Consider the following 144,179-nt stretch of genomic DNA (forward strand, 5'->3'; position numbering starts at 1 on the left):
AATTAAATACACAGCACATCAAATGCATGTGAGTCTTTTATCCACTGTACTACTACATGTCTCAATGGTGCAGCAATGGTACAGAATTAATGAAGGCTACACTCACATACACATACACATACACATACATGGGCTATTCCAAATGCAACTAAACATCAGGGAGGTTTTTATCCTCCTTGCACACAGCAACAGAACAAATGCAGCATATTCATCTCAAGCAAATTATGGTTTCTGGTTACACAACAAACACAGTAATGCTCAAAACCTTTGAGTCAAACAACAGAAGAGAAGCATGATTTACATTATAGTCTGTTGTCAAATTGCTATAATCTTTCTTTTATCAAGATCAAACATCTTGTTTTCTGTGTGTGTCTATTTATAGCTTGTGTGGATGTCAAATGTAATTTACCCATCAAAGGAGAGCGATGACCAGCCACCTGCCTGACATATCGCTGTAGTCTACCTGCCTAATTTGATTTGTGTTGACAGTCTGATTTACTGAGGCCTTGAGAGGATGTAGATTTAGACACGTTGAAGAATCTCAACACTTTCTGTAAACAGAAAAGCTTTTTGAATTATACCTAAGTGAGGAAGGCAGCTGAAATGGACTTTTCTATAAGGGAGTCATTTGCACATTTGTTCTCTGAAATGTATAGGCTATATATTATTGTACATACATCATCCTGATTTATCAAGGCAGTAACAGCATATTTATACTCTAAAGTTGTTTTTCTGTTGGCTGTGCGTGTGCGTGCATCTGTGTGTGTGTGTGTGTGTGTGTGTGTGTGTGTGTGTGTGTGTGTGCGCGCGCGCGCATTTTTGTGATTTATGAGGACACAAATTTGTATAATGACATGGGTATTACACTGGTATTACAATGTAAACATGAAATATGAGGACATTTCATGAGTCCTCATATTTAAAATAGCTTTAAAAACATATTAAACAATGTTTTATTGAATTGAATATACTTTATTGTCCCATTTCTGGGAAATTCATCTTGGACAACCATGACATAGCCAGTACAACATTAAATTCACGTAAACAATACAAACATAATAAATTACTAATAACCACAAGCCAGATAAAACAACAATACCCTACCTGTTCTTTCATTTAAGCAATTCCCTATTAAATAGTTTAACTGCAGTTGGCACAAAAGATTTTTGTAGCGATTTGATTTGCACATCAAAATCCAAATCGTCTCCCAGAGGGGAACATCTTAAAATCCTCATGTAAAATGTGTGTCTCATCAGCAACAATTTTCTTAGCTTGTCTTAAAATAGATGTCTCATACAGCTCCTGTATAGATCGTTTCTCGTCACACCCAACAATTTTTAGAGCAGTGTGTACAAGTCATACAAGTTTTGATTTTGATTGGACAGTCAGGTTTCCATACCATGCTGTTATTCCATATCTTATCAAACTCTCACAAACAGACTGATAAAACAAAAATAAAATCTTCTGATTTACCCCAAATATTTTTAACCTTCGCAAAAAAAAAAAAAAAAACTTAAAAATGCAGAAAGTTTTCTGTGATGGGTAGGGGTAGTGTAAAAACCACTATGCCTATGAAATGTCCTCACTTTGATAGCAAAACAAACCTGTGTGTGTGTGTGTGTGTGTGTGTGTGTGTGTGTGTGTGTGTGTGTGTGTGTGCCTTTTGTCATAAATCAGGAGAAATTTTCCATTTCACTACACCTTGAAAAATGAGCAGCAGCTCCTCCCATCATTCAAGGATAAATAGATTATTGATCTGTACTTGTTAAAGCAAGATGCAATAACCGCTGAAACTGACTCAGAAATTTAAAGGAGAAGCTACTAGAAGTAGTAACAACAATATATAATAGGAGTGCTGTCTTTATGTCAAAGAGCTCACAAAGATAAAGACTGATTTATCTGTCTTTCTCTCTCTGTTTCTCCTTTTACATATAGACTAAAGAAGCTTCATTGACATGATGCATATTGTGCCACTGGGAAGTTGTCACAAGAGTTATATCTTAGTAACTAGAAGGTTTTGAGTCAAAAGTCCAATTACAGAAATGCCAGTTGTCTCTAGAAGCGTTTTTTTTTTTTTTTTCTATATTGGTTTAAAACAATAAGTATTAAATTACAATATCTTTAGTGATTTTTGACCTCCAAACCACCAAAACCGTACTGGCATATGGTTAGACAAGAGTTAACCCTCTGAGCCCGGTGAACACACCGACACGTTCTGCTTGATTTTTTCCTCATGACAGAGGAAACAACTTCAAATACTCTGTCATTTTTGATCCTACATGAGTGTAAAACATCACTATAAACTATAAAGGGTCTACTTTTATTTGTGTACACTCACAATAACAACAAAACCTTGTGTTTTTGTAAAATAAAGAAAATAAACAGGATGCCCTTTCAGCTTTCTCTGTCTCCGCGAGAAACTTTCTGAAACACATCTGAATAATGAACTGAAACTCAGCTAATACTTATCCCACAGACATGAGAGATATTCTCATGAGAGAGTCTTTAGAAAGCTTAAAGTGTCTACTTTAAAATGAAGTAAGTCATATTGAAAATATTCTTCGTTTATGTAATCCGGATGAAACCAATGAGAGGTACAATCTTCCCTGCCTAGCCTCATTATCTGTAATGTGACCACACCCACGCGCAGTGCAGCCTTTGACATGCAAATCCCCATCCCCATCACCTCAAAACAAAGCATCAGCTTTGCTTTTCATCGATTTTAGAAGAAGGGCTGTGAGTTTACCTTGAATTTACCTCAGAAGAAGAAGAACGTGACTGATATCCAGTGGAGGTATTCCGTTTATTCCCACTTACATTAGTTAATGTGTTATTTTTACATAAACTGTAACATGTTAGAATGCTTAGACAGTGTTTACTGTGAAATACCATGTTCGTGAATATCTCCTCAAACGTATATGTTTTTTTATTGCGCTAAGTAAACAATAATATTTCATAGAGTAAATGGTCTCTGTAAGCGCTGTGAGTTTGAGTCACTTACGATCACTTAGTTACTTCAAGCCTACCAGGGGGCCCTGACCCGTCTCAGTTTGAGGACTGTAGACAGGGCCAGAGAACTACCATTGCCTCTTGGGCCCCTCCTTTTAGGCTACAGCACAAATAAATACAATAAAGCAAAGATACAAATAAAATAAACAGTGCTTTTCAGGTTTTTAGGTAGGTCTAACATTAGTTTTCAGGTACAAAAATTGAATAAAGTAATCAGATGTAAAATAACATTGCATATTTGACTGTATAAAATAAAGATTAATCCATATTAAAGTTACAAAAGCTATTCAAGAGCAGTGAGTGATTTCCTTGTCTTTTGTTGTTTAATTAACATTAAAAATACAGACAGCAGGAATATCAGGCTACTGTCACTTTAAGATATATATAGTAGCTATGTATGTCTTAAAGCTCTCTAGAGCTTGGTTAGTAGCATTATCTAGCTTTATGTCTTTAGAACAGGCTCTCCTGTGGAAGCTCCTTGATTGTAATTATCAAGTCATGGGGTTGAGTTTCGAAGGCCTCTTCTCTGGAGTTTCACCCAGTTGAGGCCTCTATTCCCCCTAGAGCTTAGCTCAGACAGGAACCTGAGTCATTATCCGTTCAGGCCTTCACCCTTGAAGCTTTGTCTCGGGTCTAGCTGATATTAATTCCCCTTGTTCAGGGTCCCCCTAGAGTTCTTTGCTCTCAGAGTTCTGTGCCCCTTGTGTCCAAAACCAATGATGCTCAGGCTGTGCCAGTTAAGTACTCCCTCCAATTCAGGATGGTATTGAGTATGCTCCCTTAGAGCTCAAGCATTAGCCCCGAGCCCATGCCCATGGTATTCTAAAGTAGTAGGCCATATAGAGAGGCCTCCTCGACAGTCTGGTTGCATGACATCTGTACTCCCCTTGTTTAAAGGGTGGAAAGCGATATGCTGAGTACATCGCTTGTGTGGCAATGTGAATGAGTGTTCCAAACCTACATACCTCTGGTGACTATCTCTGCTAGTATTTAGATTCACTACCAAATAGTCTGCCTCCTTGGGCCGCCTTGAAGGTGATCCTCCGGGTCGAGCTAGGTTCCTAGCACTTCTAGCTAGTATGAGTATCCTGGCTCCCCAGAGTGTGCAGATTGATATCATGTTGCAGGCTCCACAGGACTGTCCCTGGTTCTAGCCCCAGAGCTTGGATGATACTCTACTCAGTCAAGCCTACACTCTTCTCATTTGAGAGGGTCGTTCTGTAGAGTACTTTTCTCCCTGAGTCTGGTCGGAAGGCCGAAGGGCTCTTGTGAGACCTCCCTGGTAGATCAGCTTTTTAGAGCTGGAGGTACTCCCCTTATTAGGGACCCTATTTAGAGTACCCAGCCTCCACAGTACTTTGAAAAAGAAGTGCTTTGTAGATCCAGGGTCGAGCAGAGTAAAAGACCCTCATTTGCAAGGATAAGGAAAGCGCTATGCTTAGTCCTGCTCCCCGGGATGCCCGTTTCTTTTTTCTGGTGTGAGTTGGTTACTGCCTCTCCTGCAGTCCTTCTCATTGGTTACCTCTCCTGAGGCAGATAATGTAAGAGACTTAAGAAACAGACAGGTTGTTGGCTAGACTAGGTCTCATGTCAGAAAGGGGTAAGCCTCCCTGGTGGCTTTGGGGGTTAACATTATGTCCCCCTAAAAAGTGACTGGCCAGGGCTCCTTTTTTTGGCCCCCTGGCCATATTCCCGTAAAGGAACCTATTCCCAGTGAAGATGCTGGTTCCAAGCCTTTGAGCGGCTTTTGACAAGTCCTTCCAGTACTATATGAAGGCACTTCCTCATTGAAGCGTATAGCTCGGGCAGTGGCCGTGGGTATTTCATTTCCCATAGTGTCTCAGGATGCAGTGAGAGTTCCCTTTTGAAAGGGAACGTCTCAGGTTATGACTGTAACCCTGGTTCCCTGAGAATCTCGTGGCCATGCCTCCGGGCTGCCTGTTCAGTCTTTTCAGACGAAGAAGCAGATGTTCTCTAGGCGCCCCTTATATACTTCCTGGTCGCACTTGTAGTGACGTCATAGGCTGTTGCTGGCCAATACGATTACTGTGATTTTCATGCAGAGGCGTTCCCCATAGTGTCTCAGGACGCAGTGTCTTGTTCCCTGTTCTCAGGAACCTTTTTTTTTGTTTTTGTTTTTTACATGGGAAAGTTTTCGCATTTTCATTAATCACAATTGTATGCTTTATATTTGTATTACTGTTTATATTTTGCTGAAAAGTCTTTAATTGGTTAAGTAGCCTAGATTTAAATAGGCTTTAATAGATTCCATTGTGACATCTTACACAACTACATATGCACTATAAAAGAAACCAGATCATGTTTAGGTATCTATTTCATTTCTTTCTCTCTCACCAAAACACCAAACCAATAATCTCTTTGTCCTCTTTGCACGACCTGACCTGCACTTCCCCTATCATGCTCCTTGTTTCTTTTTACCTTTCCCTTTTGAATGTGTATTTTATTGTCTTCTTTACTTCCTGCCACACACTCAAAAATAGCTTGTTGGTCAAACTTAATACATTTATGACACACATTTCCACACAGCTGATTAGATTAATTTTAACTGAAACTAGGTTACTTGTAATGATGAGTAAAATTCATCCTAATTCAATGAGATCACACCAATTTCATTTGCAGTGTTGGAGTAATGCATTACAATATTGTGTTACTCCATAAAAAGTAACTAATTGCGTTAGTTACTTTTTATGGAAAGTAATGCGTTACATTACGTTGTCAGTACTTTTTCTCACCTGGGTTGGGCTTGCTTATTTGTTTTTTAATTACAAAAAAAAAAAAAAAGTGAAATGAATAGGCTGAAGGAAATGCAAATTCACGCCTGTACAGTAGAGGGATTGCATTCTGGATTGCAGAAAAATAGGATAAACAAAAATAGATTACATTTCACTCTTTTTATTCATTTTTGAAGAATACTGAATCTGTTTTTGTGCAACCGAGATGAGCAAATGCATGCTCACCTTTAGTATATATCTACAATAACCACCATGTTTACACGGCGCACACAACGCCTCTGCATCTTACTCCCAATTTCTCTCAACATGGGGGACAGGAGAGGTGTCTAAGTAACTTGCATTGCTTATTTGAAAAAGTAACTCAGAAATTTTGTTGTAAATTTAAAAGTAATGCATTACATTTTTTCTTTCTTTCTTTTTTTAACCTTTATTCAACCAGGAAATAAAACTCTTGAAATTTAAAATCTATTTTACAATCTCTTTACTCATTACTTAAAAAAAGTAATCTGATTACATAACTCATAAACTCTTATGTAAATTATGTTACTTGTAATGCGTTATCCCCAACACTGTTCATTTTCCTGAACATAATTCACTCTCGTTGATCCAACCAGTGCTGTTGATGGTCATATTGGTGCCCTTTGCAGAGTTGCATGAGATTTATGTGTTTTTGAGGAAAAGGAAAGACCTGTTTAATGTCTACAGGTGCTGGTCATATAATTAGAATATCATCAAAAAGTTGATTTATTTCACTAATTCCATTCAAAAAGTGAAACTTGTATATCATATTCATTCATTACACACAGACTGATATATTTCAAATGTTTATTTCTTTTAATTTTGATGATTATAACTGACAACTAAGGAAAATCCCAAATTCAGTATCTCAGAAAATTAGAATATTGTGAAAAGGTTCAATATTGAAGACACCTGGTGCCACACTCTAATCAGCTAATTAACTCAAAACACCTGCAAAGGCCTTTAAATGGTCTCTCAGTCTAGTTCTGTAGGCTACACAATCATGGGGAAGACTGCTGACTTGACAGTTGTCCAAAAGACGACCATTGACACCTTGCACAAGGAGGGCAAGACACAAAAGGTCATTGCAAAAGAGGCTGGCTGTTCACAGAGCTCTGTGTCCAAGCACATTAATAGAGAGGCAAAGGGAAGGAAAAGATGTGGTAGCAAGCAATAGGGATAACCGCACCCTGGAGAGGATTGTGAAACAAAACCCATTCAAAAATGTGGGGGAGATTCACAAAGAGTGGACTGCAGCTGGAGTCAGTGCTTCAAGAACCACTACGCACAGACATATGCAAGACATGGGTTTCAGCTGTCGCATTCCTTGTGTCAAGCCACTCTTGAACAACAGACAGCGTCAGAAGCGTCTCGCCTGGGCTAAAGACAAAAAGGACTGGACTGCTGCTGAGTGGTCCAAAGTTATGTTCTCCGATGAAAGTCAATTTTGCATTTCCTTTGGAAATCAGGGTCCCATTGTCTGGAGGAAGAGAGGAGAGGCACACAATCCACGTTGCTTGAGGTCCAGTGTAAAGTTTCCACAGTCAGTGATGGTTTGGGGTGCCATGTCATCTGCTGGTGTTGGTCCACTGTGTTTTCTGAGGTCCAAGGTCAACGCAGCCGTATACCAGGAAGTTTTAGAGCACTTCATGCTTCCTGCTGCTGACCAACTTTATGGAGATGCAGATTTCATTTTCCAACAGGACTTGGCACCTGCACACAGTGCCAAAGCTACCAGTACCTGGTTTAAGGACCATGGTATCCCTGTTCTTAATTGGCCAGCAAACTCGCCTGAACTTAACCCCATAGACAATCTATGGGGTATTGTGAAGAGGAAGATGCGATATGCCAGACCCAACAATGCAGAAGAGCTGAAGGTCACTATCAGAGCAACCTGGGCTCTTATAACACCTGAGCAGTGCCACAGACTGATCGACTCCATGCTACGCCGCATTGCTGCAGTAATTCAGGCAAAAGGAGCCCCAACTAAGTATTGAGTGCTGTACATGCTCATACTTTTCATGTTCATACTTTTCAGGTAGCCAAGATTTCTAAAAATCCTTTCTTTGTATTGGTCTTAAGTAATATTCTAATTTTCTGAGATACTGAATTTGGGATTTTCCTTAGTTGTCAGTTATAATCATCAAAATTAAAAGAAATAAACATTTGAAATATATCAGTCTGTGTGTAATGAATGAATATAATATACAAGTTTCACTTTTTGAATGGAATTAGTGAAATAAATCAACTTTTTGATGATATTCTAATTATATGACCAGCACCTGTAGTTATGACAGGAGCTTGTGCTTAAGTTGTGTTCTTCAGTTAAAACAAATAGAAAAGGTAATACAATTGAGTGCAAATGACAATTAAAGGGTTAGTTCACACAAAAATAAAATTTCTGTCATTAGGTACTCGCCCTTATGTTGTCCCAAACTCATAAGACCTTCGTTCATCTTCTGAACACAAATTAAGATATTTTTGATGAAATCCAAAGGTTTCTGAACCCCACATAGGCAACGTTATTGCACCTTTTGAGGTCCAGACAGGTAGTTAAAAACATGGTTAAAATAGTCAACGTGACTACAGTGGTTCAACCTTAATGTTATGAAGTGACGAGAATACTTTTTGTGCGCAAAAACAAAACAAAAATAACGACTTTAAGTTTAATTTTAAGTGACAGAAATTTCATTTTTGGGTGAACTAACCCTTTAAGTAAAAAAAATCAAAGATTTGTGTCGCTTTAGCTCATATTAATTAAGTAAACTGAGCTACAGCTAAATCCAGCCTGCTGTAATATCAGTTTTTAAATCAATGTTGAAATATCATACTTTGCCCAGAGTGATTCAGTATAGACATATTCCCAGCCAATTTAGCATTTTCTCAGTCTGCCTTTGAATGGACCAATATCAGTACAAAAGACAGTAGGAAGAATTCTTCATAGCATTCTAACTGAAATATACTGGTGTGAAATTAAAAAATGTTTGTATTTTTGAAAGTTTGAATATAATGAAAATATTTTACACATCGTTTGTTACTAGAAGTGTCCACATGCACTGCTGTTAACATTTACTCAGCCTATTGCATTATGTAATGGGAAAATTTCAAGGAATATTTTGATTTCAATTATATACAGATATATCCAATTAGTATTCAGATTCTCCTGGCCTTTTCCTTTTCTTCAGAGATAATGAACTTTCCTGTGGCCAGTCTTCTAAGCCTTAAATATGGTGAGATGTCAGATAAGAAAAGCAGCAGCCCCGGCTCACGGAAGCGTCAGTGTTATTAATGAGTTCCGGGTGAGAGCAGGTCAGTGTAACTGCTGCTCTTCCCTTCCTTAATGAGCAGAAGAGGTTCTGTTTGTCTTGAGTCTCTGCTAATGGAAGACTCTAAACAAAAGAAATGCACATGTCTCGCTGGAGCGGTTTAAGATCAGAGTGGATTCTGACGACAGCAAGGTATTTCTGAGACTCAGAGAGAAAACTTTAGCCTGATGCAGAAATGTTAAAAAAGAGCATGAGGATGAATAAAATTCAAACTCACAGTGTGACGTAACAGTATTGTAGCTATCTTATTGTAAAAAAACTTTGTTCCAAACCCTTATGAACTAAAAATATCAGAATTTTAAGGCTTCATACTGTACATCAAATGCAAAATATGCTGTTCCAAAATATGCTGAAACAATCTGTCAACATTAATAGAAGATAATGAAATAAGAAAATCAAATACAAAAATATTTTAGCCTAAATCCAAAGCAGCATCCTTTACAGAGAAGACAATCCCAGAATCCATTGCAACAAACTGTAAAGAATTCAGTGATGGTGAAGTGTATTATAGATATTTCATTCAACAATAATAGCGTCAATAAAATAGTTCAGCCTTATTAAAAATACCTGTTGTTTGTGTAGGCTATTCTACATACAGTATTTTATGATTATTAAGTAGTTGGGTCATTTCTACAGTTTGGTGGATTTGATGTCCCCATTAAACAATACTGCATATTTTACATATAATGTTAATCATCTTTCATGACACATTGTTTGCACACTCATTGACTTTTGTTTGCACACTGCAGGTAGTCACATTAACCTTAAGTATCTATACTATTCGGCACATTTCTTACCTATGGAACTTATTTAAGCTTCATATGAAATGTATGACATAAATGTGTGTAATATATCACAAACAAAACAACTTGAGTTATTCTGTTTATACGTTAGCTCAGACTCTCCCGCCATCTAGCTTGAAAATTAAATGAATCGCGAGGACTCACCACCCTAGGTCACATGACAGTAAATGATAAAATTACTTCCTTGAAGTGACCATCGCATGTACCCTCGGCTAACAAACTTGTGGAAAGGCCCTTTGTGAAGGGATTCAGGTGTTCACTTACTTTTGGAATGCCCCTACTTTTCCCACAACATCTGATGTACTTGTTACATCGTAAGAAGAATGCCATCTATGCTAATATTAGTCTGTCTGTCTCATTCTTATCCTCAGGGCTGTCGTAATCAGCAGGATCCAGGTGTATCCAGATCACATGGTGGACCTGCACCTAGACACAACCACAATCCAGTCCTGAAGGTCAGCAGAAACTGTGCCCACGAGAACCAGACAATGAGAACCCAAAGGCCAGCTTTGTCTCCATACCAACGTGATGAATCTTCAAGCAGAAGAAACTGGATGAAATATTTTGAATGATACCAATCCACAATCTGACTTCTGATTTGTGATGCAGCCTGGAATTAAACCACACCAAGTTGCGTCATTTGGCCAGAGGAGAACTGGCCCTCCAACTGTGCCTGGTTTCTTCCATGGAGTTTGGGTTCCTTGCCACTGGCTTGATTAGTTGGGGACACTTTATATACAACATTATTGATCTGACTGCACTGACACTATTTGATGAGAAATTCACTGAGCTGGACGATGACATCACTGGTTCTGCAAAGCTGCTTTATAGCCAAATTGAACTAATTTAATAATTGATGATATTTACTACAGAACTGAATTAACACTGAATCGATTTCAGCTGAACAATGACACTTCTTTTTTTTTTTATTTTTTAGAGCTGATTTATAGCTGAATTGAACAATGTTTGCATCATTGAATCATTATTTTACTGTTGATCACTGAAAAGCTGCTTTGAAACAATTTGTATTGTATAAAGTACCATAAAAATAAAGGTGACGACAAAATTCAATATATGATTGCAAAAAAAAGTGCTTACATGAGATCTTGGTTTATATATATATATATATATATATATATATATATAGATAGATATAAGATTCAGAGAAACTGGAGAAATCTCTGTGCGTAAGGGACGAGGCCGAAGACCTTTATTGGATGCCCGTGGTCTTCAGGCCCTCAGACGATACTGCATCACTCATCGGCATGATTGTGTCAATGACATTACTAAATGGGCCAAGGAATACTTCCAGAAACCATTGTCGGTAAACACAATCCGCCGTGCCATCTGCAGATGCCAACTAAAGTTCTATCATGCAAAAAGGAAGCCATATGTGAACATGGTCCAGAAGCGCCGTCATGTCCTGTGGGCCAAGGCTCATTTAAAATGGACTGTTTCAAAGTGGAAAAGTGTTCTATGGTCAGACGAGTCCAAATTTGACATTCTTGTTGGAAATCATGGACGCCGTGTCCTCTGGGCTAAAGAGGAGGGAGACCTTCCAACTTGTTATCAGCATTCAGTTCAAAAGCCAGCATCTGGTATGGGGGTACATAAGTGCATACAGTATGGGCAGCTTGCATGTTTTGGAAGGCACTATGAATGCTGAAAGGTATATAAAGGTTTTAGAGCAACATATGCTCCCCTCCAGATGACATCTATTTCAGGGAAGGCCTTGTGTATTTCAGCAGGACAATGCAAAACTACATACTGCAGCTATTACAACAGCATGGCTTCGTCGTAGAAGAGTCCGGGTGCTGAATTGGCCTGCCTGCAGTCCAGATCTTTCACCTATAGAGAACATTTGGTGCATCATTAAATGAAGGATGACCACAAACTCTTCAGCAGCTGGAAACCTATATCAGGCACGAATGGGACCAAATTCCAACACCAAAACTCCAGAAACTCATAACCTCGATGCCCAGACGTCTTCACACTATTTTGAAAAGAAGAGGAGATGCTACACCATGGTAAACATGCCCCCGTCCCAACTATTTTGAGACCTGTAGCAAGCATCAAATTTGAAATGAGCTCATGTTGTGCATAAAATTGTAAAATTTCTCAGTTTAAACATCTGTTATTTTATCTATGTTCTATTATGAATAAAATATTGGCTCATGTGATTTGAAAGTCTTTTAGTTTTAATTTTATTCAATTTAAAAAAAAACGTCCCAACATTTCCGGAATTCAGGTTGTATAACATAAGATGTAATTAAACAATATCACAAGAGCAAGAGAGACAAATAGTATGAGCATGCAAAATGTGATATTGATTGTATGAATTAATTGATATTGAATGTTCAATAAAAAAAAAAAAAAAAAAACATTAATCTAAACATTATTTATGTAGTTGTAATTGTAACATAATGAACATGAGAAGTGCTTTTCTGGACTCGGTCTTGCCCTGCTTTGGTCTTGGTCTCAACTCCTCAACTGGCAATGCATCATACACAGCATAACATACTGTAAAGACACACACACACACACACACACACATTCACTCAAGCAAATCAAACACATCACATTTCCTGGTAAGACTTTCCACATTATCTCAATCTTTGAAATGCTCAAAAACAGTCAGTTACAAATGTAATTTGACTGCTGTTATCTCTAAGATTCACTCTTAAGTGGCGCATAAGGACAGTCTGAACTGGAGCGGTCCCCTATGAGCTCGACAGCATATGGCGTGGAGCATCTTGCTATTTATGGCCAGCCTCCCGCAAGAGCTGTGACAGGGGACTCTTCCAGCACAGCTCCAGCAGAACAATTATTTTAATTGTGCAGATTATCTGCCATCAGCGAGGAGCAATTAATGCATTTTAAACTTTCGCAGTTAACACAGCAGCCAAAAAATCTTCCAGAGATAAGGGGGTGCTGTGAGTGAAGAATCATTTTGTAGTACAGACCATCTTTGTAAATGATACAGATTCTGTTAGAAATATTTTTTGAACCATTTGTCATAAAAGAAAAAGAGCATGAAATAAAGACAGATTGATTTAGGTGTGAAAAAACAAACATAGCAAGAGAATGAGCTTGTGCAAAATGTGCACCACGATGTTAGGGTTTTCAAAGTAGTTGTCAGGGTGTTGTTATGTGGCTGCTAAGGTGTTCTTAAAGGTGCGTTTACACTACAGGCAAAATTCTACTCAATGCTGTTGACAACGCTAAAACACCTCAGTGCACAGCCAATACAATCATCACATATACAAGCAATTACACTTAAAGATGCAAACATTGTTTCCGAATGGCCAAACTAAAGACACAGAGTAAATCTGATAAAGTCTATAAGTCTACAGTCTATTCACAATGAAAATGTCCAAACCGCAATATTTCAATGTGTACAAACAATGATTTATGCACTAAAACCAGCAGAAACCCCAGCACAATCTGCATATTTTTAAATGCCCAAGACAGACGTCACCTTAACCTCACAGCTACTGTATTAGCTGCCATCTGCCGTTTTCTGCTCCTTATTTGCATAAAGTTGAGCATTTCTCAATTTTTAGAGCTCTTGGCCACTCTCAACGCTTTATCCTGTACACTGTCAGTCCCACAAGTCACTTTGTGAATGTGAAACTCAGCTTCATAGGAATTAAATGAAAATGCCCACTCTACCCCGCTCATTCTGCTGCAGTGTAAATACACTGTTATGGTGCGGTCATGTGCGCTTGCAAAACATTTCCAGTATCCACTGTCAATAGCATAGTGATGTTTGAACCATAGCTCACACAGACATCACTTTCAAACCAAGCAGCACATTGACCAACATGAACATGAGCTAAATCTGTGTAGGGAACTTTTTTGCCCTCACGCAAAACCCCTGATTGCACAGATTCCTACTGGAATGACTGAAATTTCGCCAAGCAACAGTAAATGTAACTGCACCTCTAGTGGTTGGAGCCCATCTCAATCTATATGATATTCTCATCTCTATATATGCTTGGATTCCACCTTCGATGTATGTCTAATGGAATTTTTCACCCATTGCATCATCCACCAGGAAAAGCAACTAAACATTCTACTTGTCAAGCCGTATGATTTGAGGGATCATTTATGTCAGTAGCACAAACACCATTAATTAGGTCTCTGCCATTCTGGGGCAGGAAACTCTGATTGGCTACCCCAATTCTATCTATTTCTGACTTCGATTTGCCGCCCCATTTCTATCTATTTCCGATCTTTGAGAAATCCTGTGAGAGCAATGACCCCTTATCCCTCCTCTCTAAAACTGATACTCTACTCTCCAGAGACCAGGGAAAGAGATTTGTGTAACCCATTTCATAAAAATAGTCGGGTTAAGGCCTGGTGGGGGATCTTGGATTCATCTTATTAATATAATCAGCAAGGAGAGGGGACACAAAATGACTGAGTTCAATTCTCTCACAGCACTTCCATGCAGGGTCACTCAGCCAATCACTCCAGACAATCATTCTCTCGTTTCCCACCGTGTGCCTTAATCACTCTCATCAGAGTTATTGCATGAGGTTGTTTGCCTCCATTGTGAGCTCAGAAAAGGTCTATTAGAGTCTTCTTTAGTGCTTCTTAGAGACTGGTGGGGTAGTGTGGGATTAGCTATTTCACAGATATTGGAATCCGTTGTTCTGTTGTGAAGGTATTGATTACCAATAACAGCCTTCTGGGTCACAGTTTCTCATCTTCACTGAGGAAATGCTGTACAAAACCTATTTTCAATCTTCTCTGGCTGTTTTGTTGATACTCTATCTAACGTTCTGTAATGTTGCAGTCGTAACTGAGACGATTATCTAAGACATCTGCTGGCGAGTAAAAGACAATGCGTCCAGCAGAGGTGTAACATGGCTTACCTTTTCTTTTTTTTCTTTTTTTACAATGCATAGTATCCACTATAGTGCACAGGGCCAATTCACTAAAAAATGAATTTGTGCCCACTGTCATTTGTTTCCCATGTTTCAGTTCTAAATGTATAAGGTTGTGGGCAAAACAACAGATTACCATCATCTGGCATACTTTACTGAGACTGTAGAGACTTAGACTTAGACCACTAACCTGATCTTACTAGATTTATAGGCATCTGTGTTATTTTAGTATCATTGATAAACTATTATAGTTTGTATTAATATTCTGAAGTAGTTTTTATTTTTTATATTTTCTGATTTCATTTAATTTTAGTAAAATATTTAATACATTTACTGTGTAATTTTATCATTTTTATTATTTTTTATGTCTATATAGTTCTTGTTATTTTTTATTTAAGTTTTAGTTTTTGTTATTTTAGTACAAGTTAAACTAAAATAAAATGATAATTGATGCCTTGGCAACTAGCTGAAATAAACGAAAAAAAAAAGATAAAAAATAAGATAATAAAATAAGATTTTTATATATTTTTTAATTTCAGTTAAACTTTTTTTTTTATTTTAAGTAATATATTTTAAAAGTTTTAGTTTTAATTTAATGATAATAAACCTGATAGGCATTCATACATACTCTAATGTGTTTTTACAGCTTTAAAAACAAAGTAACAATCTTTACTAAACCTCTCTAACATATTATTATGCAACACTTTCCACAAATCAGTTTCTGATGGATAAAATCAAATCCCCAAAAAATCAGATATCAAAATACCTTCTTATAAAAACATAGCATAAGGAAATGGCTCTGCAGTCTTAATGAGATTCATATGGGCTACACTCAGATGTACCGCCTCACCATGGTCCTTATCCGTGGTCCCAGTTATACTCTTCTTAGGGAGCAGTTTATGTTTATCAAAGTGCCCAGAGAACCACTGAGTACTTTCTATACTGTGAACTAATACACACTGTGTGACAGTAGTAAGTCAATCTCTGTATAATCTCACATGTCTCATGTCCATATGGGAACAAGGGTATGTTTTCGCCATACTGAGGATTTGGAGAATGTGTCCAGCTTCACTGTAGCTCAGGATCAACCCTTCCCATGAGACTCACACTTGTAACACCCACTAATTAAAAGCGCTTTTGTTCTCTAGAGCAACCGATCTAAGCGCCTCCACCCCAATTAAGAGCAGCAACATTTCTGAGATCAGCGGGAGAGAGATGAGACACTGACCTGCCTGTTTTTATTTTATTTTTTTTACATTTTTATAATCATCTCAAATTTACGAAACCGCAATACCTAAGGGAGATAGGAATTGCAGTCTTAATGAGATTGTGTGTGCACAAAAAAATGCACACACAAATCACAAAATGGTCCAGGCACTGTATATATAATCATGTCTCCCTCTGCTTTTCACTGTCTTTCTCTCTGGAGAAATAATCTTCAGCAGTTATTTTGCAGTGTTATTTAAAGAAACACAAAACAAGTCTAAACATGAAGCAGAGGGTCTTATTAACCAGCCCGTTGTAGAGAGGAGGTCTGTCAGTTCATCTGCTGATCTCTCCTCCTTAATATGGTTTAAATGTCATGTCAGGTCACATCTGACACCAGTAAGATCGTCTATCCATTGAGATGACATTATGAACAAATTAAAAGTGCATTCTCTTGGGGTCCCTTTTAATAGCTCCAAAAACATACCGAATGTAGTCATATCAGATTGATATACTTCATGGCTTTTACTAATTTTAGTCTTTAACTTGAAAAATAATTAATTACTGCTTTGTTCTCATGAGTCTCATTAAGCAGATTCATTCATTTAGATTCCTTTCATTCATTTAGCAGATGCATTTATCAAAAATTAAAAAAGTAAAAACACAAACAATTTATTATAAAGTAGACAACCATATTAAAAATTACATGATAACAAATTTCAAATTCACGATCATGTGGATTCCAATTAAAATAACTGGATTTCGCATATAATTCACAGAGCAATGGCATCTTAACAGTAGTGAAAATGCGGCAAAGAAAAGAATGAAAAGGAGTAAACTAGTAAAAAAAAAAAGTAAATCGTAAAAAAGTGTCTTCAGCTATGTTTTTTGTTTTTTTTTGCAATGGTTTTAGTAGATGATGGGAGAAGGATGTGCTGGTAGGTAGATGCTCATCCTGTGATAAAAGATTGTGTATATAGAGATGAAGAGGGAGCCCAGCACTGAACCTTGAGGTACCCCACAGGTTAGCTAATGTGACTCAGACATTTACTCTTCAGAAAAGCTTAAAGGATCTTGAGGTTGGACTCAAACCAGCGGAGACACCAAGGTCAAAGAGAGTGAACAGGAAGATGTGGTGTGACGAAAGTAGCATACAGTTCTAGAAGGATTAGGATAGATGATTTGGAATTAGCTCTGGTCACAAATTTTCAGTGATGGACAGTAGAGAAGTCTGAAATGTCCACTATTATTCCTTAAAGTTTTGCACAGAATGGTAAGAAAAATATTAAGGTCAAATCACCATGGAGAAAGGATGTTAAGGCTGTGTTCCCATGGTTAAAAGGAGGGTCTACGTTATCTAGCACAGGAGTCATGTTGAGCAGCATCAGAAGAGAGAAACATTGCAGTGCTCTTCTAAACATCTTTCTCATTTCTTTCAGGGAGCACTGTGTGTGTGTGTGCGTGTGTGCGCATTTTTGTGATTTATGAGGACACAAATTTGTACAATGACATGGGTATTACACTGGTATTATGACGTAAACATGAAATATGAGGACATTTCATGAGTCCTCATATTTAAATTACCTTTAAAAACATACTAAACAATGTTTTATTAAAAATGTAAAAATGCAGAATGTTTTCTGTGATGGGTAGGGGGATAGAATGTACAGTTTGTACAGTATAAAAACCATTACGCCTATGGAATGTCCTCACTTTGACAGAAAAAAACAACAAACCTGTGTGTGTGTGTGTGTGTGTGTGTGTTTATCATTATGAACAGATTGGGGGACTGAATGTCTGCAGTGAGTTATTGTGCATGTGTGTACCTGGAATTCCCTACGGTATAGGGACTAAATGTCCCCACATGGATAGTAATACAAGTAATTTTTGACCTTGTGGTGACATTTTATAAATAATACAAAATGCTTTTTGAAAACATAAAAATGCAGAAAGTTGTCTGTGATGGGTAGGTTTAGGGGATAGACTATACAGTTTGTACAGTATAAAAATCATTATGTCTATGAAATGTCCCCATAAGACATGGAAACCAGCATGTGTGTGTGTGCAATACCTGTTAACCTGAAATCATGTGGAAATAAATGAAGATTGACTGTGGTCAGTTTTTCTCAACAGGTTTACATAGTGTTGTACTGTACGTGTGTGTTAATGTCACTGGAAGGCTTCCATGGTCCCCATGTTCTAGAGCAGTGGTTACCATGGTAAATACACAATACTAACGACCTCTTAATAAAACATATGAACACTGATCCTGATTAATAGAGTGCAACAGTCGGGTTCCGGAAGTAAAAACTCCATTCACTTTCTCCATAAAGAAAGTATTTTTGAACGATAACTTATAAACCTTTAAAGACAGACATACTGTGAGCTACGAGGTTGTTAATCCATGGTATTTGCTTCTGCTGAAGCCATCAGCCCCCATTATTTCAGCTTGTTTTTAATTAGGTCAAACATTACCCAAGATGCTGTACAGAAAATACACCAATCAGAGACTCAAAAAAAGCAACACAATCCAAAATAGCTCTTTAGCTCCGCCCACTCCCATGAAGCACTGCGAATGACATGATCAATTCAATCTCCCTACGCTTTCAAAAATGTTTTTATTTATATATATATATATATATATATATATATATATGTGTGTGTGTGTGTGTGTGTGTGTGTGTACATATATATATATATATGTATGTATGTGTGTGTGTGTGTGTGTGTGTATATATATATATATATATATGCACATTTTGCAATAAACTTAAACTATATTGTTTTTATACATATAATCAACATTTATAAATGAGTAGTTTATTAAAACTAAATAATATTACTAAAATAATATTTCTCCATTGTTTTTAATTTGATTATGCTGTTCGCAATACATGGGATTGTAGTTCTTTTCCTCACTAAAAGCATTTGTTAAAGTTTGTAGTGTTCTGATTCACTTTGCCCATGTTCACACTGTCAGTTTTTGGAATTGACAACCGCGTTTACTTACAGGTATGAGTCTTGAAATGTCCCGTTCACACAGCAATGTAAGACTTGATTTTCCTGCTGAGACAAAAACTGAGATCAAGCACCCTGCAATAAAGCAATAAAACTCATCTGGAGAGAAGATCTCAAAGAAAGAGCATAGGACAACGCCTTGCCCTCACACATCTACAGGATGCAATAGCCCTCCCCCCAACACACACACACACACACACACACACACACACACACACACACACACACACACACACACACACCCACCCTCCTTCCTTTCCCCCTGACTCAAGTCACTGAAAGTTCTCCAAGAAGTATAATGTATCTGGTGTATCTATTGTTTATTCCTTTCATGTTTGGTATCATTTTAAATGTCTTGGTGCGATTGGTAAAATGGTCTCAATTTCACAGCAGTCACTGGTATTATGAAGGAGAAATTCTGTCCTCCTTTTGGGTGGTGTCACTTCTGAAAACCCACTCCTCTCCCCCCAAAACAGGTGTTGGTGTAATAAAAATTTACAATCCTTTTGTTCTGGTCTTGGTATATAAGGTAAAGTGCAAAGCAGTCAGGGGGGATTTTTCTGTAGCCAGAGCCCCCACACAGTGGTGGACAAGTGTCTTCAAACGCTAATCCACCACTGTGTGCATGTGCATTTCAGTTGATGTTATGCATTTATTATTTCTGAATTGGCTTCTAATTGTCCAACTATGTAATTGGCATGATACATTTTTACTTGACAAATAAAATGTTATATTTGGTTTATTCTGTATTATTTTTGATTCATTATGTCTAGTAGATTAAAGCGAAGGTATTACCGCAAATCTGTGTTCAGGATTGATCATACGGAAGGTTTAATAGATGGAGCATAGGGCACATCAATTAAGTCCATTTCGATTTCTGACTATCGCTGCCTTAAATAAGTTGCAGTTTTCGTAAATATATAAAAACTATGCTTTTTGTTACGAGTAAGCAGAGCGCGACCGACTTAAAGGTAGATATTTACCCTGCATCCAATGTTTAAGGTCAGAACTGACGAGTTTGTGTCCGGGAAGAGCACTCAAGTCGGCCGAAGTGACTTTTCTAAAGCGATACCGGGACTGCAGTGAACGAATAATTGAAGATATAAGATAATCAGAATAATCAAAAATCTAAATTAATGCATAACCAATGATTCATTTCTAATTGGAAACACAACCTAAGAATGAGAATCATTTGAAATTGGAGTCAGATTAAACGAGTGAAATTAAATAAACTTCACAGATGCGCTGAAAAGGCATACACGCGTTAACCTTCGCCCAGGCCGTCGGATTCCGTTTTTGGGCCGATGCGGGGTTCCTTACAGCAACTTACAGTAGGAGGACCCAATGCTGGAAATGTCTGGTTCTGAGGAATTAGACATTTTAAGCATCGGTGAGAAGGACAGGGCTTTCCTCATCGATGCTCCGCTATCGCCTTCTGGCCTTTTCGGCGAAGCAGTAAACACTGTCGTTGAGAGGTTTCAGGAGGCGAAGCGACAGTCAGCTGCTTTTAAGCAGTTTATCCCCCATCGTCAGTCTAGATCTCCCTGGCAGCAGCCCCACACATCAGCCACCAGCTCCTCACATCTGCAACAGCAGAAGGAGATTGTTGCTTCTCATGTCCTGAGTTGTGCCTGACAAGCTTCACACCAGGGCATATTCTTCAGTGTGGCGCAGTGGGTATTTAGTGTCGTTCCGACGCAGTGCAAGTTCCCTCAAAAGGGAACGTCTCAGGTTACGTCTGTAACCCTTGTTCCCTGAGAAGGGAACGAGACGCTGCGTCCCTTTGCCACACCTCATGAGTGCCTGAGAATGACTTGCTTTGACCTATTAAAAGCTGACACTGTTGTGTGCCAGCTTACCTTTGTAGCTTCCGGTACACTGGCACATGTGACGTCATCACGCAACACCAATCAAGATTGGACTAGTTCATTACGTACTTCAGATGCTGTCACGCTGGAGGCGTTCCCCAAAGTGTCATTCCGACGCAGCGTCTCGTTCCCTTCTCAGGGAACAAGGGTTACAGACGTAACCCGAGACGTTTTTCTTACAAAGCAAGTTTAGACAGATAAATACATAGAAGCACAAAGGGATTCCTAAATAGATTCAGTTTACACTGTGGAACCCTGTATCTTCTGCCTTTGTCTGTCAGTTATCCAGACTTTAAAGGTTTCTACATTAATGTCCTTGTCACTTCAATTTTGCTAACAAATCCTGTCTTGATGTAAGACCAACCGTCAGGTCAAAGTCAAATTTATTTGTATAGTGCTTCAATACACATTGTTTCCAAGTAGCTTTACAGAAAATCATAATGTTATGTCTATAATGCCAAGTTTAAGGGCTGGTTGGCATGACGATATATAACAATGATATAAGTAATCATACAGATTTCTATCTACATTTTTCGCAGTTTCCCCTAATAAAGTCACTCATGTTGCAGGGTGTTTTGCCTCTCTGGATGGCTGAGGAGGCGTGTACCAACGGGAAAGTGACGTCAATGCACAGACCATTTGGTGTATGACATCAAAGTACTGCAAGAGCGATTAGAGAGCTCCAGCTCCATACGATTACTATTTTTAAATTTCTTGTCCACTTTTTTATATACTAAGTAGCATTAGTTTATATACAGGCATACTTACACAATGTACAAAAGTAACAAAGACACTTTCAAAATGACACACTAATAAACCATGATTTGAATTAAAAAAAACTGAAATTTTTTAGGTAAAACCAATTCCCTTAGGCTAAATGCAAGAACTGACCCTAATGCAGTTGTTCTGTTTAGCTGAATTAGAATTATACAAATTATAGTTCAGTTTTGGTGACGTATGCGTTTCTCTTCATTTCCGAATCCACATAACTTACAATACCACAATGGATAACTTAGTCCAAATACTTCCAAAAAACAGTTTGACAATCTGTATTATTATTAAAAAAAAACAAAAAAAACACCCACAGACATAGTAGTGCTGTGCTAATATTATGAATAAGAAGGTGATACATTTAACAACATTGGTTTATTACAGTTAACAGTTCTATTACATTAATCTATTAAACATGAGGTCAGTTGAGACAATAAAAGTTGTAACAAAAAAAGAAAAAGAAAAAGAAAGTACAAACAGTTAACATTAAGACAAGTACAAAGTCACACATTTTCTGGTTTTATGAAGATTAAAAAAATACAGAAATGTACAGAGTCAGACTGTACCATGCATGTGATAGCTCATATTAATAATTGAGATATAGTTTTATAACACCTCTCTCAATTGTGTGCATGTTTAATAACTAAATTCACAAACCCTTGAACCCCCAAATTCAAGAATCAATATTATTAAAGTTACATTTTTTTGTGTGTATGTGTGTGTGTGTGTGTGTGAGTTAAACAGACATTATTAGAACATTGACAATACATGGTGGATGCATAAGATGTGTACATACAGTAGCAGTGGAATAAAGCTGTACAGTAATTTTCAAACATATTTTATATACAGCAAGCAGTATCACAGCAGTATCAATTTTTCTACTGGAGTTTTTAGATTTCATCTTAAAAAAATATTTGCTTTAATATGTACATCAATGCTCAAAAAGGTCTAGTTCATAATTTGTACAGTTGTGTGTCCAGGAACATCTATCAGTCACACACACCTGTGGTTATGGATATGATGATGGTGGGGCTTCAAATGATTTGTCTTAGTTTTGCCTGTGAGATGCTGCTGTTTTGGGGTTAAATATGAAACCACTTTTCCCCATGTGAACCTGATGAAATGTGATATGGTTCAATTTTATTATGAAAATGTAAAATTTCCAAGATTTTATTATCCAACTAATTTCAGATAAACTAAACACAACACACATCATACACCCATAAATCACATAAACTATACTATGCATTATGATGAGATGCAACTTCAAAATGAGCTGCTGTTAAAAAAAAAAACATGAACAGTGCTGGGAAGATTACTTTTTGTGATTACAAATTTAATTCATTTACTGATTACAAATTACATGATAAAATTTGTAGTCAGTAACATAATCTATTACATTACACATTACACTACTTTGACTAATTTTGACCTAACTTTTTTTTTTTATAACATTGGTTTGAATAGTATAATCTTTAATCTTTAAACTTTACATTGTGTCAGGGTTTACTAAACTAGGGTTTAGGAAGAAACTGCAGAGGGTTCACAAATTTATGAAAAGCTAATAATTAATTAAATCATAAAAAAGTTAAAATATAAGAAATAAATAATCTGAAAAAAAAAAAAAAAAAAAAAAACCACACTAACTAAAAAAGATTATATGTTTTATTTGTTTATGCTCTGTGGCCTCTCAATTTTCCATGTAATTATAGTTGCCTGACCCATAGCCGGTCTGTGTGTACAATTCCACAAAACTTTTGAAAAAGGAAAATTTGAAAGATAAAAAAGAAGAATTAGGGAGAATCAATTAATTCTGAATAATTTACTGCTATTTTGTGAATATTAAGTAATGTAATCAGTAAAAAAGTAATTGTATTCTGATTATGAATATTTTAAAATGCACTATAATCTAAATACAAGTATTAGTTTTTTTTAATCTGATTACGTAATCCAAATTACATATCCAAGTTACTACCCAGCACTGTTCATGAAACAAACAAACAAACAAAACAAAAAGCAAATGTGCTTTTCTGATCAAGTTTCCTTAAGGCAGGTCAAGTATATATTGCAGCCTCGCTGAAAGAGATCAAGATAGTTTTGAGAAACAGCAGCAAGTAATACAGTCGCCATATAATCCACTGACAAACACACAATCCCTTCAGGTGCTGTAAAGAAAGTGGAGCTAAGGATTCTGCCCAGTGTTAAATGCACTTCAGCACAGTGGAGGCTGACACAATCACTCCATCTCTGAAGAAACATATGGGCTACTGTCAAAGATATGACGTGTAGGATATTAAGAGGCATCAGAACTCCCACACAGGATGAGCAGCATAGATAGCCAGTGACACATGCTCATATCAGAGACAGCATGTGTTTAAACCTTGCCAAGCTGGTCATGGGCTGTGATCTGACCCTAGACCAGTGAATCTGAAAGCTAAAGGATGCAGTCCAGACATAAACAGAGACACAAGCCTGAGCCACAAATGGGTCAGTAAATGGGCTGTGTGTGGTTCTTCTGATCAAAGCCTGGATGGACTTGATCATGAACCAGAAAATGACAGTTCACAGAGCTGTGAAGAAGGCCATAAACCTGACTCCAGGACTCGTGTTGTGTGGTGAGTGCCGAGATTCGGGTCTGATCTGGTTGTTGCTGGCTCTGTCAGACAGTCAGACTCATGTTCCTCAGAATCCACTGCTGTGACCGCCTGCCGCTACAGTCTCTGAGAGTGGGAACCATCTTATCCTCTTCAGAAGGCATGTCCAGACACTGGTTACTATTCACATGGAGCAGAGTCAGCCGCTGTGGGGGAACACAGATTTATAGAAAAATGAAAAACAAATTGGTGTGGATGAATCTCAAAAAGCCTGTCAACAACATAGCTGGCTCATATTTCACCATAAATTAATAATAAAAATAATAAACTTCATTAAATAAATAATGCTTAAATGAAATGGTAACACTTTCACAATAAGGTTTCACCCTAACATTACATGAACAAACATTGAACTATACGACATGTATTACTGTTAATGTTAATTTTACCATTTACTAATCATATATTGTATCTGCTAACATTAGTTAATGCACATGAACTAACATGAGCAAAAAATAAACAATTGTATTTTTATTAACCTACATTAACAAAGGTTAATAAATGCTGTAAAAATATATTGATCATGAGAATTATATTGATAAACAAATGAAGTGTTACTGTTACTGAAATAAAGTGTTACCAATAAAATAAAAATATTTTAGGACCAGCAGCATTAATTGCATTTGACATTATTTTTATGACACTTAAGCAGATTTTAACCCCAAATTTTGGATTGTATTTGAAGCATCTATCAATTGATGCTTCATATATCAATTGGACTATCCAACAGTCCAATTAATCAACAGTAATATATTTTGTAATAAATGAAAAGTTAGCAAGTGAAAATATGACTTAGCAAAATATAATGTGTATCATCAGTGCTGAAATTCAGTTATTGTGCTTGAATGGCCAAATACACACACTTATCGCTCAAAAAAGGTTGTCAGTAAGTATATTGGATCCATGCAATTAGCCTAATATACCTGCGGCTGTCTGTGTCATTAATGTTAATCAAAAGACAAAGAGAAACTCACTCACTGCTCTTGACCGAATAAGCATATTTATTTTATACTATCGCTGCATTTACATAGACCCTAATAATCCGTTTGTAATAGTAGCATAGTCGGGATAAAAAAGTCACATGTAACCATGTCAATCGGAATTAATTGGCCAAAAACCTTTTCTAATCCATTCGATAGGACATGTAAACGCTTCATCTAATTAAAAAATGAAACTGGAAAGTTTTGCGCATGTGCAGTAACGTAGAAATGGCATGTGAAACCATGTTGTATGCCTGAGAAGGAAACAAGATGCTGCGTCAGATTGACACTATGGGAATGCCTCTGCATGAAGTTGTCAGGTGATGACCGGCAAGCAAGTCAGCAAGACTATAAATAGACACATGAACAGATGTCATCAGATTTTAATTGTCTAAGGAAGATGCCCAGGCATGCATGCAGTATGGCAAAGCAAAGCAGTGACTTGTTTCCTTCTCAGGGAACCGGGGTTACATACGTAACCCCAAGACATTCCCTTTTGACGGAACTCAACGCTGCTTCAGATTGACGCTATGGGACCGTCAATACCCATGCTGCCACACTGCAAAATGCCTGGTCAATAAAAACTGCAACTGCATCTGATAACAACTTCAATAGAAGGGGGCAGGTTGCTACCATCCTCAGACTAAGCATAGATTGCAACAACTCTAACTTTACTGTTATTCCCATTCTCACCTTTGGCTCACAATGCTGAAGGGGGCAACAGAAAAAGTGGAACTCAGTCAACTAGGTAGGCTGCAACTGCAGTTGTGTCCACTAACAACTTCCAATGGAAGAGCACAGGTTACTGCGCCGCTATATTAGCTCTACCCTGTCTTGCAGACATTGACACAGCCATTATGGAAGTAAGCCAAAATCAATTGCATAGGCTACTCCCTCCAAAAGAAGACTGGAGGGGCAACTGAGAAAGTGGGCCGCCAACACGGTCGCCCTGAACGGTTGCTATATATAGGGAGTTCTAGCAAGGAGGCATGCTGGCGCCACACAGTGACCCCTGGGGGAGGATGACAGATAGCTTGATTATATACTGTCCATTTACCATGAAAACTTTGAGGAAGACTGATGCATCTACATTTATACTCTCAACTCCTGTTTCAATGCTGAAGGGGGCAATAAAGGAAGTGGGAACTTAGTCAACTAGGGAGGCCAAAAATACGAACACATTCGTCAGCAACTTCCAATGGAAGAGGACAGGTTACTATAGTGCTACCATCCCTGTTACATGAAAGCATGTAGTACATACTCTGACCTTCAGCTAGAATGCTGAAAGAGGAGGCAACAAAGGAGATAAACGACTAGCAGAGTCAGCCAGGGAAGCTGCAGCTACAGCAGTCACTGACAACTCTCAACTGAAAGAGAACATTCTACTGCACAGCTACTATCTCTAGGTCTCGGCTTTAGAGAAATATGATTATCTCTACTCTGTTGCCACTCCTACAGGTAGTGTATCACATGGAAGCATCTACATCTCCACCTCCAGCATAGTACTAGAGGACTTAATCTGCCTCTTCCTCCACTCAAGAATTGTGCATCAAGCTGTATCCATGTCCACACTATCACCTCCAGCTAAAGTGCTGAAGGGGGCATGAGATGAGCGGAATCTATCATGCCAGACATAGAATCAACTGACCACATTGTTGTACCAAAAAACGGGAAAATATTATATCGAAGTAAACAATGAGAGAGTATGAGCTCCACCCAGTCTCTGTCTAACATTCCGCATCCCCTCATAGACTTCTCAGAGATGCATGCTAACGGAACACGCATGACCACCTCCAGGCTAACACACTGGTGGGATGCTTTTACAGCCCACTTTATACTTCCAAGAGCTTCATCCCCAGGTCTATTCACGTTTCCCTCATTAACATTTGCTCCACCGGCCTCACTCCGCTCCCACAGCTTCATGCCACAAATTAGAGATGTTCATTTCAGGTTTTTTCCCTAACCATTAACCGAAGATCATTAGCCAATCATTAACCTTTAACCAACAAGATTATGTTAAATTAGAATTAAATTCAAGTGGATGTCTGTGACACATTAAAAATAACCAATTTTTTTTTTTTTTTTTTTTTTAGTTTTTTTCTAGTTTTACATGTGCAAATAGCAGCATAATCAATAGAACATGGTGATTCATCATCACTTCACACACCTGCAGCACTTCTGTAAAGGGAGAAAAACAGAATAAAATCATAGGCTACATATAAAATGAATAAATACACCAAATATATTTCACTTAAATAATTAACAGATTAACAAAATGAAAGAAAAAAAAAAAAAAAAAAAACTGTGTGACAAGTATATGCTGAGTTTCGAGTTCATTTTGATGTGTGATGCACTCCACAAACAAGTTCACAGAAAAGAAACTGAGACAACAGAAAGCATATCCTGTTTGTTTTCTTTATTTTATAAAACCACAATTTTTTCTTTCTTTCTTTCTTTTTTTTTTTTTTTTTGTGAGTGTACACAAATAAATTAAACACTTTAGGGTTTCAAATGATGTCTTACTCTTATCTGTATGACCATAAATGACAAAGTATTTTAAGTTGTTTTCGCTGTTATAAGGAAACAATTCAAGTGATCGCGCAGACGCCTCATGCACGCACAACATACCAATTCTAACACTGCTAACTTGACATTGCAGTCTGTTCATTATTAAAATAAAATGATCCACCAAACATAAAAAGTTACAATACTCAATTTAAATAGTCTGTAGCACAATCTGTGCCATTTTTTCTCTCTCAGAAACTCTTTTATGTGTAGCTTATTTTTTAACCATGCAGCAAATGTTTTCAAAATATACTGACAAATTACTTAAATTACTTTTTAAACCATTTAACCAATCAAAAACATTTAATCAGTCAAAATTCTTACTGTCGGTTAAACCCATATAATTTTTTTTTTTCTTTTTACTCTTAAAATTTGAAAACCACTGCCCTACTCCCATCCCAAGAAAAAACACAACCGTCTCAACCCGCTAGGCACATTTTATTTATTTATTTACTTTTGTATGTCCATCAACCTCTATCCAGCTAACCCTTTAACCCAGCTAAACATCTTCTTGAAAATGAGAGTTTGAGCCCAGAAAGGATCACAAGGTGTGGTTCATTGAGATCTGCACTCTGACTCTCCCTCCAATCACTGGAGCTTAGTTTATTGGGTTAGTAGGCTTCTTCAGAGCTGAAGGACCACAGAGGGGAATGTATTTATCGAACGCCGCCGACTGAACCCTTACCTCTTTAAACCTCTTGACAACAGATTTAATCTGGCTGTCGTACGGGTCAACACCTCCAGCAACTCGTTGTTCACAGGGGTGTGGAAGGAGGCAACTTCACTTGCTGCTTGCGCCTCAACTTCAAGCACATTCATCTCCTCGAAGTTAGATCAAACCAGAAGATGCCACAAAGGTGTGCTTTCAGGTCCGACCGGAGAACTCTCGAGTTAGCGGGTGAAGATTAAGAAAGGGGGATTCCTGTCCCAAATCCCTCCGCTACCTCAACTGCGATCCACAAAATCTTAATCACCAAGCTGCCTCAGCAGTCACAGGACCCGAACCGTGGGTACTCCAGGTTCTCATCATCATTTAAAAGAGCCCGGCAGGAGCGGAGCTTCTTCAGCGTGAAACACTCACAATGCCTCTCTCGAGATGCTCCACTCCCAAACACAGAATGCACAAATCATACGAGTAATCCTCCGTTAAAACGCGTATGCACGGAGGCATACACCTCTTAAATTGCTTCCTTGCCATTTTAGAACTCCTAAAAAATAGACACACACACATCAAACAAAGCGGCTTCCTGAAGACAACTCTCACTGACTTGCTTACCAGTTGTCACCTGACTACTTTAAAAGCCAATTTCATTGAATAAATTCCATGATGTGCATCAAAAAAGACATGTGTGACTTTGCGATGGGACAGCATAACTGGACCAACCAGCCAACTGATCTCATTGCAAAGCATCTGAAATGCTGTTTTGGTCATTATGTAATGCCTGAGCATAGTCTGTCGTTAAAGTGGTTTTGTATAATTCCCTCCCAGAAGCCCACCAGGCATCTGAATGCAAGATTACATGACAGAGTTTATTGTGTTTCATCTGCGCGCTCTGAGGCGCAAATAATTTTATTATATAAGAAAATTACAAACCCGATTCCAAAAAAGTTGGGACACTGTACAAATTGTGAATAAAAAAGGAATGCAATAATTTACAAATCTCATAAACTTATATTTTATTCACAATAGAATATAGATAACATATCAAATGTTGAAAGTGAGACATTTTGAAATGTCATGCCAAATATTGGCTCATTTTGGATTTCATGAGAGCTACACATTCCAAAAAAGTTGGGACAGGTAGCAATAAGAGGCTGGAAAAGTTAAATGTACATATAAGGAACAGCTGGAGGACCAATTTGCAACTTATTAGGTCAATTGGCAACATGATTGGGTATAAAAAAAAACTCTCAGAGTGGCAGTATCTCTCAGAAGTCAAGATGGGCAGAAGATCACCAATACCCCCAATGCTGCAGCGAAAAATAGTGGAGCAATATCAGAAAGGAGTTTCTCAGAGAAAAATTGCAAAGTGTTTGAAGTTATCATCATCTACAGTGCATAATATCATCCAAAGATTCAGAGAATCTGGAACAATCTCTGTGCGTAAGGGTCAAGGCCGGAAAACCATACTGGATGCCCGTGATCTTCGGGCCCTTAGATGGCACTGCATCACTTAAAGGAATGCTACTGTAATGGAAATCACAACATGGGCTCAGGAATACTTCCAGAAAACATTGTCAGTGAACACAATCCACCGTGCCATTCGCCGTTGCCGGCTAAAACTCTATAGGTCAAAAAAGAATGGCTTCTAAATATGGCATCTAAATATGATCCAGAAGCGCAGGCGTTTTCTCTAGGCCAAGGCTCATTTAAAATGGACTGTGGCAAAGTGGAAAACTGTTCTGTGGTCAGACGAATCAAAATTTGAAGTTCTTTTTGGAAAACTGGGACGCCATGTCATCCGGACTAAAGAGGACAAGGACAACCCAAGTTGTTATCAGCGCTCAGTTCAGAAGCCTGCATCTCTGATGGTATGGGGTTGCATGAGTGCGTGTGGCATGGGCAGCTTACACATCTGGAAAGGCACCATCAATGCTGAAAGGTATATCCAAGTTCTAAAACAACATATGCTCCATTCTAGACGTCATCTCTTTCAGGGAAGACCTTGCATTTTCCAACATGACAATGCCAGACCACATACTGCATCAATTACAACATCATGGCTGCGTAGAAGAAGGATCCGGGTACTGAAATGGCCAGTCTGTAGTCCAGATCTTTCACCCATAGAAAACATTTGGCACATCATAAAGAGGAAGATGCGACAAAGAAGACCTAAGACAGTTGAGCAACTAGAAGCCTGTATTAGACAAGAATGGGACAACATTCCTATTCCTAAACTTGAGCAACTTGTCTCCTCAGTCCCCAGACGTTTGCAGACTGTTATAAAAAGAAGAGGGGATGCCACACAGTGGTAAACATGGCCTTGTCCCAACTTTTTTGAGATGTGTTGATGCCATGAAATTTAAAATCAACTTATTTTTCACTTAAAATGATACATTTTCTCAGTTTAAACTTTTGATATGTCATCTATGTTGTATTCTGAATAAAATATTGAAATTTGAAACTTCCACATCATTGCATTCCTTTTTTATTCACAATTTGTACAGTGTCCCAACTTTTTTGGAATCGGGTTTGTATTATTTACAGTGGCTTCTACAGCAACTTCCATTTTTCTTAGTGATATTTATCAGGAAGTGACAATTTCGTTCTCTTCGGCTCACTGTACGGAAAAGCTGCTTTATTCGCAAATGTTTTATGCGATATTCCAAATTTGCGTGTGAGAAGGAATAGCGACTGTAGAAAGCAAAATCTGAATCCCGAGCATTTTGGGCAATTTAGAAATCCTGGCTGGACCCACCAAAAAAAGGGACATGTCTGGGAAAAAGAGGACCTATGGTCACCCTAGTCCCATAGCATCAATCTGACGCAGCATCGAGTTCCCTCGAAAGGGAAACATACTTTGTAAATGTTTATACAGTATTGTCCTATTGCTTATAATTTGCTTATTTCTTCATATTTTATTACTGATAATAAAATATTTTATGACTTGCTAACTTCAGTTATTGTTTGGGAACTTTTTTACTTAATGTCATTGTGGCGTTGAAATTGGTTTGACACTTTTCTAGCAGCATAGATGTGATTTTATTCTCCATGCTCTAAATGTGTAGGGCAGAAATGTCAAAAACAGCACACAAAATTAACTACATTTATTAAATACTATATATATATATATATATATATATATATATATATATATATATAGTATTTAATAAATGTTTTAATAAATCTGCCCATGTATCTGATCATTTACACCATATATATATATATATATATATATATATATGGTGTAAATGATCAGTTACATGGGCAGATTTGTTAAAACCAAATTTTAACACCGTTTAGTTATATGAGTCTTCAGAGTGGGTATTCAACACAGTCGCCAATGCATCATGCCATGCAACAGAACTCCAGAGGCGGATAATGAAAGCTGCTGCCCTGCTGAGTCCAGACACCCTTCCAAAAAGCCTGGAGCCTGCGGGTGATTGCTCCTCAACAGCTCTGAATGAAGGTAATCAGTCACTGTCTCACACTGAGAGATAGGTGAGAATATGCACTGTTCTGCCTCTCCTCAATTGTAGACTGCTCAGACTCTGACACTATTTTACAGTTCATGCAGAAGACAGCAAGACAAATGAGCTGTGACCGCATGCAGTCTCAGGTTTATTATAAATCACTGAGCATTTTGAGTTCATCATGAACAGCAGATACAGTTAATGTCCAAACATGAGAAGCATGTGTTGTATTTTAGACCTCTCGCAGCATACTGATGCTTTCTGCATCAGTATAAAGACTTAAGACTTAAATAGTATTTTCTTGTAAAAAGCATTACAATAATCTTTATTTATAACTCTGAAAAATCATTTTTACAGTGTATTATTATGGTACTTGTATGGTGCTTTGTGGAGTTTGACAGCCTCTGTTTACTGTCTGCTTTAATTGTATGATCAACATTCTGATAAGCATTTAAAGAAAGAAGTATGCTTTTGGAAAGACGCTGGGCCTCATTTATAAAAGGTTGCACAGAAACCGTCCTAAATTTGATCTTACGATGTGCGTATGTGTGATTCATAGAATGAACGTACACACAGAAAACAAGCGAAAACAACACCTAATTAACGTCATTTACATATAAAAGATCAACAGTAATCGTCCAAATCCTTGGCGAGCTGCAAGAATAGCTTAGATTTCTAAAAACCTGCAGTAATCTGACAATGAAAAGTGTGTACGTCTGCTCAGACCCTTACGTGGCTCTAAGCACTTTTCCACGTCAAAGACCGTTTTTACAAATATGAATGTTGGAGTAAATTTAAGCGTACGCACACTCTAAGATCAAATCTGTTCATATGCAAGCTTTATAAATGAGGCCCAGTGAGCGTGATAAATAATAAATGATTACAGAATTTTTATTTTTGGGTAAACTAGTCAAAACTGATTACCTGAATCCTACTCAAGGGTGTGTGTGTGGATTAAGTAAAGTCAAGTCATCTTTATTTATATATCGCTTTTTACAACGCAGATTGTGTCAAAGCAGCAGATTACCCTGGGTGGTTGCTAGGGTGGTTGCTAAGATGTTGCTATGCAGTTGCTAGGGTGTTATGGGGGTTGTTTGATGGTTGCAAGGGTGTTATGGGAGGTTGCTAGGGTGTTAGCTAGGGTGTTCTGGGTGGTTGCTATACGACAGACAGACAGATTAGATATATAGATAGATAGATAGATAGATAGATGATAGATAGATAGATAGATAGATAGATAGATAGCTTTTTCAAGCCAACTTAATTACAAAAACTCATTTATACATTAGACGGAATTTTTTCCCCCAGTGCAGGAACTGAGATTCAGTTAAAGTCCCTTACCTAATATACTTGACCACCAGAAGCAACAACATCAAATTCTCTTAAATGCGCAAAACAAGAAATGATAAAACAAGAATCTTGTGTTTCTGAAATTTTATATTTTTATAGTTCTGTTCTGAACCTAACCCTAACCCCAAACACACAATAAAAAGGAAAGACCTTATTCTTCACTGATAACAGTAGTGCAAGAGCAAGGTCTTTATTCATCCGAAGTAATGTGGAAAGAAGATAAAATACCAACTGGGCATTTAAGCATCATTTACAGGTAGGAAACTCTATCAAGTGGGAACACTTTTAAAGTTTTTTTTGTTTTGTTTTTGTAATAAACATCTATATAACATTTCAAATAATAACAACACTGTTGTTAACTATGCAGTGGAAATATTTTCTCCAAAAGAAACCTCTTTTTTGGGGATTTTTACATTCTGACTGAACATGCCATTACTCATGCATTTATATGTTTATTTTTAATAACTTAATTTTACATTGATTTGAAGATTTTCCCATCCATATACTTTTTTTCTTTTTAAAATTTTATAAGTGTATGTTGTGGCTGTTATCAGTGACAGAAATCTGCACACAGATGCAATCTATTGTTATTTTGTTTTGTTTTTTTGTTTGTTTTTTGTTTTTTTGCTGCTGCAGTGGCTTGCTGAGCATTCGAACAAAAAGACAAAACAAAAATCTAACAAATGTTCCACTTTTGATATACATCCACTAATGTACTACTGATCTAAAATGTTGGTTTATTAAAATATATGAGATAGATTAGAACAACTGACACTGACTTGGAAATTTGTAAAGTTTTTGATTAATGCATTTTAATCATGATCTCAGAAATGAGTTTTAGCATGTTATTGAATTGGCAATGTTCATTTATTTAGACTTGCTAGTGCTAATAGATACACTGCTGTGATCATGTAAGATGTGCTGCTGCTGCTGCTGCTGCATAAATAGACATACATAAATCTTGTGGCAGATCTAGGCAGGTGGAGCTGGGGGAGGTGGAGGCTTTCAGAGGAACTCTGATAGCATGTTGCAGGACCAGCTTACAGCAAATACTGAACCCGACTATTTAAATGTTGAGCAAGCAATCACATTGGCTGCAGGATGAGCAGAAGCCAATCAGCTTATGCCATGCAGTAATGATATGATTGCTGATTGCATGTGAAGAACCTATCAGCCTGCGTCCTACTCACCCCCTTGTCGTTAATGAGCCGGCATTCGGACGTAAACAAGGAAGCCTGCACTGAGTTCACTACGTATGACATAGGTTCAAATTGTTTAATAAAGTCTTTATTTTAGTTTTGTTTTTGCACACAAAAAGTATTCTCGTCGCTTCATAACATTAAGGTTGAACCACTGTAGTCACAATGACTATTTTAACCATGTTTGTAACTACCTTTTTGGACGTCAAAAGTTGCAATGATGTTGTTGCCTATGTGTGGATCAGATACTCTCAGATTTCATCAAAAATATCTTAATTTGTGTTCTGAAGATGAACGAAGGTCTTACAGGTGTGGAACAACATGAAGATGAGTACTTAATGACGGAAATTTCATTTTTGGGTGAACTTACCCTTTAATGTCAAAAAAGGACCCATCCACATACTATATATCCGATAAACAAGAAATTACACAGGGATTTACTATATCCGGATACTTCCAGAATCATCTCTTCGCATGCATTAAAATAATAATGGTTTGACCTTTCTGGCATCATTTTTAATGAATGGAGTAGCGTCATCATTTTTTGACCACATATAGCTACAAGTCAGACAGGGCTGGTTTAATTCTGGCTACACCTATATGGGCCTCATCAAGTTCAAATCGTTTATAATAAAAAAATAATAATGATCAATATTTTACAGAAAAAATAAGAGTTATTGGCGGAAAGCACAAGAATACTGACCAGAAATAGTGTGGTGTGGAGCATTGGAAGGCATTAGGCTTGTAATGACACATAACCATTGCAAGGCTCCATGCATATATTTAGGATTGAGTGAAATAGCTTAATAATCAACCCCTAAAACACTACTTATTGACCACTATAATTGAACACATCTGCCTACATAATAGTCGCCCAATGGTGATTACGGACTCAGAAAAAGATAATAATTTAAAAAACAAAATGAAATTTTCAGGCACAAATGACAGTATTTACTGAGAATGAACCATATGGAGGTGGAAATTCTCTAGCTGTATAGTGACAACGGGACAAATGTTTGGAAATGTGTTAATGCTGCATGTTTGAGAGTAACACAGAACACTTTGTCACAGAGGGGAGGAGAAATGGACGGAGGTGAGGAAAATAATAAGCAGTATTATATGGAGCCATTACATTAGATATATTTTTTTGCTACAATGACAGTCAAAGCCTGTGTGGTTCTTAGTGACAGATATAGTTTCACTGTGTGTGGGGTTACAGAGATCTCTGGGTGAGATGCTTTTATCTGTGTTCATCTGAGCAGCGACGGACACAGACGGCATCAGCTGTTAGCTCAAACTAATGTCCCATCCTTACTAAAGTCAATAACACTCATTTAAATTGATGCCTATTTTACCCAGAACAAAAAATATACAGCATAGCTCTATAATACAGGGGTGTTTGAAGAAGAGTTAAATTATATACTTGAGATCAGGACAACACAGATGATTACACATTACACACACAACAAATAATTATGTCTACAACCTTAAAAAAAAAAAAAAATCTAACTTAAAATTAATCTTCCAAGTTCTTTATATTCATGTAGGGTTTCAATAAACAAAACATTTGTATGCCGTTTCCAGCAGCACTGGTATCTTATGAGATTTTTTCAAACCTCAAAAATTTTTTAAACATGTTTTCATGGGCTTATGCCAATGCAACATGTGAACGTACATTGCCATGACATATCGAATATATCAAATTATCAGACATGACAAAATGTGTTTTTGCATGCTGGTTAGACTACACAAGATTGAATTTGTTAGATACCAAGTCATTATTTTGTATGAATTCAACAATGTGAAAATGTGTTTTAAAACACATTTATAAATTCGTAGACAAAGAAAAAAAAGAAAAAAAGAAGGGGATAATATATTTATTTGTGTATGAATGTGTGATATATTTAAATGTCCACACTGTAAACTGAATATGCATTCAGAATATGCATTCAAAAGTATAAAAGATAAATGTTACATCCTTTGGAAGACATTCAGCTTTTAAAGCCATAAAATAAAGTCTTTGCAATGAGTAAAATCATACAGTCTGCTGTCATTCATATGCACCAGTTAGAGGACAAACGAATGATGAAAAGAAAAACCTATGAGTGAAAAAAGCATGCACAAAAACACAAGCACTGATGAAGCGTTGGTGGCCAAACAAGCTGGAAAAAAAAAAAATCAGATTAAAAATGGTGGAGTGGACATTCAAATTCAGGGTTTAGACAATAAATAAAAAAAAAAAAAACCTTATTCTTTTTGTGCTAAACGCAGCTGCCGTGTGACCGTGAGAGCGTATTAATGCAAAGGGTCCGTCTCTGCAAGCCCGGGCCATGAAAGAAACCTTTCACAATGAGATCACTTCAAAAGAGCTTGTAAACAAAGACAGGCCCATTTCAATCCACCACGGAGAGATAATCAAGCTAAAATAAAACCGCCTTCTCTGATCTGATGCTAAATAATAGCTGGAATATAGGTGGCCATGCTGGCTGCCAGTAAATTTTTATTTCAACATAAAATATTTATGTAATAAAAATAAATTTCAAATAAAATGTAATTTGACAGAGAGGTGCTCTGAAGGTCCTTGAAATAGCGGTATATATCCAGCAACTCCTGTGATGTGCGTTATTGCATTTGTGTGTCTTTGAGTTGCTGTCCCCTCCCATTTCCCTCAAAAGGTCAGCAGTAATTGCTCCTAAACGCATTGAAACCTGCCTTGAATGTAGACTCACAGCACAGCCTGAGCTCCGTAAACCAATTTAAGATCAAAAAATGCCTCACATTCAATAAATACTCACTAAAACCACACAAATTGAAATTAACAATTGTGATTTGTGTTCTATGCATCTTCCCATGACTTATTACTGATTGACAGCACATTTTTTATATATTTATCTATTTTAGTCTATATACAAGAACTTTAAAATAAAAATTTTAAAAAACATTATTTTTAAATAAAATTAATAATTTGAGTTTTCATTTATATTTTATATTTTTAATAATTTTGTTGTGTTTTGTCACCAAATATTAATAATTTTATTTAGTTTTGTCAAGTTAAAGTCTTGTTTGTGGAATATAGCAGTATGTATTATAAATTAGTTAAACGTGCACATCATTATTTTGTTTTTAATCAGTGTGCCCTCATTTTATTTAATCAAAATAACTTCCCCTCTCTTATGCAGTGACACCTCTTCTCTGATGACGTGTTTAATGCGAAGGGCAGGACAATCTGTCACTCACATGAGATCCACCACTAGCACCACAATGACCCAACAATCCAATCGACTGACAAAACCAAGTCCTGCCCTACATTTGTTCTTGTTCAAGAAGCCATTTCTTGGATATGTCACATTAGGGAAGAAAAAAAAAATCACAACTTCCGTTTCATGCCGACTTGAATGAACTAAATTAAATGAATCAACCTAAATAAAAATGAGAAATGTTCCTTTGGCGACTAGGTGAAAAGCATACATATATATATATATATATATATATATATATATATATATATATATATATTATTTCAGTTAACGTTTATTTGAAATGTTTTTGGTTTTAGTTTTAGTTAACTACAATAACCCTGATTCTGCATAAATTTAGTTTTAGTTTTAGTTTTGCGCAGTAGTGAGCACAAAGTGGAGCCACAATATTAAGGTCCCGCCCAAACTCAGAACAACTCATTATGTCGGTGTGAAATAAACAGTTATGGAAACTTAAAGTTAAATCTCCAATCTCCTCCCGAAGATCCATAAAAAAGTCAGTTGGTGCTTCAGTGACTACTTCACTCAGAGAAGATGTCAATCTCAGCTGTCAATCATGACGTCAAAACCCGTGTTTTTATAGTATCAAATAACTAACTAAAAACAAACTTATTTATAGAACGAACACTTGAACTAACACCAGCGTGATTAAAACTGTCTAAAATGACAGAAACCATCTTTGGAAAAAAATATTTTGACATGAAATTTGACTTTAGTTTGTCTCACGCCCTATTACATTAAATGGAGAGAGCGGGGTTTATGACCTATACTGCATCCAGCCACCTGGGGGCGATCAAGATGCTTTGGCTTCACTTTTCAGGTCTCGTGTGGCATGCTTGATGTAATCTAATCATGCAGAATGTGTCTTTGCCCCCACACTTTTTTTTTAAACCCATTCTCTCATAAAAATGTTTTGACATCATATTTAAGGCAGTGACTTCAAAAAAAGACCACATTGTTCAAACAGAGGCCTCTTTCTCTTACAGTTATTTTTCTTTTTGTTTACAGTTAAATTCACTTTGTCAAATTCAACTCTTTATGGGAGAAAAGCATTTTGATTATTATTTTTAAGAAACAAATATTGTGGTTGACACAAAGCACATGAATATGGATTGTAAATGCCTAAAACATTTTGAATGTAACAGTATTGTTTTAAAACACACTGTGAAAGAGAAATATCATGGGTTATTAATATTTTATATAAGCTGAAGTTGAGTGATGCTTGATATTCAAGTATAGAAATTATGTAACAGGATTGAAAAAGTGTAATGCTCTAGCATTTTGTTTAGGGTTAATAATAGTAAATAATGTGGCTTTCTCTTTAACACTTTTTTTTTTTTTTTTAGCTGTTTTCTCAGTTTACTTTAAAATGACCTAAAGCAACACAAAATGTTTCATTTTTTTTTTTACTTGTAATTCATTCTAATTGTAATTCACACTCTAGGGGTGAAACGGTTCTCAGTAAAAAAATCGAACCGTACCGTTCTGCACACTCGGTTCGGCACGCACCGTGGTTCATCTCATATCTGACGACGCATACGCATCTATAATATGGTTTGTAGAAAATAAATAAAACAGACAGACAGAGTTAGGTTAATGTATGTTTCTGTCGATGTATACGCATTCTGGCTTCCCCTAAACTTTTAGTGCGAGTGCCGCATGCTCTATATGACCAGTCATTTACGCCATCATCACCCTGGTGTTGATAGCGCGTGAGCGCAGGTGAGACCTGAACAGCACACGTTGCTATCTGTGTTCAAACTAAACTCATTTAAGACTTGCTAATTTAACCATTCGAGTGCAAGTTGTGAAAGAGAACTTACACACGTTCTGTGAGAAGATCTGTGCACTCATCTGAAGCGCGTGTACAGCGCGCAAATATTGAGGTCTCTTTCAAGTCTTGTGCTTAAACGGACAAATTCACACAAAATTATGTCAACATACCCGTCTTGACGAGTATCCTAGCAAGCATAGTAGATTATGTCTTAAACGAACTAATACACTCGAAAAAGAATGCATATGTTCAGTATCAGTGTACTGATCTGTGTGTTATGTCTTAAAGAAACAGCAGCCCTTGCATTCCTGCTGTCTGAATGTGTTTTTAATGTTAATCAAACAACAAAAGACAAGGAAATCACTAATTTCTTATAACTGAATAGTAACTTAATAATTAATAATGATTGATCTTTATTTATACAGTGAAGATTACGCAATGTTTTACATTTGATTAGCTACTTTATTCTATTTCTGTACCTGAAACTGGATACATGAAAAACCTGAAAAAATGTATTTGTATCTTTTCTTTACTGTATTTGTTTGTGTTGTTTGATTATTTGTTCTTATATTTTCTTTATTTTTATTTGACAGTAGTAATTTTTTACCTGAACATAGCACATACCGAACCGTACCGAAACCGTGAGCCTAAAACCGCGATACAAACCGAACTGTGAGTAATCTGAACCGTTGCACCCCTATCACACTCAATTTTATTACATCAAATAAAATTAAATTTGTGAAGTTTTAACTTAATCCATTTGTGTTGGGATTACATGAATCATTTTTGTTGCATTGACTGAATTTGAGCAGTGGATTTCTAGTTCCCAGAATGCTTTGCAAAGGACTAGATGAGAAGTGTTGAAATTATATGCCATTTAATGTGTTCTTAGTAAAGGAAAAAACCTTTTAATGTGTAATATTCAGTTATTTTTGACATTTAAAAGAGTTTCTGTTATGTTGATTTTTTGTGGTTACCATTGTGCTGAAGAGTAGAGCTTATGGTTAGGCTGTGGGTGGCGATAAACACTGGTTGGATCAACAAGAGTGAATTATGTTCAGGGAACATTCACAGAATACATCAAATGAAAATTGTGTGATATCACTGAATTAAGATTAAATTTTGGTTACACTTTATTTCGATGGTCCACTTTAGACATTCTTCTAGCTACAAGTAACTTAACAACTACATGTCAACTAACTCTCATTAGAGTATTAGTAGACATTAGTAGGAGGTAGGGTAAGGGGTTTGGGTTAGTAGAATAAGTTGCCATGTAGTTGCAAATACTTATAGTTAGTAGAATGTCTGGTAACACTTTAGAATATTGTTCTGTCATTAATGAATAACTACACAGGAACAAATGAGTAACACAATATAAAATTTCTTGTAACTGCTATTAACTAACAAAAAAACTTTGATTAACAAATTAGTAATAAATAAGTAGTTGAATTAAGTACTTTTTTTTTTCTCCCAGAGGACTACTAAGAACTACTATATGCAGGTTCATGATTATTTTGTGAATAATGCACAATGTATAATTAATTCTAAAGTATAGTTCATGGTAACCTATAGAAATGACCAAATCCTTCAGAATGATTTGCTAATATTGGATCAGTATTCTAAAGTGAAAAGCATGATAACTCCCTAGTATTGACTGAAGTCATTATTAGGCAGATATCATGATATTCACTTTAAAATACTGATCCAAATAATTAGTAATTCCTTCTGATGGATTTGGTAATACCTGAGTCATTACTATTGGGTTACCATGATCTTCACTTTAATATTAAAAATACATTATGCATTATTCACATTAATAATGAACCTGTATATACAGTGCTGCCTGAAAGTTTGTGAACCCCTTGCAGAATCTGTGAAAAATTTTAACAAAATAAGAGGTATCATACAAAATGCATGTACTTTTTTTATTTAGTACTGTCCTGAGTAAGATATTTTACATAAACGATGTTTACATAAAGTCCACAAGACAAAAAAATTAGCTGAATTTATAAATATGACCCCATTCAAAAGTTTATGAACCCTTGATTCCTAATACTGTGTGTGGTTATACCTGGATGATCTACGACTGTTTTTTTTTGTTTTTTTTTGTGATGGTTGTTCATGAGTCCCTTGTTTGTCCTGAGCAGTTACACTGCCCAGTGTTCTTCAGAAAAATCCTCCAGGTCCTGAAAATGTTTCAGTATTCCAGCATCTTTTGCGAATTTGAACCATTTCCAGCAGTGACTGCATGATTTTGAGATCCAACTTTTCACACTGAGGACAACTGAGGGACTCAAACACACACACACACACACACACACACACACACACACACACACACACACACACACACACACACACACACACACACACACACACACAGACACACACACACACAGACACACACACACACACTGTATTAAGAATCAAGGGTTCACAAACTATTGAGCAGGTCGTTTTTATAAAAAATTTTGTCTTGTGGACCATATGTAAACATTTTTTAATGTAAACTATCTTACTCAGGATTACTATATAAAAAATAACATGTATATTGTATGATCTCTCTTATTTTGTTAAAATGATTCACATTTTCACAGATTCTGCAAGGGGTTCAAAAATTTTCAAGCAGCACTGTATAGTAGTTTTTAGTAGTCCTCTGGGAGGTATGAAAAAAATAGTAGTTATTGATTAGCTAATAGTGAACCTCATCCAACTGAGTGCTATTAGTTAATCAGAGGTTCTTGTTAGTTAATAGCAGTTACTATAATATTAATATTGCATTACTGATTTGTTCCAGTCACTGTGTAGTTATTCATTAATGATGAAATAATAAACTGAATGTCTATTTCAAAGTGGACCATAGAAATAAAGTATTACCTAAATGTTTTACTGTAAATTTAAATTCTAACCGTAATACCTAAAATGTTGTTTGCATTTATTTTCAGTAAATTTCTGGCAACCACGTCTGCTTGTCTAGCTGCTAGGTGATTGGTTACTGAAATACTGTAACTAACTACTGATGTAGGAATCACTCTTTAAACCCATGTTTGCCGACTATAAATTTGAATATTGACTGGGACACATCCCCCATCGTGGTCTCCAAATGTCTGGTGAAAAAAAAGTTCAGCAGTAACCTTTTCAAATGAAATGATACAGTACCATATCTTGAGAATGTCCAATGCATAGTCAATTAATGGCACCATTACATGTCCAAAGCTCAAAAACACCAGAGAGACCAAATAAAATAACAGTCAAACTAAACCCAGAATCATGTGCAAAACAGATTTGCCTGATATTTCTTACAACTATGTCGTTACACCACGACAGATCTAATAACTATGGGTTGCCAACCTAAATTCTCATCACCTCAGAGGAACTTTTCAACGGGTTGATTTTGGATTGAGTTGCTGACTCATTCAGTACTGACCTGCCATCAACAGGAAGTTCTGGTAATTACAGAAAGTAATCAGTTGGACTGTAGTAGAGCTTCTTAAAGACCTCCTGTCGGGTGAAGTTGCGGAGGGTCCAGGCCTGAAGGGGGCTATCATCACAGTATTCCACTGTTGGGCCGTACGTTCCATCCTCCAGCCGACTGATGGTTAGACACGACTGGGTGATGATGTGGAGGAAGGTGTGTTTCTGATGGTTCCCATGAAACATGACAATAAACCAGGTATGGGTACTGATGAAAATTAGGTCAAAACATGGCCCAGTCTCTTACAATTTAAATTACTACATATAAAGATGTACTTAATTGCAGGTAATTGCATTTAATGTTAATGTAAACTATAATACAGTGTTATTTAATTGCAATTAACATGCAATGAATTATCCGAAAGAGAAATAAAAAGAGACTGAGACCACAAATGAAAAAAACAAAAAACAAAAAAACAAATGAATTGAAAATGTGAATGAATTTCAGAATGTATTTGCTTTAATGACAGCAGTACTTGAACTGGCATGGACAAAACCTGATGATCCAGGTTATTCATGACTTCAGAATGTTTCAAAAAGCAAAATCTGACCTATTGTAGAAAGTTCACACAATTAATGGCACTAATTTGCTTATTTGATTATGGTCTATAAATAGTGCTGCTCATACAGTAAATTAGTTCATATATAAAGATTTAGATAATGCTTTGTTAACCGTAAGTTCTCACTTTAGATTAGGTCACAGAATACGTCATTAATTAAGTGCTTTAAACCAACCTTTATTTGACATTAATTGCATTAGTATTAAGTGTTCCTTGAAATTAAGCCTATCCCCAAAGCTAAACATAACCACTTCGAATATTGTAGGGAACACATATTCACTATTAACTACGACTTTTCCCTCAATAAACTCTTAATTTACTGCTTATTAATAGTTAGTAAGGTAGTTGTTAAATTTAGGTATTGGGTAGGATTAAGAATGTAGAATAAGGTTGTCGTGAATATGGCTCCCACGGCTCATCCTCCGGACCGCCGGAGGGAGCCATCACCGGAATACTGACTCCCTGCCATTCGGACTCCATTTCCCATAGGCCCTCATTCCTGGGACTGATTGCACTTTCACCTGCACCACATCACGCACACACTATTTAAGACACGCACACACACCACATCTTTGCGAAGTCTTGATTTGCTACGGTAGTCATTTCTGAGCGTTATTCTGTGGATTGCCATCTTGTTATTACCCGGACTGTTTATTATCTGTGAACCTCTGCCGCCTGCCCTGAACTTTGCCTGTACTCTGGACTGTGATTGTTTGCCGCCTGTCTTGATCTCTGCCTGTGACCCGTCTCTGATTCCTGCTGCCAGCCTCGACCCTTGCCTGTCCCTGACTACGGTATTGCTCTGCCCTTGTTTGTACTGCTGCTGTGTTTAATAAAGCTGCTAATGGATCCACACACTGTGGACCCATCATTACAGAAGACTTCGCCATCCAGCGATCCAGCAGCTTGGTCACAAATTTCCACCGAGTTATCCGCTCTGGCCAATCAGTTAGCGATGCATCACCATCAACTGAGCCGCTTGACGTCGCTAACAGAAGAATTGGTAAAGACGCTACAAGGCCTACGACTTACTTCCGCCGAGGTCGTCACGCCGCCGCTCGCTGCGCCTGCCACGCCAGCCTTTCCCGCCTCTCCAGTGGTGAACCCCCGCCTAGCTCTGTCAGAGAAGTTCGATGGCACCCCAACGAAGTGTAAGGGTTTCCTTCTCCAGTGTTCACTATACGTTAATCAACAACCCTCGCTGTATCCCACAGAAACCAGTCGCATATCCTTCGTGTGCTCTCTGCTTACCGGCAAAGCGCTGGACTGGGCCACTGCTGTCTGGAGAGATGATAGCTCAGTATTCCCCACATTCGCAGAGTTCCTACAACGATTCAGAGAGGTGTTTGAACATCCCGCGGGGGGCCAAAGTCCGGGCGATCAGCTGCTCTCTCTCACTCAGGGCAAATCAACGGCGGCTGAGTATGCTTTGCAGTTTCGCGGCTCAAACCAACTGGGTGGAGGACACATTGAAATTACTGTTTCGTCGAGGCCTGACCATGGAGTTGCAAGCGGAGCTCGCCTGCCGGGATGAAGGTAGCTCATTGAACTCATTTATCGAACTTTCCATTCACATTGACAATCTCATCCGCTCACGACGCCCCACGCGCGCCGTCAGTTCTACCAGTTCAAACCCTGAACCCATGCAGCTGGGCTATTCTCCGCTTCAACCAGAGGAGCGAGAGTGGAGACGTCAAATGCACCTTTGTTTGTACTGTGGTCAGGCCGGTCACTTCAAGGTTAACTGCCCAGTTCGACCCACGTCAACCAGATCCAAAGCGGTGAGTTTCTCCATCCTATCTGATTACTCACCCACCTGCCTCAAGATTCCCGTTCAAGTCAGTGTTAACGAACAAATTGTTTCCTCACAAGCCCTTCTGGACTCTGGTGCGGCTGGGAATTTCATGTCTGACACTTTCATTAAAGAACACAATATACCCTTAACAGACTGCCATTCTCCGTTAACAGTGGAGCCGCTAGATGGAAAACCGATCGGAGGAGGAAGGGTGGCATACATCACCGAGGAACTCGGACTGCAGATCGGAATTCTTCACCACGAACGCATACAGTTTTACGTCATTCATTCACCCAACAACCCCATTATCCTTGGTCTGCCGTGGTTCCGAACCCATAACCCACATATTTCATGGAAGGAGGGACAGATACTGCAGTGGGACGCCTTCTGCCATAAGAACTGCTTACAGCCAGTCATTCCCCTGCCAATCCAAACGGCCCAGCTGAACGAAACCAACCCCGAAAAGCTTAACATCCCGGCCGAATACGCCGAATTGGCTGTGGCATTCAGCAAACAGAAGTCGACTGAATTACCACCTCATCGCCCTGGGGACTGCGCCATCGAACTGCTACCAGGTACCACACCTCCCAAGGGCAGAATCTTCCCTTTGTCACAGCCCGAATCCGCCGCTATGAAGGCGTACATTGAGGAGGAGTTAGCCATAGGGTTCATTCGACCATCCACGTCACTCGCCTCGTCAGGCTTCTTCTTCGTGAAGAAGAAAGACGGAGGACTACGACCCTGCATAGATTACCGAGGTTTGAATGACATCACCGTCAAATTCCGTTATCCCCTGCCTCTGGTGCCCGCTGCTCTCGAACAATTACGACAGGCTGAGTATTTCACCAAGCTGGACCTCCGCTGTGAATATAACCTCATTCGTATAAGGGAGGGAGACGAATGGAAGACTGCTTCCTCCACGACCACCGGCCACTACGAGACCCTCGTCATGCCGTTCGGGCTCTCCAATAGTCCGTCAGTGTTCCAGTCTTACATCAACGACGTGTTCAGGGACATGCTGAACCGCTGGGTCATTGTATACATTGATGACATCCTCATATACTCCCGGTCACTGGAGGAGCACATCCAGCACGTCCGAGCCGTCCTACAAAGACTTATCCAGCACCAATTATACGCCAAAGCAGAGAAGTGCGAGTTCCACCAAACTTCCACCTCCTTTCTGGGGTATGTCATCAGCCGAGACGGGGTCGCTATGGATGATAGCAAAGTCAAAGCTGTACTTGACTGGCCCAAACCACCCACACTCAAAGAACTACAGAGGTTTCTGGGCTTTGCAAATTTCTACAGGCGGTTCATACGCAATTTCAGCAGTGTTGCAGCTCCGCTAACCTCCATGACTAAACGTCAGACATCTCGCTTACACTGGTCCCCAGAGGCTGATGAGGCATTCAACGAGCTAAAAGAACGGTTCACCACGGCACCCATTCTTCGTCACCCAGACCCTGACCGACCCTTCATAGTGGAAGTAGAGCCATTGGAGCCATTCTGTCGCAGCGCCAGGGTACCCCTGAGAAAATGTTTCCCTGTGCCTTCTATTCTAGAAAGTTGTCTGCAGCAGAGCGAAATTATGACGTGGGTGACCGTGAGTTACTGGCGATGAAAGCGGCGCTGGAGGAATGGCGCCATTGGTTGGAGGGAGCCCAACACCCATTCACCGTGCTCACCGACCATAAAAACTTAGAATACCTCCGCTCCCGCCAAGCGCTTGAATCCCCGCCAGGCTCGATGGGCCATGTTCTTCACCCGCTTCCAGTTCAAAGTGACTTATAGACCTGGGTCCAAGAACACTAAAGCCGACGCCGGGTAGAAAGACCGGACACCGAAGAACATATAATTCCCAACACACTCCTCCTAGCTCCAATCCTGTGGGATATAATGTCAGAAATAACACAGGCCAAAGAACAGTCCGCACCACCAACTGCATGTCCGCCGGACCGCACATTTGTACCAGCTCCCCTAAGAGACAAACTTTTGCACCACGTCCACGACCTTCCCAGTTCTGGTCACCCAGGTATCACCGCCACTCACAGCCTCCTCCAGAATCAATTCTGGTGGGATTCCATGCTCCAAGACGTCACTCGGTTTATCCACAACTGCACAGCCTGCCAAACATCCAAGACCCCTCATCAATCCCCAGCTGGCCTGCTTCAGCCACTGCCCATTCCACAACGCCCCTGGTCGCACATCGCCATAGACTTTGTCACCGACCTTCCTGTTTCACAAGGCAACACCACCATCCTCACTGTTATAGATCGCTTCTCAAAAGCCTGCCACCTCATTCCTCTGCCCAAGCTCCCCACTGCTTTCGAGACCGCTGAATTGCTCTGCAACTTCGTCTTCAGGTTTTATGGATTACCTGAGGACATAGTGTCAGATAGAGGTCCTCAATTTACTTCTCGAGTCTGGTCAGCATTCTTCAAGAACCTGAACGTGAACGTCAGTCTCACGTCTGGCTACCACCCCGAATCCAACGGGCAGACAGAGCGGATGAATCAAGAACTTACCCGCTTCCTCCGCACCTACTGCCAAAGAGACCAGATGGAATGGAGTCGATACTTGATGTGGGCGGAATACGCTCAAAATTCCCTCAGGAAACCAGCCACAGGGATTACCCCCTTCCAGTGCGTCCTAGGCTATCAACCTCCTTTGTTCCCGTGGTCAGGTGAACCCTCTGAACTCCCATCAGTCAACGAGTGGATGCGAAGGAGTGAGGAGACGTGGGATCTGGCTCATCACCATCTGCAACGCGCTATCAGGAGACAAGAGGTCCAGGCCAACCGACACCGATGACCGAACCCCCAATACGCTGTGGGGCAATGGGTCTGGCTATCCACCAGGGACTTACGGCTGAGACTTCCATGCAAGAAACTCAGTCCCAGGTTTGTAGGGCCTTTCCAAATTACTAGACAAATTACTCCTGTTTCTTTTCGGTTAAATTTACCTGCTAATTATCGTATCTCTCCCACTTTCCATGTTTCACTGCTGAAACCCTCCGGAGGTCCGAGAGGGGAGCCGGAAGGAGCCGAGGGCCGTCATCCCCCACCACTGATGATTGAGGGCGAGGAGGCCTATCAAGTCCGAGAACTGCGCGATTCAAGGCGCGGGGTCGGAGACTGCAATATCTGGTCGACTGGGAGGGGTACGGACCGGAGGAGCGATCCTGGGTCGACGCGGGTAATATCCTGGACCATGCACTCATGGAAGAATTCCATCGGACGCACCCGGAGAGACCGGCCCCCCGACCACATGGTAGACCCCGGCGTCCGCCTCCTCGCGTCTGGAGCCGCTCGCAGGGTGGGGGCTCTGTCGTGAATATGGCTCCCACGGCTCATCCTCCGGACCGCCGGAGGGAGCCATCACCGGAATATTGACTCCCTGCCATTCGGACTCCATTTCCCATAGGCCCTCATTCCTGGGACTGAATGCACTTTCACCTGCACCACATCACGCACACACTATTTAAGACACACACACACACACCACATCTGCTATCTGTTGACCCATCATTACAAAGGTCATGCAGAAAAAAGCATTAATATGTGCTTAATAAATAATAATAAACAGCCAATATTCTACTAATATGCATGCTAATAAGCAACTAGTTAAAAGACCCTAAAATAAAGTGTTACCCCTAATCTAAAGTGAAAATTATTTACGGTTAATAAGTTGTTAACAAAGCATTTTCTAAATATGCTTAAATAGTTTGCAAATTATTTGTAAATACTTTATCAATGTACACTAGTGTTATCCAACTTTATTTCCAGGTTGAAATTAGGCTTTGAATTCCAGATATTCAATGTGGTCTCAGACCCTAAGGTGTATATATATATATATATATATATATATACACAGTACTGTGCAAAAGTCTTAGGCACGTCAGTATTTTCACCCGCAAAAAGGGTTTTAAGCCAGTTATTTATATCTTTTGCTGTAGTGTATCAATAGGAAATATCAGTTGTAATATCATTTCCAAACATTCATTTTGCCATTCATTGTAATAATGTAACAATGATTTTTGAATGCACAAGGAGTCTGACAACAGCCGGTGCTCCACACGGAGATCTGATCTCTCCATCATCGAATCCGTCTGAGATTACATGAGGAAACAAATGAAACTGAGACAAACTAAATCCAGAAGAACTATGGCCGTGTCTCCAAGATGCTTGAAGAAACCGACGTGCAAAGCTACCTGAAAAACGATGCGCAAGTGTATCTGGATAAAAAAAACTGTTTTAAACACAAAGGGTGGTCACACCAAATATTGATTTGATTTAGTTAATAGAAGTTAATTTAAATAAATAAATTTAAATAAAATCTATTTATGACAGTATTTTTGAAAGCATCCTCACATCCTACAGCATTTTTACACAAATGCCTAAAACTTCTCACAGTACTGTAGCTTTGCAGGTTGGTTTCTTCAGGCGTCTTGTAGACACAGCCACAGTTCTTCTGGATTTAGTTTGTCTCAGTTTCATCTGTTTCTTCATGTAATCACAGACGGATTGGATGATGATGAGATCAGATCTCAGTGTGGAGCACCGGCTGTTGTCAGACTCCTTGTGCGTACAAAAATCTCACTGGATTATTACAATTAATGACAAAATGAATGTTTGGAAATGTGAACTGATGTTACCTACTGACACACTACAAAAAAAGATATAAATAACTGGCTTAAAAAAATACTGATGTGCCTAAGACTTTTGCACAGCAGTGTATATACATATACATATATATATATATATATATATATATATATATTACACATAGACATTCTAAACAAGGGAACAAACTAATAGGAGTCATGGGAAAAGGTCAGATGTTGAAATGTAAATGTAAGGCTGGAAAGTCAGGAAATAAGTCTGGGTGTGTTTGTATTTGCTGGTGTCTCGTAATGACAGAAATAAACTGTAACAGGGCTGACTAGCATGAGCTGAATTAATGGCTATTTACCTTCTAAAATAGCTATTTAATTGGAAACAGTGCCAGAAACTGAGCAAATGACATCTTGGTAAACCAAAATCATCAATTTCCACATGCAGTGTGAAAAACCTGAGTGCTATTTTTAAAACAAATGTCTGTCTCTCTGGTTGCCAAGAATTGAGTAGTCTATATATGAATAAATTGGCAACTGAATCACAATTTAATGGTGGCAAATTCTAGGATGTGAAATGATGTCAGTATCATCTTTCTTTAAGTTTTGATCATTTATATGACTAAACTCCTGCAGCACAAGTCTCTAGGAGGTGGAATAAACACAATGCCCTGCATTAGAGGAAATTTATAGGTGAAAAAGAAACACTGGATTCATGTCTGTGTCCAACATTAAAACCAAAGCCACCGAGGGGATGGAGATCTATTTTTAGATGGCTTCTGATTTCTTGTGCCCCTTTGTGATTCAGCACTAATGTCCCTTACGGCTCAAGTGTGATGTCTTCTTTTTAATCAAATGACTCATTTATTTTGAAATATAAGCACCAGAATCGACCCAGCTGACAAAGAAGTGTAATCTGTTATATTAACAGAAATATCCAGCTGTTGTTCAGCTGTGGTGTATGTGATATGTGTTTCTTGATATCTTGAGAATGCTGTAATGAATCTCAGATATTGATTATGTTATATTCACTGAAAATCAATGCCCGTGGAGGCTTAGATGAGATTGTTATAGGGCTGTATAGTAAACAAATATATTCCTCCATGCCATCACTCTCTACAAATACGTCTGTAAATGAATTTATGCATCTGTGTTTCTATACCATTTACAATGTGACTTAAATACAGTGGGAGTCTAGTTCACAAACATCACTACCAGAATACTAAAACAACACACAGCAAAACACAATTCAGATTATCTTACCTTAAAGTCATACTCCCATTTGCCAACATACTAAGACAGGTACACAAAGAATAGTTCATCAATTTTCAGGGCCAGCAAGTGCACAGCATCTCAAATACACAGTTCTGCTCCAGGATTTGTGATCAATATTTCCAGACAAGGAAAAACTATGGCATACTACAAAAATAAAGAAGCTCACAAGGTGGATAATAATGTGATATGTAGCACCATCTGGTGGTTAAAAGCAGAGCTTTGGCAATAACAATGCTATATCTGGAAAAACAAGCAAATGTTTTCATTCTATAAATGTAAATATTTATATATAATTTTTTCTTTACATAAATATGTGAACATGTGAACGACGACTGTGTCATGTGACCAATTAAGACATTGCAAGCTTGAATATGCAGACGTGAGAATGAGATTTGAGAGCTATAGCAGAAAGGAAGAAAAGTTATACTTGTTTAAAATGACATAAAAGATGACAATTGTCATTTGTATTCCTTTAAGGTCTCAGGTCACTCTGTATGATCTTTGTGGGGCTCAAACCAACAACTTTTTGATAACTAGTCCTGGGATTTTGCCACTGCATCACACCAACTTTAAATTTGCACTACTGCTTGGGAGTGTATGTGATTGAGGGCGAACATGACTTCGTATGCATTAAGTTCATTTTAAGTAAATTTAAAGGTGCAATATGTAAAAATTTTGCAGTAAAATATCCAAAAACCAAAGTGTTATATGTTTTGTTCACTTGAGTACTTACAATATCCCAAATGTTTCCAACTATTTGTAAATCGTGAGAAAATTGCAATTTTAACCAAGGCTCCGGGACATGTGAGGAGTCGCCTGTCAATTGCATCATACCCGCATAACCCTCGGTTTCCGGTTTTATTTTGTAGAAACCATGGAAACATCAAAGACGCTTTAATATTTACAAGTTTTAATAAACAAGGGAACAACTGTTTTGATATATTTATAGACAAAAAACGAATTATTGTTATATAGCTCAACACGTTTAGTCTTGTGTTGTAATGTTCTTGTAATGTTCTTGATTTTTTGCGAGTACCATGCTTTACCGTGCCTCAGAGAAAAACACTGTTTTGTGAAGTAGCTAACATAGCATAATCAGATGCAGCTTTATTTTTATTAACAGTAATACAGAATTTTCTCCAACATACAATACGTTTTAAAATTAATTGCATGCCATTTATCAACACAAGCCATCCAGCATTTAATTTGATATTCTAAAATCGACTGAGCCTACTGGAGTGTGCAACAAGTGTCTCACAGCAGCCGCTGAGCGAACGCACAGAGTAACATTATAACATTTTCAACACACTCGAATGTATCTAATATGATAAACAGAGCTGTGTTACCTCATACTCATGAACGGAAAAGCGGAAGCAGCGCCGGCGACTGTGACATAATAAAAGTTTAGCTGCTCACGGCGTGTGTTGCGCAATCGCTCCAGCGGCCTCGTTCAGCTCCCACAGCACTCGGTCCTGCTCTGCTTCATACTACAAGAACGCTTATAATCACATCCATGAACATGATTTCTTCCCGAGTCCTATCTCGATTATTTCCACCGGCTGTGAGGTGAAGACCACATGTCCCAAGATTCCGCGCTCAAACTTGGCGTCATCAAGCTACGCCTTTGTTTTGAATAGGCCTCTAGCGACCTCTAGCGGACAGAAAATATTACATATTGTACCTTTAAGTAAAGTTAAAGTTAATTATGTTCTCCAATAACTCTTTATGTAGCAATTCCTATACTAAAATAAATGCACTAGTAGTATACTTGTAAGTGTATACTTAAATACTTATTAGTTTAAGAAAGTATAATTTTAAGTGTACTTTAATTCTTTTTTAGTTAACATGTGTCTTTTCTTTTCCACCTGTTTTTGTCTGACCCTGCTGACCCAATGAGCATTTCACTGTCCAATGGGTCATGCCTTAATTTGCATTTTCTAGTACTGCATTAGTAATGCATCCTTCTCATGGGCATTTAATAATTTTTGACTTTTCAGTCTGAGTTAAATCTCTTTTTTGGCTCATTTTATCTGTAAAAGAGCCTGCTTAATAATTATGCACACCTGCATAAGGCATTTGCAGCCTTCATGAACAATTATATATCACTTATAAATTATTAAATACAAAATTAATAGTAGTTATTAAGATTGATGTGGTTTGGAATTGGTAAAATGTGTTTGGTTTACTACTAGGTTCCTACTAGTACTTTAGGTACAGTAAGTGGACTTGCAGTTAACTCCTATGTACAATACCAGTGGATTTATGCCAAAGGTATATACATTACATAAAATGCCTTGGTCCTTTCTCTATTTGACTTGACATTTTGTGTTGAGATTTAAAATGATTTATTTTGGTAATAGCTTATAAGAGATGCCAGCACAAATCATGTTTGTTACAATACTTTCACACCTTGAAAAAATTAAATCAATAAAATCCAAATGTTTATCTGTTTCTGTGGGGGTTAATAGCACTGTGTACAAAAAAGTTCAGTTCCACTCAAGTACTATTTGCTCCAAGTTATTTCATCCCAAAGCTGACTTGTTACTATAAACTTGAATATGTAAGTTTATAACATAGTATGTAAAACATATGCTGGACCTCAAAGAACCTAATATTTGTGAAAATAACAGGTTACTTTATCAAAAGAGTCAGAACACAACTACAATTAAAATATACTCAGAATAAATTAAATGGTTACACTTTATTTTAAGGTGTCAGTATTACAGTGTAATTATACATTTAAGTACTAAGTAATAATATTTAATTACTTGTACTTACTATAGGTTTAGTGTTAGGCTGAGGGTTTGGTTTAGGGTTAATTGCATGTAATTATGCATAATTTCTAGTTATTATTACATGTAACATGTAACAATGACACTGTAAAATAAAGTGTTACCAATTAAACTTTATCTAAGCTTGTCTCGATCAAAAGATTAAGTACATGTATAGGGCAATTATTCTTAGGCAATTTGTTAAGTATATCTCAACATGAAAGGAAGACTGAATGTATACTCTCTTATTTTTCATTTATAAGTAGTATACTTGCTAACAACTTGTTAACAACTTACTAACAACTTTTTATGAGGAAAGCTGTGCATAATTTGATGTCTATGTTCCACTGACTTAGATTCAGTGTGTGCAAAAGTGATGTGGTTGGTGTGTGTGGTATATTCTGTGTAATATGTACCTCTGCATCATATTCAAACATCTGGTTTCCTTTCATGTGGTGGCACTTCAGCATAACAACAGGTCCATTAAGCCGCGATGCATCCAGACACAGGTCATCAGTACGGATCTCTTTGTCAGCAGTATATGAGAACACCTGCAAACAGGTTGATCAACTGGGAATTAATTATGTTAATAATTATGAAATTCCTTACTTTTTATACAACTATTAATCTTTCAATTCAGGAATAAAGATTAAAGTGCAAGTGACATGTGAAGGTGAAGTATGGTAAACCATACTCAGAATTTGTTCTCTGCATTTAACCCATCCGAGTTAGTGCACACACATTAGAAGTAGTAAGTAGTGAACACACCCAGAGCAGTGGGCAGCCATTTTGCTGTGGCACCCGGGGAGCATTTGCCTTGTTCAAGGGCACCTCAGTCATTTCCTGCCAGTATTGAGAATCGAACCCATAACCTTCAGGTTACCAGTCTGACTCTCTAACCATTAGGCCATGACTGCCCCTAATCCTAAATAAAGGATTAGTTCAGCCAAACATCGGGCTTTATAGTTAAAAAAGATGCAAAAGCACTGTAAAAGCACTGTAAAAGTATTATAATTTAAGTTATTCACTAAAATCTTACAAGAGAGAGAGAGAGAGAGAGAGAGAGACATAGCGATGACACCCTTGTGTTGTCGCCATGTCGTGGCGTTATGATCAATCTGCTTGATTAGCTGCATATTCAGAATCTGAGTCAGGCTCAAACTGATACGGTAATACAGATAATATTACTAACCGTTTGTGTTAACAATTGCTTTAGAAGCCTTGGAAACTGAAACTCGTGATTATGGTAAGAGGAGTTACATTTCCGACACACGCTTGAGGTGTTTGGCCAATCACAGCGCACTGGGTCAGCTGGCCAATCAGAGCACTCTGGGCTTTTCAGAAGGAGGGGCTTTGTAGAAACCAGAACTCAATCAGGTTTTCAGAGGTTTTCAGACAGACTTGAATAATGTACAGTATGTGAGAAAATAATGTGTTGAACATTAAAACATTTTCACTATTCTAGTACACCCAATAAACAAAATAACCTTTTAAAATATATGGTCTCCTTAAATGTCAGTCTGTTTGTCTAACAAAGCTATTCTATTACTTCAGAAGATTAACTTTAATCATACTTTCATTGTGCATTCTTTGACCGCCTCAGCCCATATGCGTTGTAATTGCGTGAAAAAGAGCTACCAGCAAATTATTCAAAATGTATCCTTATTGTAAGAAATACCAGCAAATTATTCAAAATGTATCCTTATTGTAAGAAATACCAGCAAATTATTCAAAATGTATCCTTATAGTAAGAGCTACCAGCAAATTAGTCAAAATGTATCCTTATTGTTTTCAACAGAAAAAAGAAGAAAGCCATTATGTACAGGTTTGGAATGATATTGGTTAATGTTGGCAAAATTTCAGCTTTTGAGTGAACTTTTTCTTTTTGTAGATTTTTAATTTATTATAGGTTATATTTATATGCACAATAAGCTTTTGAGATTAGAGTTCTCTTACCTGGTTGCCGCCCATTCCATGACAGTTGAAGAAGCCAACCTTTTCATTCTCTTTACGGCCCATGTTATCCACACACTGATTTGTCTCAACATTTCTGATCTATGAACAAGAGGACAATGTCTGAAGATTTCATACAATTCTTTTAATTAAATTTTATTTATTTATATATTTATTTTTATATAGATCTCAGCATAACTACATAAAACTGCACATTTAGATGTGTGCAGAATGCCAAACTGAAAACATTTTATTAAAAACTCTGATTCTTTTAATTACCATTTTGAACAAGAAAACAATGAAAGTCTCTTACCTCCCCGAGTGAGTAATATCTCCGTGGAATCTGAGAGTCGGGGTAGATGTTCTCCAGGTACCATGAGAAGGGTTTACACTTCAGAGTTTCCCTCAAAGCTTTCCGAGAAGAAACATCCCCATAATCCACTCGAACCACACCTGAAGAAACACACGCAATTAAAATCCATTAAATTCTTCATATTTTGGCCACTTGAGGTAAAAGTGTCGGTAACACTTTAGTATAGGGAACATGTATTCACTATTAACTACGACTTTTCTCTCAATAAACTCCTAATTTACTGCTTATTAATAGTTAGTAAGTTAGTTGTTAAGTTTAGGTATTGGGTAGGATTAAGAATGTAGAATAAGGTCATGCAGAATAAGGCATTAATATGTTCTTATTAATTACTAATAAGCAGCTAATATTCTAGTGATATGCATGCTAATAAGCAACTAGTTAAAATACCCTAAAATAAAGTGTTACCAAAGTGTCTAACCCAGTTACAAATATGACACAGGTTTAAAAAAAAAAAATATATATATATATATATGATAATAAGGAAGACATATATACAGATATACAGTTGCAAGAAAAAGTATGTGAACCACTTGCAGAATCTGTGAAAATGTTAATAATTTTAACAAAATAAGGGAGATAATACAAAATGCATGCTATTTTTTATTTAGTACTGTCCTGAGTAAGATATTTTACATAAAAGATGTTTACGTATAATCCACAAGACAAAAAAAATAGCTGAATTTATTAAAATAACCCCATTCATAAGTATGTGAACCATTGATTCTTAATACTGTGTGTGGTTACCTGGATGATCTACGACTGTTTTTTTTTTTTTGTGATGGTTGTTCATGAGTCTCTTGTTTGTTCTGAGCAGTTAAACTGAGCTCTGTTCTTCAGAAAAATCCTCCAGGTCCTACAGATTCTTCAGTTTTCCAGCATTTTTTGCATATTTGAACCCTTTACAGCAGTGACTGAATGATTTTGAGATCCATCTTTTCATACTGAGGACAACTGAGGGACTCAAACACAACTATTAAAAAAGGTTCAAACATTCACTGATGCTCCAGAAAAAAACATGATGCATTAATAGATGGGGGGTGAAAACATTTGGAATTTGAAGATCAAGGTAAATTGTATTTAATTTGTCTTCCGGGAAACATGCAAGTATTTTCTGGTGCTTCCGAAGGGCAGTACTAAATGAAGAAAAAAAAAAATGATATTCAAGCGAAATAAGAAAAATTTGGACCTCTTCATCCTGTACAAAAGTTTTCACCCCCTGACTCTTAATGCATCGTGTTTCCTAAGAATCAATGGTTCACAAACTTTTGAACTGGGTCATTTTAATAAATTCAGCTATTTTTTTGTCTTATGGATTATATGTAAACATCTTTTATGTAAAATATCTTACTCAGGACAGCACTAAATAAAAAATAACATGCATTTTGTATGATCCACTCATACTGTTATTTTGTTAAAATTTTGCACATTTTCACAGATTCTGCAAGTGGTTCACATACTTTTTCTTGCAACTGTATAAGACATATATACAGTCTATAGAAGCATCTGGAAAAACTTCAACTCCATATCCAAAAACTCCATATCCAACCTGGAGCGAACATGTTTATGTTTATTCAAGTCATATTTCAACAATCTAGGGCTGTAAAAATTAACCAGCACCATTTACGAACACATATGATCAACAATAATCATATTTATAAAAATAACAGCATTAATACAGCATTGAGTCTGATCAGGAATGTGATGAGAAAACAAAAAAAAAAAAAAAAAAACAAGAACAGAAGAGATGATTCAAAGACAACAGAAAAGTGAACTATGCCCCTTTTTCTCCAACTTAAGTGTGTGAAGCAATGTTTAATTTGCTGATGATGCAATAAAATGATTAAAAAAAAAAAACTGATAACAATATTGTGAATAGCCCAAAATGTTATAAATGTTCTATTATATTTGTATTTTCAAAATTGAATTTGTAAAACTAATTTGATTTTTTTTTTTTTTACTTTTTTTTTTACTTTTTTTGCTGACAAAATCATTAACAACTATCATAAAGAAGATGCATGTGAGTTTGTTTGCATGATTTGCATGTTTTTCTTTTTCTTTTCCTTTTCTTTCCTTTCCCTTTCTTTTTTATACAAATTCTCAAACACATTTAACAGTGATGAGCTATTTCACCACTAAAGGCATTTGGGAATCAGTCTTTCTGAATATGGTTCTGAATAGAATGTTTAGATATGAAAACAAGATACTGTATAATAAATACTAAGAATTTTTTTTTTTTTTTTTTTTTTTTTTTTTTTGCGTTTATTAATTTATTGCAGTGATGTGAACAACTGGTGCTGAAATAAGAACGGTTTCATGAACTGTAAAACAGATTCCCACACTAACATAATATTCCTAAAATAAAATGCATTGGCACAATTTAAAAATCTCAGATGTCTCGATTTGAAACATCAGACACTAGAGGGAGCATCAGCATCACTTTTTGAAATTTCAGTGTGAGCAGATAATGTTTCATATAAATTAAGCATTTACTGGAGTAAATGCTTAATTTATATGAAACATTATCTGCTCACACTGAAATTTCATCCATCCATTCACCAAACTGCTTATCTTCTAGATGAGTGGTCTCTTATATGTGTGGCTTTGCAGAGGGGGTACAATACATCTGCACGACACACAGAGCTACAGAGCTGCTGACATCCCAAATGCCTCAGCGATCAGAGTACATACTGACAGCTGAAGCATCAGGCATTTGTGTCTTTCTGCTGAGTGTTGACTTTCTGCATTTCTTCCACCATCTAACGTTTTCTCTCTTTATGTCTGCTTTGATATTTTCTGCTGCGTTTTGTGACCTCTCTGTCTCTCTCTCTCTCTGTCTGTGGTGCAGATGATAAATGATCTTGTGTGTTTCAGTAGACGCCATGGGGCAGAGCTGCTCTCAGATGTGATCACTGGGTCTAAGTTATGTGCTCTTGTGTCCCCTGTTATGTCTCTCCCCTCTGAGCTCAGGCACCAATTAAAATAACTTACTCTCATTCTTCTAAACCCATACAACTTTCTTTCTTTTAAGAAAAACAAATGTACACTCTGTTCTTTTCCATAGAATGAAAAAAGACAGTGACAGGTGTTCAAAAGGACAAAAAAAAAAAACACAATATAAATGTATTATAAATGTAGTCCATGTGACTTGGTGTTAGGTCGAAATTTAACAAACCAAAATTCATGCCATTATTTATAGAAAATCTTTGTTGTAGCTCTCAAATCTCATTAACATTTCCACATATTCAAACGTGTCACATCACGTGTTCTGAAACACAAATAAACCTTAACTTGTGACCTTGCATGAATGAGATTTGAGATTTATAGCAGAGTAGAAGATATTCAGTGAATAATGTCTAAAATTTCACTCTGTTCCCCACTCAAAGCTGTTGTATGGATTCATAAAATGTAATAATATAGCAATATAGTCACAATGAATCATATGGACTACATTTATTATATGGACTAGTTTTATTGTTCTGTTTTGTCCTTTTTGGAGACTGACTGTGTGATTAACCATTTTCATTGTATGAAAAAGAGTACTGTGAACCTCCAGTCTTCATCAGTCCACTTGTTTCTGAGACCCAAGCAGGCTTTGATGAGTGCCTCAGACACGGGTCGGTCTGATATTAGTAGCCTGGGGTATCGAAATTTTAAATAAATGTGCTTTTACCAAATGGAGCCTGGTAAGACCTGAATACTCTTAAAACATATCAACTTTCCATTATTTTTGGTGTTTTACAATATTTCATTATTTAAAACAAAACATATAAAAAATTCTATAACATTATTATTATTATCATCCCCCTTCTTCTTTGTCAAGCCGTGCTTCTATGCAAATCACCGAATCACACTGGTGCGTGAACCAGCAGCATGTGGTCCCTATAAATTGTGCTCTGCAATATACCCGAGCCTTTCAAGAGAATGGGATGTGCAGGGATGTGCTATTTAATATTAACATAAATATAAATTTCCCTGTCATTTGAGGTGCAACATAAAGCTTATGAGTGGTTTATCTACTTTGAACTGCCCACTCAAGCAGAAAAATTATGTAGCCTACTGTTGCCAGATATCAATTACAGAAAACCATCTAAATTATTTATTATCCAACTAATCAATTAAATAAAATTAACAAAAATTTAGCCGTAAATGCATATTTTTGTGTTTTCCTCAAACAAAACTATTTGTAAAAAAAACTACAAAAAAAACAAAACATTCTCCCCCATTTTTGACACACACAAAGTATAGGTTACATTATCTGGCAACATGGGTTAAAAAATAACTAACAAACATTACAAAGAAGAATCAGAGAATGAATTTCATCTACAAATAAGATAGGAATATGGGCATACTTTTGCATCTTATTTGTCTATAATTTCTGTCTGTCACACCTAGTTGATGAAGTCCCCACTCGTGACTTAATGGGGGCAGGCTGTTCAGACTTTTTGCTGCTCTTTACATTCAGGTACAGTTGAGTTCAGGGGAAAAAAAAATAAATAAATGCCATTGGGTCGGACTCTGGTCTATTTTTATTAGGCCAGTCTCAAAGTGGGTTTTGAGAAATTAAATGCAAAGTAAGTTGCTTTGGATAAAAGCGTCTGCCAAATGTAAATGTAAGTGATTCGAGTCAGGTACAGATCATAGAACAAGACATCTAGTGTGAATATTGCGCTAACTATGTATTCCATGCACTGAATACAGAAAGTCATAAGCATTTTAAATAGCATTATTGAATAGCACTGTAAGTACATGATGACCGAACCTTCTTTTCTAGGTGAACTATTCGTTTAAATGTGTAAAGATCTGACACTTCCTTCTGTTAAGCCCCAAATCTTCCAAATAATTTCAGTATCTCTATCCTAAGAACAGCCAATGCCCTAGACTCTAGACATACTAGACCACACTATTTATTCATCACACACACACACATACACGCTCCAGTCGGCACACCACAACACAGCACCACTGGGACGCCTTTCCAGGAACAATCTCCCTCCTGTGCTCCACATTACCACAGAGTTCCTCCTGAATCTTTCCCTCTCAAGTGAACTGACAGAGGTTTCAGTAAAGGCTAATCTCATTATTGTCCTTGTACAGGATACTGAGGCTTTCTAACCTCACTATAGCACTAAATTTCCCAGGTCTCCCTGGGGACAAGATGCAGATAAGAAAAGCAGAACGTTCATGAATACGTGAGCAGCAGAGCAAAACTCAAGACACTTAGCACAATGCCAGGCATGAATAAAATATGGAAAATCTCTCATCAGAGTGAAATATGTGTCCAGCTGATCTGCTCTGGCAGAACCGCTTGCAGACTGTCATGAAAAAAGTCCATATCAGCAAATATGAGCAAGACAGATGGATGTAAAATGTTTTAGAGGGATGTGGCACAGTTAAAGTTGAAAGGGGATCAAATATTTATAAGAGGCACTGTAGAAATATTTTGTAAAAAAAGAAAAAAAAAACTTTCACAGGTAAGTTTGTGAAGCAAAATTTGTGAATGGTAGCGCAATTTGATGTGTTGACTAACATGCACATGTCAGGAACTTGGTTATAACTGTGGATTGTAATTACAAATATATTTAAATACTGACAGAAGTTTCAACAGAAACTGCATATTACAAAGTGTATAAATGCCTGTCAGTACATCCTGCAGTACACTTTAACCATATTTCAAGTAATTATGTAATTACATATAAAGATGTACTTAAGTCCTACTTAAGTGGGTAAAACGGGCACTTTTAAGTTAAACTAATCGCATTTAATATAAATTTAAACTATAAAGCATTTTCAGTTAATTATAAACAACATGCAATTAAGGGTCTGAAATTATTGAATTACATTCAGTTATATAATGTATTATTTCTGTAATAAGTACTCTTTTTAAAAGTATGTTGAAGTGTACTTCTTTTTCACAAGGGTCTTTAAGAAGCAAACTTGTGCTGGTGAGCGAGAGAAAGAAAAAGGTAGAAAGAAAATGAAAGAGGAAGATAAGAGGAAGTGTGGTGAAGGAACTGCATTTGAAGAAATTTAATCCGCTTCCCTACTGTCTGTAAGCTTGAGGAGAGCTGTGTTTGTGCCAAGACATAGAAAGCAAATAAAATACCACAACAATGGTCTAGGAGGCCGAATGATAAGATAATTGCAGTCTTTCACAACAACCATGACCACATGTGCAAATCAACACGCTACTTATAGAAAAGTCTCTGTTGAGACAGCCATACCTCATGGTGACACTAATGAACCTGTGAGAACACGGTTACTGCTTCGTTAAAGAACTGGCTTATTATGTGTCATTCACAAGTGTCATTTAAAGATTTCCTGAAGAGTATTACCTGGCGAGATGATGTAGAAAAAATCTTTGAACTCATCCATCCAGACTTCAGCCAGTCGTCTGTTGTTCTTGTTGATCACCTGACCAGTTCCACCAGGAAAGCTGTATGGTGTGGCCTTCCGGAATACATGCCCTACATGAGAACATGTAACTATCTCTAGAGATCCTCCACACTGCCAGATCTATTTCCACACATACAAAAGTAAAAATAATTTTAAAAATTAGTTGCATACAATTACACTATAAAGAGAATTACAAAGTGTATTTATGAATACAGATATGGCATAGCAGAACATTAAGATTATGTGAGACATTTATGACCCCTGCTAGTGTTCTTTTTTAATATCTTACACTATAAAATGGAACTCTTACCCGAAAAGACATCTCAAGATTTTCCCCTCCCCATATGTCCATTCCTGAGTCATAAGTGCCGATCTCTTCAAAATAAGTTCGGTCAATTGAGAACAGACCTCCTGCCATCGTGGGAGTTCTGTAGGAAATATTCAAACAAAAAACTCAGCATTAAAAAAAAAAGGGTTAATATATGTACAGTGACCATCAATAGCTAGGTTAAGTGATGTGAACTCTTGTATTCTGTGTAAGAGAATCCTCTGATCAATATACCTTATTTTATAGGGGTGTAACAACACATCGATATGGATTGATGCATCAGTCAAATGACTAATGGTATGACATGCACATATTAGAGCGCACAGAAGACTGAAAGACTTTCCTGACTGTTATCCCCTGTTAACTGCTTATCCCATTGAGCAAGCCAATGATGAAATGTCATGAGATGACAGTGTATTTTTTTGTTGTGGATGTCTTAATTGGGATACAGGATATGCAATTTTTATTGCAATGTAATTTTGGTTGCATTAGTGAGTTAATAAAAATGTAGCTGGTTGTGTAAGACACATAATATCAATATATAATTATATCAAAATAACATCAAAATATCAATATATTTACTGCAGTCCTCTGAATCTAACCACATCGTGGCTTGATATGAGGTATCGGCAAATGTTGTATCATTGGCGAATAGAACCGATGTCAGATTGTGTCGTGATGAAACGTCTGATTTACACCCCTAATTTTTACACTGACAACTGTTCGTTTTGCATAACAGATATGAAAAACAAATGAAATTTAAAAGTAATGCAAAAGATTGTTTTTTTTTATTTCTACGTACAGTAGCGTATTTATTTCCATCCCAAACTGGCTCAACTCAGTGCAGCGTACCATGGGAATGTTCCTAGCCCTCCACCTTCCCCAGCACCACCTGCCTAGATCTGCTAGGGGGTTCTCCCTACTTTCCTTGCAGCAGCACGCTTTCTATTAACCATATTTATGTGCGTGTTACAGCAGTAGCCTTCACTCATGCAGCAGCAGCAGCAGTGTAGCAGGTCTAGTCCTCCAAGACTAAGCCTATGTACATTCCATTCTTAACAATAAATGTTCTTTAAATCTATTCTGAGAGTTGTCACGATTGAACTGGTATAAAGAGCTGACAAAATCAGATTTGAGTTTTACATCTTACTTAATGGTTAATTAAAAATTGGCAGTGCTGCAGTGACAGCAACTAAACCATTGTGTCGCCTATATTACATGCTGTCTGCTCAATTAACCAAGAAGTATAAGCTATTATGTGAGGGTTTTGAAATATTTGGAATAAAGGCTGTGTGTCTTTATGAAGCTTTTGTCATTGTGTGTGTTTGAAAGAAACAATATAGCACAGAACATTTAATTCTCAGTGCAATTTGTGTATAATTAACAGAATACTGAACTTACATAATTTTATACATTTATAATAATTCATAATATAATTAATTAATTGTATTATACTTAATTAAATTAATAAAGGAAATTTTAAAATAGAATACAAATTTTATTACCTAACAGGAAGGGTCCGGTCCCCCTTGCGTCGATCCATCTCTCTCTGAGGAACTGGATACCATCTAAAGTTGAGTTTCCAGTTGAATCCCCCGTAGGTCATATCTGAGCCAGCCATATACTCGAATGTCTCATCACTGATGACATCAATGATAGGGCAGACCACAGCCCTCCTAGAATGACAAACAAAAATATCCCATTCACCTTCAACTAGGCGTTGCAGTGAAAAAAAAAGGGGGGGGTATTTGACAAGAACTGTTTCTATTTCTCAACATATCAAATTAATTACAGTCATATACCAATCACAGATGATCAACAAGACATGAGAAAGCTAACAAAAAAAAGATAAGCCAAAAATTTCTCTGATCATGGACATTTTTTTTAACAGTTCCTTTTCACTAAGTTCTACAAACTAAGAATTAAATCCTTTGATATTGTTATTATGTCTGCCCAGCAGTTAGTTAACTTCTGCAGGTAACAGAAGAGACTCTTTAATATTATGACCTTTGAAGCACGGAAGAACATTCTATTATTGTGGAATACTGTGACAGGCTGGAAAAAAGGGTTAATGGAGTTACATGTATAATTCACTCTAAGATATAATTCATAACAAAGGTATTTGAAACAAAAAAGCATGTTGAAATGCACTAATTGAAAAAAAAATCCATTGCATTAAAGGATTAGTTCACTTTAAAATGAAAATTACCCCATGATTTACTCACCCTCAAGCCATCCTAGGTGTATATGACTTTCTTCTTTCTGTTGAGCACAATCAGAGTTATATTAATAATCACCCTGATGCCCCCAAAGCTTTATAATGGCAGTGCATGAAAAGCACCTGTTTGAAGCTTAAAAACGTGCATCCATCCATCATAAACATACTCCACACAGCTCCAGGGGGTTAATAAAGGCCTTTTGAAGCAAAGTAATATATCCATATACATATATCCAAAGAAATATATCCATATTTAACAAGTTATAAAGTAAAATAACTATCTTCCGGCCAAACGGCCATACGGATTCTACTTACGTCTAAAGCGTAACTTATACATTATGACAATAACATTATAGACTGCGTTATACATCGCGTAAGTTAAGCTTTAGACGTAAGTAGAATCTGTATGGCCTTTATTAACCCCCCGGAGCCGTGTGGAGTACGTTTATGATGGATGGTGCAATTTTTTGAGCTTCAAACAGGTGCTTTTTGTGCACTGTCATTATAAAGCTTAGGAGCATCAGGATGATTATTAATATAACTCCAAATGTATTCAGCTGAAAGAAGAAAGTCATATACACCTATGATGGCTTGAGCGTGAGTAAATCATGGGATAATTTTCATTTTAAAGTGAACTAATCCTTTAACAGTGCTTGTGTTTTAATGCATTGCTTTTTCAGGGCTTTATCAACAAACATACACCTAAAGAACACTCAAACGATCATACCACCTTAAAATCCTGGATTTAAGTGAATGTCAGATTTAAACTTTTGCTGGTTAAAAACACTTATAAGTCAATTAACTTTATAAATGTCTAAAATGACTTTCCACAATGTCAGGGTTCTGATCAACCTGTCTGGATTTATTTTGCAAATAATACCCGGCTGACTGAACATTATCCAGAGTGTAGCAGAATAATCCTAAATACATTTACAAATAGAAACAGTGCATTGTAGCTCATGCTTCCATGTTAACTGGATAAACACCTCCAACTTCAGCCACACTAGACTGATTCTGATCAATTCAAACTCAATACACAAACTGCAAATGACCAACTCATCCCTTACTGCTCAGTGATTTGCTCAGACAGGGAAGTAAAAATCTTTAAAGCATGCAGCACAGCACATGCTCGAGCAGAGAAGTTTTCTGTATCAAAGCACAGGCGCACCAGGGCATGAGGCGACATAGCTTCCAAGAATGTAAGTGTATGAGAGTGTGTGCTTGGTAGAGTAACAGGATATTCATAGTAATGTAATTCTCAATCTATGTTCTGTACCTGAATCTGTGTTAAATTAAATAAAGATCACTTTACAAATGGACATCACACTTACTGATGGGTAAAAGGATTATACTTTGAGAAACCATGAACTAAAGCAGTTGGAAAACTAAGCATTCAAAGCAAGCTAAAAAGCAGTAGAACAAATTTGTACTTAGTTGATTATTGGTTCAATTTTACCTGAGTATAAATGTTTCTGTGGACTTTCACCTAAGCTTGAAAACATTTAGACCCTTTCCCAACATTTTTACATTAAACCACAGACAACACTACAGTTGCAAGTGTACTGTAAGTATCTAGTGCTGCAGTGTTTCTTAATGAGGGGCCTCAGCACACTTTCAAGATGGCTTAGAATTATTTATGAATTATGAGACAAAACAAAATAAGCTAAAACACCTAAAAGTCAGGATGTAAGCTGACTTTTTTTTTTTTTTTTTTTTTTTATACAAAATATTTTTTTTCCATAATTGACATTTTTATTTAAGAAGCATGGTTTCACAATCTTGGAAAACCCATATATATATATATATATATATATATAAGGAAAATAAAAAATAAAAAAAGTGATAGACCTGAAGACCTGAAGATTATAACTACCCCTCTATCTGAAACAACAAATAAATAACATAGATAATAATGGCAAAAAAGGCAAGAATGCTAATCATAAACTTCGCTACTAACAAAAAAAGCTTTTTATCAATATCTCCACTACGCTGAGAATTCATCACTTTCGCAATGCCTATACATTTAAGTTGTTTAGTACTTTAAAAAATAAGGTGGACAGAATTCGAAGTTTGGAACTCAGGAATATAGTGTTGTCTTCAGTTCGAGTCAAGTACACTCACCTGTCCTCTTTGATTCGGGCCAGCAGCGGTTCTAGCCATCCTACAGTGCACTCACAGTGGGCGTCTAGGAAGGTGATGACCTGACCTCGCGTGGCAGCTGCCCCCCTCAGCCGTGCTCGAATCAAACCAGATCGCTGTTCCATCCTCAAAATTCGTACTGGAACCTCCAGAGTTGTAACATAGTCTTCCAATTTCTTCTTTAGAAAATCTGGGGAAAAAAACATACATAGATGACATAAATGAGCTTATGGTGGACAACGCATCTTAATGTTGCACTACTGAGGTCTCTAAGAAGCTGAATGGCATTTATGGACTAAATGGACTGTATAGAAACTAGAATTGCACAAAGTTACTCTGCCATTGACTGCTAGTGTGATACCAAAGGAACAACTCAACATGGAAGCGTTATTAATACGATCAGTAAATCAAATGATATGATTAGGACCTCTCTCGCTGGCATCATCCACCAGCAGTATCTCATGCAGCAGGTATCTGGGCGAGCGGTTTATGGCGCTGTGTATGGTTCTTAGGAGTGTACTCCATGCCTCATTATGAAACACGATCACAATGCTGGTGTTTGGAAGGTCATCGGGGTATGTCTTCGTCTTACAGCTGAGAAACAGACAAGAACAGAACCATTTTTAGACAGAGTCAAGTCAGTCAATTTTATTTGGTTTTTCACAATACATATTGTGCAAAAGCAGCTTTACAGATAATCATGATGTTAATGTTTATGAAATGTTAATATCTTCATGTCTGCATTTAGCACATTAGAGCTGATAAAATACAGATTATTTTTTGCGGCAATATAAACAATCAAGCAACCAAGATTTGCTATATAGTATATATTGCTTTACGTGAGTGTACCGAATATATGCAGGTGAAGTTGGATGCATATCCAACCTTAAACTTAACAGTGAGCAATAATATAGTTTATATTTTGCAACGATATAAACAAGCAGTTGAGATTTTCTATAGTATGTATGGCTTATGTTGAGTGTTATTAATTAGTTATGTGGTGACAGGACAATACTGTTTACTTAAAAGACCTTAAGGTTAAAATTGCAATAAAGACTGAAAACATTGTTATGGTCTTAGTAGAGTATATTGTGAATCATTCTATCATTTTGTGCTTTCAAGACACATTTGCCCCAGGTTGCATTAATACAACATTGAATCACTGTTGATCTCTGATCACTGATTTCATACAAACATAAAATCAACTCTCCGGCAATTACATTCTTCTTGATTAAAACTTGCAGCAGACAGGGAAATATATGTTTTGTATGCATTTTGTTTATACGTTGTTTGCAAATTCTTATAATTACTTAGAATACATGGCTATTGAACGGCTATCAATAGAGAAAGATGCTTTTTGCAAGCAAAATGGTAATTATGGTATCTAAATATCTAGCAAGCCGAATATTGACCCCCTGCGTCACATACATACAGTGGCTACGTTTACATGCACCAATTTTCGTCAATCCGAATAAACTGATTCCGATTGCAGATCTGTTTACATGTACTCTAAACATTGTAATCTGATTCAAATATCCGTTTATGTGTTTTACATTGACCTTATTCCGACGCCCCATGACGCTTTGCGCGAATTATGGGTGTAACTTCCGTTAAGCTGTAAACAGTCAGTGAAAGGCTCGCTCTATGAACGCAATAATACGTTTTCTTTTTAAACGGGGTGCAATGAGATGACATTATTCTACTCACCCTTCAACCAACGAACATTAAAAGGACATTTAAAAGTGTAAAAACATCAACAGGTAGTTTCAATAGGCCATGAAAAAGCGCGATTCTGGACGGGTTAAATATAACTATAGTGATATATATATCTGTATTATGTGATATACGTTGCCTTAATAAAATATGTTCATGAACTTCAGCATTGTGAGGTACTATTTCAAAGTGATTTCCATCATTTTTACAGATAATAAATTGTATTTAGGCTACCTGTGAAAACAAACCTGGAAAGAGACGCGAGGCTTTGAGAAGAAAAAGGAGAGATTCTTCGTGCATTCCAGTGAATTATCAATAGGATATATCGTAAATTATATCGGGAGAACAGACCACAAATGTGCAGTATATGTTGTCCTTTTTTATACTATTACAGCGGTATGCAAAGGGACAAAAGAAAATAATCACGAGGATAGAAAGCAGCGACTGTTGGAGACTGCTCTCTAAAAAAAAAAAATTTCAAGCACCTTATAACGACCTATATTTACGTATTAAAGTCATGCGCCCTCTAGCTGGCGTAAAAATAATGACAGTGTCGTGTTACGTCTGTCGTCATGAAATGACGTATGACTGTCGTTACCAATCAAACGTGTTCATTTTTACACCATTTCTCCTATTTCCATTTAGCAAAACTCACTTTTTTATTAACGGCTACACCCACCCCATCCCTAAACCTAACCTTAGTGATTTATAGTGCATATACTCTTTATGAGCACATGCGTTCTCTGGGATCAAACCCACGATCGCATGATTGCATATTGTTATTGCAATGCTCTGCCAATTGAACTACGCGAAACCCTGAAAATATCCTGTTGTCGATGGGGGTGCAACTTTAGCAAACGCTCCTATGGGTCGTATTTCAGGGAAGTGATAAACGACCTGGTCGTATTGGTATTCTTGCTATAACACGTTACGTTAAAAATACCAATCGTTACGTTATTCTCATGATGTCTGAAAATAAAACATGAAAGAAAATTTGACAGCTCATTCAGTCAAACTGACAGATTAGCGTTATTTGTAGGGCAACCTTATAATTTAAAACGATTCGTTTCAGTCTTTTTAAATGGAAGTTGCCCAAACCGGAAGTGGAACCCATAATTCGAAACGCAGTAGGCTAGTCAGGAATAAGGTGGATACATTCTGATTAAAACTTTTGCGCAAGCGCTCTGCGTGTGTGACGTCATATCAATCACACTTGCAGTAACCCGGGTTGCGTCAACAGACGATGATCATGTATCGACGATAGCCAGAGATGTTGTCAAAAGCATCAAATCTTGGCAATATTAGGAGGATTTGGTATTTCCAATTAATGTAGGCCTGTTACATTCTTCTAGTCTATTATATCTATTAGGTTCGGCTTCTTTTATTATTAAATTAATGTTATACGTGCTGTGAGGATAATAAAAGATTAGGCTATTAGCTAGGCTATCTTTGAAAATGTTTTAAACATTTTTTAGGTCTATTATACAATGAATTATAGGCCTATAATTAAAATTGTTAAGAGTGTAATATTTCCTAACTCCGCGGTCATCAATGAAAATTAAGTGCAGCTTTACTTCAAGCACCGACTGTTTCACTAGCCTATATGTACGGCCACAAGAGACATAATGGAATAAATTAAGACAGTTATATACCGTTATCAGCATATTATTTTGAAATTCGTCTCTGAGAGAATATGCTCCGTTAATGCAGCGTCAGACAGCTCCGTCACTTTTTACTTTCGATTTCTGTAGTGAATACTGACCGAGGTTGAGACTTTTTCACCGGCATAACTCTTGCGCAAAGTTTGCACGTTGCTTCTTGTGTGATATCCATTGGTTCTCCTTCTTGTTTTAAAACGGAAAGATTTCCAATATTATGACGAAGGGATACAGCTACGCCACTGCCTGTTGGCATACATCTTTACAACTAAAGACGTGAACTTGTGCACTGTCTAATGCGTGTCAACATTACACTGCGCATGTGCCCCAGAGACTTCTGAATACGACTGAGAAAGTAGTCGGATTCAAGCGTTTACATGGTAATTTTTTTGCTGTTGGATCAGATTAGAAAAGGAATAAACCACCCCTTCCAATCCGATCGAAATTTCATTCGGATCGAGCTCAATCGGATAGATTAAGGTGTTTACAATCCGATTGAGCCGTCAATCCGATTACAAATGGATTATTTGGGTGCATGTAAAAAATAACATGAAATGGTTCCCATCACAAATCAGCCAAAATTACTTCAGTTATAGAATATGGTCTTTCTCTTCCATAAAGTGAATAAAAAATAAAATAAAATAAATAAATAAATAAATAAAAACTGTATCAAGCATTGCGAAGAGGACTGACAAGTGTATTCTGCTGCTGGCTTAATGTAGCAACAGTAGCTAGTGGTCTAGTGTCACCAAGAGATCCTAAATAAAGCATGAAACTGCACTGGAGATGGAGTGAGCTGAAAAACAGAGACAATGAGAGAGGGAACGAAAAGAGATAGGTGAATAAATGGATGAGCAGCAGGGGAAGGAGGTTTATAGCTCTGCTTCTCTTTGTGTGCACAGACAGGATGGGGGCAAAAGGGTACAAACTGGAGGCAGATTACAGATGATGGCATGCAGCATCTATCTATGACTATCACCCAAAAGCGACCCACAGGAGATTTCTGCTGTAGGCAGTGAGTGAATTGGACAAACAATAGTGCTGCTGGGTTATTTTACTGCAATATTATACCAATGTTGTTGCTCTGGGAGACAAATGGATTTAATCTTACCCCAAGGTGATTTCTTACATGTTTTCTAAAGTATTCATTAGTAGTGCTTGCTAGGGCAAGCATCACTATTAGGCTACTATTGCTCATAGATGCGATTAGTGATTTGAACAAACCCATAACCCCAAAGTATTAAACTTAAGCATGTAACTCGTACCACACTGTAGTATGGACATAAATGCTTCCTCAAATAAAGCAGCTTGTTAGCTGTTAATTGCATAAATGATCTGACATTTTCAACAATTTTGTTGTCCAGCTGACAATTTTCACCTGGTAGATGATAAAACTGCAAAAATATTTCACAGACTTAAATTTAAAGACCTGAGCAATATATTTATAGAGACAAGAAATTCTAGACTTGGAGTTGGGCTCTTTTAACTTGGGCTGGTAAGCAACCATTTGCCAACCATCTTTAATATCCAAGAAACACATAATATCAAGCTTAAAACCACTCAAAATACATTAGCAAACTTATAGCAACATTGGGGTATAACCTAATGTCAAGGTAGTGAATTTTGTATGGGCAAGCACCACTGATATTTTCTTCAGGAAGTGTAAAAATCTAGTTGTTCTCCTCCCTCTTTCTTTCTCAGTGCAATGAAAAAGGTCTTTGTTTACAGAATCCAAAGAGCCATTTGAGTTACATAATGAAATCCCAGAGAGCTGTTAGAGCAAAACATGCCACATTCATCTGCTGTGTTTGAGTTATGCCACCGTTCAGCAAACTGAAGGATGTCACCCCTCCCTGCTCTCATTGATGTATGGTTCTCTTTGAAGAAACATTTGCTCGGCAGTTTACCAAAGATCTGGCATTTTCATTCCCTGTTTCTTCCAATTTGTTTGACCTTAATGCTTTTAATACCCTAAAGGGAATGTGTAGTGACAGTTAAATGCTTCAGGAAACTCTACAATAAAAACTTTTACTATTTATAATATTATTATTAATAATAATAATAATAATAATGAACAGTAACTAAACGATATGTTTTCATCCTTACTACCTATTCTTGTTAACAAATAACAAAATGGATGTTTAAAACATTTAAACTCAATTAAATTAAATTATTCAATTAAATAGAGTGGAGTGGTTTACCATACTTCTGTGTACCCCTTCTCTTCCACTTAGCCTGCAGTCACACCTTTTCCATTAAGGAACAATATTTGCCCCCTAAATAGATTTTCCAGTGCATATTTTTACTTTTATGACTAACTTTATAAAATGAATAATGTTTTAAATAAAAAATGTTCAATATAGAAATATGCAATGATGGTAAAAATGAAGTGATACTTCATTAAATATTAAACTAAAACTGCCAGTAGGCGGTGACAAGTCACTGTTTTTTAGAGTGAGTCATTGAGTCATTCATTCAGTAATGAAGCAAATGGCTGTATTTATGAATGAATCATTGAATCATTGACTCTCACGATTCGTTCAAAGCTGCAGAATTGTTCACAAAACACAGATGTGTTAAACCAATCTCAATCCACAATCTGTGTCTATATTTGTTCTTCATGCAAGTGCTAAATCCCTACTTTTACAAAGATGCATTGTCAAAAACAGTACTGTGATTGACATGACCAATAAAATCGTAAGAATCGGCAGCAGGGCGGCATTGGCCTGGCTTCTGACATCACACTTGGATGTGGGCCGGGTTGGATGTCCACCACAGGCTGCAGCAAGATGCTTCTCGACACTGCATGCAACCTATCATATGCATGCTGCTTTTGTGGATGCGGTCAGTTTTGACCACAAAAGATGAGGTAATTTAATTGGATATCATGGATTTACGGCATTTTGCCAGTTAGAAATACTGTGCATGCTCGGTTTTAATGTTATTTTAAGGTAGGGTAGAATTAAATGAACTACTCAGCATTTTGTTCATGTACCCCCTTCTGTCACCTCACGTACCCCCATGGGTACGTGTACCCCAGTTTGGAAACCACTGGTCTCCAATATCAGCTCAACTAACTAACACTAACACAACTAACTAATTGTCAATTCATAATCTTATCCTATTCTCCTAGAGAAATTGCAAGATTTAGAATGTATGTATACAAAACCACAAAACTTTTACCACTGTGATGACAAATACCATATTGCATCCAGAGCACTCCAACCTATTATGTAATCATCATAGACCAATAGAAGTTTGAAGCCAGCACAAAGTTTTCTAGAAAGTGGTCAGCTGTTTGGAACCACCGAAGCGAACTCCTAACAAACTTTGTTATGGCTCAATTTTGATCGAAATGACATCACACCTGGGGCCTTATATTATTACATTTTGCTAACTTAAAGGGCACCTATTATGCCCCTTGTTACAAGATGTAAAATAAGTCTCTGATGTTTTCAGAGCGTGTATGTTAAGTTTTAGCTCAAAATACCCCACAGATCATTATTTATAGCATGTTAAAATAGCCAGTTTTGGGGGGTGAGCAAAAACAAGCAGTTTTTGTGTGTCCCTTTAATGGAAATGAGCTGCTGCTCCCGGCACCCTTTCAAGAAGAGGGCGGAGCTTCAAGAGCTCATGCAACAAACAAACAAACAAACAGGATAATCTCAAGCACTGAAAATGTCAGAAACGGTGTCAGTAATGGTGTTCAGTTCGACCCGGAGTCAGACAATTCTCTACAAAGCCAGAGAATATATGCTGCATGGAAACAGAACAGGTATAATTTAGTATAGTATAAATTATGTCGTCATCTTGCTTTTATCCACTGTTAGTACAAGCCTGTTGTAGCTGACCCCGTCCGAATGATGGCCAAAACTTTACTGATGAGTTTTATGAAGTTTATTGTACATCACACAAAAGATGAAGTGTCTGTTTTCACTCCAGAAAATCACGGTAAGAGCTGAATAAAACACAGAGAAATGCAAAAAGTGTGCATTAAAGACTTAAAATTAAAGATCCATAAACTTTCTCTCTCCCTTGCATTAACATACACATAGCGATCGAATTACATGAAAACACTCGTAACAACTAACAGTTAACAAATATATACAGACCTTATTCTTTTTTTCGATGGGGGTGCTTAATAAACTTGTAAACTTTATATCCGTAAAACAACTGAACATGAACTGTAATGAAGTTCATGCTCTTCCCTTCATTGCTGCCATAACCAGTATCGCTCTGGAGACTCTGGAGCTGGATCACAAACAGTTGGTACTGATCCATCCTTGAGTAACAACTTTTTAGCAAAACCTCTGTTTTGTATTGTCCCTGTGCATTGACCCTCCTTCACAAAGCAGTCTGGAGTGAAATGATTTGCGCTGACATAAAAAAATGTAGGTATATTTTGGGGCGCATTACCTTAAAAAATTAATTCACTGCATCCTCAGATGTTGAGAGAAAATGAAGACTCCTTTGTTCACTCTTACATCCAACAACAGAACACTGGGATTCCTTAAACATTGTTGTCAGTAAAGCTGCTCGAGTGTGGAGAAAATGGTGGACAGCATACAACTCGCTGAGGGCGGAAGCTATGGTAACGCAGGACTGTCAGTCAGCAGCCATGGGAGGGCCTGAACTGTGTGACGTCACACTGCTCAGAGAATCAAAACTGCATGTCTAATGACACTGCTTTGGTTTAATGGGGATTTTAAAAAAGGAGTGGGTGGATTTTTATCATTGTAGGGTGGTTGTGTTCACACACTGCCAACACATTTATGTCCAAACTCCATGTAAAAGTGGATTTTGCATAATAGGTGCCCTTTAGAAAAAAAAATATACAAAGTACTTGATGAGTGGTTCATGAGAAGAGAAAACATGAAAAAAATTATATTTAAACTGAAACTGTTCCATTGTGGAAAGTATGAGTTCTTGAGGCAAATTTGTTTCCCATGGAGACAGTGACTCTCATGTGAAATTTTAAGTTTTAAGTAACAGCGTAGCAGGGCTGATGGCAAATTTAACCATGAATTTCAAGGTAACCACACATGCCATCCATTCCATAAATACACAAAATGCAACTAGCCACAGAAACCGGATGTTTATAGTGATATGTTTTCACTATAAAAATAACATTAATGCTGTTTATAATAAAAAATAAACATAAAAAGTATTTTTGTTTGAGTTTCTTGTCATTGTCTTTCTTGAAATCTTTCTTCATAAAACACAAAGGGCAAAAAATGAATGCTGATTTGTGTTGTTGGGATTTTGGCAGCTGTTTGGATCTTCTGATTAGGATCATTAATGTGATCATGGAGCATTTGTCTGTACAAACACACACATGCTCACCCGTCCAGCCTGACATCTGGTAGACTCCTGTTGAGCGCGATCATGTCACTGGCCATCAGGTTGAACTGATTGATTTTAAAGAGCTCTTTCATCTTGTCCTGATCTTCTTTGGGAACAATCACAGCCTTCCCCATTTCACCTGGAACCTCATGGGTGCGCGACATCACCGCTGGAACAGAGAAAGCAGGGTGACAGTCAGTGTGGATTACATATAAAAAAAAAAATTGCATGATACTCTGTCCTTTAGCCCAATCTGCCCATATATTTATTGCACACACATTTTGTCTCTGGTTGGTTTGTTACAAAAGTGTCAGCCATGACATCTAAAAAGGTGCAATGTGCTTTGAAATTAAAGGTAATTATTAAAAGTAATTATTTAGGATTTTCTCAATCAATTCTGAAAAAAAATAAAATCCTGTCCTTCATTATTTCTTGTTGAGCATCCTTTTACACTTAGAAGCTAATATTTGCAATTTACTTCACATATGGAAATAATGGAAATGGCTTGTAAATACTTAAGCTCAGAATATCACAACCACGCATTGCACATGACTTGTGGTATATGAACACAAAGACTTTCAGAGCCTTCACTGCAGCTAAAATCCATCTAAACTGGCAACAGTGTTCTGAACCATTGATCCATGTTATAGGATCTGTCAACACAGACACTTTATGTCCTTGAAACTTGAAACTGACTTAACACTGTTATCAAACAGAGATTGCATACTATATGGGCCTATGTATGTGTGTGTGTGTATATATATATATATATATATACACACACACACACACACACAAAGGCTCATATAGTATGAAATTGGTGAAAATAGAGGTCATACTCGAGGAGAAAAAAAACCTCAGTTTTATTCATAGGCCCAATCTGAGAAAAAAAAAAAAAAAAAATCCAATTTAGTACAGTTGCTGATATTTGCATGGCCAAAATGTAAAAATAAATTCAGATAGCTTGAAATGTAAATCAATGATCTTTATATCTTTATATCTAGGGAGCTCTGCGCTCCCTCGGCTCCACCGTGGTCCGTCATCCCTCCAGCTCCCTCATCCCTCCAGCACCACCGTGGTCCATCATCACCCTGGTTCTCCCGTGGACTTCCGGGCCTCCGGCTGCACTTTAGCTCTCCACCCCTTCGGCTTCACTGGGCTCTTCCTTCCCTGCTGCTCTGCCCTGGTCCTCATTCCCTCCAGGCCTTAGATGTTGCCCTGGACTATCAGCATCTCAGTTATGCCTGGGTAACTTACTACTCAGCTACGTCTGGCTCTTCCTCCAATCTGTACCCAGTCAACTCTGCCAGATCCTCGTCCACCTCCACCTCCAAAACCTCCACCCTCCCTCCACTGTTGGACAGTGTGAGAACATGCCTTCCAGCAGGGGGGTGTTTATGTTCTGTTATGTGGACTCTTATTTTGACATTCTGTACTGTTTTCTTTAGTTCCTGTTTCTTCACTTTGTTTAGTTTCCGTTTCCTTGGTACTGGGTTACGTTTGTTTCTACAGTTACGTATTACGCTCACATGTGTCTAATTTAGTTTCCTTTGTTTGTCCAATGTATTTATAGCCCTGTGAATTCAATTCTTTGTCTGTTGTCATTGACACATTGTGTGATCTCTTGAGTGTTTTGTTATATGGTAATAAAAACTGTTATTTTTTAAAACTCCAGTGTATCCCTCATTGTGCATGTTGGCTAGCAGTTACACTGTTAGACGACAGAAGGCATGTAAAAGATTGTGTACAACAGAATTTTCAGCAAAGTTTTGATAATGTTAATAATTTAGATGCCTTAGAAATTTGCATGTTAAATACGATACAGTAGGCGTTATAGGTTTAAGCCCATAGTTGCCCTGTGATAACTGAAGATGCTTCTTCAAAAACATTCAAGTAGCACATGTCTGCTAGTGAATCATTTCCAGGACTTTCACCCTCCTACAGACTGCCCTGCATCTGATTACTAGGAAATTAAAACAAAAATAGCATTTATACACGTAAACACAAAAACAAATGAATCATTTAAACAGCCAACAGATAAGAACTCAGTTTTTGGATTTTTTTGAAGAAAATGTAAGTGGTTTTGCCTTAGCAAAGCTCACCGCCACAATGCTAGGATGCATTCTAAGTGGTTGCTAGGGTTTTACAATGTGGTTGTTCTGAGTTGCTGGTAGGGTTTTATGAGTGGTTTGACCATCGCTTTTTATTCTACAATGTTATTTGAGGATGTTTATCACTACCTTCTTTTAAAACCTACAGTCCGAGCTCTCCCAGAGCGATAGATCCATCTGCGGCAGACCAGGTTAAGAGGGTTCAATCCATACCTCTCACAGCCAATCACAGTCCTCAGTAATGGCTTGTCTGATTTGATGGGTTTCTCAGTTAAGAGGTCAGGGTGAACCTGGTGGTCTGCAGGGGCAGGTTTAGACAGGATTACTCTGCACAGCATATGCATGACATGATGGCTTTATGAATACTGACAGAGAACCGCATATGATGCAGCATGCAGCAAAACACGGCAATATAAGAAGGAGTGCTGTGACTGCAGTATGACGAAGAGCAACTTATCAAGGTCTCTGACAATAAGTGCAAGAATGAAACTCTGCAGCATTGCTTCTTAATGTCTCTCTTCAACCTTCACAGTATTTCAAAGCAGAACACCGGGGGATTTGATATACCCTTATACACTGCTGTCTTACTTAGCTGCCTAATCCAAAAATAGCATCCATTTGGGCACAAGGACAGCCCATAATATCATGTCATTGAAATAAATCTGGAAGCATTGTCCCATACTATCGCTCTGTTCCAAAATCTAGTGAGCTGCCTTCGTAAGCAGTATTATAAGCTTTTTGAAAAGGAAGTACACCACGTTCTGGACAAATTGCAAAGCAGCAATACTTGTAGACTTTGTGCAGGAGACAATGTACTGCTTCAAAATGTACTGCTTTAATAATAATAAAAAATTATATATCCAAGATATCAGACATAGCAAAAGAAAGTCAGTTCCAAGTCAATAAAGTATGAGGTTTTGGAACAGAGCCGATCTGACCCTTTTAAAGAGGTTCTCTACAGTTATTCATAAAGATGTATAAAAGACGTTAAATAATTGATGCCCACTAAGCATCACTAAGCATCTCTTTGTTTTATTAGAATGTAGAGCTCTGTTGTATCATCAGTCTAGGAAGAGGGTGCTATATACTTAATGATGTAGCAATTATGTGGAAGCAACAATACCCCACTGCATTACTGCATTGATCCCAGTACACTATTTATTTAGCAATAAGATTCATATTTGAAGCAACCACTGTCCTCTCTTGAAGGTGGCTGTTTAAGTGTTATCTACTGCAGCAAGCACAACTGAACAATTGGCTGCATAATAAAGCTAAAAATAAACATAGTCTTTTGAACAGACTAAAAGTCAAATTTATCTCCAGTAGATATTTTAACAGAGACATGAAATAGAAAGTTCCATTTCAATTTCTCTTGTCAGGAAACTGTAAAGACTGGACAAGACTGATCACATTAGGGTGTTTCTATTATTACTATTATTACACTTATAATAAACTGACTAATATACTGTAGCACTATAATAAATGATGTTTTATTAACAAAGTTCGGGAGGAGCAGGTTCAGACAATTAACCTAATTAGCACAAGTGGAAAGCATTCAGCTAATCAACCAACAACAAGAGGTATATATACTGCAGACTCACCTGTTTGTTGACAGTTCATCAGCATCCCTCCACCACCCCATCTCCTCACTTCTAGTTCTATCTATTATTACCACATTCGAGGGGAGCACTCTGGGTTCGGGCCAAAATTCCGAGCTCGGAGGCCCCCCTCTGGACAGCACGCCAAATACACATAACTTACTCTATTTAATTATATGTATATGTGAACTCATGAAATACACATGGAACATGAAACATCCCTATATAAACACTTTTTTTTCCAAACCACCCATTTACAAAATGTATTCAAATGGTTCACGTCACATGTGTTTTTATTTCAGCCATCGAAGCTTGGTCCACTACAGACTTCAGCGGCCATCACCATCCCGGCCACTGCAACCGTCTCATGGCAGAAAAGACTCACATCCAGTGTGGCGGATCCACTACTGATGACGCTGCATGCGGCCGGCATCCCAAGGGGGGGCACACACTTTCCCCAATGTGGCGGCATCCACCACACCCATGGAAGCCATCTCCTGTGCCCCCTGATGGCTCTGTTAGGGCCACGAAGGCCGTTTTGGAACTCTCTGTGCTCCCTGGTGACTATATCACAGCCATGGTAGTCGACTCTGAACTCTCTGCTGGCTCCACCATGGTCTTCGGCTTCGCTTTGGTGGTCTTCAGCTCCGCCGGCTCCACCATGGTGGTCTCCAAAGCCGCCCCCCTGCTCAGCCTTGGTTTCCAGGCCCACCTCCAACACCTCACGGCTGTGTTCTAACCTCAAAACACTTTTACCATAATGCATTATTTGTAAACTAATACATTTTGGTGTTTGAATCACATAACAAGCTCTGTATGTACAGCTTTTCTGATGTAGTAAACAGTAGCTCACTTGGTACAGCATTGCACTTGCACTGCGAAATGCTTGGGTACGAGTCCTGTGAAGCATGAGTCACAATAAAGAGCTCAATGACTTGTAGAGGCAAGCTAAAATGGCATGGGTGCCTCAGTAAATTAATTTTTATATCTCACATGTGCTTTTGTTCATACTATTGATTAAGTAGGGGGGTTTAGTGAGGGTTGGTTTAGTGTAGGTGGTACAATATTTTGAAACATGATAGAGAATTATCCTTTAAGAGCCATTCACTGGAAAACAACTAATGTAATACAATTTTGCCAGATTCACATTCATCTGTTTTGGATAAAACTGAAAACACTTTAGCTCCACTCACTGGACATTCCATTTTAAAAGTGTCAATGAAGCACCGTAATGTCATTTGCAGAAATGTCGCTACAGGCACATTTACCCAGTGAGCCTGGGTTGCTGTTTTGTCTTGGGCCAGTTAGTATGCAATCACCTAGAAATTCCATGCAACCATCTAAAAACACTCAGAACAACCTTAGCAACCTCATTGCAATGCCCTAGTAACCACTGACAACACACTAGTATAGTGGCAACGAGCTGTGCATGAGCATTTTTTTGTAAAAACAGTAAATAATTAATGATCATAGATACTTTCCAATGTTACACATTGTGGATGTGGAGATATACAATATTACAATATGTGTGTATGTATGTATGTATATGTTTGTCATAAACTAGCTTATATGTCTGATACTTATTTTTTCAATATCTATATTTGTTTTTTGTTTTGTTTTGTTTTTTGTTTTTTTAAGTACTTATCTGTTTGCTTAATAAAAAAGACTAGGCATAATAAGTATAGATTCACATCAGAAGTTTAGTGACAAACTATGCCAATAAATTTTTGTATAAGATATTTGCTAGCCAATGAAGTCAAACTCTATAATTAACTAACTAATTAAGAGAATCAGTAGGTAATAAGAATTCAGGCTAAAAGATAAAGTTAATAATTAACAGGCAATTGTGGCTATACAATCATTATAGTGCACTTTGGTACATGCACTGTACATGTGCCTTGCTGAAATGTGTATAAAATTCCCTGCTTGAAACTGAAGTTTTGTGTTAATTCCTTAATCTTTAGATAACCACCTCTCGCCATCAGGGCTAGCTAATCACTGGTGATGACCTCAATAAAAGAAGATTTTTAAACCGGCCCGACCTTATAAAAAAAACAATCTAGTGCAAATAGCCGACAGACTGCAGTGCTTCTAAGCCCTGCTCTTTCAGCATTGTGGCTGCTCAGACCTCATCTGACTGTTTAATACCCTAATTGCTTTCCTGCCATTATTAAATCCTGAATGCATGGATACAGATTGTATTTCAGACAGACACAGGCTTCCTGTTTGTTCACTTCATTAGAAGCAACAAGCAGACCACAGAATCTGGATGCATAACAAGACATTTGATGTACTTGTGCTCCAGAGGCTCAGAAAAAGACTGTGATTATGATTGTTGGCGGGCCACATCTAAACCTGAAAGCAGCTTACGGTAACCGTAACCTGTTTACCAGGCAGAGCACTGAAGTGAGGACAAGGATCTGATGATGCTGGGATTAAACAGTAAGAAATGAGCAGCTGGTGTGCACACTTCAAGAGATTTCAAGGCCAGAAAACAATGACAACTCACTTCATAGTGAAATAGTGAAAACAGAAATAGAAACAGAAATTTTTTTTTACCTATTAAAAGGAATGATCACCCTCATGTTGTGTAAAACATTTTCTGTGAAACATCCAAAATACATATTTAACTGTTTATTTTATTACACACTTTTTATTTTTATGTCTGTGGATTTCAATTACAATACATATCTTTTAAGGAAGTTTTCTCAAAATGAGTTTTTTTTCTCCTGCACTGAGCCAGAAATCTCCACTTTAGTTGCACTTGCATAGTTGCATTTACTGAAAATGTTCTGTGCATCTTGTCGTAGCTCTCAAATGTTATTTGTGCTTTGGCAAACATTCAAGCTTGGGTGATGTGTTGCAAGGTGTGCATTTTCCCTCAAAAGTATTGTTTGTATAAAATGCAGCAACTTGCAATATGAACAAAAAACATTACATTTTGTGTTTCACAGAAGAAAGAAAGTCTGGTCTGGAAGGACAGTAAACGGTGACAATTTTCATTATGAGTTGAACTATTCCTTTCAATATAGACTGTATGCTTATCACTATGTTTAAAAAGTAAGTGTACAAGTATACAAACACATCTGCACAGGTGCACAACGAGCCATCTTACGAGGCAGTAAATATGAACAGTGGACACTTGTACTCCTGGAGGTAAAGAACAAAGATTACCATTCTGTTAAACGGTCTGACTCACCTCTGAGCGCAGGCAGGAGTGAGTGGTCCTTCTTGTTATCACATTTGTTGCACTCACTGAAGTACAACAGAAGGAAGACATCCACTAGCACCCAGACCAGAGAGGTGGTCAGCACCACCTTACAGTACACAAAGCGTCTCATGAGCCCCTGCTGGCGTCAGGACCCCACAGATGGGCAGATGAGAAGGACACAGGAGATGGGGCAGGGGGAGTTGTGACAGGACACGCTCTGAGACGTCATCCCACTGGAGGAAGACAAGAAATGCATAACTATTAGGATTGGAATCCTCGTTTGCAAACTTCAATAACAGAGCAGACACATTATCCATTTAGCCTTCAGAAATGATACATAGCAAGACAGAGTTAAAGACCAAATAACAGACAAATGCTGAGTATAACAGGCTGATCTGATAAACCCTGATTCTCTGACAGAGCCATTTATCTACTCATTGTGTTTCAACTCTACAACTCTCAAAGAAGTAATTTTCATATATACAGTATGCAAGTACGTGAATGGAAAGGCTTGTAGCAATGCAAGTTTGATTTCACAGATTGTTGTGCTCAGAATTCAAAATGCACTGCAAGTATGTTCCCATTCAGTCGGTCACGTTCGACGTACGTCGGACAGACTGACGAATAGGAATCTCGCTAGAGAGGCCAATCTACTTCGAGTGTAACTACAACGAGCCAATGCACATTGGCATGCAATCATATGCATCAGCTGCTCGCCTCGCAGCGTGGGTATATAACGAGCAGCAGGTGCGTTGCATCTTCAGCTTTTCGCTTCGGAGCCGAACCTCATGGTTACTACGGAGTGTATCAAGACTAGAGCGAGCCGTTGCGGGACTTTCTCTGTTGTGCAGGCGGACAGCACTGCAGCGGGCCGGTCTCCTTCCTTTGTGTTTGCCGAGGAGCAATTTCAGAGCCGTTCTCACGGCTGGTAGAGCGGTGCGCTTAGAGCGCTAAAAAGCTGTTCTGACAGCTGGTGAGACGGTTGTGAGGAGGGAGTGCACACGACAGGCTGCACTACTTCCCTGTCTGTGTTGCTGCGGCTTTTTCCCCTGCGTGCTTCGGCACGTAAAGAGCGAGTCCCTAAAAGAGCTTACACAAGTAGATTCGCGTCTTTTTAAAGATGTCGTTCTACTTGTGTGTTTCTGGATGCGGTCGTTATCTATCACCGCGGGATGGTCACCAACGCTGTATCGCGTGCCTGGGCTTAAGTCACGCTGAGGCGGCGTTTGTGGATGAGTCATGCACCCATTGTGGGAAGATGACCATCTCGGAGTTGCGATCTAGACTCCAGTTCCTGCAAAGGGGCGGAGTCCCGGTGCCGTTGCCTCGTTCCAATCCTCCTCAGAGGGTTGCTGCGGGCAGCGGTGCTGGTGATCTGAGGATCACGGTGAGCGCGCTTCCTTCGGGGAACCAACCCCCTAGGAACCCTCATCCCTCCTGCACTCCGCAGCCAGTAGAGCTGCCGGGGGAGCGCGGTGGACCACCCCAGAGGTGCGTACCATCCGTATCCTTCGGAGCTCCCCAAGATGATAGGATGTCGATTGCTGCATCGGAGGGTGAGCCTGATACTTCGGGGGATGATGATTCGGCGCAGCTGCCTCCTTCGGGAGTGACAACTGTGCCCGATTTGGACCCGGAAATGATGGCTATGCTTGCCCGGGCCGCCAACAGGGTTGGGCTCGTGTGGAATCCTCCACCGTGTCCCGAACCCTCGAGGCTGGACGATTGGTTTCTCGGGGTGGCCAGGGCTGGTTCTCAGCCCCCCACCCCAGTTCCTTTCTTCCCGGAGGTGCATGAAGAACTCACTGGCACATGGACGGCACCTTTTACTGCCCGAAACCGTGTCGGTGGGTCCTCCTCCCTCACCACCCTTGATGGCGGGGTGGCTAAGGGTTATACGCGCATACCCCCTGTGGAACGGGCCATTGCTATGCAACTGTGCCCTAACTCCACCTGGCGGGGGGAGCCGTCTCTCCCTTCCCGGGCCTGTAAGTACTCGTCGGATCTTACCGGCAAGGCTTATCAGGCCTGTGGGGAAGCCGCCTCTGCCTTGCACGCTATGGCGTTGCTGCAGGTCCATCAGGCCAAGGCACTGAAGGACCTGCACGAGGGTGGTCATGACCCACAAGTTCTTCAGGAGCTTCGGGCCGCGACGGACCTCGCGCTTCGTGCGACGAAGGTCACGGCGCGGTCTGTGGGTCGTGCGATGTCCGCGCTAGTGGTCCAGGAGCGCCATCTCTGGCTGTGTCTTGCGGACATGAGGGATACCGACAAAGTCAGGTTTCTTAATTCCCCCGTGTCCCAGACCGGCCTCTTCGGCGACGCAGTCGAGAACTTTGCCCAGCAGTTCTCGGCTGTACAGAAGCAGTCTGAGGCGATCAGTCACATCCTGCCGAGGCGGTCAGCTGCTGCACCTCCACCGCCCGCGGCCCCTCAGACTGCTCGTCGCCGAGGTCGCCCTCCCGCGGCCGCTCCCGCTGCCGCCCCCGCGCCCCAGCAGCAGCCGTCATCCAAGCGGCGCCGTGGAGCCGGTCGTGGTCAGGGTGCCCAGCCCATCCTGCCCGCCCCCAAGAAGAAGGGCGGCAAGGCCAAGTCCAAGAGGCCCTAGGACGGGCGACCCGGAGATGGAGGGGACTGCTCTTCAGGAGATGGTGACCGCACCACTCCTTCCCCCGGAGGAAGGCCGGGTGGAGAATCCTTTGTTTCCTTTTGTTTGTGTTCCGCCGCTGGCCCAACAGCCAGCGGTACCCAAATTCTCAATAAAAGAGCAGTTTCCTTCATCTCCGGGTCCGAAGAGGGCTCGGAGAGCAGTGGGAGGGCAAGAACCTCACCACTCTCATCCCCCTCTTCTGTCGCCAGCGGACAGCAGCGAGCGGCGGGCAACCAAAGCCTTGACCGCTCCCTCTGTCCTCCCATGGAACCAGGTAAGTGTTACACATCACACTGTGACGCCGCTTTGGGCCGCCTCGCAAAGAGAGCCCCCCGGGCCGCGTCCCTGGCTTCCACCTCGCTGCCCCACTGCGGGTACGCCTGCGGTCCCTTTGGTCCCGCTTGTTCGGTCTCTGAGTGCCTGGCTAGCGCTCCCCAGGCCGTCTCGCTGGCTCATTCGGACCGTCAGGCTCGGCTATGCGATTCAGTTCGCCCGGCGTCCCCCCAAGTTCAGGGGCGTCCTCTTCACTACAGTGAAAGATGTAGATGCCCATGTCTTGCGTGCGGAGGTCGCGGTCCTACTGGCGAAGGACGCGATAGAGCCGGTCCCTCCAGCCGATATGAGGTCAGGGTTCTACAGTCCCTACTTCATTGTACCCAAGAAAAGCGGTGGGTTACGACCGATCCTGGATCTGCGAGTTTTGAATCGGAGCCTTCACAAGCTACCGTTCAAAATGCTCATGCAGAAACGCATTTTCGAGTGCATCCGTCCCCAGGATTGGTTTGCAGCGATCGACCTGAAGGACGCGTACTTTCATGTTTCGATTCTTCCGCGTCACAGGCCATTCCTGCGCTTCGCGTTCGAAGGTCGAGCATATCAGTACAGAGTCCTACCCTTCGGGCTGGCCCTGTCTCCCCGCGTCTTCACGAAGCTCGTGGAGGGAGCCCTTGTTCCCATGAGAGAACAGGGTGTTCGCATTCTCAACTATCTCGACGACTGGCTCATTCTGGCACAGTCCCGGGATCAGTTGTGCGAACACAGGGATTTGGTGCTCAGACACCTCAGCCAGTTGGGTCTTCAGGTCAACTGGGAAAAGAGCAAACTCGCCCGGTGCAGAGGATCTCTTTTCTCAGTATGGAGTTGGATTCAGTCGAACAGATAGCACGCCTCACAGAGGAACGTGCTCAGTCGGTGTTGAACTGCCTGAATACGTTCAACGGCAGGACAGCGGTTCCACTGAAATTTTTTCAGAGGCTCCTGGGGCATATGGCAGCCGCAGCGGCAGTAACTCCGCTCGGTCTGCTTCATATGAGACCGCTTCAACACTGGCTCCACGGCCGGGTCCCGAGATGGGCGTGGCAACGCGGCACGTTCCGGGTGGCAATCACTCAGGAGTGCCGCCAAACCTTCAGTCTGTGGTCGGACCCCTTGTTTCTTCAGGCTGGAGTACCCCTAGAGCAGGTGTCCCGGCATGCTGTGGTATTCACGGATGCCTCTGCCACGGGCTGGGGTGCCACGTACAACGGGCATGCAGTGTCAGGGGTGTGGACGGGCCCCCATCTGCATTGGCACATCAACTGCCTCGAGTTGCTAGCGGTACGCCTTGCTCTGAGCCGCCTCAAAGGGCCGCTACGGGGCAAGCATGTACTGGTCCGGACGGACAACACTGCGACCGTTGCGTACATCAACCGTCAAGGTGGTCTACGCTCCCGTCGCATGTCGCAACTCGCCCGCCATCTCCTCCTCTGGAGTCAGAAGCATCTGAGGTCGCTTCGTGCCATTCATATTCCCGGTGTGCTCAACCGTGTGGCCGACGAGCTTTCACGAGCTGCGCTGCCAGGACAGTGGCGACTCCACCCCCAGGTGGTCCAGCTGATTTGGAGAGAGTTCGGAGAGGCTCAGGCAGACCTGTTTGCCTCACCAGAAACCTCCCATTGCCGGTTGTTTTACTCCCTGTCCGGGGGAACACTCGGAACAGACGCACTGGCGCACAGCTGGCCCCGGGGCCTTCGCAAATATGCGTTTCGCCCAGTGAGCCTACTTGCACAGACCCTGTGCAAAGTCAGGGAGGACGAGGAGCAGGTCCTGCTAGTTGCGCCCTATTGGCCCAACCGGACCTGGTTCCCAGAACTCTCACTCCTCGCGACAGCCCCTCCCTGGCCCATTCCTCTGAGGAAGGACCTTCTTTCTCAGAGACGGGGCACTCTCTGGCACCCGCGTCCACACCTCTGGAAACTCCATGTCTGGTCCCTGGACGGGACGCGGAGGTTCTAGGTGACTTACCCCCCGAGGTACTTAACACCATCACTTCGGCGCGTGCTCCGTCTACGAGACGGGCTTACGCCTTGAAGTGGAACCTGTTCGTCGAGTGGTGTTCTTCTCGTCGAGAGGACCCCCGAAGATGCTCAATCGGTGTTGTGCTTTCCTTCTTGCAGCAGGGGTTGGAGCGTAGGCTGTCCCCCTCCACCCTCAAAGTCCATACTGCTGCTATCTCCGCATATCATGACCACATAGATGGCAAATCTGTTGGTCAGCACGACCTGGTCGTCAGGTTCCTTAGGGGGGCGAGGCGGTTAAATCCTCCTCGTCCTCCCTCCATACCCTCTTGGGACCTTGCTCTGGTGCTGAGAGCACTTCAGATTGCTCCCCTTGAGCCCTTGCAATCAGCAGACTTAAAGATTCTGTCTAAGAAGACTTTGCTGCTGGTTGCATTGGCCTCCATCAAGAGGGTAGGGGACCTGCAGTCTTTTTCGATCGACAAATCGTGCCTGGAGTTCGGGCCGGGTGACGGCCATGTGGTACTGAGACCCCGGCCTGGCTATGTGCCCAAGGTTCCTACCACTCCCTTCAGGGACCAGGTAGTGAGCCTGCGAGCGCTGCCCTCGGAGGAGGCAGACCCAGCCCTGGCTTTGCTCTGTCCAGTTCGCGCTTTGCGACTGTACATAGACAGAACTCAAAGCTTCAGGACCTCAGACCAGCTCTTTGTCTGTTACTGAGGCCAGCAAAAGGGAAAGGCTGTCTCCAAGCAGAGGATGGCCCACTGGATAGTGGATGCCATCGCCCTGGCTTACCAAGCTCAGGGCGTGCCCTGCCCGCTCAGGTTGCATGCGCACTCCACGAGAGGCGTCGCATCTTCCTGGGCGCTGGCTCGTGGCGCCTCGCTAACAGACATCTGTAGAGCTGCGGGCTGGGCGACACCTAACACGTTCGCTAGATTCTATAGCCTTCGTGTCGAGCCGGTCTCCTCCCGTGTTCTCACCTCAGGTCAGAGGCACGGAGAGGCCCCAGCTTAGTGTCGGCTTGCTGCACTTACATGCGCTTTTTTCTCCAGAGAGTCCCTACAAGGCAGACCCTGTTGAGTCCTCAGATCTCCCTTCGGCAGCCGACGTGGCGGAGCGTCTGGCGCTAGGCCTATACTCCGTTGTATCCTTGAGAACCGGGTTTAGGCTGGGTACCATATGTGTGACCCTACTGGGATCCCATATGTCTAGTTCCACGGTTGCTCCTAAACGAAGCCCGTGTCTTTCCCTCTGGGAGAACCCACCTCTCATCGAGTTGGAGTCACCCCAGTTCTTCCATATGTAGTACAGCCTACGGGTTAGTCCATATGTACTTCTCCACATAACTCCTTCGGGGAAGGATGTGGCTTCCGCAGCGTTCCCTTCCCAGCGGAAGGGTACGCTTTCCCAGCGTTATCCAATAGTCTCACTGAATGGGTTTTGGGGAACAGCAGTGATCGGCACTCTCTGTGTTAGCCCTGTCCCACCGTCCGTAGGCAAGGGGGTTCAGGTGGCTTACAACAGAGCACTGGAAGGGGGCAGCTCCTGTGGCGCTTTGGTAGGGATTCCTATTCGTCGGTCTGTCCGACGTACGTCGAACGTGACCGACTGAATGGGAACGTCTCGGTTACAAAGGTAACCCTCGTTCCCTGAAGGAGGGAACGGAGACGTACGTCCCGTCGCCACAGTCGCTGTACCCCGCTGATGCTGCCGCCTATCCGGTTCGGCTCCTCAGCGAAAACCTGAAGATGCAACGCACCTGCTGCTCGTTATATACCCGCGCTGCGAGGCGAGCAGCTGATGCATATGATTGCATGCCAATGTGCATTGGCTCGTTGTAGTTACACTCAAAGTAGATTGGCCTCTCTAGCGAGATTCCTATTCGTCGGTCTGTCCGACGTACGTCTCCGTTCCCTCCTTCAGGGAACGAGGGTTACCTTTGTAACCGAGACGTTTTCAAGTATGTCTTTTCTGAAGCTCAAACAGTAAAGCATGAGACTAGTAACACTAAGGTCATGGGTTCTATTCCCAGTGAAAGCAAAACTGATCAAATGTACCTTGAATGCAATGTAAGTTGCTTGTATGCGACGAGAATACTTTTTGTGTGCAAAGACAAAACAAAAATAACGACTTGAATCAACAAATTTGTCTCTCCCCTGCCATTCTCCTACACTGTTTACATTCAGCGTTTCCAGGGGCCTGTACCATGAAGCCGGATTAGCTGGCTAGCCAGGTAAGTTTCAGATTAGTTTGCGCCAATCCTGGGTTTTAGGTACCATGAAAGTGACTTGGCTTTTAGTGGTGTTCATCACTTACGCTCCACGGCAAACCTGCTCCAGGGCAGGTTATGTTCTGGTTCAGAGATCTCAAACCGAAACTGGGCCAATCGGATGTGAGCTAAATGAACTGACACATCCAACGCAATAAAGTCACGCCCAGTTTCTCGTCCTCCAAATTAAAGGTCACTATATAGTAAAAAAAAAAATAATAATAATAATTTAACAATGAAATTGTCTGGTTTTAATGATAATTACTTAGAATTATTTTATGATTTATATAATTATTATATGATATATATTATTATTAATCCAATACATACAAGCAATTTTAGTTTAGCAGTTATTATTAAGCATTTAGTTTCAATGAATATTAATATATACAGATCATATGTAATATAAATAAGCTGTAAATAAACTTTAATATGACATGTGACCTTACATTTATGAGTCTCTATCGCTATATATTATCAACTAAATAAACTAACTTCACAAGTTTCACTTGCACTGATAGAGCAAGATCATTTCTTTTATTTGTCCTCTTTCATGGACAAGTATTTTCATTAGTGTAAATGAGTTTAAATACTTCATTTTCTTCAATCTCTTAACCTTCAGCAAAAGAGTTTTGAAGCGCGCTAGCTCTCTCGTGAGAAGTGAATCATAGTTTCTCTCTGTTGCAAAGCATGTGATTGGCTGTCCACCACTGATGTCATGGATTTATGTGCACATGCTCCACAAACTCAGGATCAAAGCCTGAGTTGACAAAGAAAGTTGATGATAAGCATCATGGTACCAACAAAGCCAGATTGGAGTGGTTTGGTTTTGTCAACTCAAAACTAATCCTATAACCCTGAGTTTGTTCAACTATCATCATGGTACAGTCCCCAGGTTCTACATCAGAACGCCGGCTCAGTTTTGGCCAGCTCCTGCGTATGCGTCGTGCTGCTCACGTGAACAGCATCGGCCAATATTGAGTCGGCGTTCTGATGTAGAAGCTGGAAGCACTGAATGTTTTTGTTTTGTTTTAGCACACAAAAAGTATTCTCGTCGCTTCATAACAATAAGGTTGAACCACTGTAGAAATGTTGACTATTTTAACAATGTCTTTACTACTTTTCTGGACCTTGAATGACATTGCAATTATATTGCTTCCTATGGGGGATATAAAAACCTTTGGGATTTCATCAAAAATATTTTAATTTGTGTTCCAAAGATGAACGAAGGTCTTACAGGTTTGGAACAACATGAGGGTGAGTAATTAATGACAGAAATTTTATTTTTGGGTGAACTAACCCTTTAACACTTTTAGTTAGGTTTAGGATATGGTATAGTGTAGGTGGTACATCATTTTAAACAAGATAGAGCATACCACTCATTTCATCTACAAACTGCTGCGATACATACATCAACCAACATAACAAAACGCTACCAAATTCACATTCATCTGTTTAAGTGAGACTCACTGGACATTTCACTTTGGAATAGTTGCTTGTTACTAGAAAGCAAACTTTATTGAAAACTACTATTTAAAAAAAATAGTTATTAGTGTTTTTTATTTCCATTTTTTAAATGAGTTTGTTTGTTACTTCCCAACTATGTTGCAAGGGATGTGACAAGACAAGATCGCTCCTGTTATAATGGCCGAGGTGCTTCTCTTGTTTTCTCTGTGCCCTCTCTCCCCCTTCTCTAGGCTCTATCCTGCAGTCTGGAAACAGTACACTCACTCCACACTGTCTGTCCTTTTCCTCCAGGGAATGCCTGGACAGCACACAGTGAACACAAACTCCAGAATCCATTCTATATATACTCAAAAGCACAAGCTGACAATGAAAGCTGCAAAAAGTCAAAGTGAAAGCTATCAGAGAACCAAGGCATTTAGATAGCAGATGATTTCATAGCACCAAGACATGTTTATGAATGTGATTAAAGGAATGTTTTATGTTCAAAATACAAAATAAACAGAATCAGTGATGTGCTGTCGGACATATCACACATTTGTGTTCAACAGAACAACTAAATTTATATAGGTTTGGAACAACCTGAGGGTGAGTAAATGATAACAGAATTTTCATTTTTGGGTGAAGTACCCCTTTAACATTTCAATTCCTGCCAAATAGTCTGATCCACACTCCTGTCCAGTAGGTGGCGGTAAAGCACCTATAAGCTGGTTTGCCAACCACCAATAAAAACCTAAGAAGAAGAAGAAAACATTTCGCTCTGTTCATGACTTCTGCTGCAAACTCATTTCGAAGGATTACATAATGTTAAACAAGACTACACTTTAAAACCTTAAAATGAATACCATTTATGTAATAGTTTAACGATTTATCATGTAATAAATATTTTGTTTGCCATGGGACACAAAAGGTGCTTTCTCAGTATAGTCCTATACTGTGTGACTGACAATAGAACCATATAAAATACACAAAAACGCAACATAAATTCACCAAAGTCATCAATTTTATTAGTTCACTACAATTCAAATATTTGCAATCTATACGATTGTGAGGAACAGATCCAAATTCAGGCCTTTATTCAGCGATCTCCATTCTCAACAGAGACCGTAAATGTCAAATTCCACACTCGTTATGAATTCAGAAATTGCTGCCTCAAGAAGCGTTACGACACGTTTTACAGCAGTGATAACAAACGCTCATTAGCTGCGTCCCAATTCAGAGGTTGCATCCTTCGAAGGACGATTGCATCGCAGCAGCGTGACGAAGGCTGTTCCAATTCAAAGCCTCCTTCAATTGCGCCTCCAAATCCATCCTTCGTTTCCTGTGAAGTCCTTCGAAGGATGCCACCTCTGAATTGGAATGCAACTACAGGCTCTCGCCTGCTTCGTCACAGATTGCGACATGTCATGTTTCGGTTGGTGTGCGCCTTCATGGAGTGAAATGGGATAACATTTTCAGCTATTAATAATTAAATTTCTGTACCAACACAAAACTATTATATACCGCCAGAGAGGACTGTGACTGCAACACATTGTCATTTGGAGTACTTTTGTTGCCCATTTTGACAATTTTGCAATAAATAAATAATTATGATTACACTTGTCTGTCTGTTATATTTTTCTTTATAACTGCACATATTTTTCAGAAATGGCTATGGGTAGGTTTAGAGGTACGAGTGGGATTAGCGGCTTAAAATATCATTTTAAAGCTATATTGTTACTAAAATTGTAATTTTCCTATTTCCATTCCTGTCCATTACACTGCATTCTTTTTATATTATCTATAAAATGGTCATGTTCAGGTTTGGGGTAAGGTTTAGGGATATAAAAAAAATCTCTGTTTTTTTAGCTGTAAAAACGTAATAATGTTTAAATGTTGCCAAAACATCCATATTGTACGATTCAGCATCTATCTAAAATGTACAAATAAAGTATGTTTTATACCTGTAAATGTTACATATTAATGCCTACGTATTAACAATTGGACCAGACTAAACAGCATGTCACAGACGCCAGGAACACTTTACACTTCACAATAAAGTTCCAATGGTTAATGTAGGTTAACTAGTTACCATGAATGAACAATGAAAAATACTTCTACAGCATAATAATCTTAGTTAATGTTAATTTCTACATTTACTAATACATTATTCAAATCTAAAGTTCTATCTGTTAAAATTATTTCATGGACCTAAGCCTAACATGAACAGCAATGAACAGCTGAATTGTTATTAACTAACTGTGACGGGTGCGTAGCCCACCTCACGTTTAGCCTTACCATTGTGTTTGGTTTAATGTTTAATTTAGTTTAACATAATATGGTTTGTTACTTTTATTTAATCCCCTTATTACAAGAAATACACAGGACAAGTTTAACAAGTTAAGTTTATTAAAATCTTGAATGTATAGAAGGGTGCACACTTCTTATATTCCTTGCTGATTAACTTTACCTGAGTCCTAGATTGCTCTGGTCCATGGAGTGACGGCCGCATTCTGTGGCAGCAGACAAAGGGAGAGGCGGTGCTTCAATCTCCTAATTTGTGCTGTGCCAGAGGAAGTTGGACTGTACCATCATGTTCTGAGTTAGAGGGGATCTTTTGTGTTATGTCATTTAGGTTATCTGTTGGTTTGAGTATTTTCTTTTCTTTTGTATTTTAGGTAGATGATTGTATTATGTTAGGTATTTGATGGTGTATATTGTTCTGTGACTTGCTATTTTGTTTGAGTTTATTTGGTAAAGTTATTTGATATTTACCTTTTATTTGGTTTGGTATGTGCTAAATGGGTATTTATAGCAATGATGAGATGAGCAGAGGTTAGTTGGGGTTGTCCAGTCATAGTAACATCCTGGGCAACTGACCTTAGTTGTAGTTTTTTGTTATCTTGTTAACAGGGGAGTTATTTTTCTTTGATTGTTTACTTTTTTTTTTTTTTTTTTTAAATTCCTTTTGTATATACTTTGGAAATGATTTTCAACTTCCCTGTTAAGATTATCTTTTTTGTTGGATTAAATAAACCCTTCTCGTTTTGCCTACTACCTGTCCAGCTTGTTCTTGGCCCGACCACCACACTAACATTGACAAACATTAATAAATACTGTAGCAAATGTACAGTATTGCTCATTGTTAATGTTGTTAGTTTACGTTAACTAAAGGTCCTTATTGTAATGTGTTACCTATTAGAAAATGTGTCTTATATAAAAGGGATGCGAAATTCCCTGACACTAAACCAACTATAAAAAGGTCCTAACTAGTTATAAAAAGAATCAGTCATCTGACTCACATAATTGAATCAAGAGACTCCAATAAAGACTTATTTAGTGATGGCCAATTTCAAAACACTGCTTCAGGAAGATTCAGAGCGTAATGAATCAGCGTGTCAAATCATGATTCGGATCGCGTGTCAAACTGCCAAACTGCTGAAATCACGTGACTTTGGCGCTCCGAACTGCGGATTCGACACGCTGATTCATTACGCTCCGAAGCTTCCTGAAGCAGTGTTTTGAAATCGGCCATCACTAAATTTATTTAGTTTTTTTTGGCGCACCAAAAGTATTCACGTCGCTTTATAATATTAATATTGAACCACTGTACTCACATGAACTGATTTAAGTATGTTTTTAGTACCTTTATGGATCTTGAGAGAGGAAATGTCATTGCTCCCTATGTAGGCCTCACGGAGCCATCGGATTTAAACAAAAATATCTCAATTTGCGTTCCGAAGATTAATGAAGGTCTTACGGGTCTGGAACGGCATGAGCGTGAGTAATAAATGACAGAATTTTCATTTTTGGGTGAACTAACCCTTTAATCGCTTCTTTTTATTGCCAAAAGACCTTCCCTGACTTCCTAGGTTGTCTGTGAAAGCCTGTAGACTGATTTTTCCAGGAAAATCAAAAGGATGTGACATTTACGCACGCTCCCAAGAGCCTCTTCCGTTCTCTACAGCGACAAAGTGGAGTCCAGTCCACTAACGTCAACAAACACACAGCACAACACCAACAAAACTCCAACAAAAACTAAAGTAAAAAAGTTTGCTGTTTCACAGTGACAAACAACATTAACCTGTAATGATTCAATGATGTCAATAGAAACAAATGAAACAAATGCTTATACAATGTTCAGGATAATGCCGAAAGAGCTATTCTATACTGTAATGTCAATGTCATGGAAAGGAAAGGGATTCATTCAAACTATAGGCAAACAGCCAGATTTATATAGTCTATGGTCTCAAATATACTTTGTAATCAAATTATCATAACAGTGTCATTTTAATTACCTCATCCATTTCCAACTTCTTTTTACTTTTAAAGGGCACCTATTATGCCCCTTTTTTACAAGATTTAATATAAGTCTAAGGTGTCCCCAGAGTGTGTCTGTGAAGTTTCAGCTCAAAATACCCTACAGATCATTTATTATACCATGTTGAAAATGGCAATTTTTGAGTGAAAGAAAAAAAAGCTGTTTTTGTGTCTCTTTAAATGCAAATGAGCTGCTGCTCCCCACCCCAAAGGGTGTAGCCAATAGCTTGTGTATTCTCTACTAAAAACTAAAACATGATATGTTTGGTTTTGATGATCATTTCTATCGTGGACACGCTCTCGTGACATTGCAATTCTTCATCATCATGAAAGTTTATCTTCTGCATGCGTTTTAAAGCCATATCAGTCTAAACTTCTGATATATGGTTTTCTGAGCACACACACAACGACGCATGCGGATGGCTGAAAGGGCATCCCGTGAGTAATAAACTAAGTTGTCTTTCATGTGTTATTGCGATTAAACTGTCAGATACACACAAAGCTATTTCAAAAACTCAGTTAACAAAGTTCACATAAACACAGTTGGTTATGTCTGTGAACGTATACAGCAAGTAAAGAAGTCGCAATTAGATCTGTGTATTAAAGTGAAAGCAGCATGATATACAGTACCTACTGGTATATATGCTGTTAATATGAATCAAACAACAGAAGAAAAACAAAGTCACTCACTGCTCTTGATTTAATTAACTATAGTAGCTTTAATAAGAACACATTTCTTACTTGAATGCTGCTTGAACACTACAGCTGGCTGCTCGAGCACGGAGAAAATGGCGGATAGCATCCAACTGGCTGAGGGCGGAAACTATGGTAATGCAGGACTATCAGTCAGCGGCAGTGGGCAGAGCATGAGGAATGTGACGTCACATTCCTCAGAAAATGAAAATGGCATGTATGATGAGACTGCTTTGGTTTAATGGGGATTTTAAAAAAAGAAGTGGGTAGATTTTTATCATTGTAGGGTGATTGTGTTCACACACTGCCAACACACATTTGTGTCCAAACACCATATAAAAGTGGATTTTGCATAATAGGTGCCCTTTAAGGGAAGAATAAAAAAAGAGTGAGCTGCAGTTCACTTAACAGTTATTAACATGCTATTATCGACACCTGATTCTGAATTCTACAAATAGCCCCTTTAAAAAACAACTCAGAACACATTAGCAACTGTATAGCAACTTTATATGGCCAAACACAGTCTGCACCAGGCGTATCCATTGAAAAACTCAACGAAATGCAAAGGCTTAAGGCTGTAAGGATGCATCAAAGCGAACATTCCAAATCCTTTTGTCCTGTTGTCAGAAGTAGCAGAAGAGTGTGTAGTACCTCAGAAATAGAATGGGGCAACTTTCTTCTGTCGGGACTTCAGTATAGACAGCTTTATTGATTATACAGTTGCAAGAAAAAGTATGTGAACCACTTGCAGAATCTGTGAAAATGTGAATAATTTTAACAAAATAAGAAAGATCATACAAAATGCATGTTATTTTTTAATTAGTACTGTCCTGAGTAAGATATTTTACATAAAAGATGTTTACATATAATCAACAAGACAAAAAATAGCTGAATTTGTTAAAATGACCCAGTTCAAAAGTTTGTGAACCATTGATTCTTAATACTGTGTGTGGTTACCTGGATGATCTACGACTGTTTTTTTTGTTTTGTGATGGTTGTTCATGAGTCCCTTGTTTGTTCTGAGCAGTTAAACTGAGCTCTGTTCTTCAGAAAAATCCTCCAGGTCCAGCAGATTCTTCAGTTTTCAAGGATTTTTTGCATATTTGAACCCTTTACAGCAGTGACTGAATGATTTTGGGATCCATCTTTTCACACTGAGGACAATTGAGGGACTCAAACACAACTAATAAAAAAGGTTCAAACATTCACTGATGCTCCAGAAGGAAACACAATGCATTAAGAGTCAGGGGTTGAAATATCTTACTCGGGACAGTACTAAATGAAAAATAACATGCATTTTGTATGATCTCTCTTATTTTGTTAAAATGTTTCACATTTTCACAAATTCTGCAAGTGGTTCACATACTTTTTCTTGCAACTGTAAATAATGAGTTCTGTTTGCTTTTGATGCAGTGCAATTCCTTCATCTGGTGTAGACCTGCTAATCACATTTTCTTTGGGAAGTTTAAAATTAACAAAATAATAAAGATGAAACTGAACTCTCTGTATATTCCAGACTTTTTCCCTTTAAAACATCTGCATTGTTTGATTTTTTACAGAGATTCAATTAACCAGCAGACTGGAGTCTAAAATCCCAGCCCTTCAGACTGTGGTGTACAGTTACCTCAAAGCTATTACCATTAGTCTCCTGAAACTCAAAACCCAAAGAAAGCATTGATTGGGTCTTAATTAAGAGGCTTTTACTTCACATTGGGCCTTTGCAAAGTCTGATATTCACAGCTTTGTAGCTAATGAGACATTGTTAATTTGCAGCCACAATTATTTGACACATTTGCTAAGAGTTTACTAGTAACTCAATGTATTCAAATAACTATCACTGCATAAAGACAAAGATGCACAGAACTATGCAACATAATAAAAGTACGCAGACATAACAGAGCACAGTGAGATCATTTGCACATATAATAATATTGCCTACATGTTTCCAAATTCAACTGACATAACAGAGTACTGAAACTGCCACAAGATGAGAGAAAAAAAGGCATGACACAAGCCTACCCTATTATCTACATAGGCCACCAAGTTATCATGTCTCAGAGCTTAGTTAACTCACTAATACTCTGATCCTTAAGCTTATATTTCCTTTTACAAAACACTCAATTACACTAAAATCACTTCAGGCAGTTTCAGTGGCAGAAAATGTGCTTGAAGTTCCTGAGTCAGCAACTTTCACATCAAATTAAAGATTAACACGATTTTTCCTTGAGGCATTTTTTCATGCAGGGATGCTGGCCTGCATATCCACATACATCTGTGCATCAGATGATACACACACAAGCACATACAAACCTGTTTAGACTCGCAGCATTAGGTGATGTCATCAGATGTCCAAGGTAACATTTCAAAATAATTATTCTCTCTTAGTAAATAACAGCTGGAGGAGTTATCATAAAAAGCTCTTTAAAACTGACATAATGCTGATGATGTGATAATTTTAACATATTTTGGGGTTACAAGCTCCCAAAAAGGCAAGTTTTAATGACAAAAAAAATGCTCAGGTTGTATAAATATTTAAATAAATAAATAAATAAATAAATAAAAACATGGCTTGCTGTTGGTTATATTGTAAAACATGAATTTTAAAATGTTTATAACAAGTACTAAGTTTTGATTTTCATCCAACTGAGAACGTCATCTTTTGTCAGCTCTGAAATTATTATATTAAGCATGTCCACTCCTACCCATTCCTCTTCACGTGCAAAAGATCATCACTCGTCACTTCTCAGTCAGTTAAGCAAAACACGGAAACACTATACAAGTATACACTATACTGCTATACAAGCCCAAAAGCCTAAGTTTAGAATTTTTTTATTTTTTTATTTTTATTTTTTTTTCTCTCTGGTATGTAGCCTAGATGTCTTTGGTTTTGGAACGTAAATGGCATATGCTGAAATATTCGCTTATTTACAGGTAGTGATTTACATGTAAGACAATGTTACTTACTGAATGAAGACTGAATGACACCTTGAGCTCCTGATGACCAGCCAGCAACGTGTTGCGTCTGTTTCCTATTATTTATAATTCCAACACGATATCATGCGTATCTCTTGGTACGAGTATAAACGCAGAGCAACGACATATTCCCACTAAAAATAATGAATAAGTAATTAAACGAATAACAGGCCGGATTTATTTGGCCAAATAAATCTCAAGCTGTCCCTTACAGCACTGTCTCTGTGAGAAATGAGGCTGCATGCATTTTCCCCACTGCATCACTGGCCAAATGTCATTCCTGGAATCAGATGAGGATGCTGGAGCTATATGTCCTGCGCCAGTTCTCAGGTTATGTCTTCATCAGAATAAACATTTGCCTGCCCTCAGAAATGCTTTCATATGATGTCGGAATCGTTCCGGTTGGGGTATTGGATTTAGGATGACTGGAGACAAGAGGCGTGTCCATCTGAAGACATCAATGCGCAAGTGCGCCGAGGACATCTGGTACATGTAGGCTATTACTAATAGCACTTCTCTCGTTGGGGAGGGAAAAAAAGACAATGATTCTACTTCTGATGCATGACGTCATTATTACCTATCATTCAGAATCATAATAATTCAGTGGTTAATATTAGACTGTCTTTTACTGCTGCAACACTCATGCCTTCTTTCCGTGATTAAACGTTACATTGTTGTATTTAATTAGAACCTGCAGTACTTAATCCATAAAACCCATTCCAGTTTATTATTCACAAAAATAAAATAATAAGTAGGTTATGATATATTAATTGATTTCATCACCTGTTTTCACATCCTTTTTACTTGAGGACATGAATCAAATGTTTTAACAACACATTTTTATCCAGTATCGTATAGCCTACTAATGGTTACAATAATTTTATATAATTTTAACATAATTGTTAAGGCATACTTGATATTTGCATTCATTTTCAATTCGCCATACATGGTTCAAATTTGCTGCCCAGAGCAAGATGTAGAGGCACAGCAGCGACACCTGCTGTGTGCAGTAGAATCTTGACGCAGTGGATATTATTTTAAAAATGTCCCATTTATCCCCAAAAAAAAAAAAAAAACATAAACAAAAGCATTTTCCATGTTTTCTGGTTGTGAAATGTATGCTGTGTGATCGGAAACTATAATAAAGTCTTCGCAGAAAAAAATGCTAAATTTTTTTTTTTAAATTTAAATTTTTTTTACAAAGATAAAATTACAAATAAGTTTTAGAACACCCAAATGATTACAGCTAGATTGTATTGATTTACAACAGATATATAATATTTAAGACATGTATTTAAGATATGATAACAACTTAAAGGGATAGTTCACCCAAAAATGAAAATTCTGTCATTAATTACTCACCCTCATGTCGTTCCAAACCCGTAAGACTTTGTTCATTTTCGGAACACAAATGAAGATCTTGTTGATGAAATCTGACAGCTTTCTGTCCCTCCATAGACAGCTATGCAACTGACACTCTGACTCTTCAAAAGTTCAAAAAGAGATTGTAAAACTAATCCATATGAATTGAGCAGTTTAGTCCAAATTTTCTGAAGAGACACAATCGCTTTATAGTATATGATTAACAGATTGAATTTAGGCTTTTATTCACATATAAACATTCATCAACTCACACATTAGTTGTGGTAAAGAGAAGCTCAAGCATGTTTGCTTGACGTGGTGGGAGAATCAATAAGGGTTTGTTCTCGTGTGTTACGCAGCATGTTTGAGCTTCAGCAAGAACCAATGAGTTTCATTCTTGGATGTTGCGCAACATGTTGAAAGTGAGTAATTAATGACAGAATTTTCATTTTTGTGTGAACTATCCCTTTAAATACATAAGTCAACTGCCATTTCAGTATTTTTTTCCGTGTTCTTCTGTTACTGTACCTGGTTAAGATTTAAAATTTGGTCATCCTCTGGCATTGGCTGGTATAACATCATGTGTTCTGCACTGCAGGACCTTGCTATAGGCTAAATAATGCTGATTGACACAAATGGATGAAACTGAAACATACATAATCTTAAAGGATTAGTTCACTTTCCAATTAAAATTTCATGATAATTTACTCACCCCCATGTCATCCAAGATGTTTATGTATTTCTTTCTTCAGTCAAAAAGAAACGAAGGTTTTTGAGGAAAACATTGGAGAAAACAAGTTTTTTCTCCATATAGTGGACTTCAATGGTCTCCAAGCGGTTGAAGGTAAAAATGAGTTTCAGTGGAGCTTCAAAGGGCTTTAAACGATACCAGATGAGGAATAAGGGTCTTATCTAGCGAAACAATTGGTCATTTTCTAAAAATTTTTTAAATGTATATGCTTTATATAAACAAATGATCACCTTCAAGTGGTTCCGCCAAAACTACACTTCCGTATTCTTCAAAAAGCTTACGCTGGATGTCCTACACCTTCCCTATTCAACTTACGGAACGAACGTGGCGCCAGTTCCGTTTTTAGAAGAATAGGGAAGGTGTAGGACATACAGCGTAAGCTTTTTGAAGAATACGAAAGTGCGGTTTTGGCGGAACCACTTGAAGGCGATCATTTTGTTTATATAAAGTATATACATGACAGTGAAAATGACAGATCAATTCTCTAGATAAGACCCTTATTCCTCGTCTGGTATCGTTTAAAGCCCTTTGAAGCTGCACTGAAACTGTAATTTTTACCTTCAACTGTTTGGAGACCATTGAAGTCCACTGTATGAAGAAAAATCCTTAAATGTTTTCCTCAAAAACATTCATTTCTTTTCGGCTGAAGAAAGAAGGACATGGACATCTTAGATGACATGGGGGTGAGTAAATTATCAGGAAATTTTAATTTAAAAGTGGACTAATCCTTTAATGGGGCTTCAGTTGAGGGAAATTTTTGACTGTGAAATTACACTTTAAACTTTGTTGGGTCTATGTTCAAAGTTTATGACATCCTGGAGTAAAGACTGGATAATAGCTTTAATTTATCTTTGATAACTGGATGTTTGTAAATGTGCCTGTCACATGCTGGCTTGACCTGATAATCCAAACAGAGAGGCTTAAAGCGGAAGAACAATGAACTCACATTTAATAAACATCAGGAACATTAGAGACAAACACCAGCATGAAAAATTAACACAGGACAATTAACAGAAGACAACTGTATTAAATACTCAGGATGGCAATTGGATAATGAGAGACAGGTGAAGGTGATTTGGTGTCATGGAGATTAATTAAGGGTAGCTATGGAAACAAAAAATTATGTTTTATTAACAAAGTTCGGGAGGAGCAACGTTCAAATAATCTGACTAATCATCACTTAATTTCAGCCATCTGTCAGCAATCAGTAATCAACATGTCTACCCAATCAGCATGAGTGAAGGCCTATATAGAGACACAGTGTCACCAGTGAGAGTGCCCATCATTGCCACCAGAGGGCACTCCATCCTGGACTACACACATCATTTGGACTCCATTTCCCATCTACCCTCATACCCTGGACTGATCACCCTGCACCTGCTACCCATTATGCAGTCACTCACTCACACATAAAAGACACTTGCGCCCACACCTCCATGCGAAGTCTTGATTTTCCCCGGTGATCTTTTCTGAGCGTTATTGTGAATTGCTATTCTTGTGTTTGACTGGACTGTTCCTTGTGTTTGATTCTCTGCTGCCTGCCCTGACCTTTCCCTGTTCCTGGATTCTGTACGTTTGCCGCCTGCCCTGATCTCTGCCTGTCCCTGTTTACACCTCTGCCTTGTCCTTGCCCTGTTGTGTATGCTTATTAATAAAAACTGCAAATGGATCCTAACTCCGTTGACCCAATCCTTACAGAAGACTTCGCCAAACAAGGATCCAGCGGCTTCTCCAAGGGACATTGGCCAGGTATGAACACAGCAATTCTGCTGCTAGCGCTCAAGCAGGGCACACGATCACTTGAGGGTTACATTGGGGAATATTTGGCTTTGGCTAATGGCTCAGAATTACCGGACTGTATATTAATAGACTTTTTCTGTGATGGCCTTAATCAGTCTTTAAAATCAAAAGTGATTCATGAGGGTCCTCGTTCGTCATTGGGTAGTTTTTTGGATTATGTTCTGTGGACTGTTGGTTCAGCGTTCACTGTGGGTGTCGCGGAGGAACGCTATCCTGCACTCACTCGTATGATGGCAGCCACGCTAGAACACGCTCACAAAATGGCGGCCACAACTCAAGTCACAGTTGATCTTCGTGAGTCAAGTCAAATCACTACTGATCTTTGTGAATCCAGTCAAGTCTCCGCTGATCTTCATGAATCCAGTCACATCACAGTTGATCTTCATGAGCCAAGTCAAGTTACAGTTGATCTTCGTGAGTCAAGTCAAATCACTGCTGATCTTCGTGAATCCAGCCAAGTCTCCGCTGATCGTCCAGAGCCTCGTCACGTCTCAGCGGGTCGTCCAGAGCCTCGTCACATCTCAGCGGGTCGTCCAGCGGGTCGTCCAGAGCCTCATCACGTCTCAGCGGGTCGTCCAGAGTCTCATCACGTCTCAGCGGGTCGTCCAGAGCCTCGTCACGTCTCAGCGGGTCGTCCAGAGCCTCATCACATCTCAGCGGATCAGAGGCTGTCTGTGAACTTTTGTCTTGCCCAGAATCAGCCACAGAGGATTCCTCCCTGTTTTCCGATAGTACCACTGTAGAACCTCCAGAGGTGGCGGCATCCGCTGCACATCCTCTAGAGGTGTCAGTGGTACCCAGCTATGAACTTTCACCTTGTCCTGTCACGGCTAAGGAGGCCGTCTATGAACTCTCGCCCTGTCCTGTCACGGCTAAGGAGGCTGTCTATGAACTTTCGCCCTGTCCTGTCACGGCTAAGGAGGCCGTCTATGAACTTTCGCCCTGTCCTGTCATGGCTAAGATGGCTGCCACGCCTGAGCCCTCAGCCAAGATGGCTGCCACGCCTGAGCCCTCAGCCAAGATAGCTGCCACGCCTGAGCCCTCAGCCAAGATGGCTGCCACGCCTGAGCCCTCAGCCAAGATGGCTGCCACGCCTGAGCCCTCAGCCAAGATGGCTGCCACGCCTGAGCCCTCAGCCAAGATGGCTGCCACGCCTGAGCCCTCAGCCAAGATAGCTGCCAAGCCTGAGCCCTCAGAGATTGCAGTGCTGGCCATTATGGCCACAGCCATTTGGTGTGTGTGGGCTGCACACACATTAGTTTCAATCCACAAATTCACTCCAGAGTCCACCTCAGCCAATGAGTCCACTCTAGAGTTCGCTGCTGTCCCAGAGCCCAGCCTTGTGACCCCTGAGTTCCCTGTCTGCCCTGATGTGACCACTGAGGTTGTCCCTGAGTTTCCTGTCTGCCTCGACACAACCACAGAGGTCATACCTGAGCTCCATGTTTGCCTCGACGTGACCACAGAGGTCCTTCTTGAACCGCCTGTCTGCCTCAAGACAACCAGAGAGGACGTCCTACTCAGAGCCTTGGAGGGCATTCCTGAGCTCCCTGCCTGTCCTGTTATGGCCCTAATGGCCAAAACTAACCTCTCTGTGCTTCATGTTGCAGTTTCACCTGATCAGCCTTGGTGGTTTCCAATGTTGCCAGATCTGCCCTGGTGGTCTTCTGCTTCGCCATGGTGGTCTTCAAGCCCGTCTACACTGCCGTGGTGGTCATCTGCTCCGCCGTGGGGGTCTTCAAGCCTGTCTGCACTGCTGTGGTGGTACTCTGCTTCGCCGTGGGGGTCTTCAAGCCTGTCTCCCTGGCTGTCTGTCCAGCCTTCGCTGCCCTGGCCATCTGTCCAGCCTTCTCTGCCCAGGCCATCTGCCCTGCCTCAGTCTCCAGGCCTTCAACCACTTCATGGACCTGGCCCTCCATCCCGCACACTGTTCCGCCTCCACTCCACCTCCCTCCAGGACTTTCTGGGTTTTGAGTTTAGGAGCGTCTGGAAGCCGCTCCTTAGGAGGGGGGCTATGTCACGATCACCAGTGAGAGTGCCCATCATTGCCACCAGAGGGCACTCCATCCTGTACTACACACATCATTTGGATTCCATTTCCCATCTACTCTCATACCCTGGACTGATCACTCTGCACCTGCTACCCATTATGCAATCACTCACACATAAAAGACACTTGCACCCACACCTCCACGCGAAGTCTTGATTTTCCCTGGTGATCTTTTCTAAGTGTTATTGTGAATTGCTATTCTTGTGTTTGACTGGACTGTTCCTTGTGTTTGATTCTCTGCTGCCTGCCCTGACCTTTCCCTGTTCCTGGATTCTGTATGTTTGCCGCCTGCCCTGATCTCTGCCTGTCCCTGTTTACACCTCTGCCTTGTCCTTGCCCTGTTGTGTTTGCTTAACAATAAAAACTGCAAATGGATCCTAACTCCGTTGACCCAATCCTTACACACAGTCAACTCACCTATATTCCTCAACAGTTTTTTTCAGCATCTCTCCACCACTCCATCTCCTCACACTTGCCTGGTTACTTTCCTAACCAGAAATACAGGGGGAGTACTCTGGGTTCGGGCCAAATACCGAGCTCTGAGCCCTCTCCTCAGACAGCACGCCAAATACACATACTATTACACATACTATTTACTATCTGATTATTTGTAAGTGTAAACTCGTGAAAGATGGCAATGGAAACAAGGAAACAGATAATAAATACACAGGAACTGACAACAGGCACATCAAGACAAAAGAGTATTTTGAATATTTTTGAATAAGAGTTCATGAACAAAGACACAGGGTAATCATGACAGAACCCCCCTTAAGGAGCGGATTCCAGATGCTCCTAAAACTGACAAAAAAGTCCAGGAGGGTGGTGGAGTGGAGGCGGAACGGGGAGGGATGGAGACCCAGGTCTGTGTGGCAGAAGTGGGCCTAGAGAACAAGGTATAGCCCACAGTTCCGAGAGCCAAGGCGAAGCTGGAAGTTCAGGGAGCCAGGCCGAAGTCAGCAGTGACCAGGGTGGAGCCAGCAAAGCAGGAGAACCCCACGACGGAGCAGAAGACCACCATGATGGGGCAGGCACATCTGAAGACCACAGTCGAGCCAGTTGTGCTGAAGACCACAGTAAAACTGAAACATAGAGCACAGAGTGATTATTAACAGCCATAACTGGAAGCTCAGAGATTTCAGAATCGGTTTCTGTGGCCGTGACTGGGTTTAAAAATGACAAGGCAGGCAAAGAGTTCAGATTCGGCCTCCTTGGCCATGACAGGGCAGACGGAAAGTTCGGGAGTGGCCCTTAGTGGCTGTAATAGAGACAACAGGGAGCACGGGTAAAACAGAGTTCACAAGCAGACGCCACTGCCTCTGGATGAGCTGTAGCGATCGCCACCACCTCAGGAGGAGCTGTAGTGGATGCCATCGCCTCAGGATGAGCTGTAGTGGACACCGTCGCCTCAGGAGGAGCTGTAGAAGTGTGTGTGGCCTAAACACACAAGGTGGCGGTAGCCATCACAGACAAAACAGACAACAGAGCAGTAAATCTGGAACCACCGGACTTTGATGCATTCAGACCACAAGACTTGGAAGCGCTGAGTTGTTTTCTTCAAGCCATCTTGGATATTTTCTTAGAAATATAGTATATTTATAAAGCAATGCTAATCGACATTTTTTTAGGATTATGTCACATCGGTCTGGTTTATTCTTGTTTGGTGACAGAGCTTTGACACTTCTCATTGTGAGACTGTTTGGTCTCAACTGTTTGGTTACCCACATTCTTCAAAATAACTTTTATGTTCAACAGAAGAAAGAAACTCATTCAGGTTTAAAACAACTTGAGAGTGAGTGAACTATCCCTTTAATGTTAATAAAACAACAAACACAGAGATAATCACTTATTTAATACAGTGGATTTAATAAGAATCAATGTATAATTTATACAGTGAAGTGTATATAGTGTTTTATATTTATAATTGTTCATTCAACTTCTTACTTGAATGCTACTGTTAAATACACCTACTGTAGCTGAAAAAATAAAGCACTGTTTATTTCATTTGTATATTATGTTGTGTATATGTATATACACATTAAAAATATAAACCAATCAGCTTCATGTTTACTTCATGTAAATAAGAGGCTGCAGTAACTTATTTCCGCTAATTTCCATATTTTTAAAATGACATCCATCATTTTGAGATAAAGTCAGAATAGCATTTCAAATATAGCATGTCTAGCTTCCTATTTTTAAACAGGAGATTTAAATAATTAAATAATAAATAGGATATTATTTTCCTATTATTAAATTAAATATGAATTTATTCTTATTATTCCAAGAATATGACATCTTATTTAGGCTACAGCAGACAATCATGCAACTGACCACGTGAGCAGCACAAAACTCGCCCCTCCATCGTGAATAGATCACCATCCGAATACATGAGTTCCCTTTCGAAAGGGAACTCGAGCTGTGTCAGAGCGCTAGGGAAACGCCTCTGCGTGAACCAGTTTCTGAAACACTTATCCAATCTCGGCAATAACATACTGACCGGCGACAGCCCATGACATCATAACAATGCGACCCGCATGTATATAAGGGGCGCCACGTGTCATCCTCTAATCATCTTCAGGGACTGTCATGTGTGAAGCACTATCTGGCAAAATTAAATGCACAGAGAGGTTTACTAAGTGTGTGGATCCGTGTCCTTGCTATCTGACACTAGATGACACATACAAGCTGTGCGGCCTCTGCCTGGGGAAGAGCATGTGTGGTAAGTTCTCGAGGGAGCTGCCTATGCAAACTGTGAGCGCTTTCCTTTAAGAACGCTCTGTTCTTGTCTGGGTCTCTTCTCGAGGGAAGAGAGTTCAGCATCTGGGTTTGGTGGTTCGGGTTCTGCTCGTGCTGAGGCAGAGCGGAGACTCAGATCACGGGGCTCGTAGATACTCGCCGGACAGTTTGAGAGGGGTGTGACCGCTCACGCTGTGAGCTCGTGAGAGCTCGCAAGAGTGAACTGCTGGAAGAGGATGCATTGTCTTCTGCATCCTCAGGTCCAGCTGCGAGTGCACTTCCAGACGAGCAGGAGATGGCTGAGGAGGATAGAGAGAGTGAGTTCACTGTATCTTCTCAGCCACCCTGTCACGTGTACGCTGAGCTGTTGGAGATTATAGAACGTGCTGCCGGCAGACTACAGTTGCCATGGCAGCGCATTAGGAGAGAGACTGTGCACATTCAAAAAGAATGATGTTCGGTTTCTCTCTGGCCATAATCCTACAGCTCAAGTGAGCCTTCCATTCCTTCCTGACCTGCATACTGAGGTTGAGGCGGCGTGGAAGAACCCAATTCCTAAAAAAAAGTAAAAAAAAAAACCTTTTTAGGCTTAATAAGGGTGGAAGACCTTCACGTTTTCCATGGTGTTAGGTCGTCACCCTGTGGCCGCAGGTTGAACTGTTTGAGGTCTGGTTACTATTTAAATACTAAAGTATTTTTTTTTTTAGACCACTGTTCCCTGTGTAGGGTTTGTGTAAGGAATATGGGTATGTGTCAATGCCACTGGCTGATTATAATAATTATAATAATAAATGTTATTATTTAGCACTTTTCTTGCAAAAAATAAAATAAATTAAGGAGTGGACATTGACACTGAAAGCTCAGACTCTCCCACCTCAGCCCCTTAAAGTGACATCTCGCTTAGATGGCAGGGCATATGCGGCAGCAAGTCAGGCTGGTGCTGCTCTGCACATGATGGCTGTGTGGCAGACGCACCAGGCTGAACTGCTGAGCGACTTAGATCAGCGGCATTCAAGACGTGCATGCCACTGAGGTCTCAGAAGGCTCAGTTCTTCAACCCCAGGCGCTTCTTAGATCAGGCCTGTGGCTGGGCCTATAATGAGTATTATGATTCTGTTGGTCTGCCTTTGGCTTTGATAGTGAGAAGACCCTTTCAGGCTTGTAAGGGTGGAAGACACCACGTTTCTATGGTGGAGGTATCCTTTGTATTTCTCTTTATTAGCGAGTAAGCTGGCCCCCTCCCACTTGAGAGTGGTTTTGAGGCCGCTGCTCTGTTGCAGGCTGGCCCTCTTCAGGCCACCTTGATAGCCACCTCAGGGTAGAGTAGTTTGTCTCCTCTCCTATAGGTTTGGAGGGCTGCTTTTGCAAAGAGATGAGCACTTTGACTTCAGATAGATTAAATGTCTAGTGTTGGCCCACGGGGCCACCTGACATTGTTACCTGATTAGCGTCACTCATCCTAAGATTAATTTAGCAAAGCTAAGGCTTTATGGTATTCTTTAGCCACCTTAGTGGTGTCATTTTGAGTGATATTGCCTCCTCTGAGAGTTGCTCTATAGAGGCTGCTGCTCTGAGGAGTGCCAGGTAGATCTATGTGCTATGGGCTGGCCCTCACCCCGGCCGCCCTGATAGCTGGCCTAGGCTAGTACTAGGGATAGTGAAAGCGGTCTGTTGTACATTCCTGCCTCTGGCCCCTCATTAGTGAGCCCGCCCCCATTCTGCATGGTACAGATTGGTGTAGAGGCAGAATAGATGGTTCCCTTTTCTATTGTGATTGGTAATGCTTGCTGCGGCCTGCATTTTGGAAGTTGAGCTCATGTAGGCCCTCGCTAAGCTCCTCTTAAGCCTGCTGAACTAGCGTTCAAGCGTTGGGTTGAGTGTGGGTGGTTTTTCTATGAAAAGCCCCTATTCCCCTGGGGCTGAGTAAAGATATTATTTCTGTCATGATGGAGTCTTTGTGGTTGGCCTCCACCCTGTAGTATTCTCAGGGTTAGGCGGATAGTACTCCCTTGTAAACAAGGTGTTTTCCGAGTGCTTCGCTTATAGCTCTGTTGTTATCTGCCCTGCACCATTGTGGCTCAGGTCGAGCGGTATTTGACCTTCACTGCGGGCTGGTCATTTATTATGCTCCCTTGTAGCTCAGCATTGCCACAAGCTGACGCCCATGTTCATCTGGAGTAGTAGGCCCAGGCGGGCCTCCTCCAGGGCATTTTGGCATATGTTTGTACTCCCCTTGCTTAAAGGGTAAAAAGTGCTTTTACTGAGTGCACCGCTCGTTGGGGATGTGATAGGTCCCAGGCGTAGTTTGAATAGTAAAACTATCTCTGCTACTAGACTTGCTATAAGGTAGTAGGCCTTAACAGGCCTTCCTTCAGAGTGAGTCCCCACCATGTTGGGCCCCTAGCAGCCAGCACATGCACTGTCAGGTAGCTGGCCTTATCAGGCCTCCCTGTTAACAGCCCCAGTAAATGGGTTTTCTGGTAGCCATTTTGATCTCTGTGGCGAGCCCCCATCAGTGTGGATGTTGTAGCAACAAGACATGCTCCGGGTAGCTGGCCTTAGCAGGCCTCCCTGTGAGCGAGTCCGCAGCACTTTGGGTATGTGACAGCTAGCAGAAGTTTGCTGTCAGGTAGCAGGCCTTGACGGGCCTCCCTGTGTGCAAAGCCCCTATGGTTTGGGGTTCTTAGCAGCTAGCAATGACTTGCTTTTGGATAAGTAGGCCTTAGGAAGCCTCTTTGTGAACAAGTCCCCTATAGTACAGGTACTTTTTAACAGCAAGACTTGCCTTTTGGTTATGGCCTTAGCAGGCCTCCCTGTGAGCGAGTCCCCCTTTGGTTGGGTACTGCTAGCCAGAAGCTAGCTAGACTTGCTGTCAGTAGATGGCCTTAACAGGCCTCTCGGAAGGTGAGCCCCAACATTGTGGGTGCAGTATTTAGCCACCTAGAACTGGCTACCAGGCAGCTTGCCTTAACAGGCCGCCCCTAGCGCTCTGATGCAGCTCGAGTTCCCTTTCGAAAGGGAACATCTTAGGTTACGCATGTAGCCATGGTTCCCTGAGAACAGGGAACGAGACGCTGCGTCTCTTAGCCATGCCTCGGGGCCCGCCTGCTTACAGTCCCTTCAGACGATAAGCGGATGCCATATTATGTGGGCGCTCCTTATATACGTGCGAGTCGCATTGTTATGATGTCATGGGCTGTCACCGGTCAATATGATATTGCCGAGATTGGATAAGTGTTTCAGACACCGGTTCACGCGGAGGCGTTCCCCTAGCGCTCTGACGCAGTATCTCGTTCCCTGTTCTCAGGAAACCATGGCTACATGCGTAACCTGAGACGTTTTATCACTGAGGTGCCATGCAAATTTATTTTTACTGACGTCCACATGAGAACCATACAAATATGAAAGCAAGGGTTTTTATGAATGCTTTATGAATGCTTTCTTTTCCCCTTCAGATAAAAACAACAGAAATAGTACAGTGCACAATGAAATATTGGTACCGCAACCAGACAAAGAATCAGATCAGACTGCAGAGAAAAATTAAATCTACAGTACAGACCTGGGATGTTGGCCTGCTGTCATTGACATACAAGGCCGAAATTATTGGATCGGAAAAGGACCAGTGCCATACCAGAATCGCAGCTGTGATTTTTCTGCTTCTGAAAAACAATATAAACACCAAAAACTGACATTTTCAAAGAGCCTTTTCAGACAAAAACTTGCCGATGGTGAGTCTGTTCCATGTGACTGGCTTCTGTACTCTCCAATCAAAGGATCTGTGTTTTGTTTTGTTTGCAAACTGTTTGGAGGCATTTCACCATTTTCTGGACCATCTGGATACAGTTACTGGAAACGCGCGCACAGTCACATTCCTGATCATGAGAACTCCGAACAACACAGAGAGTGCATGGTAACTTGGGTGTCGAGGACATCTGAAAAGGGGTGGATTGATGTGGGCCTGAGGGACCAGTTAAATTTGGAGTGTCAGTACTGGGAGGATGTGCTAAAAAGGGTTGTAGCTGAAGTTTTTGTCCCCTCGATTCAGGGGCGATACTGAGACATTTAATTCCCCCAATAATGATAATTATATGGGAATACTTGAACTCATTGCTCATTGAATAAGTATTCAATGAATGCTCATTGAATACTTGAACTCATTCGATCAATTTCTGTGGAAACACATAACTCGCTTTGGAAATGCTGGTAGAGGAAAGCCGTCCTACCTGTCTAGTACAATATGTGAAGAAATTTTCAAATTGATGGGAGAAAAAGTTTATCAAAGATTGTCAACAAAATAAAATTAGCCAAGTACTTTTCTTTAAGCGTTGATTCCACGCCAGACGTTGCCCATATCGTTCAACTCACTTTCATAGCGCGATACCTTTCTCCTGAGGGAAATATAGAGGAGCGCTTTCTTGAATTTCTTCCTATTACAAGCCACACGGGGGAATCACTTTTTAACTCTGTGATGACTGTACTGAATGAGCTGGGGACTGACATAAACAATTGTTGAGGACAGTGTTACGACAATGCAAGCTATATGTCATATACAGCTATATACAGTCACGCATTTGGGAGGTAAATCCGCTGGCAAAATGGGTGCCGACAATCAGAATTTATCCACGCATAACAAAGCTGTGTGCTCGCAAAGCAAATGGACAAATTGGAAACCGCTCTTCTTTGCAAATACTGGAACTGCATACTTCAGTGTTTTGATGCAACTAGTACAGTCCTAAAGACACTGACCTTGATCTCTCCAAAGCTGTGGATTTGGTTGCATCTTTAAGGGACTTTGTTGCAGGATTGAGAGGCCATTGACAGTTTTGAAACAGCAGCAAAAGGAATGTCACTATTTCACAGGCCTACAAAAGTGACTCTCAGAGAAAGCGAAAACGTAAAAAACATGCAGATGAACCAGACAAACTTTATCAGGACTTAGAGATTCAGAAGTTTATTGCAAGTTTATCCAGAAGTTTAACACAAAAGAATATATACTGAAGAATGTTGGTTACAAGACATTTGAAGGCACCCATTGACTTCCACAGTATTTTTTTCCTATTATGAAAGTCAGGGGGTGCTGTTAACTATCATTTTAACTATCATTTAATGGTTACCAACATTCTTCGAAATATCTTCTTTTGTGTTCAGCAGAAGAAAGAAACTCATACAGGTTTGAAACTACTTGAGGGTGAGTAAATAATGACATATTTTCATTTTTGGGTGAACTATCCCTTTAAATTATTCATGGTAAAGTACTTGAGGAAGTATGACTGAAGTATGACAAATGTTTTTGCTGATTTTGGCAACCTGTTTGGAGTTCATATCTGGAGTTAATGCATTTATGTTTTAATGTGTTAAATAGCCTGGAATATTTAGTATCCAAATGTGTGCTTGTATAAAATGGAGATTTGTAAAAATATAAGAATTTTTTTTTTTTTTTTTTTAAATATTGCGGTAGAAGATACTGTGGCATGTCAATCATATGAAAGGAGGCCCTTGGTGTTGCTCAATAGATTCTTAATCTGGGCCTGGTTATCGAGCAAACAGATCGACAGAGAATGCTGTCATTACAGCCCTTACACCCCTGGACCGAGAAAACACCCATTTAAGAATGCTGTTTGTGGATTTCCGCTTCTTTTTATAGAGTTATCCCCCACAAACTGGTTCAAAAAATGAGCAGCCTGGGATTAGGCAGTTCACTGTGGACACGGGTTTTGACTTCCCGAGCAATAGACCCCAGAACATCAGGATGGGAAATCACACATCTTCCACTCTCACCATACTGAAGACTGTTCCTCTATTCATTCTTGCATCAAATTTGCTGATGATACCACCATAGTGCTGATATCTGACAGACAGCATACAGGGAGGAAGTTCAGGATCTGATAGTGGATAAATCAAACCAAGGAAATGATAGTGGACTTTAGAAAATCTAAGTGCACTCCTCCATGTGTATGCAAAGGGCATACAAAGTGCTCAGTGCACTTAGGTTTTCTAAAGTCCACTATCATTTCCTTGGTTTGATTGATCCACTATCAGATGGTTTGATTGATCCACTATCCTCTCTACCAGAGGGTAAAGAGCTTTAAGTTTCTTGGTGTGCACATCTCGGAAGTTAAAGCACCGTCATCTCCCTCATCACCTGCTGACCAATTTCTATCATTCGGCTTTACAGAGCCTCCTGACCTATTGCTGCATGGTGTGGTTCGTCAGCTGTACAGAGGAGAATAGGAAGGACTTGCGGAGGGTGGTGAGGGTGGCAGAGTGTGTCATTGGTACTGCATCACCATCCCTCAAAGACATTTACACTGGCCGACTCCGAAAGAAAGCCAGCTGTAATGGACCCCACTCACCCTGGATATCACATATACCCTCAGCTCATGAATCCTGAGCTCCAATCACTTAAACAAATTGGCAGACATCTGGAGCGATGGAATAGGAAAAGTTCCTTTGAGTTGCATTACCAGGATATCTGTAATCATCAGCAGAAATACAAGACTGCTCTCAATGCGTGACACATCTTATTACTCCTCCATCACTAAAACTGCTGCTGTTTTGTATCAGGGCTAGATTCTTCTTGTTAAAATTAAATTCAAATGTTTCCAATCTTCCCTTTCTTTCTAACCTGCTTGAAAAAGTTGTTTCCTCTACAATCTCTACAATCTTCTTGATCCCTTTCAATCTGGTTTTCTGTTATAGGCAAAATGGGCTTTCAATGAAACTTGACTGCCAAAGGCGAAAAATTTATTTTTGAAAACCATGCTACCTGACTAGAGAAGGCAGGTAGGAGTTCTCTTTTGATGCAAAGAGGTCCACCTCTGCTTGCCTGAAGATGCTCCCAATCATGCAATCTGTCTGGGGTCTCCACTAACCTGGGGATGGTCCATTCCAGGACAACACATCTGCCCCCGTGTTCATCGAGCCTGGCATGTGCACTGGTCTCACTGAGCGAAGATTCTGCTGTGCCCACAGAAGGAGGGGCTCGCCAGCTTGTTTAGCAGATGAGACCTGAGTCCTCCTTGGTGATTTATATAGGCTACCACTGTTATGCTATCCGATCAGACCAGTACATGGTGCCCCTTGAGTTCTGACTGGAACACATTGAAGGCCAGAAGCACTGCCATCATTTCCAGGCAGTTGATGTGCCAGTTCGTAGTCTGCCGTCACATAGGGCACCCCAACCCATCTTGGAGGCATCTGTCATGTCTACTTTCCTTCTGGAAACTGAGCCCGGTTTTACCCCCATTCCACGGGACCAGGGCTTTGATGCAGCCATGGGTCACCCTGAGATTGAGGCCCTCTCACCACACTAGAGGTGGGACATGGGCCTTCAACCAGTGTTGTATTGGCTGCATAACAGGCCCAGGTAAGTGCATATCGTCTCTGTAATTTCACCTTAAGGCAAGCGATGTACTCAGTGTGCTCATTCGAGGGAAGCAGGGGAGCCATGCATTAGCCACGTTTGTGGTACTACATTTTGCAACAAATGTCACTCAGATTTGCTCTTTTAAGAAGTAAAATTTGCTCTAGAAGAGTTGGTGAATAGCCACAGAGGAGAAGCTGCACCATTCTGAAACCATTCTTTCACAATTTGAGCCTGACGAATGTTGACATTGTCATCCTGGAATATGGTCCATGGTAGAATATGGTCCTGGAATATCCATGATGTGTCTTCCTACATGGTTGTTTAAAAAAATAAAAAGTTACACACTCCATCAACTAGGGTTAGAAGAACTGTTGCCAAACATATAATACACTAGAAACATAAAAATTTCTGCAATAATGATCCAATCATAGACCCTTAAGCATTTGCCTATTTTAATCCAAACAGCGAATTTTTTTTTTTTTTTTTTTTTTTTTTTTTGGGCCATGCAGTGTACTGTATATAATGCTAGTATATAATGCAGTATTGCAAGTTACTTTTTCACATTTATTGACTGACAACTCTCCTGTCCCCATGTTGAGTGCACAGGTGTTGTGCGCTGTGTAAACATGATGGATAATCTCACTTTATTAATCAATGTCTTTGCTGCTGACCTTCATTATGAGACCTGCTGCTCTAATTCAACCATACCAATAAACAAAAATGACTTTAGATTAGATTTAGAAATAAGAGTCTTGAACTTCCTTCTCCTGTATCTTATTCTTCTTTAATCCAGAATGGCAGCACAGCTGAAAGGTTTGTTTGAGCTGCGTCCTCTACTGTACAGGCGTAAATATGCTTTTCCTTCAGCCTGAGGCTCATTCATTTCACTTTTGGTGTGAAAGGGCCTTAACATTTGACAAAAATAGAACTTTTTGTTGTTATTAAAAAACAAACATGCAATCACAGCACAGGTGAGAAAAAGTAACGCAAAAGTAATACATTACTTTCCATAAAAAGTAACTAACGCAATTAGTTACTTTTTTAGGGAGTAACAGAATATTGTAATGCATTACTTTTAAAAAAGTAACTTTCTGCAACACTGTATATTTGTATGTATGTTTTTATCTTGTGCCATGTCTTTACATCATTATTTCTCTGTACAGCGACCTTGAGCTTGGGAAAGGCATGTTATAAATAAAACTTTAGTATTATTTTTATTATTATATATTGCAAATGTTGTCTTAAAATATAGTAGTCAACATTTGAAGTGGATCAAAACCTTTCATCAAAGTTGTCCTAAAACCTTCTGTTTAGGACAGTTCTTAGGACAACTTTGATGAGCTTTTTTGATCCACTTCAAATATTGACTACTGTATATGACTACAGGTGAATTTGGAGAAGCTTTGCCATTAATTTAATTTTGTACATGGTAAATGCTGCATGTTTATGGCATTAAGCTAAGCTTGAAGAAGACATTCTGAGGTGTGATGACATCAGCAACAGACATTCTCAACATCCACCAATCCCAGCTCTTCATCACAAACAAACCATTAACAAGGACAGGTCAAGTCAAGTTTATTTATATAGCACTTTATACAATACAGATTGTTTCAATGCAGCTTCATAAACAAGAAAAAAAAAACAGTATTGTTGCAATTTCAGTTGTAAAGCAGTGCTAAAGAAGACAATAGTGTCATCATTCAACTCAATTCTGTTTATGTTTTGTTCTCATTTGATAGTGTCAGTGCAATCAAATCAATAATATTGTCTTTTAAACCACAAATGAGCAGGTAACAGCAGCAAGAAACCCAAACTCCATCAGGTGACAGTAGTGGAGAAAAAAAAAAGCTTGGGAGAAACTAGTTGGGGGCCAGTTCTCCTCTGGCCTAAATGAACAAACACAGTGTGATTTGTGATTTACAGCTGCATCACAAGTCAGACTTTGTGGACTGACATTATTTTAAATTTTGCATCCAGCTCCTTCTGTTGAATAAAAGACAATGTTGGTAACCCTCTGAGATAGGTGTGTGTGTATATATATATATATATATATATATATATATATATATATATATATATATATATATATATATATATAATGGATGATTACTGGAAAATATCACTGACGCACTTTTTTTCTTTCTTTACTTGTACATGTTAACACCGTCGTTGCCATATCGAGTGTGGGTGTCCTGTTCTAGATCAGATCACACGCTAGGTGTCAGTATAACGCAGTGTAGTGCGCTAAACGTTCAGAGTATGACTTACAGAAGGTATACTTAACTAAGAACGTTTCGGGAAACATGTATTAACGTTAAGGTACAGCTTAAGGTATAATTTAAGAACGACGTAGAGTTAAGAAGGTTTCGGGAAATCCAGCCCAGAATGTTCTTTAAAAAATGAAGTGCTAATTTTAATAATTTAATGACATATTAATTTATTTAAAAAATGTTACAAATTGTATGATTTAAAAAACTTTTAGAATACCAAGACACCACATTAACTTACATTATACTTCAGACACTCACATGCCTATGAAGGGTGGTTTTTTTTTTTTTTTTTAACCATCACCTCAAACATTGTCACTGATCCACATCTGGCTTTTAAGTTCATAACTGGCCCGTTCATTTTCCAAAACTGTCAATTGTTTTAGATTTGGTATGTTATTCGGAGGACTGTAATACTACAAGTTTTGCTGTAGGTGGCGTCACAAGGCATGAACTTGTGAGTGAGGTGTCACCTCCCATCGCATCGGCTTTTTCGGTGATTTTAACCGAGCAGGTGTGATGTTGAGCAGAAGAGCTCAGTGTAGTTACTGTGAATCAGAGCAGGAGCGCGTCATGGGACGCCAGTGCGCCAAAGAAGCGACGTTGGATATGTGCGTCTGACTTTACGGACACTTTTTACGCAGTTCCTCGTGTGTTCAGACTTCCAGATCGGAACTGCCTGAATTCTTGGACTCTTCAAAGTGTTCTTTGTGGACGATCTTTTTAACAGTAGACATGAATACTACATTTAACCAAACGGACAGTGGAATCTTCTCCAACCGGACTGAGGAAATCCTCCTGTGTTGTAACTTCTCGTCGGTGGTGACGGATAACGGCTTCACGGCGGCCGCTCCGGATGAAAGAAGCCTCTTCATCATGAGAATAGTTCAGATAGCGGTGATGTGTGTCCTCTCCCTCACCGTAGTCTTCGGGATATTTTTCCTGGGCTGTAACTTGCTCATCAAGTCGGAAGGGATGATAAACTTTTTGGTAACGGACCGGAGACCATCCAAAGAGGTAGAAGCGGTCATCGTGGGTGCGTACTAGACATGATGAGGATTACCATGACATTAAGTTTGTGGACCACCTGATGGACATGTGTTTCTATGGCCTCTTTACAAACCAGGACACAGTGTTATTTGGCCGGCTAAAAACTATTATGTGGAGATAAACTGAACGCACTGTCTCCATTTTACGCACACGCCTTTCCACTGTTACATTCAAGCGCTTCATTTAGGAGGTGAACCACCCAGATCTCAAATCAGATACAGGCATGGAGTCTTACATTTGTCATTGAAAATATGTAGGCCTATATGTGCAAACGCAGAGGAGTTGTGGCACATATTGATTGTTTTGTAATGGTTTTGGACCTCCTTTCTGTAAAACACCTTGTAAGCACTGCACGCACTAATTATTTGTTGTTTAGCAAGATTAAAGCATCATGTTTAATACAATAAATTCGTATTTCGAATAAAATTGTCTTATCTATCTCTCATATATATATATATATATATATATATATATATATATATACTTTTTTTCATAGGAACTCTGTGAAGATGTATTGTTACACTGTAAGCAAATGCTTAATGAGGTAACAAATATTTATCCAAGTCAAACATATTATTTAAATGACCGAAACAACTGAACAAACCAGGCAATGAATGTTATTTTAACGGTCAGAACAGGTATAAGTGTCTCTTAGTCATAACTACACATATTCATTCACTTTAAATTAAGGTGTCATTAAAAATAGTTTGCTAGTGTGTTACAGTACATTTTAGTTTTATATTTTATTCTGACATCTGACATCTAGCATTTTCAGATCAATTTAGAGTCACACAAATACAGTACTGCTTCGGCAAAGGAAACTTTCCGTTTAGCCTGTATATAAAATTGCCCCATTTTCTCTGTTTATTCTTTTTTTAAACTTGCATCCATGAATTTAAAGATCAGAATTATTGTCACTATATATCTATATGGTGAGTGATATACAGTAACATGACTTTTTTAATGAGCATGGCATAAAAAAATAAACAGTAGATATTTTCCTTAAACATCTTTGTGCCTATACTTTTCAGTCTTCCTGTCCTGCATGCAGGCACAGTAAAATATTTGGGGACATTTATAAATAACACTCTATAAGACAATCGTACACACAACACACTTTTGCAGACCATTTTCAGACCACATAATTTTAAGTTCTAAAGGTTTTACAAACAAGATGATAATCCTTTTCCGTCTCTTATTATCCACAACTTATAAATTCATTAGGTGATCATTTAGTTAAAGTTTGTGGATTGTTTGTTTGAACGTGCAATAAAGCAATAGAATAGTGCATTTTAAAAGCAAATAAAATGGGTTTTCTGTTGCTTAGGTCTGGATAATTAAATGGAATTAATCAGTGGTTTGAGTTCAAAGGTAAACTAATTAAATTCAGTAGGCTGTTACCTAATCAGAAAGAAACAAAGCCCATCCTGTTTCAGCCTGGCTATCAATAATCATGTTGTTTTCATTTTAATGTTTAAGCATAGACCTGTAATTTTTTATGATGTTGATATCACAAAGATTAGACTAAATTAGCCTGCACGAATGGGTAAATCTCTTCTAAATGTGTTTACCAGGGCAGGCAGAGGGCTGTTGATGAAGGAGGCCTGCCACTTTTAAGACACATCTATTTATAAGAGTGTCTGCGAAAGCTGAGAGCTTGTTAACTTCACGATGAATAATTTTGCAGCAGTCGCATCAGTACTGAGCCAGACACTATGCAGTGACTAAGAGAACCAGACTGTTTGTATAATGATGCTTTTCTACTACAGATAGGCAAATATTTAGAGTGGCTTTAATTCCTGATTATTTCAGTCCCCAGGTGTCCACCAAAAAGAAAAAAGAAAAAGAAAAAAGCTGTGATTAGCATCAACGGACTCATTCATGATTCAAAATAGCATTTGTTTAGCATCTTTACTTTAACATTTTCAGAGATCATGTTTTAGCCCTGTGTGATTTAAGTGCTTCCAGTACACTTAATGAGTCCGACCTCATGTAAGTGTTTATTTTACATAAGAGATAAAAAGAAGCGTTAGATAAAAAGAAACAGAGAGAGAAAGAGCACTGTCCAATATTAGGACATGTTTTTTGTTCAAAAGCATTTACTTTATTTCGGTTTATTGTCATCTGGTTTTAAACAGAAGTGTGTAACAGAATGTACACTTGTAGTGTATTACAAATCCCACTGTACTTCCAGATAATATAATGAAATAAAAGGCCACTTAAGTGTACTTAAAGAGAGTGCACTTTCATGACTGTTTAGTTACACTTTATTTTAAGGTGTCCGTGTTACAATGTAATTATACATTTAAGTACTGAGTAATAAGAATTAACTACATGTACTTACAATAGGGTTAGCGTTAGCTACATGTAATTATCCACAATTTATATTAATTACCATAGTGACTACATGTAACGTGTAACAAGGAATAAAGTAAAATAAAGTGTTGCCCTACACACTTAATTACATTTTTAAAAAGTGCACTTTGTAATAATGTCAAATTAAAAGTTTACTTTAAAGTACATTTTAAATCATTATGTTTTAATACTATTTTGTCATGCTTTAAAGACGTACACTTGTTTTAATGTGTTGACTAACATACTAAAGCACATGTAAAGTACTTGATTATAATTTCAATTGTAGTGTGTTATTCAGTAGTAAATATATTTTAATATACGAAATTGTAACGTCATTATTACAAATGTGTAATTGCAAATATATTTCAATACATTGCACAAGATTGGCATTAAAGGGTTAGTTCACCCAAAAATGAAAATAATGTCATTTATTACTCACCCTCATGTTGTTCTCTACACCCATAAGACCTTCGTTCATCTTTGGAACAAATTAAGATATTTTTCATGAAATCCGATGGTTCGGTGAGGCCTCTATTGCCAGCAAGTTAATTTACACTTTCAGTGCCCAGAAAGCTACTAAAGACATATTTAAAACACTTCATGTGAGTACAGTGGTTCTACCTTAATATTATAAAGTGACGAGAATATTTTTTGTGCACCAAAAAAAAAAATAAAAAAAAATAATGACTTTTCAACAATATCTAGTGATGGCCGATTTCAAAACACTGCTTTGAAGCTTTTGTTTCAAATCAGTGGTTCGGATCACGTGTCAAACTGCTGAAATCACTTGACTTTGGCGCTCCGAACCACTGATTTGAAACAAAAGCTTCGAAGCAGTGTTTTGAAATCGGCCATTTTTTGGCACACAAATAGTATTCTCATCACTTTATAATATTAAGGTAGAACCACTGTACTCACATGAACTGTTTTAAATATGTTTTTAGTAACTTTCTGGGCACTGAAAGTGTAAATTAACTTGCTGGCAATAGAGGCCTCACTGAGCCATTGGATTTCATCAAAAATATCCCAATTTGTGCTACGAACGAAGGTCTTACAGGTGTAGAACGACATGAGGGTGAGTAATAAATGACATATTTTTCATTTTTGGGTTAACTAACCCTTTAAATTATATTTTAGATAAATGCTTGTCAGTACATTCAGCAGCACACTTTAACCATATTTCAAAGACAATTATGAAATTTTATATAAAAATGTATTCTATTTAAATCCTGCTTAAGTGGGTCCAAAAGGCACTCTTAAGTTTTAACTAATTGCATGTAATATAAAATTCAATTGTAATACAATTTCGTTGAATTGCTTATAACATGCAATTAAGTGTCCAAGTAAGTATATTCTATTAAAGTATATTATTCCCATAATAAGTACTCCTTAAAAGTACAATACACTTGAAAGTATCCTAAAGTATACTAAACTTTGGCATGCTAAACATCTCCGGAGTATTTTCTCTTGAAAAGAAGTTGTTCTGTCAGAGTTTGAATGCTTGTTATGGAAGAAACAGGTTTCCGGGTGAGTGAATTGGCCTTAAAATAGAGAAGATATTGTCTTCCTCATGTCATGCCCGCTCCAGTCATGAGCCTGACTACAGGGTGGCAATCGACAGGGGATGGGGTGGCACTGCCACGAGGGGAGGTGATTGTTACAGTATATGATTATTCTGCATGACTACATCTTAACACTGTTTGCAACCACATCTTCATAAATATACAATGAACCATTGTGGATTGTGTTGAATTTATCTGTCACTGTCATAAGGAGTAGGGATAGACTGGAACACGTAGATCTCAGAGACTGGTATCTAATCCAGACACAAGGGTGCACAGTAAGTCTCCTTTATTTCCAGAGGTGAGTGATGATTACATGACGGCGCCCTGAGCTTCAGCTCATCTATCAGCTGATTGGCAGAAACGCTCAGAAGCTCAGCGGGGCTCATCAATGATCGTGATGTTGATTGACAGCTCTAGACGGCACTGTGACAGAGCCATCATTTCTGGTCCTGTGCTTGCCACAAGTAATGTTGTAGGATTGTTAGCAAGTAAGTGTTTGAGATGTACTTTGTAGGTTTTAAGGATTTATTGAATGTTTTGACTGGACAACATAAAAATAATTCTGATCAGTGTCTCCCATAGTGCAGTGGGTCTCAACTGGTTTCAGTTCAATACCAAAATTGTTAAAGGGTTAGTTCACCCAAAAATGACAATCCTGTCATTAATTACTCACCCTCAAGTCGTGCCACACCCGTAAGTCCTTTGTTCATCTTCAGAACACAAATTAAGATATTTTTGATGAAATCCAATGGTTCAGTGAGGCCTGCATTGAAAGCAAGTTAATTTAAATGTTCAAACGCCCAGAAAGGTACTAAAGACATATTTTAAACAGTTCATGTGACTACAGTGGTTCAACCTTAATGTTATAAAGCGACGAGAATACTTTTTGTGTGCCAAAAAAAAATAAAAATAAAAATAAAAATAACGACTTTATTTAACAATATCTAGTGATGGGCAATTTCAAAACACTGCTTCATGAAGCTTCGAAGCTTTACAAATCTTTTGTTTCAAATCAGTGGTTCAGAGAGCCAAAGTCACGTGGTTTCAGTAAACAAGGCTTCGTTACGTCATAAGTTTTTCGAAATTTCAATGGTTCACGTGATTTTTGATGACAGTTTGATATGCGCTCCGAACCATTGATTCGAAACAAAAGATTTGTAAAGCTTCGTAGCTTCATGAAGCAGTGTTTTGAAATCGCCCATCACTAGATATTGTTAAATAAAGTATTATAAACAATATAAACAATTATTTTAATGCCTCACTGAGCCATCGGATTTTATGAAAAATTCAGTTCCAGTATCTTCCTTGGCATCCACCTACTGTAACTTGTGTGACAAATTAATTTCTGGCAAAATAGCATCCATTTTATGTTTCTTTTGGCAAATCTGCTTGGTATTTCAAGGCTGTAGTTTTTTTTTTTTTTTTTCTCAGAAGAACAACTCTGTTGTCCTCCAGCTGCGACACACATTGGTGCTAAGAACAATTTGTCTGAATTCAACAATGATGTTTGATGTTTACCCATTTCACGGAATGATTTCACTTGATCCGATGTTCTTTTGATTAATTGTGCAGAAACGACTGGCAGGGTTATATTGATCATAAAATCTATTTGTACAAAGAATCAAGCTCAGACCTATTGTTCTTACAGATCGCTGCATCTAAACTCACTGGGATTATAAATTGGGCCAAACTTTACTCCTGGATTTTCCAAAGTCTTCTCTATAGTTTCTAGCAGATTTTTGGAATGCCTTTTGAGTTAAAAGGGACAAACTGGGGGTATTGTTTACTAGTTAAACATGTAAACAAAATAAAATGTTTAGTCTGTGTACTCACTAATGTTGGAATCGTGTTTATCACTTCTCCTTTATTGTTTACTTTTGGGATTGCAGTATTACACTGTGTGCTAACCAGGGACAATTTGTTTGTCCATACACAAAACTGCTGTGCTCAGCAACACAATTGCAGCTAATGTGAGATTTAATATACAGTTATGTGATGTAGGATTTCATTGTGGATAGAGCTACCGAAACAAATATATATCAAGCCATTATTGTCAAAAAGTCAGAAGAGAACACAGAAGGGTCAAATATGTGCTTGTACGCCCTCAAAATGACTGTTGATGAAAATTATGAATTATATAGATATCAAAAATTCATTGATTGGCAACAAATTACCACCAGATGCAACCTGATAACCAAACAAACAGCAACAAAATGGTTGATTTCGTTTTCTGTGTTCTTGTTTTGCCTGTGTTCCCGGTCATTATTAGTTTCCATAGTTACCTAGTAGTTCCACATCTGTTCTTAATCCTGTTAACTCTGTGTGTATTTAAGCCCTTAGTTTTCTCTGTTCAGTGTTCGGTCTCGTTTATGTTAATGGGGTTGTGTTTTACTGTGATTACTGCAATCTCCTGCATGTTTGTTTTGGTTATTAATAAAGTGTTTTTGTTGGATTCTCAATCTCATCATATTTGTGCACTCATTACAACCACAGTGTTGCAATAAGCACATTAGAAGTATTTGCTAAGGCAAACTTCATTGTTACTATTGCTCATAGTTAGTGATTTGAACAAACCCCTTGCACTAGTAGTGTACATCTTAAAAGTATATTAAAAAACTTAAGTGTACTTAAAGAGAGTACATTTTAATGACTGTTTCTTAACACACTTAAGTACACTTTTAAAAATTTCCACTTTGTAATAATGTCAAATTAAAGTTTTACTTTAAAGGCCATTTTAAATCATTATGTTTTCATAATTTTTGACTAACACTAAGGCACATGTAAATTACTTAATTATAATTTTACCAGTAGTGTGGTATTCAATATATTTTACAATACAACATTACACGTATACAACATTACAAGTATATTTTAAATGTGCTAAATTGCAACCTTATTGCAATTGTGTAATTAGTAATATGTATCAATAGAAATGACATTAAAGGGATAGTTTACCCAAAAATGAAAATTCTGTAATCATTTACTAACCCTCAGGTTGTTCCAAACCTGTATGAGTTTCTTTCTTCTGCTGAACACAAAAGAAGATATTTTGAAGATTGTCGGTAAACAAACAGTTGATGGACCCCACTGACTTCCATGGTATTTTTTTTTTTTTCCATACCATTGTCACAGTCACCATCTGTATCGCCTTCCCCGGATTCCATTTCCCAGCATCCCTCTGGTTCCTCACCTGCACTCACTTGCCAATCACCTGCACCTGAAAGTCATCACCTTTGTTAGCACTCATCTCTCTCACTATAAAGACTCTCACTTCCTGCACAATGGTGTCTGGTCTCGTCAATGGAAAGCACTACGTCTACTGCAAGCACTGCGTCTCATGTACCTGTACTCCTTACCTGTTACTCACCTGTGAACCCCAGACCCCATGCAGAGCACCACGGATTCTGGCTGGGAATTTGTTGGGCAGATCGCGGCGGCAGCTCAATCCACGATCTGTTCACTTTCACGGACAGATTCTGCCGTCTCGTCCAGACCATCTCCCTGGACGATGAAAAAATCAAGAATTTGTATAGGATTGGGGTGAACTTTGTTGATCCCAGAGAGCTCCCCAATCTTACTGGTTTGGACTGGGAGGAGGCCATTTACCAGTGTCTGGAAAGCTTTTAACCACCATCGCCCTTTCTAACAGTCCAAGCATCCCTTCCCAAGCTGGCCGCCACTTCAGCATCCCGTCGCAAGATGGCCGCCGCTTCAGCGTCCCGTCGCAAAATGGCCGCCACTCCTGAACCTTGTCGCAAGATGGCCGCCAGCCCAAAGGCCCTTCCTAAGAGGGTCGCCAGTCCAGAGTCCCTTCTCAGTCCAAAGGCCCTTCTCAAGATGGCCGCCAGTCCAGAGTACCTTCTCAAGATGGCCGCCAGTCCAGGGTCCCTTTTCAAGAAGGCGGCCGCCATGCCTGAGCCCTCCGTCAAGATGGATGCCGCCACAACTGAGCCCTCAACCGTAATGGTTCCCACGCCTGTGCCCCTTGGCCTGTTAGTGGAGTATGAGGGGATGTCCTGGGATCCTGAGATGTTTCCAGACTCCGCTCCAGTCCCCGAGTCAGCTCCAGACTCCGCTCCAGTCCCCGAGTCAGCTCCAGACTCCGCTCCAGTCCCCGAGTCAGCTCCAGACTCCGCTCCAGTCCCCGAGTCAGCTCCAGACTCCGCTCCAGTCCCCGAGCCCGCTCCAGGCTCCGTTCCAGCCCACAAGCCTTTTCAAGAATCTCTTCTAGCCAAAACATTCACAAAAAGTCTCTTCTCGCCCGAGTATTTTTTTGGGGGGGGGCTATCCGTCCCCGAACTTGGTGGCCGAGCCTGGGGTCTGGGCCATGGAACCTAAAGAGCCCACCACGGCGTCCCGAGTGGCCCGCCCCTCCACGGCGTCCCGAGTGGCCCGCCCCTCCACGGCGTCCCAAGCTACCAGATCCACCGTGGCACCCCAGTCAGCTAGTACCGTCCTGGAGACTATCTGCCCTGTGTCACCTGGATCACCCATCATGTCTCCAGGACGCCCTCCCTCCCTCCCGGTTATCTATCCACGACGCGAGGACGCGCCAATCACCTGCACCTGAAAGTCATCACCTTTGTTAGCACTCATCTCTCTCACTATAAAGACTCTCACTTCCTGTACAACGGTGTCTTGTCTCGTCAATGGAAAGCACTACATCTACTGCAAGCACTGCGTCTCATGTACCTGTACTCCTTACCTGTTACTCACCTGTGATCCCCAAATCCTCTTCCATCTGTCTTCCATCGTCAGCTCTACATTCCCTGTGGACCCTTCACCTGCAAAGACATTCATCCATTCACTCTCCAGCTAAGTCACTGTTCCAAAGTGCTTGTTCATTGACTCACCCGTATTCTCTGTTGCCAGTGTCCGTGCCTCTGTTTCAAATAAACACCTGTTGACTCACTTACCTGTCTGCCTCTGTCTGTGTGCCTGACAACTATGGAAGTCAATGGGATTATCAACTGTTTGATTAAAAATATCTCTTTTTTGTGTGTGTTCAACAGAATAATGAAACTCATAAAGGTTTGGAACAACTTGAGGGTGAGTAAGTGATGAGAGAATTTTCATTTTTGGGTGAACTAACCCTTAAGTATATTTTAGTTTACCATTAGAGCTTGTTATTCAGCAGTACACTTTAACCATTACAACATAAGTCATTAATTCATACTATAAAGTGGGTCAAAAAGCAATCTAATTTCAGCTAATTGCATTTAATAATTTTAACTGCATGATAATTGCACATTTATGTGCAATTATCATGCAGTTAAGTGTCCAAAACATTACATTAAGTTCACACTTAAGCATATTCTTTTAAAGTATATTATTTCCATACTTTTAAAATTTTGCTAAAGCGTAATTCTTTTTAACAAAGGTAGGCTATAGTCTCAATCAAAAATCAATGCCCTGACCAAACACCACTCATATTTTCTTCAGTAAATCTAGATACTATGATACATTTATGACTTTACTTACGTGCCAAAAGGTTCTCATAAATGCTGAATCAATAATAAAAACACACAAATCTCTCATCACAGTGTTAGCTTTCCCATCACCTCCTTAATAATATATGATGAATTTGAGCAGTTGCCTCATCATCTACTGAGGTGTTTAATAGCACTTTACATTATTAATAATATATAACCTGCTTGTCTCAGTCAACACATCCCTTGTCTTTGTGCTGTTTATGTTTTAGCTCATTCATTTTTCAGGGTGTTGTGCGGCAGGTCTTTGGCGAAACAGCTCTGCAGTGGAGGTGTCATACTTGAGCCATGAGGGAAGAGAACAGTTGATGACTTTGAAGATTAAGGTTGCTCTCCTGAGAGTCTGAGCTATGACAAACATACTGAAAAATGTGTGAATGTGTGTGTGTCCAGGAAATACTCGACTGCATTGCCATGGTAACCTGACAGCTGTACCACAGGTGGTTCACACGGGAAACAGCAAGGATGCAGGTGTCTGTGACAAGACTGTATAATCCTGCAAAAACTGAAATAGTCCTGCATGACTGGAAACATTTGTTCTTTAGCACTTTCTGGCAGGCCATTTAACTTTCTAGGTGGTTTTTAATGGCCTGAGTCAAAAGGGCTCACCCAAATTCTCTCATGATATGGGAACTTGTATTGTTATATTACTATTGCTATATAAAAATGTAATGTTATATTATTTGGAAAAAAAACTAGCTTTAATTAAATATGAATATGTCCTGAACAATTTCAAGACTGTGGCCAAAACAAGGTTTTAAAGGATAGACTTACAGACTTTCCAATGGCATGCGCTATAAAGGTCCTACTAGATCATCTCATTTTCACAAATCGCAACTTTTAAAACATTTTTATGGAGATTTTGTCAACTGAAAGTTTTTTTTTTTGTTGTTTTTGTTTTTGTTTTTTGGAAAGACGTTTCGTCAGCTGAACAATCAGTATGTTGTTAAACATCAGTACAAACCATTGAACACACAGTAATTCTATCCCTCACAGTCTTGTTTTCATTAATCAAAAATTAAACATGGCGCTACCCTGACTAAGTTCTGTATCAAAAAGGAAATTTCCAGTTCTGTCTGGGGTCCCTCCTTCAGTTTAAGTCTATGGGAAAGTCTATTTTTTGAGACTGTTCTCCTCCAAAAAATGACCCTATAGGTCGTTTTTTCAAGCACCTTATTACGACCTACATTTATGCTTTAAAGTCATGCGCCTTCTAGCTGGCGTAAAAATAATGACAGTATCGTGTTACGTCTGTCGTCATGAAATGACGTATGACCGTCGTTACCAATCAAAAAGCGTGTTCATTTAAATGCAACATGTAGACTTTTTACACAGTCCCTTACCCACCGGTTGTCCTATTTCCATTCAGCAAAACCCTAAACCCAACCCAACCCATAGTGATTTATAGTGCATATACATTTTATGAGCACATGCGTTCCCTGGGATTGAACCCACAATCCCATGTTCACATGATTGCGTATAATAGAAAACACTTTTTGGAAACAAGAAAAAAAAATAAGCTTGTAAAGTTTTTTTTGTTTGTTTGTTTGTTTGTTTGTTTGTTTTTTGTTTTTTGCTTTTTGTTCATACCATAATACAAAGAGTACATGAAATTGTGGGGGAAATGGGGTAGAATGGGATTGGGAATTGCCACAAGGCAGATTCAGACTGAAGTATGCACACCATGACTTAACACCACTAAGCCAAGCTATTTTGTAGCTTTTTCCATGGATCAATGATTTTGCTCTAAATTCCTGATAATGAAACTTCAAGAGTGCAGATAACAGAGTTCTCTTCACACAAGTGCAAAGGTGTGGAGTTGAACTGGCCACTTATGCCAGTTCAACTCCACATATACAAATGGTTTGTCTGCCACAGCACCCAAGTCATCTCAACATGCTGTTTACACATCTAGCTTAACCGTCCCAATGTGCCAATAAGGGAAGAATGTAATATATTGCTATTATTTTAATATTTTATAGTTTGAAAGAAGGTTAAGCTTTATCTTTTGTCCCCAGGCTATATAGGGAGGATGTTGGCAAGACAGGTAACATTATCCTAGTCATTTTTTATTTTTTTGACAATATTAAAGAAATATTTTCTCTCAGTTAAAGTAAATCATCTGCAGCTCTGGTGATGTTTTAAGTATCTCTCTCTGTCTAATTCTCTCTCTCGTGTCACTGGATTTCAGTAGCATCTATATGTATTTTTTATCTAAAAAATTGAGAGTCTCTCTGTAGACTTTTAGCATCTCTCTTCTCTGCTTCATCGTGACTGCTCCATCTATATTTCAGATTACATGAGATACTGTCCTTTCCCACATGTGTAATGTGCTTGAATAATTTCTGTGATGCATGTTCCTTTTGCAGGGTCAGTTTTTTGCTGTTTTGGATCGCAATGTACTAGTTAAGGCTTTTGACAGTTGCTAATTTTAATTTAATTGACACAATGGGACTTGAGCAACTCAATCTATTTCTTCCCGCCCAGAAGAACTCTATTGTAAAAGTAGAAACCTAAGTTTTAGGTGCTGTTGTTGGTAGTGTATATAGTGATAGATGAATTTTTAATTTGTGTCTACTAATTTATGCATTTGTTGGCACACGTTCACCCTCACACGCGTGGCTATGAGACCATATTTCCCAAATGGTGATAAGTCCCACAGCACATGAAATATTGGTCTTTCTTCATCTTTTGGAGAGAGTATGTTAACATAGCATGATATTTCAATAAGAAATATCTTTGAGTAATCATTGTGCCTTCAAGATCCCCAAAAACCTCTGATCCAGAACATTATAGAACAAGATTTATTTTAAATAATCTTCACTGTCTTTTAAAATCCATACATTGCACACATTCTGTTTGTCTCTACATTTACATTTATCAGTACAGTTCTCTGAAGTATAATATGCTGATGTGGCATGCAGATATTCTTCTGAGGCAGAAATAATGTCTTCAAAACATCTCTTTCGACTGACTTTGAAGTAAATGTTTTCAGTGGTCAGTTAAATTCAGGTCAAAACAGAGAGCAAACCCTCCAAATTTGCCAGTGCTATTTTTGCCCCTGGTTACTGTTTTAATTGGGACGTGCTGTACTTTCAGAACTGGAGTGTTTGGTAATGAGTTTTCTCTTACCAGTTGATGACGATGGTCTGATTGACTTTTATACAAGGCCGTAACCAGCACAGACACTGCCCTCCCCATGTTTTGATTTGTTGTTAGTCAAAATGGGTTTTTCTTTTAATAACCGATGATTATATTTTAACTTTATAAATTATAGTTATATATAAGTTCTGTTAAAGTTTTTATAGAGATTTTATAGCATCAGTGATTGTTACAGCCTATTTACTATAACAATGGTTTGAGTTTGGAGCTCTGTCAAGTTGATTCTTAATCCTCTGTTTTCATCTAAAAACTATATCATTCTCTCTTTCTACAGCGGGTGAACATATCCCTGATATTCTATATAAAAAACAATCTGAACTCTTTGATATTGCTAGTTTTATTCGATTTCCCAAACATTTGCTACTAGCTGTACCCCTGTTTTTTTTTTTTTACACAAAATTACACTTTATGTGTTCTAATAGCGAAGGTATCAGATGCAGGTGAGGACACATTCGAGCTGCACATAGTGCAGTTGGAGCTGGAGGCCACGGAGAAGCAGATCCGTGACCTACTAGAGAAGCAGTCCCAGCTGCGAGAGCGGAGAACCATGCTGGAAACATCCCGGGCTGATGCTCACAAGTCCGTGGTAAGTTCGTGGAGCAATACTCCCACCACCTCTCTTGTCGTGCTGCACGCGGGGATGAATGTCATCAGGCTGTGGTAGTTGGAAGTTAGGAAGATGAACTTAAGGAGCCTGATCAAGACGGTACGCAGCACATTGCAATTGATGAGGATCATAGTGTCCGGAGCGCATCCCACATATCGATGAAGACATAAAAGGTTCAGTAGACTATTTACTCTAAATGAATGTTTATTGTATGGGTGTAATGTACAGAAAGTATTCTTTGTAAATAATTGTAATCTTTTCTGGGACTGACCTTTTCAGTGCTGATGGCTTGCATCCCAGCAAAATCGGTATAGATCTTCTGTCCGACAACATCTTCAAGATGCTACGCACCATATGACTATTAAGTAAAAACTCATATCAGAGTCTTTGTTGTTCTACCCACTTAATTGATAGAAGTGTGTGTAGTCCATTCTATAGAGACTGTAGGTGATGATACACGGGGCAACTTTTTGAGCAATTCTGATTGGGAACTTTCCCATTGAGAATGAGCAACAAATTTGGATACTTCAGATTGGTTGTGGGCAATTTTTTTTTTTGAGATCCTCCAATCAGAATGCTATCAGGTAACTGGCTTGGAAATTTCTGAAAAAATTAAAACAAGATGGCGGCCTCGTAGCGGCAGTGAAGCGAAGAAAAGAAGAGTGAACTTATATCTTTTTACTTTTAAATTACCAACTGGTGTCTAATTTAATGTGCACAGGCTGTAATTTAGCCATCGAATGTTTTCAGTTAAATACTAAAAATACGCATTCTGTTTAACATCTGTAGTGGCGTAGGCTGTAGGGCATATGGCATGTGAAAGTAGTGTTTGACATGATCAACTTGGGTTCGAATCCACCTTTTGCCAAACTCGCTCTTCTCCCTTTTCCAATCACAAATCAGATCGGAAAGGCATTTATATTTAATAAAAACTAAGAAAATATTTTAAAAGTTTAAGTAAAGTGCTTAACAAGTGTTTATAATAAAGTAATTCATAGGGTTGGCAATAGATTTGCTCCTCTCTGATTGGTTGCTGCCAACTGTCCGTTGCATAATTAGTTGCCCTGTGTCTCACCAGGTTGCCCATTGATGGCAACATTGCCCAGCAACATTGCTCAAAAAGTTGCCCCATGTATCATCACCTTGTGTTTCTTCCCCGAATAGTGAGGTCAAATAATAAATCTACTATAGGATCTAGAAAAATCTGATCGTGATTAAATGAGATCACAAAATAAGTAAACAAAAACAATTTCTAAAGCTTAGGCTCCTAAACATTAGATCGCTCACATCTAAGGCAGTTATTGTAAATACAATGATCACAGATAGGTTTGATGTACTCCGCCTTACTGAAACCTGGCTTAAACCAAATGACTATGTCAGTCTTAATGAATCTACTCCACCAGGCTACTGTTATAAGCATGTTACACTTTCAGAAGTAAGAAAAAAAAGTTATATGCTATCTCTTGCTCTGGCTACCGTGTATAGACCTCCAGGGCCCTATGCTGATTTTCTAAAAGAGTTTGCGGATTTTCTCTCAGACCTATTAGTCAGCATCGATAGACCACTGATTGTCTGATATTTTACTGATAGAAATATTCTACCACAAAGTGATGATGTCACTGATCACTGCCTTGTAACGGGCATACTGCGTACTGCTGATATCTGCCATAACGCTCCATGTTATCGACGAGGTAGGACAATTATCCCAACCACTAAAGATAGATTCACAAATAACCTACCTGATCTGTTGAACTTGATGAAATGACTAGCAGTATGGGCACTATCTTCTCTAGTACATTAGAAACTGTTACACTTATCAGATTAAAAAATGTTAGAGAGAAGTACTGCACCATGGTACAACAGTATTACTCACACTCTCAAGAAAGAAACTTGTAACCTAGAGCACAAATGGAAACAAACTGATTTAGAAAATCGCAAATGGAAACAAACTGACTTTACAATCGTGTTGAAAGACAGTATGTCCCGCTATAAAAAAAAAGGCTCTAAAAGCCACCAGGGCCAAGCATCTCTGCAAAATCGTAAAAAATGACCAAAACAATCCAAAGTTGAATTTAGATTACTCTAAATTTTAATGTAGAAACCTGCATGTTCTGCATAGAAATTATATTCTTTGAACTGAATTATATATACTTTTTGATTTTGTTTTTGTTTTTACAATAAACTTCTGACAGCTAAAAGCCTTCATGAAATTTCAATGCATTAAATATATTTAGTGGTTAAATATTTATTACTATGGACTGATATTCATAAAATAAATAATTTAGTTTGTTACAGGTTAACAGGTGCAGCTGAAAGCACAATAGAATATCACTATCAATGCACTACCAAAGTGCAAACAGACAAAAGATGAATGGATGAATAGAATTTTCCATGTGCATTTGGGGAGCCTACATTTAATGAACAAATGTATACAAATTCATTTACAACAAGCTTAATAAAAGAAACAGAAAAATGCATCGAGAACCAATCCGGTTTTTTGTTTTTATTCCACATCCAAAGTATTTTTTCTGTAATAATTTTTACAGTGTCCTTGTTACATGTGCTATATCTACTTATACAGTATTAATAGTAAATACTAGTAAATAATGTAATAATAGAAATTACATGCAACTAACCCTAATCCAACACTAACCCTATAGTAAGTACATGTTAATTAATATTAAATGTATAATTACACTGTAAAAATGACACTTTAAAATAGTGTAACCACTTTTTTATTTCATCAAGATGGGGGGTTGTGCTTTTTTTTTTTTTTTTTTTTTTAAATAATAATAATTATCATTTATTTATTTTTCATTAAAATAGGAAGAGCTCAAGAAGGACACTGGATTTGGCAGTAAGTACTTGATAGTGCTTAATGTTATCTCGTACGGTGAAGATGACACAGTGCAGTCACTCTTGAAGGTTGAGTATTCAACATGGCTTTACTCTCTTTAAGTCTTGGTGGTGACTGAAGAGGCTTTTATTTTAAATACAACAGAGAAGATTATTAAAGTGTCTGTCAGGGAGCGTGCGGCCCAAAGTGTATGTTTTGTCATTGTTTTAGAGTACAGTAGCTTATAGATAACAGTAAGGCTAATGTATGCTTACTAAAGTCAAAAAACTTACATTTTAATTTCATGGAGACTTTAAGAAGGGGTGTTCTAGCTGTCCAGGTTTAGCAATTTCATATATATGACAGTGCCCCTGTACATAAAGTGAAATCCATAAAGTAATAATTTATTGTGTAGAAGAGGTCCACTGAACACCTTTCGGATGGAATAAAACACTGTCAGTGAGCCAGTGAGTTTTTTTTTTTTTTTTTTTTAATTAAATGTTTTTTCAAGCATATATGGGTGCACATATACAGTCATGTGAAAAAAGTTAGGACACCCTATTGAATTCCATGGTTTTCTGTATCAGGGCATAATAAAAAATCATCTGGTTAATAGAATATCACTATCAATGCACTACCAAAGTGCAAACAGACAAAAGATGAATGGATGAATAGACTTTTCCATGTGCATTTGTAACCATTGCAGTTTACCATGTTTTTGGGGAGCCTACATTTTATGAACAAATGTATACAAATTCAATTACAACAAGCTTAATAAAAATCAGGTTTTTTGTTATTATTCCACATCCAAAGTATTTTTTTCTGTAATAATTTTTACAGTGTCCTTGTTACATGTGCTATATGTACTTTATACAGTATTAATAGTAAATACTAGAAATTAATGTAATAATAGAAATTACATGCAACTAACCCTAATCCAACACTAACCCTATAGTAAGTACATGTTAATTAATATTAATTAACATGTATTTTTGCTAAATAAATAATGAAATGACTAGCAGTATGGGCACTATAAATAATGACACGGTGTGATGTGTCATGTGTTTTTGTTCATCTGAGGTTTTATTTTCCACATTTTAAGACCTGCCAAGCACTAGATGATTTTTTTTATTATGTCCTGATATGGAAAACCATGGAATTCAATAGGGTGTCCTAACTTTTTCACATGACTGTACACATATTTCTGTCAATGTAGTGTCTGCCTTGAATAGATTATAATGTTATTGTTAAAAAGTACAGTTTCTCTGTAGATACATTTTTTAACCTTTGTGTTTTATTACATTTATTTATAATATTTGATATGACATTTCATTATTATATTATATTATATTATATTATATTATATTATCATCATAAATTTGATATGATTATCATCATAAGCTATGATTTGTGAATGTGTGATTTTCCTGGATAGCTGTATTGCCACCTGGACGCTGTCATGGCCTGTCATCGTGGTGACAGCACAGCTTGCCACAACACCTGTTCAAAGCAATTAGCAACACATGCTGTGTGTATGAGAGGTGGTCAACTCTCACCTTATACTTTCAAGGGCTGACCAAAAAAAAAAAAAAGCAATGGGGCAAATTGTTAGGGATTCTTCTTCACTTTGGCACTTTAAAATCTGCAGGTTTGAAAGCAGTGTCTTGATTTGAAAGCCATAAGGTTGTAACAGAGTCAATATAAAGCTGCTCTTTTACTGTCTTTGACCTCTGGATAGGAGTTCATTTACCCCAATAGTAACTTAGTCATAATAAAATTTAAAGAGGTAATTCACCTCTGGCAAAATGGGCTTTCAATTAAACTTGGCTGCATAAGTTTTTTTTTTTTTTTAATTGGTGCTACCTGACCAGAGAAAACAGAGGAAAATGGCTGTTGTCTTTCTTTTTGCCAAATAGGTTGGAAAACGTCAACACTCATGATTAGGGGTGGGAATCTTTAGTCACCTCACGATCCGATCCGATCCGATTCTGGGAGTCACGATCTGATTCCCAAATGATTCTTGATCTATTTTTTTATTTTTTATTAATTAATTAGCTTACCAACTTGAAAACTTGAAAATCCTTACATTTACATATCCTTACATAAGTAATTATAAGTAGGCCTACTTTTTAAAATAATTACAAATTGAAAAAAATTAATTAAAACAATTGTATGTTAAGAATTTTAAACTAATATAACTTCAAAACACAAGCAAGTAGCAAATAATAAAGAGGAGCAACGAAACATATTACAAGTGTGACCGGTTAAGTTTCTTTAATATTTGTTTCTTAATGGTGTATATTTTAACTCGGAAGACACGCCCACTGGCGTGGAGCTGCGTTCTGACATGGAGCACACCTGTGTGGCGCAATCATCGAAGTGTGTTAGTGGCTTTATAAAAAGCATGTCTAAGTGTGGCGTTGTGATTCTTCTGTGTGCATGTTGTGGGCAGAAAAGGTCTTTTGGCTTATATTTCCTGTTGCTTTCCCTTGGAATGTGTGCGTGAAGTGACGCATAACCTGATATTGCTGAGTTCAACATGTTCCTGGGTCAACATTTTTGTTGATCCTGAAACAACATTCAAATCAACCAATCAGATTTGAGGGACAAGTTTACAGATTATGTCAAGTTTAGGCTTAAAATCATGAATTGGTGCTTCTACATCAGTGTTATTCATCTATCATTTCCCTCTGATTTTTGGGATAACTTATAGGTAGGGTTAGGTTTAGGGGTAGGAATAGGGTTAAGACTAAATTTTCAGACTAGAATGTTGTTCCAGGATCAACAAAATATGTTGACCCAGGAACTCATCTAACTCAGCAATATCAGGATGTGCTGAAGTGACGATTGAGCGCAGGTAGCATAAAGTTACAATAGTCTGAATCTTGCTTGGGCGGTGCGGCCTAAGAGCGCTAGCTGCTGTTTTATACCTGATTTATATACGTGTTTTATACATGTTTCATTGACTGATTTCATATATCCGTTTCATATTGCTTTTTCACCGAGGATACGACTGGCTGTGGACGTCGCGGTTTTGAACCACTGATTTACAGTTTTTAAAGATTATTCTGCCCAATTTATCTGTACGACAAGTTTGAATAAGTGTTGAACGCTTTCGTCCTTCGTGCAAGTATATTAAACTAACATGATTTGTATTCTTCTTTAGTGAAGCAGCCTGGACTACTTGAGTGATTTTGTATTTTTGTTTTATCACTTGCTTTAAGAATTATGCACTGATTGCTGTGTGGTTTGTTCCTTCTGTTAAAGTGGACTTATACTAGTTTCATAGTAACTGTGGGTAAATAACTGGTAAACTGTTTAAGAGATACTTTTTTTTTTTTTTAGAGTTATTTTTAGAGTTAATGATTTTTGTGGAATAAATTTATACTAATTTGGAAAGTCACGTCTCTGTCTTTAATTTCAACCGAACCAGCAGGGTCCTTCATCTTATTGTACTTCCTTTTGGTTGAATTCTTTTTTTGGGGGTGTATTTTATTTTTCCTGGGTAGAGAAATAATCTAGGTGGTGTAGTCTGGGTTTCTTTTTCTACTTTTAGCCAAAGGTTACACAAGCAATAAACAAAGAGTGCTTTCAGTATTTAAGATTATCTGAACGTTTTCTTTCTCATGTTTACTGTCATTTGATTGTTACAAGACCGCGGGAGATCTAATAAGTTGCATTCACGCACACGGATCTCTTTTGAAATATAATAAGTAATACGGTTTGTCCTGTCCATTTAATCCCTTAAGACAAAACTGACTGTTTACATTAATTTTGCGTCATAAAACCATTTCGAGACGCAAGTACATTAAACCACTTACACAGAGTTGCGCACAGCCGTATGCGCGAGCACTCTTCACAAACAAAGCGTCGGCATTTGAAATTAAAAGCAGCCTTCTGTAAGTGAGTTTCATATTTTAAATATATAAGTTCACTGCATTCCAAACGACATAAATGATGTCTTTGTAGAGTATTTGTAAGGAAAATACAGATGTACGAGACCGCGCACAGCAACATCAAACAAAGCGCGTCTCTCACAAGTGCATCATGTGCAGTGAAGCCCGCGAATGTCATTGTAATTCACTTCAACCTTTCCAAACTTTATGAAAAATTATTTTACGTAAGGTTCGAGTGGTGTAGGTGTGTGAGGAATTGGAAGCAACAGAATTCGGGTGTTTCTAAAGCACACTCGGCGTCATCGCACATCTAAATAAAAACGAAGAGAAATTCTCAAAATCGATCCAGAATTGCTGGAGAGAGAATTGCAATGTATCAATGGATCGATTTTTTTTCTCCTACCCCTACTCATAATGCACTGCGTCCAAGACCACCCCCAGTCTGCTCCTATTGGATAGGCTTGACCAGAGTCAAATACCGCCTTGGTGCTTGAGTAGGAAATACTTCTTAGCAAACTTTTAGTCATAATGTCGACCCAGGTGCAATAATTGTAAACATTTAGCTTAAACATTTAGACAAAGATTTAACATTTAGCGGGAGTATTTTCGGTTTCCAGTGAAGGATCCAGAGCGTTGTAAGTAGCAGATAAAGGTTGCAAAGAAACAAGAGAGATCACTGCTATGAAATATCAACTGCAAGTGTTAACAGATAATGAATGAACAGCGACCCATATAGGATAGACGAAATCATTGATATTTTTCACTTGCTCATGGAATACAATCACTTCTGCATGGACAGTCACATACATCTAGTTCAGGGGTGACAAACTTCGGTCCTGAAGTGCCACAGTCCTGCAGATTTCAACTCCAACCCTGAATAGGGAACGAGACGCTGCGTCGAGACGCGGTGGGAACGCCTCTGCGTGATTGCGTCGTGAAGCACGTGTAAACTGTCCAATAGTGTGACGGAACATCATAGGCGGACCAGGAAACTATAAAGCATACCCAGAACAAAGAACGCTAGCTTCTGATTGGATGAAGCAAGGTGCTCTCAGGCATGCCGGAGTATGGCAGGGCGACGCAACGTCTCGTTCCCTATTCAGGGAACCAGGGTTACAGACATAACCCGAGACGTTCCCTTTCATGGGAACTCGAGCTGCGTCGAGATGCGGTGGGAACACCATACCCACTACGCCATAATATCAAATGCCTGAGTGTATCAAGACAAAGAACAGAAGACCCCAGAGTGGAGCCAAGATCCAGGTTATAGAACCTGACGAAGGTGTGAGGTGAGGACCACCCTGCTGCATTGCAAATGTCCTGCAGGGAGACCCCAGAGATCAAAGCTTTAGAAGCAGCCATATTCCTAGTTGAATGAGCCCGAACTGCTAAAGGTGAGGGCCGTCCAATGGACTCATAAGCGAGTGAGATGGCCTCAACTACCCACTTGCTTATTCTCTGCTTGGATGCAGGGCACCCGTTCCTGGGTGACCCAAAACAGACAAATAATTGATCTGATTTAAGCCACAGCAGCTCTGTGGACATAAGCATCTAGCGCCCGAACAGGGCAAAGCAGATTGAGTTTTTCCTGATCAGCATTATAGGACCTACAGTATTAGTAGGGACCTTAGGCACATAACCCGGTCTTGGGTGAAGAAAAGCTTTAACCATGCCTGGAGCAAATTCCAGACATGATGGAGCAACCGACAGGCCTGCAAGTCTCCAATTCTTAAGAGACGAAATGGCCAGAAGAATATGGTTTTTTAGAGTGAGGAACTTTTCTGGAACCTCATCCAGTGGTTCAAATGGAGCCAGGGTAAGACCCTCCAAAACAATGGCTAAGTCCCAAGTCGGTGTTCTAGTGCGCTGAACAGGCCTCAGCCTCAGAGTGCCATGAAGAAACCGTGTGACCAGCGGATTTCTCCCTACAGATGACCCATCAATGGGTTAAAGGAGATAATCCTGTGGAGAAACGTTCTTGCAAGAACTCTAGTACATGACCCACAGTGCAAAAGACTGGGTCTAGATGACATTCTCCACACCAGGAAGAAAATAATCTCCACTTAATGGCATACAATTTCCTCATAGAAGGAGCTCTAGATTAGAGAATGGTCTCTACCACCTCAGTGGAGAGACTGGAACCTATGAGCTGAGCACCCTCAGGGGCCATGCCCACAGCCTCCACAACTCCGGGTGAGGGTGCAGTATCGTTCCTCCTCCCTGTGACAGGAGATCTCGTCTGACTGGAATCTCCATAGGAGGACAGTCTAAAAGGGACACCAGGTCCGGGAACCATATTCTGGTCGGCCAGAATGGGGCTATTAGCAACAGCCAAACCCCATCCCGGTGAAGCCTCTCCAGAACTCCTGGGAGCAGAGCGAGACGCCACCTCGGCCACGTCTGTACCATAGCATTTAGCCCCAGAGGAGCTGGATGAGTGAGGGAGAACCATAACTGACAGTGAGTCATCTCCCGAGATGCAAAGAGGTCTACTTCTGCACAACCTAAATTTTTCCAAAGGAGCTCCACCACCTCGGGGTGAAGTCTCCATTCCTCGGGCGTCAGCCCCTACCTCAACAGGATGTCTGCTCCCTGATTCTGAGACCCAGGAATGTAAGCTGCCCTCAGAGAGAGCAGCTTCCCCTGGGCCCACAGGAGGATCTGATGGGCCAGCTTGCATAAGTGACGTGACCTCAGACCGTGCGGACCAACACATGATGGCTCCTCAGGTCTGGGAGGAACTGTTTGAGGGCTCGAAACACAGCCATCATTTCCAGCCGATTTATTTGCTAGGAAAATTGATGGTCCTGCCACAGACCCTGAGCTGAGCGACCACTCATGATCGCTCCCCAACCCATGAGGGAAGCATCCGTCATTAGCATTACGCGATGACAATGAACTCCCAACACAGGCCCTTGGGACAGGAACCAAGGCTTTTTCCACATGACTAAGGCACGAAGGCATCGCCACGTGACCTTGATCATGCGAAACAGATTTCCCCTCGGGGAGAATCCCTTCCCTGCTCCTGTTTTTTAAACAATGAAGTACCGGCTGTAAAACCCTGACTCCCTGCTGGGAAGAGGGACCCGTTCTATTGCCTCCTTTTGCAGAAGAGCCTGTATGACCAGAGCCTGCTTGGGGTTTACCACTGTGGACAAAACCCCTCTGTCTGCAGGACCCATTGAGAAATATTTGGTAGAAGTTTCCACGCTACCAAAAATCTATTAAGGGAACCAATCTCTCAAGACTGGTCTCTGGTATAAGACGAGTGGCCAACTCAGTGCCCTGAAGCGGTGAACCAGCAGGGAACAACTGAACTGGCCCCTCTAAAACCCTCCTCAGAGGGAGCGAACGTCCTAGAGCCACTACGTTTCCGGGCGGACACTGAGACATATGTTCGCTGAGAACCGCTGCACCCTGAAGCACATGAGGTGGCAGGGTTGGCAGAACAGCTCCCTGAGAGCACCGAGGGAAGACAGGCACCATGTAAAGAGGCGAACACTGACTCGCCCTGGAGGGGATCGACACTAAGGGAACCAGTCTCTCGAGACTGACTTCTAGTGCAACACGAGCGACCAGCTCAGTGCCCTGAAGCGGCGAACCGGCAGGGAACAACTGAACTGGCCCCTCTGAGACCCTCCTCAGAGGGAGCGAACATCCTAGCGCCGCTCCGGAGGCGTCCTTTTTCGGAACAATGAAGTAACGGCTGTAAATCCTGACAGCTTGCTGGGAGGTGGAACCCGTTCTATAGCCCCTTTTTGAAAGAGAGTCAGAACTTCTTGTTCCATAACCAGAGACTGCTCCGGGTCCACTACTGTAGTGAGAACCTCATTAAATCTGGGCGGGCAAAACCTGAACTGTATTCTGTAGCCCTTTTCTATTATATGCAGTACCCATAGAGATATATTCAACAGACATTTCCATTCCGCCAGAAACTCCACTAAGGGAACCAGTCTCTCGAGACTGGCCTCTGGTATTGGATGAACGGTCAGACCAGTGCCCTGAAATGGCGAACCGGCAGGGAACATCTGAACTGACCGCTCTACGACCCTCCTCGGAGGATTGCTGGAAACTGCTGCGCCCTGAAGCACACGAGGGGTTGGCAGACCGACCTCCTTTTTTTTTTTTTTTTTTTTTTAATTCCTCGGAATTTAATGTAGCCAGATATCAAACAGACAAGTAAAAACTGTCTGGATGAAAGGCTGAATAAAGTATTTTCATACAGACCTATGCTTTTCAAAGCAGACAATATTTCATTTAATTCTCAAATTAAATGCAGCCAGAAAACAAACAGACAAGAATGGCTGAATGACAGGCTGAATATATTAGAATACAAAAAGAATTATAGCTCGTAATATATATATATATATATATATATATATATATATATATATATATATACGGGCACGATACACAAAGCGCTTGCTGAAGACACAGAAGCTAGCATTCTTTGTTCAGGGTATGCTTTATAGTTTCATGGTCTGTGACGTTCTTGTGACGTTCTGTGACGGTCCTGCCTATGACGTTCCATCACGCTATTGGACAGTTTACACATGTGCTTCACGACGCAATCACGCAGAGGCGTTCCCACCACGTCTCGTATTATAACAAGGTTTCAGTTATAGTGCCACCTATGGTCCGATCTTCATAAAAGTTGGCATGCTTCTTTAGAGTCATATGCTGCATGTGCTCACTTAATTTTGTGAAGTTCTGAGTTTTCGTTTAGGATTTATAGGCTTTTGAGTATATTTTGCCACGCCCATTTTCTAAATGACCCTGTTACAGCGACCACAAGTTCACAAGTTTACAAGTTCAACTTTTTTTTGATAATTATTGATCTAGAGAGTCCAGAGAATTGTCCTGCACTGGTTTTGTAGGACTAGCTCGCAAAAGTAGGTTTTTTTTAGATATTCATGAATAATTAATGAACAATTTGATTGACAGCATTGGTTCTTGAGGCAAAGTTGTTCAGCATGAGGAGATCTATCAAATGATATGCATATTCTGTGGATCTGTGAAACCGCACGTGATTACAGAGGCATAAAACTCGTTAGCGCCAACTAGTGGCCAATTTCTTTCAAAATTGTTACAGACCTCTAGGACCATGAGTCGAACATGTCCAACGAGTTTCGTTCCGATCGGCCTCTGTTAACCTTGTCTA

At 39.3% G+C, this 144,179-nt stretch overlaps 2 protein-coding genes across 4 annotated transcripts; one reads left to right on the forward strand and one right to left on the reverse strand.

Annotated features, from left to right (window-relative positions):
- Positions 1–21,983: 21,983 nt before the first annotated feature.
- galnt13 (UDP-N-acetyl-alpha-D-galactosamine:polypeptide N-acetylgalactosaminyltransferase 13) lies at positions 21,984–100,189 on the reverse strand. Of its 3 annotated transcripts, XM_051905970.1 has the most exons (14): positions 99,721–100,189; positions 83,091–83,335; positions 76,183–76,351; positions 67,896–68,062; positions 67,451–67,658; positions 64,617–64,787; positions 63,094–63,211; positions 62,723–62,903; positions 56,331–56,470; positions 56,021–56,119; positions 54,481–54,615; positions 51,282–51,311; positions 43,005–43,216; positions 24,321–24,464 (listed from the first exon to the last, which is right to left on the reverse strand). In XM_051905970.1, the coding sequence occupies exons 2-13, from the start codon at positions 83,230–83,232 to the stop codon at positions 43,031–43,033; spliced, it is 1,746 nt and encodes a 581-aa protein (XP_051761930.1). In that variant the 5' UTR covers positions 83,233–83,335; positions 99,721–100,189; the 3' UTR covers positions 24,321–24,464; positions 43,005–43,030. The 3 variants fall into 3 exon arrangements, with proteins under 3 accessions (XP_051761932.1, XP_051761930.1, XP_051761931.1); XM_051905971.1 differs by lacking the exon at positions 51,282–51,311 and having other exon boundaries at positions 99,721–100,188; XM_051905972.1 differs by lacking the exons at positions 43,005–43,216; positions 51,282–51,311 and having other exon boundaries at positions 21,984–24,464; positions 99,721–100,185.
- An 18,348-nt stretch (positions 100,190–118,537) lies between these two features.
- Positions 118,538–119,534, forward strand: rprma (reprimo, TP53 dependent G2 arrest mediator candidate a). Its single transcript, XM_051905990.1, has one exon. The coding sequence runs from the start codon at positions 118,794–118,796 to the stop codon at positions 119,103–119,105; it is 312 nt and encodes a 103-aa protein (XP_051761950.1). The 5' UTR covers positions 118,538–118,793; the 3' UTR covers positions 119,106–119,534.
- Positions 119,535–144,179: the final 24,645 nt, after the last annotated feature.

This window comes from Ctenopharyngodon idella, chromosome 9, assembly GCF_019924925.1.
Source record: "Ctenopharyngodon idella isolate HZGC_01 chromosome 9, HZGC01, whole genome shotgun sequence".
Classification (NCBI taxonomy): domain Eukaryota; kingdom Metazoa; phylum Chordata; class Actinopteri; order Cypriniformes; family Xenocyprididae; genus Ctenopharyngodon; species Ctenopharyngodon idella.

Excerpts from the sequence above, each read along its gene's own strand:
- galnt13 (XM_051905970.1), bottom strand. The coding sequence starts at position 83,232 with ATGAGACGCTTTGTGTACTGTAAGGTGGTGCTGACCACCTCTCTGGTC. Across the intron at positions 56,120-56,330 it reads GATATTACTCACTCGGGGAG|ATCAGAAATGTTGAGACAAA; the intron begins GTAAGAGACTTT and ends TCTTGTTCATAG. Across the intron at positions 43,217-51,281 it reads AATGGGAGTATGACTTTAAG|AAACACACCTTCCTCCACAT; the intron begins GTAAGATAATCT and ends GGGAACCATCAG.
- rprma (XM_051905990.1), top strand. The coding sequence starts at position 118,794 with ATGAATACTACATTTAACCAAACGGACAGTGGAATCTTCTCCAACCGG.